Genomic DNA, 133,685 nt, shown 5'->3' with positions numbered 1-133,685 from the left:
TATAGCACCAGACTGTCACATGTGTGCTCCTGCTTCTTTTCATTCTTGTTGTCAATCAGCTTAATAAATTGCTTCTTCCTATGAGCCTCCTCGTATTTGTTTGAAATGCCTGGGACTTGCCAACTCTATCTGGTCACAGGTTGGGGAGTTTTTGTGCCTCCCTCTCCTTCAGCCTAAATAATTCAAATCGTTCCCCTGGGCCAGATATCTTAAAAAACTCATTTTAGGGCTAAGAATAGTCTTAGGCAAAGAGTAGCTAATGCTAAGAATAACTAACATTGAGAATAGCCAGAATAAATCTTGCAACCATCATCTCTTTCTCCCCGCATATATTCTCCTTACGTAAGTCCTTTCCTTTCAACACTATAATCTGAATACACCAAATCATTGGGAATACCTTGAAAAATTTTGGCTGTGGATCTGCTCATCTCTTTTCTATGATATTCTGTCACCATATATGGTGTATATATACATATATATGTGTATACATACATGGAATCATAGAATGGTTTGGGTTGGAAGGGGCCTTAAACATCATCTGGTTCCAACCCCCCTGCCACGGGCAGGGACACCTTTCCGCTAGACCAGGTTGCTCAAAGCCCCATCCAGCCTGGCCTTGAACACTGCCAGGGAGGGGGCAGCTACAGCTTCTCTGGCCAACCTGTTCCAGTGTCTCACCACCCTCACAGTCAAGAATTTCTTCCTAATATCTAATCTAAATCTACTCTCTTTCAGTTTAAAACCATTACCCCTCATCCTATCACTACATGCCCTTGTAAAATGTCCCTCTCCAGCTTTCCTGTAGGCCTGTATATATACATATACATATGCATATACATCCCTACTCTAGGCTTTAAGAAAACATTGTTCCATGAACACGAGAACTAATGATACAGCTGACTTTTCAAAAAAAGTCTTCATTGTCTTTGAGTTTTTATGTGACATCTTTAAACCTAACTCTTCTGTTCAGATCACAACTTTCCAACAAATTTTTTATCATGATACCCAAACCCTGTGCTGTCAATGGATAACATGTAACTAACATTTCACTACTGGGGTAAACTCTTATGTAAATGTCTATGAACAGGCCTTCAAAATTGCTTCAGATAGTATTTGAAAAAGACTAGCGATCACATATCATCGGCAACGATCCTCAGTTCAAGCTAGTTACTTAGCTTACATTTCACAAAAAATAAAGCTAACTTATTTCTGTAAAGATTTCACACCAGCCCTACAGTGCTTCTACGTCACAGAATCACAGAATCACAGAATCACAGAATCACAGAATGTTAGGGATTGGAAGGGACCTCAAAAGATCATCTAGTCCAATCCCCCTGCCGGAGCAGGATTCCCTAGACCATATCACACAGGAACGCGTCCAGGCGGGCCTTGAACATCTCCAGAGAAGGAGACTCCACAACCTCTCTGGGCAGCCTGTTCCGGTGTTCGGTTACCCTCACCGTAAAGAAATTTTTCCTCATATTTATGTGGAACCTCCTGTGTTCCAGCTTGCACCCGTTGCACCTTGTCCTGTCAGTGGATGTCACTGAGAAGAGCCTGGCTCCATCCTCATGACACTTGCCCTTGACATATTTATAAACATTAATGAGGTCACCCCTCAGTCTCCTCTTCTCTAAGCTAAAGAGACCCAGCTCCCTCAGCCTCTCCTCATAAGGGAGATGTTCCACTCCCTTAATCATCTTCGTGGCTCTGCGCTGGACTCTCTCTAGCAGTTCCCTGTCCTTCTTGAACTGAGGTGCCCAGAACTGGACACAATATTCCAGATGCGGCCTCAGCAGGGCAGAGTAGAGGGGGAGGAGAACCTCTCTTGACCTACTAACCACACCCCTTCTAGTACACCCCAGAATGCCATTGGCCTTCTTGGCCACAAGGGCACATTGCTGGCTCATGGTCATCCTGCTGTCCACTAGGACCCCCAGGTCCCTTTCCCCTATGCTGCTCTCCAACAGGTCTGTCCCCAACTTGTACTGGTACATGGGGTTGTTCTTGCCCAGATGCAGGACTCTACACTTGCCCTTGTTATATTTCATTAAATTTCTCCCCGCCCAACTCTCCAGCCTGTCTAGGTCTCTCTGAATGGCAGCTCAGCCTTCTGGGGTGTCAGCCACTCCTCCCAGTTTTGTGTCATCAGCGAACTTGCTGACAGTGCACTCTATTCCCTCATCAAAGGAAATATGCTCCACATCCACATGATTTCCCGAAGAGGCTAATGCTGTGTTCTGTCAAGGATGCAGGCAAAGCCTATGAAGATCTGGACCATTTTCAGCACCCCTAGATCTCTATCTTTTTTTTTTTTTCTAGAGGACTTACAGATTGAATATATTCCCTTCTATTTCATTTTTTGGATCTAAATGTCATTTACTCTTTGGACAAGGAGTTGTCTGTCTTAAATATACTTCTTTCCACAACGAATAACAATGTTCCTTACAGTTAAAAAGTTAATACTTCATAGTGTAGGTTCCAGCTATTAGACCAAAGGACTTTTCTTTTCTTTGTGAAGATTCCACCTGAAGCAGTCGTGTGTATGTGTGTGTCTTCCTCTGTCAATACCACCTGTAAAGTGTGAATTTAAATATTTACCTCCACTATTAATGGGGTTTTGAAATGCCGCCACCTAAAACGCGAAATGACCAGATTTTATCTCAGCCCTAATGTTGCTCTGTTACTACTGAAATGTCTTTTCCTGCTCTCTCAATCACTGTGGTGTCTTTGAAATGTTGACAGATCCATAACTGCTTTTATAAAAAGCAGCAGAGTGTCACAAACCTCAGCAAGCATGTTTCTGGGAGGTCTGATAGTCCTGCACAGCCGCAGCTTTCCTTTTCTTCAGTGGAAAGTCCTTTCCCACTGACTGTGCCGCCAAGGTAAAGTGTATGCTTTTACAACAGTTCCCATTTTGGGGGGCTCAAACTCAGATTGTCAGCCTTCAATTTATCACTAGCCACTTGTAAATGCGTCAGTTCTGATTCAAATGTTTAGTAGGTACTAATGTATCACATAATTAAAGCAAATAGTTATTCCAGTTTGCGGGTTTTGCAGCCTCACAGGGAACGCGTGTATCCTACAGTCAAATGTGCAACTGCAGCTCACAAACATACTCACAGTCCAGTTTTAAACCAGCTAGATCAGAAACTAATAGAGTCATGGAGTTCAGCGCTGACTACAAACATGCCCAAGAATTTTTTGTTTATTTACCAAAGCTTCCTGGGCATGTTTGGACTCAGCAATGAGCTCCATATCTCTATGACTACAGGAAAACATACAAGAATTAGTCCAGGTGAAAGAGATCCCTGCTGCCATCACTATGCTGGTAGATACTGCCAGATGGAAATACTCAAAAGTACCTTTGTTGTCCTTGTTGAGACTAGGACGTTGTATAGCTCCATGCAAATGTAGATCAAATTCCATCTTTAACCTGGCTAGGTTTTGCCTTTCTCCTTCTACACGGAAACTCTTTCAGAACTGCAAATCTGACAGAAGCCAAGCATCTATAACTGATTCAGCACTTACACTGAGAGTCTCTTACTTCATGTGATCATGCAAAGGGTCAATCTGATGAAATAAGAAGAACAGAAACATATTTGCAGAGTGACTCTTTAGTGACTTAGCACTACATAAATGAACTTACGGCTCAGAGGAATGAACGATTTTCTGTTTATCTGCAGAAGAATAAATCATGGCCATTCTCTTAAACACTAATGTTGTGTTCCCATGTGGTTGGACTACTTTTAAATTCTGAGCAGCATTTCTCATCTTCCCTTTTCTGGACATTTCAGATACAGTAGGGAGTGTCATTAGCCTACTAAGAATAGCTGCATCATTAGCATAAGCAGTACAGCGAAGATTTTTTTCATGATGTGCATCAATTATTCAGAGAAATTATGTTACTAATGGGAAGCCTATGCAACCAAAACACTGGCAATCAGAAAGTTATTTGCTCTTGCCCATGCCATGTGTTCAGGACAACTGTTTTGACTAAATGTTCTAATCCATATCAACAAATGATGTGTGTGATGCATAAAATCTTAGAATACTATTGAAGGGTACTTTTAGAGTAACTGAATTTGTAAATATGAAAGTTGTACTAAGTCCTCTATGTGATTATACTACATCACGTCAGAAGTCAGATGATAAAATAACTAAGAATAAGTTAGTCTTGCCAAATCTGTAATACAAAACTAGTTTTGTGAAATTTCCAGTTACCCTGTTCATTATTGCTGCACTTAAAGTAGCCTTATTTCCCCAGTTTTCAGTCTTAGTGGGTCAGTCTGCTATTAAATGGTTTTCACCAAAACAAATAACTAGATAGAAGTACAAAAAAATGATGGCCAGTCAGTGAGAACTAATAGGGTTGTCACCTATGTCTATGGTGGTACAGGAAATGAACCTGGAGAAGAAATCCATCATATAGTGGAGGCAGTATGTAGAGAGATACCCACCTCTTTACATCTGAATTTCTCACTGCACTGTAGATTTTTGTGAGATTTTGAGAGCTGTGACACATTAACAGGCATCAGTACTACCAATTTCTAAATCTCATCATAAGTCTTAAACCGCTTCCTTCAAAACTTTGAGGCTAAGTTTGGGAGAAGATCTCCTCTTCCATTGTAAAGAAAAACCTGGAAAACACATATCTTGATCCAAGTGAGGCTTAGAAAACAAGGCTCTGAAGATAAATAGCAAAAAATTTAACACAGAAAAACAACTATCTCAATTTTTGGAGCCTTACATGCTTTTAGATCCAGTTCACGATGCTGATTGATTGTAACTGATGTGTATAGCAGAATATAGGATATTAGCCCAGACTTATAGGTTATTAGTACATTATACAAAAAGGCTCAAAAAAGCAGAGAGGCAGGATGGCAAAGATGAAAAAGAGAGGGAAAGAATACCTTCTCTAACCAACCCAATATCCCTAACAAAGGTATCACACCTTATAAAATAAAGTTTGCTTATGGGTACTTAGCTATGGGGGTAGGTGCATTAATTTTATTAATAATGTTTTCAGGGAAATTTTATCTGAAGGAAGGTACTTAGTGGTGCCTTTAATGTCCTTGTGAGCTGTGCTGGCTGGTAATTTGAGGGGAGGATGCTAGATCCTAGCCTCCTCCCCCTTCTCCACCTGGTTTACGGCACTGTTACTCATAGTCAGTGATTCTGTGAGGAATGCAAATGCCACAAAAATTAAGGCGTTCTTCCTTGCAAACAGGTTAATACCCCTCAGGTCATGACAGAATTACTTGGCAGAACAGAAGCTTCACGTTTTGGCTGCCTGGAATACATTTAACCACTAGATAAATAAAGGCTTTTATTATGCAGGACAGATTGTCCTTTAAACTTTTCAAATACAAATACAGAGGGGAAAAAGTTTGCAAAGAAAAAAAAAAGCCAAGAAGTATTTTTAATCTGTGTTAATAAATAAGAAACACTGTATTTTATTAGACTGAACAACAACAAAAGAACATTTAAATAAATCACAGAAAAGTAGTGTATCTCTGTAAATAATTCATTGCCCATTTACAGAAAAAAAGGTACGAAGATTTAAAAGTATATTTACATGAACACTGGATGACAATTTTTATTCATTCGAACAGTTTGGGTGTTTATTTTCTTTAGAGATCTTGGCTATGTAGAGTCAGAAATGAATTATTGCTTTTCCATAACAGTAGGAAAAAAGTTCTGGCAGGACTTGATCTTCAGCTGCATAAAGGAGGCCTGCCATTCGAGGCTTCCAGGGGGTGTACCAAGGGGAGTGTAAGGGGGAGTGGCAGGAGAGCTGCAATCATCCTCTGTTTTCCAGTGAACAACGCTGAGGTAACCAAGTACCTCTAGCAACCTATGGCAAGTCTCAGCTGTTGAGCGACCGAGGCCATGTCAATGGAACTTCTAAAAGTAGAAGGCACACATGCCAAGAAACTTGTCCAGCCTCATGAGCAAAGAAAACACACTTTTTTTACAGTTATCAGCAGGTTGCTTAAATATTAACCACTGCTTTACAGTCTCCTGTACATAGACACTGTTCACAGGCTCAACATATTCTCTTCTGGGGTCAGAATTTGCCTAACTACTTAAGGTTTGATTAGCCATAATGAATCACATGAGTTGCCTCAGTAAGATATATTAGATGACTTGCTGAAGCCGAACCAGACAACATGAATTTTGGCACATTTAAAGAATGAAATGTGCCCTATTGGATTGTGATGGTTGGCTTCTTTTCATCTCTCTTCTACTTTTCCACATGAGCCGTGCATCAAATTGACACCTTAATTTGTCTGAAAGAAGTGGAGAGGGTAATCTCTTAAATTAGGATAGGGTTGTGATTTTGGTTTTTGAGCCTTTCTAAGACATGAAATAGGTGGAAGTTTTGCAGTCTGATCTGTGTAGAGGGGCTTGTTGAGTTCAGAAATTGTATGTGTTATTTATGCATGTATGCATTATACGCATTACCAATGGGGTTCTGCACAAAAGTAGCATCTGCCGATGGAGATTTGTCTGGTATGGGGAGCAGCAAAAAGAGAACTATAACATGTTCCAGCAGAAGTGAAATGCAAAGGCTTAAACTGGAACTCCTTTCTCAATACAGTCCTGCAAAAGTGATGCTGTGGGGTACCATTATCGTTATCAGTTCTGCAAGCTCAGAATAGCTTCTGAGCCATAAACTTTTCTTCTTTCCCAGCATCAATAGAGCCCATGGACTGTATGACTTAATGTCCTCAGACACTTAGCTGTCTTGAAGAGTCCAAACTTTCAGTTTAGAGGGGATGAAAGTATCTTGCCTGTGATTTACAAAGAAAGCTCAGATAACCAGACACAGGTGGTGTTGCACTGACCTTCTGGGATTCCTGAAAAAAAAGTTCACACTTGAGAACAAACCTCTGTGTAAAGATACTCAGGTTATCTTTTAACAAACAAGTCTTTGATTCTGGATTCTGGTAACTATTTGTGTAGAGCTTTGTATCACTGATGCTAGTTTTTCCCTGACATGCAAACTTGGATCTCTTAAAGTTTGGTCAGGCTCTTCTGCACTACATGCCGATTGCGCAGTGCAGACACATTGTGAGAAACATGAGCTGCTCCACACATTTCAGTCAGATGATAGTTTTAATGCCAAAGTCAATTCTACATCAATGACATTGTTCTTCATTAATTGCGTATTACTTTGATTTTCACCAGACATATTAGTTTTAGTTCTGCACAGTTTTTACACTGTATCCTAGAGCTCCTGCCTACCAGAACCTCCAGCTTTCCTAAATCAGTTCCTGTGATTCAGCATGTCTCTGTCACTCAGAGAACTGATCAGAATTTTTACAAAATCACTTTTCAGAGCAAAGCGATACTTTTAATCAGCTTTCCCATGAAGATTCCACTGACCTTTGGGTTGCTGTGTAGTCCCCCACACAGCTATTCCTCCCCTTCTCTGTGGCTGAAGATGTGAGAGAAGAACTTCCCACAGGAAAAGGGTGGGAGAGAGCAGACAGATGTGGAAGACTTAAACAGCCCTTCTGCCCTTGGAAAAGAAGGAGTATAAATATATACTGACACATTTTTAAGTTCAGCTCTGCCTAGATTGGTGGGAAGGAAGTTGTCTGAATCATTCACTCCCGGTTATACCACTGGGGAAACCGTAACGTCAGCGCACTCTGCTCCATCTCCACACAGCAACAGCATTCATTAATTACAGAAATATTCTCCAAGGAAAATAATGTTTACAACTGGGGCTTGTAATTGACTACAGACATGCCACAGATTCTATGAGTAGGTACATTGTGTATGTCTTTGCTCATTTGTGTTTGCATGTGTATACTTTATATGTAAGTGTACATTATACATATATGTACTCTGAAGCTGATGAAAAGAACATGTTTGAAGCTACTTTTTGATGAGACAAAGCTAACTTTTTAAGTGTTAAGGAAGAATGCAACATGTTTTGGATACTGCACATAATTTCTCTTCATATTTTATAACATTTGCTCTTTTGAAGTTGTTTCTTCAAAGAAAAATATCACCTAGGTAACTTCTTACAACTGCCACTGGATTTTGCTTTTGACCTTTTTATTCACTTCCTCTTCTGAACAATGTAATAGCAGGCACCAACAAAATGGTTGAATTGTTCCACTCCTGCAGTTATTATTCATCAGTAAGAGATGACATGATCACTGAAAATGTATTCTGCAAGATTCTTTGATCCCATCAGAGGAAAGCTGGTAGTAAATCTAGGCTATTATTCATACGATGGATTTGTATGCACCACCTTTCTTCGCACTGCTATTCATTTTCTTGAATAACAAGTGTGATTCATACACTATTATCCTTTTCTTCTTTTGATACCTAAAATGTGGCAGTCTTAATTGAGCAACAAGTGATGGAAGACTTTATTTTTCTCATGGCATCAATACTTGTACTTTACCCCCTTTAACCACCTACATGTGTAAATATTGTCCTTCAGGATGAGAGGAGCTAATGTCATTCCTTATGCTGAGAGAAATCTGTCTTTAATCAATACTTATTAAATTCATTAATCGATATGAGAGACCACTGAGAAACTGAAGGAACTGTATCTTCTCCTAAGCTTAAATCCAGTAACCCTGGTGAACTCCTAAGTTTCTACTGGCCTCTGAAACAAATATAAGACCTGAGACTCTAGGGAGAACTTGGAGTGCTTGTTTTAAGCAAATAAGCTTATTTGAGTAAAATGTTTTGCTGGATGCAAACTGTGGTTGGGAGTGGAAGAAGCTCATTTGAGTTCAGAGTTGCAAGCACTGAAAAGGTAGAGGACATGATTCTGGTAACGTTACAAGATTTGTTTTTATCACTTATGTTGTACTAATGTTAAAGGTAACATGTGCAGTGATTCAAATAGCAGAGGGAAAGGCTTAACTTGGAACATTTCCTATCTACAGCAGTACACACAGATGCACATTCTTTAATGATGCATTTTCACGTTTGTAAGGACCTCTGTAGAACTCAGGGGAAGAATGTGTCCCTCAGAGCTGATTCACTACTGTAGCTACTTATGCAGGAGGAAGAACCACTCTATAGGGGAAAAAGCATTGAATCTTGTCTTTAAATGCGAATATGGAAAAGCCTCCTCAGCATTGTGGCCACAAAATCTGAGATTGTTAACTTTCTCAACACTGACTTTCTAATCTTCCAAATTAAGTTTGCTTGGTTTAATGCATAAATTAGTTGCAATATTTTGTATGGATCTTCTTGTATGTAGTAGTCATATCATTGTTTTAACCTCCTTAATTGGTTATGGACTATACTTGCACAGAAATGTAAAAATGTGTGTATATTTGCATGATACATTTGAGTATATCTAAGTTTGCATGATAATTTCTTATTCTTTGGCTGATCTTTACATTTCTTAAAATGTTGGTGCACGAGACACAATATAGTAAGCATACTAAATATAAGGAAACTGCAAAAAGAAATCTAGTCAAAGAGACTGCAGAGAGCTGCCAGCTGTCCCAGGAAGACTGACCTCATCAAATGCTGCCTTCTGATGTATATATACCGTACTGCAATCTGCAGTGTAAGTACTCCCAAAAGAGAGTTTTTACCCTGGCAAATTGAAGGCTGATGGGAGATATGATTGCAGAATATATTTCAAAGGGTAAGTTTCGGGGAGAGAGAAGAACTGTTTAGATTGGCAAAAGAAGATGTTGGTACAAGAAGCCCATGAATGCATTTTGGCTGGGACATGTGAGTCAGTATCTAATTCTTTGTAGGAGTGATGCGGAGGGGGGGGAAATAAAGTAACTGGTCTTAAAATGGAGCTAGCTGAATTTATGAAGAAGATCATATAATGGAGTAGTTCACAATAGCTGGGGACTAAGCATGATGATCCAGAAGGTCCCCTTCAGTCCTTTGTCCTTCTGAAAGGGTGAATATATTTTTAATTACTAAAGTACTTTTGGAGAGCACTATGTTTGTAACATTGCCTGGGAAACATTAGGCCCGAGCACAAGGATTTAGAGACAATTCATATTTTTATTTTTTATGTATGCTTTTTATAAGAATGAGCACACATGGATTGGATTTGTTTCCCAATCGAAAGAGTGCAAGAAAAAGGGATTGTGTTAGTACTACCCAAAGAAGCAAGACATCCAACACAAACCAGAACTAAACTAGTTATAACAACACTATGACTATTGGGATTAGCAGCTCGGCTCTAAATGCTATTGAAGACATAGAACTTAGCACCATTGCAAGTGACTGTTGGACACTGACTGTACTGGTCTAAGAGCAATTCTTTGCAGTGTAATTTGATTCATCACGACTCACTGTCAGAACTAATATAGAGCATGACCTATTAATCCTGGTATTGAAGGCCTTCCAGTCTCAAGCTTTGTGCTATCCAGTTTGCTTAAAAATAGCAGATTTCTAGAACTAAAGCTGATGGCAATAGCTAAGGTGCAGTCTGTAGTCATACAGCTATTGCGGTACCCCTAGTAAATGTCTGCAGATGTACAGGCCAGAAAAGGTACAACTCTTGCTCTGTAACTTTCAACTTATTCTTCTCCTAAGAAACCCTGAATTTATGCAGCTTTCACAAAACTGAGAAAATGTATTCAAGATAGATACTTCAGGCTATGTGATACAACACTACAGCTCCCCACAACCACATTCATATAAGCAGCTTTTCAGTCACTGGAGCACAAAATCTCTGAGTTAACTCTCTGGAAGGGTATTTCAGAATCTCACTGCTCTGATGTTTGGAGATATCCCTCTCTCAGCCTCAGGTGAATCCACAGACAATTTATACTCTCTTTTTTTTTTTGTTGAGTGCTAATACTATCTTCTAGTTTGAATAACTTTCCCCCTCCCTTTCCTCCTCAAATACCTTTGCAGGAAATAATCATAACGTCTCTCCACTTTCATTTTGCCAGGCTCAATAAGTGAAGAGCTTTCAGTCTTCTCTTGAGTGGTAAAAGTCCTTCGTATCCCTGATCAAGCTAGTAGCCTTTTCTTACACCCATTCAAGGTTAGTTGCTATTTCTTGAATATGGAAGAACAAAATCGTAGACCGTTTCATGTAGGAGGTCACTGGAGCCTAGTACAGGCCACTAATACTTCATATATTTTTACATGGAATTCAAACCAGGATTGTGTTGGCTTTTTTGTGTCTGAACTGCAGTTTCAAGAAGTTGATTTAATAATTTTACGTTCAATTTCAGATTTTTCAGAAAATTTCTCATATATTATAAACTACTAACTCATGGAAGTATGAAAAATGGAGGGTAATTAAATCTTTGTCTTTTCTTCAAGCAGGAGGACCTCAAGACAAAGGGATAATTGAAGCCTAGATTCAGACAAGATTGCTTAAAGGGAGAAATTGTGAGTCCATGCTAAAATAACAGAAGAAGAGTTCAAACTGTTAATATTGAACCTTCAAGATGACAGAACTTCAGAAATTTGGAAGGAAAACATTACAGAAAGCCTGAGTAGTGGCAAGTGAAAAAGAAACAGGATTTCATAGTGGAGCCGTTAAGTTTTCACTCTGGCACCACCCAAGTGAAAGGCAAACTAGCTTTAGTAGAGAGAGAAAGAAAGAGAAAGTATATCATTTGGTTTAGAGAAGTGACTGTGTTCAGGAAGAGAGATCTTGGATTGCTCCGAGGAATGTTATTTGAGTTGAAAGAGTGCTCAGCTGTGGTGAGGAAGGAGAGGCAGGAAATACAGACAGTGATGTGATCTATATCTACACATCCCTGATGCTACCTGAAGTAAGGACTGGTTAGTTTCAGAATCCTTAAGGTTGTGTTAACCTACTTTAACTGTTAAGTACCACTAAATAGTTGAACTGTAAATCCTGAATCCTCCAGGTTTGTAGCTCTGGGAAAAGTTGTACCTCAGGTACTGGAGGATCTGAAAAGTCACTGGTCCTATGAGGACTAGTAGTCTCAGAAATGGATTATGAGAAAAAGAGCCCACACCCAGGAAATGTGTGAGAGGGTGGGAAGACAAGGGAACAAATGAAAAAAATGAAAATAAGATAGCATCTGACTGAGCCAGTGGAATCTGTGAATGTCAATGGGACTCAGATGCAGAAACATGATGAGTACCCAGCCAAATGCCCTCAGGGTTGTATGACAGTAGTGTTTAAGAAATAAGCTAAGATGCTATAAAAGTTTATCAACATTCGTAGAAATTGCCACAAATGTGCTATTTTGCAGGAGAGTAACATTGATAGCCATGTATTAAAAAGTCATCAACTGGGATTTCTTCATGTTGCTCTCAGAGCACAAAGAATAATTCTGCTTCAGATTGTACATTTATAACCTTGGCCACCCAGTGTGATGCTTCTGTATTCCTGCTGTCATTCCCCAGTGACAGGATTTCAGGAGGTTCAATGGTAGAGGAGACATTTTTGTGGCCACGTTTCTTCTAGTAACTTCTTGCCAAATAGCATGAAGCTAGATTTTGAACTCTCCTAGGTTCAGGAATGTACTGAACATGTAAACTCCAAACACTTACTCTTAGTGGTAGTCAACAACCTGTCCCATACCGAACTGCCTATAACTTCTAACACCGAATACATTTGACCATTCTCTGCCAGTGAAAAGGAGGCATTATGTCAGCACCAAAAATATTTGCATCCAAGAATTTGGCAAAATTTCCTTGCCAAGTGCCAGCTGTTTACCCACATCACTAGATCAGCACTTTCTTCTCTTGTGACACCTGGACAGCAGCCAACTTTCTGGGTGTAAATTTGCAGTAAGATTTTAAGTTCACAGTAGCTGGTTAATTATAGTTGTATTTCTATAAGAAGTTCCTGCTTTGTGAATATGGAGTGTGGCTTTTCCTGCTTTGAAAACATGTATAGCATCTCATGTGTGCAGATTCTCTGGTCTCTAGTAGAAGTTGTGCTCACATTGCAGCTTGTTCAGGTGAGGCTCTCACTTCCTCTACCTAGAGACCAAAACTTCTGGGAACCAAATTATCTTTCAAAGCTCTACCCTTTCACCTCTCACACACACAGACACACACACGCACCATAAATCCCATTACCACATACACTGCCTTGAGATGTTAGTGAGGAAAACTGACTGCCTTTGCAAATCAGACCAGGTACAGTTCCTGCCCATTACACTTTTTATAACTCTGCAGTTCTGTGGGAAAAATCTACCATCGGAGTACATAGAAATTTGTCAAAAAATCAAGAATGCTAAAAAATAGAATAGAATAAAAAAGCTAACAAAAATTTAAGACTTTCTGTATTGCTAGGCACACTTCCAACACATCAGTCTATTCAGTGTGGACTTTCCCATGCCTGGTATAGAAGCCAGAAGTGTTACTGCACATTAATAGTTAGCCTCTACCAGCTGTGTCAGTCTCCTTGTCCACAGGGACTGGTGCTCACATATGGGGGTGGGGGTGGATCTGGCAGTGCGATGTGGGAGTCAGCTCCTCTCAGAGAAATCTGAAAGTGGTGAAGGTCGTCCTAAGTGGCTCAGGCTGTCACTGTCACTCCAGCTTGCAAGAGTAGCTTCCCACTGAATCTGATGCCGAATCTTGCCTAGCTTGTTATAAGAATACTTCCATAGGAGTGTGATTTAGCAACATCATGAGAGGTGGATGGATGTTATTCCTCTTTTAAGCTACAGGGGACAGTATGTGGGACATTCACACTGTAGAACTACAGGCTTCTAACTTAGCTAGTCTGTCTCTCGGCTCCTCCAGAGCATCAGTCAGAGCAGCCGTGTAATTTAGATGCACTGAATGGATCCCTTCAGCCTGCACTGAGTACTTGTGGAGCTTTCCAACTCAGCTCCTGACATCCTGGGCCTAAAGTGGGGTTGTGGGAAGTGTGGCATGAAATTATTTGCTGCAAGTCAGTTTTTTTCTTTCATTTTTGGAAAGGAGAGCATGTTGAAGTGACAACAGAAGCAGAAGAGTTTTGACTGCTGACCTCTCCACTCACACATCATAAGGATACAAAGAGAAGTTCACTGCTGTTCTGACTCATAACATGCAAAGACTAAAGAATGAGGTTTGGTCACTGAGCACTTGCTGTAAGAGGTATTAGGTAAAACCTGCTATTAAAAAGGTACAGTGGTGAAAGATTGTACACATCATAATACTGAAGCTGCCAACTTGGAAATTTGCATTCATGGAATAGACATACTAATTGCGATCCTATTCAGAGAGAAGAAAAATTGCCTTTTATTCAGGTTTCGATCTTGTAAGGTCCTGCAAACCCCCTGGAAAGCGCTGACCCACTTTAAACCTCCTATTTAAAGTCCCTTGAGTCTGTGTGAGTTCCGTGTATTGCCAAATTAGATTCTTAATCAAGAAATAATATATTCCATTAAAAGGGAAAAAGTAGTTTAGGGTGAAGGAGGGTGTGGGATTGTTCAGAGGAGTGAAGACTTGCAGCTGCCTTATAAAATGTATCATCCAGCAACCATAACAGAAACATATTTTCTATTCTTAGCACTACCTAAGGTAGGTCTTTTTTTCTTAAATACAACTTGAAAGAAACTTTGGTGTAGTCCTTCCCAGCAATACTCCAATACATTTGTTATGACTTCTTCTGCTGAATAGGAGCTTTCATCCTGTTCTCATTCGCACCCTCCAAATACAGCTAATTTTAGCAAGATGTTTTTAAAAAGAGGTCTCAGACTTGCCGCTGTTTAGTTCTGTGCCAGAGGTTACATTCAAGAGAAGAAAGGATGACAGAAAACATCTGAAAAATAGCTATTTTTACCAGTTTTCTCTTTTTAAAAACTAGGAATATCTCAAGTTGTACAGATCAGAAAAGTCGCATAGAGAAAAAGGAGCTAATTCGCTCACCACTGCCAGTAAGAACAAGTACGTGAAAACTCCTGTGCCTTAAACTGCCTTGTTAAATGCAAATTTTGAAAAACCTCATAGCATTCAGAGTTCTAGATCATGCATTCTACAAAACAGGGAAGCAAAATATAGTTTTGTTATTCTTTTGATATACTAACTGGTTATCTCTGACTACTGCATTCTCCATCCTTTGAGTGATATGACATCTGTAAATTCCCAGGGAAAAAAAAATCATAATGCGTACCAGGCTCCAACAAATATCTAGCATTGAAATCTGTTGAAAAACCTGTAAGTAGAAATCTGGATTTAATTCAATGTCTTGAAATCAGCTTCTTTGGTGGAATCCTGGACCTGTTCAACTTCATGGGAGTTTCATACGGGGAGAGCACACTTCTATTCTCTTTATAGTATTTAAAATACATGCTCCAAGATCTACAGTTACCAAGGTCATGTAAAACCTTAGTATGCTTGTAAGAAGAGAGCTGTGGATGAAATTATGAGAAGCACTCTCTACTATAACCTTGTTACACCCTGGAGCAGAAAAGCAGTGTCTCCTTGCTCGCTTTTGCTCAAACCTGTGGAACAACAAGGTTCGGTAGGTTGACTTTCTACAGTAATTTTTGGAGCAGTGCTTGGGCTAGGGCAGTATGATTTACATATATCTATGTGGACATTTTATTGCTGGACAATGCTACTTCAGCATACCTTTTTCTGAAGACTTCTAGCACTTTCACCTTTGCTGCCATGACAGCAGTGCATCTTACTAGCTTTTGCAATTTGCCTCCTCTATTCATTTGGTGAAGAGGGAGCTATCACATTTTTCAAGAGCAGAGGGTTACTGGCTCAGAAATCAGTTAATCCTGTAATTTGTTTCTAGTTAATAATACAAAAGCCATTTAGGAATAGAAGAATCTGACTGCACAACTTCTGAGTACCCGTTAAGCTGTCCAGATGACAGACAGAATTCCTAATCCCTTCAATATGTATCAACAAAGAGCATAAAACAGAGAAGAATTTGGCACCCACAAGTAGACTTCTCAAAGGTCTGAAAAAAATCCAGCCTTCTACTCTGTAATTTACTTTCTCAAGTTAATAGTAAAGTATTGGCAAATAGAATCAATTGATGAACTATTAATGTAATGAATGCTGGAAAAAAAAGTTTATGATGGAATTCAGTGTAGATTGTGAATATTTTATTTTATAGAAATGATGGGGCGTAAAGTTTACTATGTTTTGTGCCTACAGTTATTGCCATATCGAAATCTAACCAAGGTCACTGTTGCGAGGGAGAACCACATGTGAACCACTGTATTTTTCCAGTAACAACTGGAAAATTACACAAGGTTCTAAATTACACAGACCTTGGATTTCTACTCTACTAAATACATATCACATATTTCTATTTAAATAAGCCCTCAAGGTCTTTGTTTGACTGATTGCTTTTTAACTGCAAAACATACTGTTGTAATATATTTGCCAATATCAAAGATGGAAAGAGATTCAGACAATAGAAATGAAGACTCTGTAGTTTCATTTATGCATCTTATTATATCTTCCGCTTACCTTTCCTATCAGTTATTAAAACTTATGCTTTCATGGTCACATTAAAATGGTCACAAAAAGTCACGACGACATATTATCCTTCACAGTAAAAATATACTTGGGTGTTAGTAAGTGGCAACCCAGCAAAAGCATCATGTCTTCCCAAAAAGTGCATTTCTATACTGTTTAATCAACTCAGTTAAGTCTTGGGCAAATCAATGGAGGGCCCCCTTTCTAAATTTAACAGATTTTTTACTGTCATGCTTAAAAAGCTCATTTCTGAAGAGAGACCTTTGGGATCTTTCAAGTTTCACTTCAAAGAAATGCTTAACCATAGGATAACTGAAGCTTTTTTCCTAAAAGTATATTTTCTGAGGTTTGTGGCTCTTATAAATTTCATATACCAGGAATATTTCTTATTGTCTCTGTGTTTCTCTCATCTACTTCACCTTTCTTTTGTCCATTTCTGCATTACACCGAGAAGAGAAACAAAAGCCAAACAAACAAAATAACTGTACTTTTCCACAAATACAGAATTAAGGATGAAAATTTTAAAAGTCACTGGAATATGAAAGAAATTAATTTGCTCATTTTCTTTGGGAAATACACCAATAAAGGGCTTGTCCAACAAAAAGTAAATACCTTGCCAGGAAAAGAGAACACCAAAAGACAAAACATCTAAGAGGGGCAAAGTTATCTTGAATCCCAGTATTTTCTTGCATGATTCTGCAAACACTTGCTGAATTTTCCCTCTTGCAAAATACAACAGTAAGATTAAGACTTCAAATAATTCAGTTAGATATAATTATTTTCTAAGATCATAGACATTGTAATACAGAAGCTATGCTTGTACACTTGGAGATTTAGAGAAATTGTTCTCTGAAATTTATTTTCCGTGTAACAATAGGTAATGAACAGTACAGACAGACATTTCTGAAGTTCAGTACATGTGAAACAAGAAGGCAGGGAATCTGTTCCCTGAACACCAGTCCAAGAAAGTACTTCTACCTTGTCAATTTGGTAATTTGTTTTGCTTTCTTCCTCCCTCTTCCCCTGCCCATCAGATGTAGTCACAGACAGTGGAGCTAGATCCACCTCAGACTTACTATGGGACTGCTGGGAGGCAATTCCTGTAGTGGAGCACTCCTTGACAGTGGAGAAACATGTATTGCCAAGTGCTATTCTCTTCCCCTGTGAAACAATCACAACATTTTCCCAGAGCATTCTGTTCTCAGGAAATCCCTGAGATGCCCTCATTCCTCATGAGAAGCACCAAAGAGTATGCTAAAAAACTTAAGTTCTGTATGCCAGAGAGCAGCCAGTTCAGGATTTAGCCCTTATCTCTACTGTGCTGTTCATTCTCAGCAAGAAGATGCCTATGGGACACAGAAGAGTGACCTGGGGACTAGAAAAACACCTCATGTAATTACTCAGTTGTGTTAGGAAAGGGCTGAATATGTTGACAGGAGACAGTCACATATCTTTCTACTTTTTGGGTATGTCAGGCTCACCAAGGGGTTCTGATTCACACTGAGGAAGACAAAGACAGGTCAGGAACCCTAGCAGGTATCCTGGGGCAGCTTGTCAAACATGTTCACAGCACAAGAAGCTGTGATACCATATCTGCAATAAGGAAGACACTACATCAGAGGGTTTATCACCTGACCTTTGCGTGAGGGTCCAGGCTGACAACTCTGGCCCATCTGGGATGTCTTCGACTTTGAGAGGTTATCATAGCAGCCGAATCATTAACCTCCTCCCCAGACACTGTTCCTGCAACATCAGAAAGGACAGAACAGGGAGGAGATAGGCACCCTTTGCTGGACAGGGCATGGCATGAATACCTCAAGCAGCTTCCAGAACTAGTTTTTCTATATACATCATGTTGACATAGGAGAGCAGGAGTCTTTAATGGCAGTTTTCTGTGCTTTATAGAGCACTGCCAGCTTGGCTTTGTGGCAACTATGGATGAAGTTTGTAGTCACACTGGTAATTTCCTAATGAAAAATGGCCTATATAGGCATGCTTGTATACCCCTGTGCTGATCATGTTCTTCCCTCTGCCAAAGTGACACTGCACCTTGGGATTATGGAAAACAGCTTTGCATAATGTCTTCATTGAGCCCACACCTGGGGCTAAACAATAGCAGTTTTTCTCTCACCCAATGTCCCTTCCCCAAATGAGGAAAGGAATTGGGAAAAAGAGAGGGAGACTTGTGGGATGAATTTAACCAGATTTAATGAAATGAAGAAAATAAATATAAATGATAACCCAAAACAGACAAAAATATACTAATCCACAAATCACTGGCAAGTTGCTCCAGGAATCACAACAACAAACAGGAAGAAAGGAAGAGACACAATGAGAACAGGAAAAGCCCCCGCTCTTCCCACCAAACCCTCTCTTTTATAGTGAGCTTGACATCAATGATATAGAATACACCTGTGGGCCCGCCAGGGTCAGCTGCCCTGGATTTAACTGCTGAGGGCCTTGATCACCATGGCTGGCCACAAACTGAAACCAAATCCCAGTGAAACCAGGACACATAAATAGAAAAAAACCCGCACCAGTCACAAATGGAAGGAATGCCATGTGTTCTGCTTATAAGTAAAAACACGGTGAAGTAGCATTTGAAACACCTCTCCTTCTTTTCAGCTCTATTTTCACTAACATTTCCTGATCACACTGGGGGCTTAAGTCAGGGATATCTTTCACCATACTCCTCCAAGCAAGGGAAGCATCTGCCTGCAGTTCAGTCACACTGGCAAGCTCCTCAGTCCAAAGCTGGATCACTCAAAGATTGTCAGACTCCTCGCATTATTGACAGTTCAGCAGAAAAAAAATTGAGCGCTTTGTGCAGCTTCTTGCAGCTGCATGACTGCTATTCAGTTGCTGTTTGGCATGGCAGGGATGGCATCGTCCAGACAGCATCCTGTACAGATTTACAAAAGGAAGGATCTCAAATGAAAGAAGGAGAAGGCCCTGTGGAAGCAGACCATCTTCCTTAGGGAAATGGTCCATCTCTACCAGTGTGTACACTGATGGGATGAAAATTTAAGTGTGGTGGCTCATGGTGAAGATTAACAAAGAAGCCAAAGAGAAGGAGACAAGGTAAGAGATCAAGGCCATTGTGGAGGAGACACATGAGTTTCATGACCCTGCAGGTTGAGGCACATCAGGTTCAGTGTCCTAATCTAGTCTCATGTTAGCCTTCCTCTTGGGGAAGCCACCAGATCCTTCAATCCCTCAAGACTCTAGAGACGGCTTTGCTACAAGCTCCTAACCCCACACCAGCTGGGAAGGAGGCAATGCCAGAGCATGCACTCTACAGCCCAAACTGAGTGAAGAACAGCTGTTTGGAAGCCACATAGGACGTAACACTTAGTTAAATCCTTTTGAAAAGAAAGTTTCTGTTTTCCTTTTTCTTTTCAGTGGACACATAGGCCTTTGTTTATTTTACTTGGCCAGTTTGGTTCCATCTTTCTTTAATTCTGCTGACTACACTAGTATTTAATATGGTATTACATTCCTGACAGTGCTTACTGGCCATGTTGGCAAAGGTATTGCTATGCAAGTATCAAACATTGTAAAGTTTTATTTTGTGACTAAGTTCTGCAGTACCATCTTATACTATGGAGAGTATAGGAACATTTACTCTGCTTAGACCTGCTCCTGCCCTAAGATTCAGCTGTGGGCAGCCCCTTGGGAAGCGATGTCTGAGGCTGACAAGCAGCAATAGATAAAGCGCAGCAGTCAGGTATAATTTTGCTGGCATTGGACTACCAGCACCTAGTTTATCCTTGAGAGTCCTCCAGCATAAAGTAAAGTGCTGGAATAAATGCTCCCTCTTGGCTTTAGAGGAAGCTGGCCATAAGCTTGCAGACTGTCTGAATATTCCTGCTGTAGCAAGGACACATGCTGCAAGTATTGGCTAGCTCATTGAATACTGCTGTACCCCAGAGGGAAAAGGGCACCAGCTTCTTTGTCTCTGAAAAATTAAAAATATGTTGGGGTCCCCTTTGGCATGGTCCAACAACATCAGGCCAGTTGCCATAGCGCGGCTTGCAAATCAGCAGCAGCAGCGAGCAGTAGCATCTCTGAGGCAGAGAGAAGGACTAGAAAGGACGAGACTTTGGAGCATTGCTCTTATGTAACCTAGTGATGTATAAGGTCCATGAGGCAGATGGCTGGCAAGCAGAGAAACAGAGAGGTCTGCCCTGTGTGGGCACCAAGACGATGGAATAGCTATTGAGCCAGTGGGATGTGAGTGGTTCTCATGAGACTTGTACAGATGTAGATCAGCATCAGAGATGTAAGCCAGCAAGTAACAGCTCACTCAGTTCAATGGTTCGTGTTGTGGCATGCAGCAAAAATAGAGTGTAGACATATGCTTTGTGTGTTGACTATGATCATTAAGTTAGCTAACCATTAACCTCAGAGTGGACAGTTATGTAAAACCATATCCGTAGCTATCTGCAGTTAATGATACATCTCATCTCACACATATTTTTTTCTAGGGATTGCATCCTTTCCACTCAGATGAGGATCTTTCAGCCATGTTAATTCATGCACCCTGAGTGTGATCAGCGAGAAAAAGTATGTTAGAACAATACCCTGGACATTCCACTCTGGGAACAGATTACGTCAAATACTGTCTTCTTATGCATAACTCATGAAAATAATTGACAGAGATCAAGAACACAAACCTAATACTACACAGGGTGAGAAGCATTCAGGAGTTAGAGAAAAGACATTTCCTGAGCCTCAGAGCTTTCAGCCCAGGAACGCCAGAAGCAGTTCAAACTTTCTTCAGAACCCACCCCAAAATTTATTTTTTTCCCCCAATCCAAGAAGCAGTAATGAAACCTGAAAAATACTGACCAGGTGAACGTGAAACAAAGTGAATTAAAGTGTAAAACTGGACAAATTTTGGAAAAGCACATGTGAATTCAATCATAACACCCTTTCAATCTGAACACTGAGGTTTCTATGACCCTTGCTTAATCAGCTATTTTTCAAAAAACTAAATTGCTTGTCAGTAGCTTAAAGATTATCATGTAATCTGAACCTCCTTTTCACAGAAGGTTAGTAAGCAAGACTTCACTGACAACTTTCACAGTGTCAGCTTATCTCCTTAATACTATGGTAGATAAAGGGCCGAGGCAACACTTGAAATTCAGAAGGATTTCAAGAGGCACGAGTCAGCCAAAACTGATTCTGGCCACTTACTGTGATGGCTGCTTGTCAGTAAGATGGTAGGAATCACATCAGTCAGTTGTTCTGCATAGACATTCAAAGAATTGTGTTTCACTTTAGCACCTTATTTTTTTTTTAAAAAAGCCTCATCTTGAGGTTTCCTTTTAAAGTGCAGAGAGAAACAAATTATTTATCTCAAAAATATGCTTTAATATGGTGTGAATTTGGGATATGAAGCAGCATTTCAGTGAAGATTTTATTATGTGTTTTTGGGAAACAAATGTCATTTTTTTTGTTTCCCTACATATAGCATTGGAGCTTCTGTAAAATATGGAGAGTAACTGAAAATAATTTACTGCCATCACAAACTCATGCATAAATCTCATAACTGAAAAGGCCACATTTTCTTCACTGAATTACGATCATCATAAGTCAACGGTGAGTTTCAAGATAAACTAATTCTTGAGCATTTTAAGCATAATTTTAGCTAATTCTTATACGAAGACCATGGGATACATTTCCTCTGTTATCCACTTTTTCTTCCTTCTCTGTTGTTTTTTACCTAAACTCAAATATACCATGTCCATTTCTTTTACTTCATGTTGGGAAAAATGCTCTAGGCAGACCATTAATACAGTCCGATAAGTTAAGAAAATTTTCTTTGTGAAAATGTTGGAAGCTGCCTTGCTATCATGATTTTCTTTTTCATTGAACAATACTGCTTCAACTACACACAGTTGTGGTCTGCTTTGAACTCAGTAGTCTTTTCTTCTCCTAAATTGTTGCTGAGACTGTGACTGAATGTTTCGAAGGAAAGGGTCTGAGAAGATAAAACTGCATTCTTTTTTTAAAAATAGTTTTTTAATATCATTTAAGGGAATATTTCCTGCCTAGGATTCTGTATGAGATACTGTAAAGGTAGTCAGAGTATCACAGATGCTACAATTTGGAGAATCCCTAAATGACTCTCTAGGAGCTGGTACAGTTTCCTAACACTTCTTCTCAAAGAGAATTCAGTTACTCACTCATGGCTGATACCTGACTCTGTAGTAAAGCCACTTGCAAAATATACAATTCCCATTTTTAAGTGGAAGAAACACATTTTCCTGCTAGATTTTAATGAAAAATAAGTTCTTTAAAAATTAATAAATCAGCTTTTCTTCTAGGTTTCCCTACATAGCTGAAGATTTAACTTAGGAGCAGACCTGCTCAGATATATTCAAGCATAGCTAATGTATGGGGGAGGTGGGGGCCTCTTTTACAGGTTCCTAGTCCCCAGTACAGTCATCCATTATAGCAGTGTCCTGCTGAGAAGCAGTAAAGGGCAAGATGAAGCAATTACTTTTCACTGAACTGTCTAACTGGCAAAAGAGTGTAGGTAGAAATATATATATATGTGAATTTGCAGAATAAGGTAAATCTCTCAGCAGTATTTACACTACTTCAAGAGTTTGGGAGCTTTGAATCATCTTGTGGAAGAGTCTGTTTCCCTGCTGGCTATATTGAGAAGCACTTCTCTCCATTTCCCCTTTGCGATCCCCGTTGTAATAACTGACCACTTCCTTTAACTGCTATACTTTCCTTTAACTGCTATATATGGTATGACATATACCAGCTCAAGTATATCACAGCTGACCTCCCAACACTGTACTCTCCAGTTGGTTGTCCTAACATGTATGAAAAATACAGCATTTTCAGAGTAACTGGATTAACTATTCTAACCTTGTTGAAATGCTCTCATTTAGCAGACAGTTATCACTTTGCCAAAATCTTACCAGTTTCCTCAATTGAGGGAATCCTCATGTGAGTAACTGGACCTATACCCTGAGTCATTCTAGAATTTTATCTATTTCTCTACTATGCTTTTCAGGCCAGTTATCATATATCTGGCCAGATATCATGTATCTTCTATCTTGTATCACGCATCATGTATCATATATCATATCAGATCATCTATCTGCAGAATAGGATCAAAACCATTCCAATTTCCAGAGGTCTGCTGGTATTCTTTCCTGCATAAATTTGCTTTTATAACAATGCAACAGTGTTTTATAACAAGGCAAAATCAAAGATTGCTTTGAGGAATTCTTGAAGGAAGTGTTAAAAGGTCAAACCTAGTAACAGTTAGCCGAGTTAAACAATAAAGTCAAAGCTGCTCCCTGCATCCTTTACCTTGTCACATGCAGCTCCTGCTAGACTAACTGGGGGAGAAGTTTGTGTGTCCAAGTGCATTTGCCACGAGAAACTTACATGTTCCCTGAAAAAGTTCAAAAGTTATGAAACAAATATAAACAGACACACTGTTTCTGAATCCATGTTACTGATTATCCCGGGTGTAAACACTATCAAGACACCTACAAATTGCACATGTGCATTTGCACCTTTGGCTGTTTGCTATCCATAGTGCCAACAGGCAACAGGTAAAGGGCAAACAGGAGTTTTGATGCTACAGTGTATGAATGCCTGCCACGTCTCCTGAGTGAGTGAAATTACCCCACCTCACCAGTCCCCAGCCCAACTCTTCTGGGTTTTTTACTTGTTTTTCATCTCCCCTTTTTACTCTTTAACTCACCTGGTTCACTGTCACCTCTCGCTTTCAGCTGGCCCCTTTGCCTCTGTATCACATGGGAAGCCAGTTCAGCACACAAAAATAACTGAAAACTAGACAGCCAAACCAAAGCAAACAGTGCAGCAAGCTCATTTGGCTTACAGACACCAAAGCCAGATAAACACCAAACCAGAGCATAGGCAGAGGGAGCTGCAGGGCTGGAAGCTGAGGCAAGAAAAAGGTAAAACAAGATAGTGCTCTGTCTTGCTGCACTGGCAACGGTTATTTCAGCTCGGCCATACGGTGAGCCTGTTACAGATCCATACGCTAGTGTAGGGCTGGGGCATCTCTTCTCTGGGATCTTGCCACCAAAGAAAGCTCACCTAGAAAGAAGCTGTAGCACTGCAAAGCTACAGTGCCTGCTAAGGGCACGTGCCCTTAATGTGGTTTTGTGTCGGAAAGGAGATGGCTAAAAATCTTCTTCAAAAGGCTTCTTGTTTCTTCAGCAACATCCTTGTACTGTGGGTCTTCCTAGAGTTCTTGTGCATTGGGATATTAAAAAAGGTGAGAAGCTGGTCTGCGTTGGGTCATACACCTCCTGCAACAGCCTTCTGCTAGGAGGTTCTGCCGCTCCCATTGACATTAGTGTCAAGTCCTTAAATAAACAAACATGAATTTATGGGGTTTCAGCATTTGTGTTTCAAAAGGCTGTGATACTATCCTCCACTAGCATGTTTTTGAAGAATTAATCTTTATCATTTGACAAGTGGCATAAAAATCCCTGACAAAAGGAAATAAGAAATTATAATTTTGTTACCTTATGAAGGGGTTAAAACGGTAGAGCAGCACTGTGAAAATGGTGGAAGAAAAGAATTTTCAAACTACAAAGTAGATATGCCTAAAATGTATATTATTATGATGTGCTGGTATTGTTAATCCATAATTACCAATTTACAAGTCACATGATTCTTTAATGTATTACTGGTGATATATTATTTTCAAAAATGTAGTAATGTATTGTACTTTATGGTAAAAAAAAGTATTGTTTCCCTTTTTTCTAATATAAAAAGTCTGTTTTGCCATGGATCTTACTGGATATTTATTTCCATTAGAAGAAGACTGATAAAAAAGTCAGTTGACTTTGATGTAATCCTGTTTGGTTTGTTTGTTGTTTTCAACAAATAACCTCCGAAGACCTGTATGCTGAATTGCAGGAGAAAGTGGTGTTGACTACAAACCAATTCTTGCCAGCACTGAGGCCAGAAGCATTTCCTTAGTGAGATGCCAAGCAGGTTTTTTTTTGCTCCATTCCTTATCCACAAACCCAGGGCTGCACTCAAACCAGTACTGTCTACCTTTAGCCCACAGTAACATGGGCTGACCTCAATCGCCACATCTTCATCCCACATACCAGACTTTTTAGGTGGAGGATTCTGTCACATTGGCCATAGTTGTCCCAGCAACAAAGCTGTTATACCACCAATTTCAAGTTGATTTCTTACCGACATGATGGTATTTAATATCTATCTATAAAGTTGAATGACCATCTGTAGACTACACTTGAAAATAACTATTAATACAAGTACATAATTTTATTATTTGAGTTTGTATTATATTAAAATGCAGCCTACAGGAAACCACCTTTAAAGTAGTAAAATATTATTGTAAAACACAAATAAATCTATAAAGCCTTCCAGATCTAACGTGACGATTCAAGTCCAGGCCCAGCAGGTAGTAGGAGATGCAAAATGTCTGAGCATTCTGGCAATTCCACTGAATATAACAAAAATTTTTACATATTGGAAGTAAAATGTGTGCTTTCAGGTTTCACTGGATGAGGCTGAAAGCTGACTCTACTGCTTATGGATATAGAAAATAAACACACTGGTATCATTCCATCCCTCGGTGACTGGCCTTCTTCATGTGACATTAATCAAGAATCCCATGCACCGCTACAGGCTTGGGGAAGAATGGCTGGAAAGCTGCCTGGTGGAAAAGGACCTGGTGGTGTTGATCGATAGTCAGATGAATATGAGCCAGCAGTGTGCCCAGGTCACACTGGCCAACAGCATCCTGGCTTGTGTCAGAAATAGTGTGGCCAGCAGGACTAGGAAGTGATCATCCCCCTGTACTCGGCACTGGTGAGGCCACACCTTGAATACTGTGTTCAGTTTTGGGCCCCTCACTACAAGAAAGACATTGAGGTGCTGGAGCAAGTCCAAAGAAGGGCAACGAAGCTGGTGAAGGGTCTGGAGCACAGGCCTTATGAGGAGCATCTGAGGGAACTGGGATTGTCTAGCCTGGAGAAAAGGAGGCTAAGGGGAGACCTTATTGCTGTCTACAACTACCTGAAAGGAGGTTGTAGCAAGGTGGGTGTCAGTCTCTTCTCCCAGGAAACAAGCAATAGGACGAGAGGAAATGGCCTCAAGTTGTGCCAGAGGAGGTTTAGATTGGATATCAGGAAAAATTTCTTTACTGAAAGGGTTGTCAAGCATTGGAACAGGCTGCCCAGGGAAGTGGTTGAGTCACCATCCCTGGAGGTATTTAAAAGATGAGCAGATGTGGCACTTAGGGATGTGGTTTAGTGGTGGACTTGGCAGTGCTAGGTTAATGGTTGGACTTGATGATCTTAAAGGTCCTTTCCAACAAAAACAATTCTATGATTCTATGATTCTAAGAACTTTTGGCAGTTGCAGCAGATAGGTCAAAACCTATGTAGGCATGGCAATTTCATATTCCTGCCCCTACATCTTAGTTGAGTCAGAGCAGTAGACTGTGGAGTGTTATTTTTTGTTGTTATGCTCACTGTACCTCCGCTGTGGACAGAGGATTTCATTTCCAGGATTGTTAGGAGAGCAGTTTCCATGAGCGTGAAATGCAAATGAAAAATATGAGAGATTTTTAGAAGGTCGTGCTTACTGCAGCTTTCCATGACAATTGCAGTAGGCATAACTTTTATCTAAACCCAAGTTCTGTTTATAGCTGTACTCACTCATTAATTATTTTACCAGCCCAAGACAGGTCAAAAACTCTGGCAGGATGTTGAGCAACTGATTGCTACATAAACAGTCTCCTCTGAGCAACATCTTAGTTTTGCAGCTATTGGTGAATGTGAAGCAGAGATAAAGCACATTCTCACTAAGTCTGAAAGTCTTTTTGCCATCAACAGTGGGACTTGAACTTGGCTGTAATGTATCACAAGATGTACCAGAGAAAAAGTAAATATCTCTGGGACTGAAAGGATAACTGTGCTTTCTTCCAACTTTACTTACTCACTGATGATAGCAAATGCCAAAAGATTATAATGTATGCAGTGAATCACAGCGGCCATAACTATAAAGGAAACATCTTTCATGGTTGGTTAATGCTTAATTGATTCTGATAGCTCTGGCCTAAAATAGACAGCAAAATATGCCACTGATCAAGAGTCTTGTGAAGTCCACGTTACGCAATTCATGGACTTTTTAGGAAGGCCATCCAGTGAATTTTCAAACAGAAAATGGTATTTCCAACCCTCATTTCTGATCTGAGTAAACAGAGTGAAATGAAGCAAATAAAAACTCCAAGAAGATAAGAACTTTCATCCAGTTGATGGTGCCTCAGATTATGGTCAAACCAGGCACTCCTGCCCGGTAACAGCAGTTGAATTATGAGAGAAAGGAAGGCAGAAATGGGCCAAAACAGAAGGAAGCAGAATGTCAAATCCAGAGGTGATGCATATTCCACTCATGTCTGTACAGCCTCTGTTTCTTCCCCCTGCTGAAGAATCTAGCCATTCCTTAGCAAGAAAGTGACAGGATTGGAGCAACACTGGCAGGACTGGAGCCAGTGCAGCTATACCTGTTGTTCCCTTTCCCTTGGGGTAAAATGCATTCACATTTTTTGGTAACCCCAAGTTATTTTCAGCCCATATTTTATCTTTCATAAAACAAATTAAACTTGCTCTGTTCTCTGCAGCAAGAGGAGGATATGTAGGGAGCTTCTGCTGCTCTTGTCATGGCCTGTGTGTGGTTTGACAGGTTGTGTCATTTGTGTGTGACATTTGTTTCTATCTCTTGATGAGGCTAGTCCCTATTTGTGAAGAATTTCTGAAATATATTGATGAATATAGAATACCTGGGCATTTTACAAGCCCCAAAGGCTATGTTTTATCTGCAATAATACGTTAGCAGCTGTAGTCATTTGCACATTGGCATAAACACTGAAAAGTTTCTCTTTTTGCTCAGAATATGGTAGTGATTCAAAGATGGTTAGAGATACCTGTTCTTCATCCTTGTGCAGGTAAGCCGGGGAAACCAGCTCTGTAGCATTTCTTTTTGCTCCAAGACGTAACATATCTCTTGGAACAGGCAAGGCAAAAGATGGGACAAGGCATTTCAGGCATAAGACCGAAAATTGTGTGTCACAAAAAATCTTGCAAATCTGAGGATGCAGCAAAATCGTGAATTATAGAAAAACACATACGCAGAGTTCGAGACAAACAAAACTCAGTGCTTGAGTTTCAGTAAGTGCAGCTTTTGTCTTTGAGATACTGCACATGCTGGGCCAGGAAACAAAAACAAAAAAACGGGGGGGCAATCTCAGACAGAGCTCCCTTTTGTGTTTCTGGTCTTATCTTTCCTGAAAGAAAGGACAGAGCGATGTAATTTATATAGGACAGCGAACCGCTGAAGAGCCCCCTCCATCCAGGCGGTGCCTTTCCGTGCCGGGGGGCAGCAAGCCGCCGCCGAGGGCCGCGGTCCCCGCGGGCTGCGGCCGGGGCCGGGGCGGGCGCGGAGCATCCCCGCCGCCGGGGCGGCGTGGCAGCTGCCGGGGAGGTGGAGCCAGCCGCTGACCTGCCCGCATCGAAACACGGGCACGTTATCTGCTTTGGATAAATCCTCCCGGTTTCCTTCCTACCTGCGCCGGAAAACGCCAGGAAAAATAAAATAAAAATATAGTATTTTAAAAATATATCTATTTTTTTAAAAGCAGGGCCGGCAGGAGAAAAGAGGAGAGAGGCCAGGTGCGCACGGCTGCCTCTCCGCCGGCCGCGGGAGGTGCATGAGGAGCTCGGCCGGGCGCCGCCGCCATGGAGCACATCCGGATGCCCAAGGTGGGTCCCGGCCGACGGGCGGGCGGCGGGGCCGGCGGGGAGCGGCCGCCCGGGGCAGCATCCCTGCCGCCTCTCCTGCCGGCCGCTGCTTCAGCTGGAAGGAGGCTTCAGCCGCAGCCCTGCGGGCCCGAGGCCGTGCACAGCCATCCTGGGCGTGCTTTGTAGCTGCTGCGGGTTTTTTTCCAGCCAGTTTGCTATGAAATCCGCCCCAAACCGCGTTGTTTTGCGATGTGGGTTGAGGATTTGTCGGGCGTTTTAACTGCTTTTTATTCAACGCTGTCCGTGAGCTGTAGGTATCCAAAATGAGAGGTGTGTTACTGCTTTTCGGATGCCTTTAGTTTATCCCGGTATTTCTGACCTGGCAATGGATTCGTTTGGTGTTCGTATACCGACATTTGGTCAGCGTAACCATTCTTTCTACATAGCTTTCTAAGCACAAGGCCTTCATTTATCAACAAAACTGCCATCTTGCTCTAAAAAAGAACGTAGAGTTTGACACACAAAAATTTTAGATTAAAAATAATCGTAAAACATGAGCCAGAGCAATATGTTAATTTGAAGTGGGGGTGGCACATATTTTCATATGGATTAATTCCATATTTTCATTGTGTTAATTTATTTATTAACCCAAACCCCTGCGATGAAGAATTTATTTGTGTTTGATTTGTGCCTATTTGTTCATTATCAATGTTTAGTGTGATGACATGAACTTGCGATGAGGGCCTTTTCTTACTTCATCTAGATTTTTGGGCCTTTAGGTGTTAGGCTGCAAATATATTAAGAAGATAGGCATTTGTAACAACTGCCTTTCCTCTCATCTTGTTTCATGATCTATTATCTGCCTTTGTGGGAAGGAAGAATATCAGAATAGTAAGAACGTATCCTACTGCAGGTAGGAAACTATCAGTGAAAGTTGTTTGAACAGATGTTTCTGACCATCAGCTGTAAATGCTGAAAGCGTGGATGAGGACAATAGTGAAAACAAATTAATAAGGGTAGAAAAAATCCTAAAAATAAATGGTTGTATTTGCTGTTAATGGAAGGCCCAGGCAAGTCCCTGTTGCAGGCACTGGAATCTTATCTGTTAGCTTTTCTACAAGAAAGTCCTTAAAAGGTTACTATGCATATGTAAAACCCATTTCTGTATCTGACAGCTGTGAGAAGGCACTGTACTGATGACTCAAGACACTGAAAATCTTACTCGGTGCAAGGTGATTCTGCAGTCTTGGTTCCTGGCATTCCCTTACATTACAGCTATGCTAAAAATTATCTCTCTAGTATAATAAAGCAGTATAGTAGGCATAATTTAAAGATACAAGTGATACAAAAATCCTTTAAAATTTCTTACATAAATGTAGAAAATCCAGGACATTCAACATGGGTCAGTATTGAAATACTTCATCTCTCCAGTCACTCCTAAATATACTGACTGGTCAATGTATTTACAGCTGCCTAGCAGAATTGATATCTTTGATTTGTTTGCTCAAAAAACCTCAGCTTAAAATCCACCACCAGAACAGTGATGGTTTTTTTGGTTTGTTTTTTACTGAATTTGGTTTTGATAATTTGGAATTTAATGTTAAGTGATTTCCAATGCCAGTGATGCAAAAATAGGTAAGGGAAAGCTATGTGAATATAGGGATATTCTCACTGTATCATGTGGTAGTCTCTGGTGTCACATTTCCTGACTCCATCCAATTTTGTCCCAAGAGAAATTTGACAAGCAACTGCCCTACTCTGTAAAGGTATTAACCTCAGAATAATGACACTTTCCTTGATTTACAAACCCAGCCAAATGGAAAATCAAGATAAATCCCATACTTAGAAAATTAATAAACTTAAGAATATCTGAAAACAAAATTCCTGCCCCAAACAAAAGCTTTTCCTTCAAAAGGTAGTAAAAAAGGTCTATATCACCTGACATCCATCAGGACTTGGCAATTGCTTTATTATTTTAATTGAAATATAACTGTAGTGAGTGATGGTTCATAAACATTAAAATAAATCTGATAAAATATAACTCTCATTAAAAAAGCAGAAAGAAATTCCATACAGGTTGGACCAGTAGTTCATTTAGGTCACTACTCTGTGTCTGACAGTGACAGAAGGAGAGCATGTAAACCTGGCCGCATTCTGCACCCTCTCAGCATCCACAGTTGTGTCAGGGTCCAGCCCTTCCTAGTTGAATTATTGTCTGCTTGTGGACCTCTGTGTGTGAGTTTGCCAATGCCCCTTCTAAACGTGCTGACACCCTCTGCCTTCACAGCCTGCATAGAAGCAAGTTCCAGAAGATCATGGCTGTACAAAAAAAAATTACTTTCTTCTATATGTTAAAAGGTTCTTAGCAGTTTCATTCAATACTCCCTGTTTCTAGCTTCGAGGATTTGGTGAATAACAGTTTCACGTTCACCTTATCCCTGCCTTCACCATAAATCTTGATCACAACCCACCAGATTCTGATAATTTCAGAGAAACGTCAACAATGACCCAAGACCTCTTTCCTATGTGGTAACTATCAGTTCTGAGTTCATGGTTGTGTAGATATGGTTTACATTGGTTTTCCTATAGATACACTACTTTATGTCTATCTGTATTGAAGCTCTTCTGTGTCTCTTTTGTCCACACACTCTGTTTTGCAAGGCTCTGCTGGAGTTTTTGTGCCACAGATAAAGTATTTGGCTATCTAAGACAGCCTATGATCATCCACAGTCTTGAAGATTTCACTGTTTATTCTTTTCTCCAGGTCACTAAGAAAGTTGAATAAAACCAGTCCCAGCACTAGACTTTGTAGGACTTCACTGTTGACTCTTCCCCATGCAGAAAAGAGACCATTAAGCCCTAGTCTTTGCTTCCTGTCCTTTAGCGAGCTTTGTCTGTAAATGGACCTTTCCTCCAGTACCATGGCAACTTAGTTTCTGTAATAAACTTTGATTGTCAAAAGCTTTTTTGGAACTCAAAATATACTTTATCCTCTGAGTCACCTTTACCCATGTGCTTCATGGCAGCATCACAGAACTTCGGCAGGATTTCCCACTGCAAAAGCCATTCTGGTTCTTTCCCAACAGACTGTGTGTATCCACCTGCTCAACAATCCTGTTCTTTCACATGCTGTTGACATAACTACGTAATTTTGCTAATGATACATTGTCTAGTCTTTCACCAAAAGACCTGATACCTTCAAGTCTAGTTCTGAAGAATTTAATTGCTGCCTCTCATTAGCAAGTAAAAGCAGCAAGTCAATAGCAGAATAGAAACCAAGTCTCTTGACAGTTGTCTGTCAGACAAAACTGCTTTGCTTTGTTATTTTTGAAATGGTATTCTCTAGACCTTCTGGACCCTCCCTGGACCTTCTGGATAGCCAAGTCCCTAACACACTATTTTATGGACTGTACGCTATTGTTCTATCATTATACTATCAGTAGAACACAGATGTATAAGCACACATGCATGATGTGTGCTTATACATAGATACATATGCAGTAATGATATTTTCACAAAGTAAATGCCATCCTATTTATGAAGGCTGTAATTTGAGTGCATTTAAGAGTTGTTAACGGTCACTCATTGCTAAATAGAATTATATATAACTCAAATAATCTTTTAGAAATTAAAATTTAGTGATGTCTGCCATGAGTATGGATTGAGCAGCAAGATAGTTTAGGATAACTCTCAAAACCTGAAATGTGACAAACTGCTCATAACAGTCATAAAAAATGAATAAGTACTACTTCTGCACAGAGTAGAAGCACGTCTTCTTAACATGTGTAGAGCTATGTCTGGCCATGGACAGGCTGACAGATAAAGAGCTCTGAAGATATGTTTACTTCATAGGGGGACTTCATGCACTGTTGCTAATCATTTACTTTATTTTATTTACCACTCTTCCATATCTTTTGTCTTTGTATATTGGCAGCAGGCCTACTGAGTTGCCTCTTATAATAAAGAACACATCAGATTTACCCCAGGTGTAACAGCTGTCTTCAGTGGAGTTAGCCCAGAAGTTCATTTGGCTCAGTATCTCTTGTTAACACAGTACTTGGGATGACTTGCGTTGCTTGGGTGCTTTCACTTTTGTGATGTTATAGTATTTCCTTTCAGTGATCCCTTTCTCAGGCAGAATTTAAGATATGCTGCCATTTCTCATGATAATGACAAATCTTTCTACCAGCTGTATTACTTTCCAGAGCAAATCTCCAGCATGTGTAAATGAGTTGTGTTTCCTTTTATTTTCAGTCTACTTTCCTTTCCATAATTTTTGCTTTTAATTCAAAAAAGTTTTATAATATATGTCAGTTTTTCCAAAGTCTCCATCAGGAGACCCATATACTTTACATCCACTTTATATATGACACATGTAAACGGCAAAATATTTGTCCAGGTGCTCATCTAGGTCAATGGCAAAATTGAACCCAGTACACCTAATCTTTACTTTCCAACTACATGTTCTGGGTTGCTGGATCTCCACCTTTTTTTTAAACTAAGCTGGCATTTCTACCATTGCTCTCTCTGTGCCTTCCGTTGAGATAAGAGGTGACATTATAATTAAGTTCTCCATATTCAGGCTACGATTCCTTTTGGAAAAGTCTGATTTTACTTCAATGATGTGAGAAGGTGGCATCAGTCCTGAGGCAATACCAGGAGCCACCTGGAGATGTGGGCTGGTTGTTTCCTCTACAAGCCAGGGAATGGAGTGCCATGGGCACTGCGCTGTAGTGGCCCTAGCTCTTGGCTAAACTTTTATTTAGTTTGGTACTTAGGAAAGGTAGAGGAGGTGAGGCTGGCGTGGCCCTCACCTTTTATTGGTGTTTTGGGTCATCAGTTTACAGCAGACACATTACTGCAACCTCTTCTAAGTGCCAAGTTGATTTTCTGCTTTTCAAGTGTTGTATAACAGTGGTTTCTGTTCTTTCCTCTAAGTATACAGCTTAGAGCACTGCACCTCACAGCTCAGCTGGTGCTTTCTGGTTCCATAACTGTTTTCTCCCTTTACATCATGGTTAGGAAATGTTTAACCTATTCTGGGGCCAGTGACATTTAATGACTTCAAACATGTCATTTACTTGACGGCTTATACACAGAGCGATGCATAAAAAAATTCTACACTAATTCTGGACACTTTTGACTCTGATTTTGTACGTTATAGACTTCCTTCTTGTTAATAAATCTTCCCTATTTAGAATGAAATTTATTTTTCTTTGGGTTCCATTTATTCCTCTTTGTGCTGTGGAACTTTGAGTACAAATGATAAATTTAATGCAAATGAGCTTTGTAATAATACACTATGCAGAAAAGCATTTTGTGGTTTGGCATTCAAGACTGGAGGCAGATAAAATTAAAATAGGAACTGCAGAAAATATCTAGGTCATGTGGGATCAAATTTAAAATCTCAGTTTGGAATTTGCTCCTAAAATATTTGTTTTGAATTAGAGTCATCAAGAGACCTGCTTATTAGAGTGAGTTTAGATTTAAACAAAATCTTGTAACATTCATTATTCTCAAAATATTTAGTCAGAAAATGGTCAAAAGGTCATGCAAATCATGGTTATTGTGCATTTATGATACCTGTTTAATTAAATTACAACTCAAGGGTACTTTTTTTTCCTAACCCTCCTCAGAGAATTATGGACTTCTAAACTTCAGCTGTATTTGACTGGATGTCAGAACCACAGCCTGATTACAGTATGGACCACAAACTTTATCTGAATGATGTTTACAGTTTACCTCACTCATAGATCATATTTTCATAGCTAACCTGACTGCCCCACAATCCAGCTGGGGATTGACCATCTCAGCCTCAGTTTTCTCATCATCTTTATAATTTAAGTCACTTAGTATGTCTTTTGGGACCGGAGGAGATCCAGAGCTGTCTTTGATTTGAGTGGGTTTCAAGATAATTTCATTATTGGTGAAATCAAGCTAACTCCTGCTAAAAAGAAATATTGAAGTGAAATTTCAGTGAATCACATAGCCAGAACTGCTCTTTGGGTCTTGAATTTCCTTCTTCCCCACATCATGGGTTTAGTTTGGCTCATTCTCACTGTATATATGTGAGTACCAGACTTTGTCTTGTTATATTGGAAGATTTTGTCTGCTCTTTTATTTCCTGAGCGGTATTTCCTTTTTTTTGTTCACTGATTTGGATGTTTTATTTCTTTCTCCCAGGCTTGTCAGGTTGTAGTGCTGCTATTTTCCTTCTTTTGGAGTGTTTCTGTTGGACTCCACCTTCTTTCCATTCTTCAGCTCTTGTAATTTTATTTTTCCTTACTCGGAACTTTTCAATTACATAGTTTTAAATTGACATGTTCTTATTTACCAGACCAAAATGAGTCACAGAAGGCTATTGTTGTCCTGAAGTTCTGTGAAAGCATCAGCAGGGTTCTGATGAAAATTTGCCTGTTTTCCTGTCTGTCTACCCAGGAGATTACTGGGAAACTGTCCTTCCTTCAAGTCAGCGGTGAAATTGGAGATGTTGGGATTTCTGAGCTCCACAGTCCTAGGTCAGTTCTTCAGTCTGGAGACCTAACTGTAGCTAGCTCTCGGTTCATGGGTCCACAGTCAATGTCCTGCAGCTCTCACAGCCCACACCAAGCCAGCACATCTCAAAGATCTGGGAGACTTACATTTGGCTGTGGACTTGAGAGCTTTGGTTCACCTCCTGAAAGCAGGAACCTGGAAACTCAGGTTAATTCAGTCTTGTTCACTCTTAGGACACTAATTTGGTCTCCATGTGGTAGAGCTGAAGCCAGCTGAAGCCTTCCCCTGCCCCTCCCACCACAACTCCCCTTTCCAGAGCTTGGAGTTGAAAGTCTCACTTCCGAGCTTCAGGGTGCTCAGGGTTTTCAGGGTGCCAGCTCTCTGGGAGGGCTGTCAAAGAGATGGGAGTCTATCAAAGTATGGGTGAGCAGATGAAATTTCAAATTGTGAAATGTTGCACTAAAGTTTTCAAAATGAAGTGTTGCTATTTTTGAAGAGTCAAAAAATCTTCATCTAAAGTGAAAAACTTTGGAAGGCATAATTTTTCATACTGAAGCAGAAGACATTTTCATCAATAGTTTCTTCATTTTCCATTAGTTTCCATCTGTTACTTCACTGGAATTTTAATGTGAATAAATAAAGTATTTCATTCATTGTGATTGCCCTGGTAATGCCTCCCACGTAGACAGACTTTAGATTTAACGTACCAGATTGAACCTCATCGTGCACCAACAGGGACGTTCTGGAGGGGTGAGAAAAAACTAAGCCACAGTGATTCAAGGCACTGGCTATTTCTATTTACCACACAAGCACTAGATGTACATTGCTTAGGGCAAGGAGCCAAACCAAACATGGCAGATTCAGCACAGGAGCACGCTACAGTCATGAAGTCTTCTGTGCCATTCTCTTTCCCTGATTTTGTTATCTATGCAAAATTTATTTGTGTTACAGATCTGTTTGGCCCGACAGTGTTATTCTGGTGAGGCAGTAGACAAAACCCTACATCCAGTTCCTGAAATTTCAAAATATCACAAAATCACAGAATCACAGAGTCAACCAGGTTGGAAGAGAACTCAGGGATCATCGAGTCCAACCGTTGCCCTGACACCACCATGTCAACTAGACCATGGCACTAAGTGCCATGTCCAGTCTTTTCTTAAATACATCCAGACATGGTGACTCCACCACCTCCCTGGGCAGCCCATTCCAATGTCTAATAACCCTTTCTGAAAAGAAATGTTTCCTAATGTCCAACCTGAACCTTCCCTGGGGAAGCTTGAGGCTATGTCCTCTTGTCCTATCGCTAGTTACCCGGGAGAAGAGGCCGACTCCCACTTCACTACAACCTCCCTTCAGGTAGTTGTAGACTGCAATAAGGTCACCTCTGAGCCTCCTCTTCTCCAGGCTAAACAACCCCAGCTCCCTCAGCTGTTCCTCATAGGTCAGACCCTCCAGCAGACATCCGGCAAGTTGAAGTCGCCCACGAGTACAAGGGCCGGCGACTGGGCGGCTTCTGACAGCCACTTGTAAAACACCTCGTCCGCCTGCTCATCCTGGTTGGGTGGTCTATAACAGACTCCCACTGTAATGTCCGCCCTGCCGACCTTCCCCCTGATCTTTACCCATAAACATTCAACCTTGTCATCCTCACCATCTTCCTCAATTTCGACACAGTCCAAGCACTCCCTAACATACAGTGCTATCCCACCGCCTCTCTTCCTTCGCCTGTCCGTCTTAAAGAGCTTATAGCCATCCATAGCAGCACTCCAGTCATGAGAGTCATCCCACCACGTTTCTGTGATGGCAACCACATCATAACCTTCCTGCTGTACAGTGGCTTCTAGCTCTTCCTGTTTGTTGCCCATACTGCGTGCATTGGTGTAAATGCACTTCAGCTGGGCTAGCGGCCTTGCCCCTGATGCAGGCCTGTCACCCCTAGGTTCATTTCTAGTTGCCCTGGTCTTATTCCCCTCCCGCATCGAACCTAGGTTAAAGACCTCTTGACATCATCACACTTTTCTCTCTTTTCTTTGAGCTGGGAGTAGGTGTCACAAGTAAAACAGCTACATGATCCATAAAAATCCTACTTTGTTAAAGTGGGTTGCAATTTTTCTATTGGCAACATAATGAAATATTATCTAAATGATGGTATACCACTGTGGTTTTTCAAGAAACTTGTTTGTTACAGAAGACTGGAACTAAAACTTCGGAGTGCAGTTTCAGCTGAAATGTCACTTTACTATTTGAGTGAAGTTTGCATTGTTTTTTTCTCCTGTTTGTTTTTCCTTTTGGGCATCACTACTTATGCAATGATATTTTTACTATTTAGTGTTAGGTATGTAATTTAAGAACAGAGGCTCCATGGACATAGTCAAAGGAATTTCCAGAATCCCGTTAGACTAGACTCACAGGCTCCATTCACCATTTATTCTTCATGTGCATAAGCTTCTTAGTTACCTAAATAAGGTACTGAAAGTTAGATTGAATTAATACTGTCTTAATTTTCTGTTATAATAACCAACTTCATGTGTTCACTACTCTTAGATCTGTTTTCTCACTTCTGTAACATGAGTCATATTTCTCATACTGATGTACTAATATACTTTCTCTTGAAAAAACAGAAAATTGCTTTTCATCCTCTTCATCCATCTCTCTGTTCTTAATCTTTGGTCATCCCATTGGAAGTGTCATATGAAAAAGCTGTTAAAACATGTTACGTATTCATCATCTCAAAACTCTCTGCTTGTGTGGTAGTAAGAGTCTGTAGGATAGTTGAGCATTTAATAAATAGCTAATTCAATGTTTCCTGGTTCTACAGTGAGCCCAGGAGCATACTGACCTTTGTGAGGTGAATGACTTACCAAGTGAGCACAGTGGTACTTCTAGTTTTGTAACTAAAACATCTGATTCAGAATACTATCAGGGGATGTAGAAGGAAGTGAGGGAAAGCGTGATCCATCTGGGAAGATGCTTCCAAATTTATGTGTGAAGTGTGAACACTGATGGAGCCAGTGGTCCTAATCCAAGGTCATTTAAAGCAATGAAAGAATTCCTCTGGCTTGAAAAGACTCAGGATCTAGCATTTTGTCTTCTATGTTTTTTTGGTTCTATTTTCACTTGGTTTTCTTTATTTCACATTCCCCTTAGCATTAGGGCCCTTCTAATCTGAATGCTTTTTCACTTTTGAAACTTGGTTTTCATACATATGCCTGTTTCCAATATGCACTTTATTTCTGTTTTGGTTGTAGTGGGTTTTTTTTAAATTAAAAAAATCAAGTCTTTAAATACCTTGTTTTTCGCACATCGTGTGAGTGGGAAGGCACATTCTCCCTTGTGAGATCTGTGTACTGACTCAATTGTATTAATTGGAAAGGTAGTTTGTCTTTAGATTTCTGGTTTTGTGTCTATTCCTTTTAGATCTAGGTTGCTCTGTTAAGTCCGTAGTAATATAAATATTTTCCTAATCCTGAAATTGGCAGGCATCCTTTGGATTTTCTATGCCAGAATTTCATATTTTCAATAATGTGACCCTCAGTAAAGAGGCAGCTGGATAAAGTCATAAAATAAGCTCTAAAAAACATGGATAGCCACACAGTTTAATTTGCTGTCTTGGTATCTGTGTCTAAACCAGTAACTCTAAAACTTATTGCACTTAAAAAATGGTACTGAAAATCATTAAGTCAGCAAGCCTGCAGGGTACTCTTTGATTTCTCTTTATACATACTAGGAGACTGAGGTTGGAGCAGAGGATTTGGGAAGTTTGGCTTTGGAGTGGTCAGGGCTGGAATCTCTAAGCCTGCTGTTAATGGACTCAAGTGGGTGGTATTTGATGTCTAAGTGTCTGAAAGCTAAAGGAACGATCTATTTGCAACAGAAAATACACACTGACATTTCCTGGTGTGCAGGTGTACTCTGTGGAGAAAGCCAGATCTGTACCATGAGAAAAGGGAGCCCCACAAATCCATCTTTAACGCAAATCTCTTGTGGCCTGCAGAGCTCAAATGCAATGGTACTGCTGCTCTGAAGCAGACTGCTGAACACGGCATAATTTTGAGCATGAAACAGAGCAGCCTGCATCAAATGGAGGAATTTAAATGTACATTTCTCTTCAGTGTACCTTGGCTGCATGCAGAATTCTTTCTCCCTACTCCAGCTTACTGCTGTGAGCAATACAATAATTTTCTGTATATTTTTTTCAGAACTAAATCTAAACAATTTTGGCAAATGTAGTAAGATTTACTGACTTGAAGAAGCACTTTTTTTCCCCTAAATTAAAGATATTTGGTATTGTTTTTCATAGAACACACAGAAAACTTAGGAAATTCCTCAGTTGCTCTCTTCTCCTTTTCTAGATAAATGGGATCTAGTATGAACCGAAAGAGGGAACATATTACTGAAGAGATTTGTGTTGCAATGTTGACATCATATTGCAGTGCTATATACACTTGTAATAGGTTTCAGTTCACTTCATCCATCATACAACTGCTACTCAGCTATACCCGAGAATATGGCACTGATTTCCCACTTTTAATAGTTCTTAGCAGACAATAGGGTTTTTAAATCCAAATTGTTAGGTAATTTGTTCACTATCTTGCTAACATACAAATCACTTATAATTTTTTCACCTCTTTTCCAGTATTTCAGCTTGACTTTAGTCCTTTGGTAAATTAGACCTGCTTAGTGGGGTTTTTTTTAATATTTTTCCCCCATCCTGTCAGGTTTGCCCTGAGGAAGCTTTTTACAATGAGAGCTTAAAGTGTCTTTACTTAAATTTAATCATTTTGATATTTTTGGCTTTGGTTGATTCTTTTGACATATGCAACCATCTGACTCCATGTTATAGACTGATTGTGCATTATTTTACTGCACTTGGAGAATCTTTTCAGAGATGGAAATACAAAAAAAGCTACATGGATCAGCTAGAGTTTTCGTGATTCTCATGAAATAGAATAGAAACCACATTAAACGGCAGCATCAACTGGCAATTCAGTTTTCCTTTATTCTTGTTCCAAGATTATGCAAAAAGATCACTTATGTATATTTTGTTTAACAAATACAACACTATAGTATCTTTGTGTGAAAAAAAATTGTAATAGCATTTGGTCTTCTGCATGTTGTATTTTTTCACTCTCAGGAATTATGCTAAACACATGGATAGCTGGGGTCAACCAGGGTGAAGAAAGCTCAAATATTCCACTTGGCCTTGAACCATACCAGCTGTGCTCCTTTTTTCTCATTAGGCTCAGGCTTTTGGCTTGCACAAGCTCTTCTCTTAGCTTTTGCGTGCCTGCAGTGCTGAAGCCGGTCAGCGTTCTGTCACTAATTCCCAGGATTCGGTTTCTTCTTGGTTTTACTCATGTGTAACATCACCAGGTGAGTAGGGAAGGCAGCTGAAATCCCTGGGCAGTGTAGGAGCGCAAGGGAAAACAAAGTCCTGGACAGACAAGAAGCGTTTCTAGGGCTATGTGTGTGCCAATAACCTAATGGGGGCATGGCCCCACTCCTTGGCTTTGGGTCAAGCTTTTCAGCAGCATAGACCATTGTGAAAGTGGTCTTTCTTTAACGTTGAAGAATCACTGAAAAGGGCTCCACTCCTTTGTCCAGTCAACTGTCAAAGTACTTAATCAGTTTTTATCTAGAACTTGCTTAGACAGGTTTTTCTTGAGCAATGAATTTTAACTGGCAGAACAACAGAGAAGCTCCTGAGGATGTGGCCTGAGCTAGGAGGTTCCCTGCTCACCTTTAATTAGCAGCTTTCTCCTGGATAGGAGGGTTTTCTGGCCTTTCTTCCTTTTTTTGTGATAAGGGAACTAGAAGAATTTGTAGCAGTTCCTCCTAAAGGAGCGGGGAGCACTCGTTGATGCGTGGGAGCAGAGCTATTTTGTTCTTGGCTGCCAGATAGGTTTTTCCACTTGTGTTTTTCCGGACGCACAGTAATAATTGTAATGGGCAACTCGGCCATTGCCATGGCAGCAGTGTCTTCTACTTCAGGTGAGCTAATACAGGGGAAGCTCACACACAGGCTGAAAACCAGTGTGGTGAGAATAAAACCCTTTGAGATAGTTTTTCCTAATTCAAGACTTGGTTTTATTTGAAAATCCTGCAGCAGAGACTGTTTTGTGTCAGATAGCATCTCCCTGCTATATACGAGTGGTGTTGTGTCAGGAAGCAAAGCGATGTGGAGAGGGGGGAGACTCAGCATGGGACTGAGGTTTCGCTCCAAGGCATGGCTCTTTCCAGTCTGACCAATCTGCTGTATGGCTTTGCGTCTCTCTCTTCTCCCTACTCGAGTCTGAGTTCACAGTCAAAACTGATCCTGCATCTGAAGGAGCTTTCCCATGTGCAGTTATAAACAGCATGAAAAACTAGCAGTAATTTCTGCATTTTTTTTGTGAGGCTGCTATGCGTTTGGAGATACCAATACATCTTAAACAAGTGAGAATGAAGTAGCATATTCAAGCAGCATTTAAAAATAGGCCCTAGAGTCAGGGCTTATTCAAGAAGTAATCTATACTAAAAATGAAAACAAATTAGGGTACACGGATATTTTTAGGGATAACATTTTGGCACGCCAACTCTTCTGAACACTTTCAGGGTCATATCTTTGCCATTCTTCCTTACGTGGGAGTCCCATTGAAACTGGTGGGAGTTGTCCCTGAATAAAGCTTTGACCCATGCCTTTCCCTAATATGACATCTTTTTCTTGAATGACCTCCTGGCGACCTTGTTCATAAGTCATTTGTCATGTTTATTCTCTGAGTAAGAAGTGCCTTACATCTGTTCTTAATCTGCGTTCTCTTTAACTTCTATTTTTGCCTCCTTTTTTCTGTCATCTGTGTTTCATTGAAAATAGAGTTTCTGGCCAACTTTATTTATCCCCATGTAAGGGGCTGTAATCATTGAAATAAATCTCTTGACAGTCTTTTCTTTAAGCCTAGACAACCACAGTCATCACGCAAAAATAAATGACGGGGGCAACAGCTTCAAATAAATTATTGAAGTCTTTACTCAGATGCCACTCTCCAGACTGGCTTGGCTAATGCTTTCTTTTTTTGCTCCTTGAGCTCTTCCAGCTCTCAGCTTTGGTTTTGCTCTATTTTATTTTTTACCTGGTATTTTATGATCTGGTCTCTCGCACCAGCTGTTCATTTTAGGCAAAGCACATGTGTGTGGTGTGTATGTTTGTCCTGATGTGTGTTGGTAAAGTCTGCAGTAGTTTTGGTGAAAAAATGGAGGACTTTTTGGAGAAGTAGGCAACGAATTACTACAGTGTCTTTCTGATACTAAATTTATTTTTTTTTACTATTAATGTTGATTTCTCAGCGTGCTGCTACTTTTTAGATAGAAAAACTCAGATTCTTCCAAAGCACTATTGCAACGTGTGTTCCTCTGTTGTGGAAATGAATACATTCCTGTTCCCTCTAGACCATTTAAAGACACTGTTTGACTTGGCTTTCTTTTCTTGATTGGGAGGGTGGAGAAGAAGAAAGAAGGCTCCTTCTCTGAATCCTTTGATCAGCAGAATGAAATCTAAGATTGAGGCTAGCCCTATTTTTTTTTTTTCTGTCCATGGATGAAATATATTTCTTTTTCAGAAAGTTTGAGTAACTGGAAACTAGGCAAAAGAAACACAGATGGAGCTCAGATGAAAACCATGTAAATCCATGCAAGGGGTTATGTGGAGAGTTTTTAGAACAAGCTCCTGAGAGCTTAGATATCCTTACTGCTCCTGAAGGCACTTCATGCCACTTGCTATAAATCAGAACTGTGGATTTGAATCCAGGTAGAGTTTAGACTTAAGCAGTCCACGTTCCCTTTGGAAATTATGTTAGATATGATAAAGTGGTTCATGAGGCAAGTTATTAGTAAACTTGCTTGATTTTTCTCATACTACAATCACAGATAGACATACATCACATGAGAACTAGGCAAGGTTAATCAACGAATCTTGCTAATTTTTATTGAGCCAAATTTTGAGGTTCTCATTAATTTTAACTTACTCTTACTGTACTCATTGAGGTCAGCAGGAATAAAGGTAGGTAGAAATTCAATCTGCTGCATCATCTCACAAACAGTACTTTTTCCTTGTTGAGCCTGGTAAGAGAGCTCATTCTGAGTTGTACTTATCCACGCTGAAGTACTCAAAACCTGAGAAGCTCGTTAGAATACAGAAAACGTATGATATTTTGGACGCTGTGCTGTGTCACAAAAAATTCTGTCAGTATGAAAAATTTTATATGTTAAAATAAACAGAAATTGTTAAGAGTTCCACTTAACCAGAGCAAAGAAACAGGCAATTGGACTAAATATATCTGTGTTTCTGTATAAATATTAAAAGTCTGGAAAAAAAAAAGTCAAAACTAAAGTTACTGGTTATAAATGAGAATATTGATGTAATAGGCACTTTAGAATCATGGAATGGTTTGGGTTGGAAGGGACCTTAAAGATCATCTAGTTCCAATCCCCCTGCCATGGGCAGGGACACCTTCCACTATACCAGGTTCCGCAAAGCCCCATCCAGCCTGGCCTTGAACACTGCCAGGGAGGGGGCAGCCACAACTTCTCTGGGCAACCTGTTCCAGTGTCTCACCACCCTCACAGTCAAGAATTTCTTCCTAATATCTCATCTAAATCTACCCTCTTTTAGTTTAAAACCGTTACCCTTTGTCCTTATCACTACATGCCCTTGTAAAAAGCCCTTCTCCAGCTTTTCTGTAGGCCCCCTTCAGGTACTGGAAGGCTGCTATAAGGTCTTCCCAGACCCTTCTCTTCTCCAGGCTGAAGAGCCCCAACTCCCTCAGCCTGTCTTCACAGGAGAGGTGCTCCAGCCCTCTGATGTTCTTCGTGGCCCTCCTCTGGACTCGTTCAAACAGCTCCATGTCCTTCTTATGCTGGGGGCCCCAGAGCTGAACGCAGTACTCCAGGTGGGGTCTCACGAGAATGGAGTAAAGGGGGAGAATCACGCCCAGGATACGGTTGGCTTTCTGGGCTACAGGTGCATGTTGCCGGCTCATGTTGAACTTCTCGTCAACCATCACCTCCAAGTCCTTCTCCTCAGGGCTGCTCTCAATCCATTCTCACAGAATCACAGAATCAACCAGGTTGGAAGAGACCTCTGGGATCATCGAGTTCAACCATTGCCCTGGCACCACCCTGTCAACTAGATCATGGCACTAAGTGCCATGTCCAGTCTTTTCTTAAACACATCCAGACATGGTGACTCCACCACCTCCCTGGGCAGCCCATTCCAATGTCTAATAACCCTTTCTGTAAAGAAATTCTTCCTAATGTCCAACCTGAACCTCCCCTGGTGAAGCCTGAGGCTATGTCCTCTTGTCCTATCGCTAGTTACCCAGGAGAAGAGGCCGACTCCCACTTCACTACAACCTCCCTTCAGGTAGTCGTAGACTGCAATAAGGTCACCCCTGAGCCTCCTTTTCTCCAGGCTAAACAATCCCAGCTCCCTCAGCCGCTCCTCGTAGGTCAGACCCTCCAGACCCTTCACCAGCTTGGTTGCCCTCCTCTGGACTCGCTCCAACACCTCAACATCTTTCTTGAAGTGCGGGGCCCAGAACTGGACACAGTACTCAAGGTGCGGCCTCACCAGTGCCGAGTACAGAGGGACGATCACTTCCCTAGACCGGCTGGCTACACTATTCCTAATAGAGGCCAGGATGCCATTGGCCTTCTTGGCCACCTGGGCACACCACTGGCTCATGTTTAGCAGGCTGTCGATCAGCACCCCCAGGTCTCTTTCCACCGGGCCGCTTTCTAACCATTCTTCCCCCAGCCTGTAGCGCTGCATGGGGTTGTTGTGGCCGAAGTGTAAGACCCGGCACTTGTTCTTGTTGAACCTCATGCCGTTGGTCTCGGCCCATCTATCTAACCTGTCCAGATCCTTCTGTAGGGCCTTCCTACCCTCCAACAAATCGACACTCCCACCCCGCTTGGTGTCATCTGCAAATTTACTGAGGGTGCACTCAATCCAATCTCCACCCAGCCTGTATTTGTGCTTGGGATTGCTCCGACCCACATGCAGGACCTTGCACTTGGCCTTGTAGAAATTCATGCGTTTTGTACGGGCCCACCTCTCAAGCCTGTCAAGGTCCCTCTGGATGGCATCCCTTCCCTCCAGCATGTCGACCGCACCACACAGCTTGGTGTTGTTGGCAAACTTGCTGAGGGCACACTCAATCCTACTGTCCATGTCGCCAACAAATACGTTAAAACAGCACCGGTCCCAATACCGACCCCTGAGGAATGCCACTTGTCACTGATCTCCACTTGGACATCAAGCCGTTGACCACAACTCTCTGAGTGCGACCATCCAGCCAATTCCTTATCCACTGAGTGGTCCATCCGTCAAGTCCATGTCTCACCAATATAGAGACAAGGATGTCGTGCGGGACAGTATCAAATGCTTTGCACAAGTTCAGGTAGATGACATCAGTCGCTCTTCCCTTATCCACCAGCACTTTAACCCTGTCGTAGAAGGCCACCAAATTTGTCAGGCACATTTGCCCTTAGTGAAGCCATGTTGGCTGTCACCAATCACCTCCTTGTTTTCCATGTGCCTTAGTATAGTTTCCAGGAGGATCTGCTGCATGATCTTGCCAGGCACAGAGGTGAGACTGACTGGCCTGTAGTTCCCTGGGTCTTCCTTTTTTCCCTTCTTGAAAATGGGGGGTTATGTTTCCCGTTTTCCAGTCAGTGGGAACTTCACCAGACTGCCACGACTTCTCAAAAATGATGGATGGCAGCTTAGCAACTTCAGCTGCCAGTTCCCTCAGGACCCGTGGATGCACCTCATCAGGTCCCATGGATTTGTGCACCTTCAGGTTCCTTAAATAGTCTCGAACCTGATCTTCTCCTACAGTACGTCGTTCATCCTTCCAGTCCCTGCCTTTGCCTTCTGTGGCTTGGGTGGTGTGGCTTGAGCACTTGCCAGTGAAGACTGAGGCAAAAAAGTCGTTGAGTACCTCAGCCTTCTTCAGATCCTGGGCAACCAAGTCACCCGTTTCCTTCTGAAGAGGGCCCACATTTTCTCTGGTCTTCCTTTTATCACCGACGTACCTATAGAAGCTTTTCTTGTTGTCCTTGACATTCCTGGCCAGATTTAATTCTATCAGGGCTTTAGCTTTCCTAACCTGGTCCCTGGCTGCTTGGACAATTTCTCTGTATTCCTCCCAGGCTACCTGCCCTTGCTTTCACCCTCTGTAGGCTTCCTTCTTGTGTTTGAATTTGTCCAGGAGCTCCTTGTTTATCCATGCAGGCCTCCTGGCATTTTTTCCTGACTTCCTCTTTGTTAGGAGGCATCGCTTCTGAGCCTGGAGGAGGTGATCCTTGAATATTAACCAGCTTTCTGGGGCTCCTCTTCCCTCTAGGGCTTTATCCCAAGGTATTCTACCAAGCAGATCCCTGAAGAGGCCAAAGTCTGCTCTCCTGAAAGCCAGGGTAGTGAGCTTTCTGTGCACCCTCCTTGCTGCCCTAAGTATCTTGAACTCCACCATTTCATGATCTCTGCAGCCAAGGCTGCCCTTGAGCTTCACATTCCCCACCAGAAACTTAGTGGAAGAAAAATAATCAATCATCAGTGATGTGTCGGGCTAATATCAGTGACAAATTACATGGGAAAGACAGGTAAATTCATGCTTGTCAAAGAGCAGATTTTTTTGTCTTGAAGAAAACATAGTCAAATCTCATAGATTAACTATGTCACAAAAGCAAAGAGTCCCTGCGGATTGAAATTGCAAAATTAAATAGGGAAAGCAGAACTGTAGCACCACAGGATTGCAGTACAGTATTAGGACCGTAGTACCAACTGTCTTACCTAAATGATGGCATTGCCTGTGACAACCTAAACAAGATCAAACACGGCATGAAGGCGGGAAATGCAATAACAGTGGGAGACATCATTTACCAATTTGGGATTGGGTAAATGGGCTGGGGGGAGTGATTCTGAGTAAAAATTTAGATTTTTTTATATGATTGCTTATACAGAGGTTATTTGTTCATCTTGAAGAAAAGAAAGTAATTCTAAGTAATTCTAAATAATTCTAGGACCTGGTCTTAGATAGTGATAGAAAGACCTGGTTCAAAATACAGCTAGAATGTCTGTGTGACAGCAGTTAACATACTTAGATGCAGTATTCTTGAAATAGTAAAAAAAGGGGGAAAAAATCTCCCATGGCAGTGTTTAACTTCAAAGAGGAAACTATATAACAATGTGAAAACTATTTAAAAAGAAAGAGAGCCAAAAATTTAAGATGTTTATAGAAGTCATGAAGATTGTTTAAATATGGGAGCTCACCGCAAGCCAATTTCTAGAAAAAGGTTTTAGAAGACCAAAAAAAAAGGTTTGCATAGCTAAACAGGAGGGTGAAGGAGTAAGAGTGTGTCTCTTATTAAATTACTTCTTTTATTGGAAGTAAAAGGGCTTTCTTCAAGTTGAAGTCGTGCCTAAATGAGGAAAATAAAGCATAAACAAGTTAAATATATGAACAAAATAAGGCAGGCCGAAAGAGATTTTGAAGAACAACTTGGCAAAAACTAGTAGAAAAGCCATTTTCAATCTGTCTTTAAGTAGATAAAATCCTGACGGAAAATCTACAGGCCCAATAAATGATCCAAGTAGGGATGGTATTTAGGGACATGCTATTCTAGCATATTTCTCTGTCAAGAACATATCAGAAGATTTGTCACCAATAAAAGCATTATAAGAAGAGATTTCAGAAGAAACTGGCAACAATGAACAGTAAAAAAATTACCAGGACCAGATGATATCCACGCAAGTTAAAAGAATTAGAATACAAAACTGTCAAGCCAGTAACAATGGTGTAATGCTTAAAAGTTTCCCAGTCAAAAAAATGTAGGTGATAAATATGACACCTAATCTAAGAAAATTAGTAGGAGCTGCAGTACTCCCTAGGTCCCCTTCTAAATAATTAGATTTATGGATAAGTATGATAAAAAGGGGAAGAATCGGCATGGCTTTGGTAGAGGAACCCAGAATCTCTAAAATTTCTTTGAAAAAGTAATCGAACATACAGATGAAGATGATCCATTTGATAGAAGCTAGTTGGTCTTCCAAAACACGTCCTTCATCAAAGGCTTTTGAAGAAACTTAAGTATGGTAGGATAAGAGATACGGACCTCTCAGTAATAACTAGCTAAAAAATAAGAAACAAATAATAAGAATATATTGTCCATTTTTGCAATGGAGGGAATTCACTGCTAGAGATCCAAAGAATCTGTAAGTGCCTGTGATGTTCAGCTTACAAAAGTTTTGAAAGATAGATACAGGGAAGGAGGAGATGACAGAGGTGGCAAAGTTCATTGATAGTACTGACAATATTCAGGATAGGAGAAATGAAAGATTGCTGTAGGGGCTCGCAGCAATGATGTCTCATGATACTGATGGACAAAATTAATCACTGATAAATGTAAGATAATGCACATGGGGGTTAGGTCTTAACTTATGTATGCAGACATGACTTGGAGTTACAATTGCTATTTCTAATACCCCACTGTGTTCAGCAGAGGACAAAAAGCAAGCAATGTTTGAAAAATGTTAAAAATTGAATAGAGAACAAAACAGCAAACATCACTGTTTCACTACACAAACCTGTTATTATACCCAAATCTTGAATTCTTTTTGCACTTTTAGCCTCTTCTCAAGACATAGACCTCTTGTAGCATAATCAGAAGTGTGGAAGAGCTTGTCTGGAATACCTTCTGTAAAGATCACAACTACATAGTTGGGCTCTTCAGTCTGGGAACGAGAGGATAGAGGGAAGGATCTGTACCAGCATGTGTGGCACAAAGAAAGTAAATGAGGAACGACATTCCCTAGTTACAAAATTGTTCACCGAATGCATGGTGCAGCTGATATTAGTGGCAGTTTCAAAGCAAGCAAGAGGAAGGTGGTTTTTTTTTTTTTGTACAATGCATAGCTGAAATGTGAAGTTCACTCTCACAGGGTGTTGTGGGTTCCAATAGGTTACAGGGATTCAAAATGTTATTTTGACAAAATTCAGGGAATCAAAATGCAGTTACGGATGTTAAAAACTATGACCTCAGCTTAGGAAGCCCCCAGAGCTGCTGCTTTCTAAAAGCTGGGATAATGTCCTGAGGGAGCCCCAGTACACGCTTGCCTCTTATACTCTTCCCTGAGCGACGGCAATTGTCCGCTCTGAGAGATAAACTGCAGGGCTAGGTGAATCTCTGACCTCAGTGCAGCCATTGTATTTTGTTTTAATGAAATGTGACTTAACTGCACAGTGCTTATTGCAACTGTTCCTGTTTATTCAGATCCGACCTTCTTTTTATTTGTAGCTCTGTATTAAAAATGGACAAACAAACAAGAGCCTTTTTTTTTTAAGCATTATTCAGTCATCGGGCTCTGATCGATGAGTGGGGAGAGGATGTGACTAGGAGGCCTGGAAATTCATCCCTCAGCCCCTGCCCTGCTGTGTGGATGTCTGCTTTGCTTGTGTTTCATGTCTGAAACTACCTCAGTTTGTAGGGTGGGGGTGATGACTGCCTGTGCAAGATCAGTGCCTGGACAGCAGAGTCCTCGTTGGCTGGAATGCTGCTTAGGTACCTTTTTTGTCCAGACAAACCTCATTTTTCTTGTTGTTATTTATGGGTTCCTTTTAGAGTGGCACTGCCTACATCTTTCTTTTGTATCATCCCTGCTCTTTTATATCTCCTCTTTTGCTTACTACTGAATGCTTACTGGGTTAATGTCGTGTTTCTTCCATTCCTCCTCACCCCAATATGTGACCTTTGAAGTAGATGGTCCTGGGAAAAGACTTTATCCATGCTTTCTAGATGTTTTATTTTTGTTTAAAGCAAATTATAACTGGTCTTGAGGGAGAAGACTTGGTTTTACTAATTGTTTGATTTTAAGCATTTTGCTACCAAACTGGCTTATTTTGGTTTTAGGGACTTCTTTATCCCTATTTTTAAAATAGTGCAATGTGTTTGGAACACACATTGTAAACATGTAATTCTTAGGCACTGGCATCATTCTGTTTCTGGTGTGATTTCAGTGGAATTATTTCTGCAAAATGTTGAGAATACATGGCTACATCCAATCTCAGAGAGTGTTTTAGGAAGCTTCTGTCAATCTAATCTGGAATCTCTGTGTTATTAAAAATTAAATTGATTTTTCTGAGTCTCTGATTCTTCTTTCTTTGTTGCACCCTGATTTTCAGAGTGCAAATGGGTGCAAAATTAGATTTATTTAAATGCAAAAGTTATAAGGTCTTCTTTAACCTTGTTCTTTTTTTTTTACCCTCTTCCATTTTCTCAGAGCAACCTTTAAGTCAACTTCTGTAATTCAAATGCAAGACTAGTCTCTTTTGATTTTTAATGGGGATATATCTCTTCAACAGTTATCAGCCCCAAGTCCTGAAAATAACTGGGTATCTAAAAGGAATTGTAAGTCTTGAGTGAAAACTTGAAAAGAGGATATAGAGAAGATTAGCCAGTGTATTGAAGATTTTTTGCAGTAATGGGCAGGCTGCATAGATCTGTGCTGCTGCTTGCATGAAAAGCATGTGCTCTGGTACAATTCCAATATTATAAAACCAGAAAAGACCATTTGGATAATTTACTATGAGCTATATGATATTGACCATCATCATTCCTTGGTTTCACTTGTTTGAACAAGGTATGTTTTTTTTAGGAAAAATTACCAAATTTAGTTTTAAAATTGTTGTAGGAGGAAACTCATTAAACCCATGGTAGCAAATTGTTAACTGTTTTAGGCAGGTTTTGTCCCATTTAATATCCACCTTGTTGATTTTTTTATTGTTCTAGTTTCTCAGTCAGAAATGCCATATAACACTAGATAAATGCCTATGACATATGCCATACACAAAATATTAATGGTGTACCAGCCACAAGCTGGTGATCTGAGAGTTAATAATGTGTTATGGACTCGCCTGTTGTCAGGAGTGCAGAGAGAGAGAACGCCCATTTTGTGTCCAATGAGGCCGAGCAGTGGGTGTGAAGTCCTTGATTCCCATTGAAAAGTGACTGATGGCAAAAATTTCTCGTGTGACTGCTGCTGTCAGCCCTAATAGGAGCATAGGGACAAACACTGAAACATTTTTTTGAACTATCAACAGAGACTTGCCTGGGAGCCCAAGTGAGGCCTGCTGAAGAAAGACACTCTACCACTATCACCTCCTGCTTATTATTATTACTGTTTTAATTTAGCTTCCTATGTATCACTGATAATTCTGGAATGGCTTGAATGGACAACATGGAGCTACAGTTTAGCTGAAGGCCAGACCCTGCCTTGCTATCACAGGGTTTTGGTAAGGTGAGATAACAGGAAAGAGCTCAAGTGAGAAATGGTCTTTAGAAGTCTTTGCTAACAGATTTTTGGATACAGAGGTACCACAAGAGGGGGGAAAATGAACATAAAGGTAGATCTGGAAGTAGGTCACATAATATAATCAATTTTCTCATAGTTATACTCTTCTGATAGTCATTCCCTCTGTACTCGGCACTAGTGAGGCCACACCTCGAATACTGTGTTCAGTTTTGGGCCCCTCACTACCAGAAAGACATTGAGGTGCTGGAGCGAGTCCAAAGAAGGGCAACGAAGCTGGTGAAGGGTCTGGAGAACAAGTCTTATGGGGAGTGGCTGAGGGAACCCAGGTTGTTTAGTCTGGAGAAGAGGAGGCTCGGGGAAGACCTTATCGCTCTCTACAACTACCTGAAAGGTGGTTGTAGCGAGGTGGGTATCAGTCTCTTCTCCCAAGTAACAAATGATGGGACAAGAGGAAACAGCCTCAAGTTGCACCAGGGGAGGTTTAGATTGGATATTAGGAAAAATTTCTTCACAGAAAGGGTTATCAAACATTGGAACAGGCTGCCCAGGGAAGTGGTTGAGTGGTATTGTATTTAAATCCCTGGAGGTATTTAAAAGACATGTAGATGTGGTGCTTAGGGATATGGTTTAGTGGTGGACTTGGCAGTGTTAGGTTAATGGTTGGACTCGATGTTCTTAAAGGTCCTTTCCAACCAAAACGATTCTACGATTCTATGATTTCATGTGGTACTGAAAAGAACTTACTTTGTAATGGACAAAAGGTAGACATTGAGATCTCACTGTGGCAGGCTATGTCATAGCCTAATTATTTCTTTTTTTTTTTTCTCTGTCATTTCTTTGTATAGGTGGAAAATGTTCGGTTACTTGATCGTTTATCTTCAAGAAAAGCTGCACTGGGAACCTTGTATTTAACAGCTACCCACGTCATATTTGTGGAGAATGGTTCTGAAACTCGTAAAGAAACCTGGGTATTAATTTTTGTTTTTTTTCAGTTAGCTGTAAGTGTGTGGCACTTTATTGATGGTAATTTGAAAATAACTTGCAAAACAGTTTAAACATAGTAAATTAGTTCATATGGATGCTGATAGTTCATATGCTCATGTAGTTCATATGAAGTTATAAATAACTTCAGAACTTGTGAAATTCCAGCCTGGTAATTTCTGAAAATTTTCAATGGATTCTGGATATTGCAACACAGTAAGAGCAGTAGAAGGACCTTCATCCTACGAATATCAGATGTGACTGACTGAGGAACAGCTGCTGTAAACTACAGCATTGGTCCTATCGTCCAGGAAGAACTGAGGGGAAATGCTTTGAGTGTGAATTACTACCTTGGCTCAGTCAGCTCTTGCCTCTCTCCCTGCCTGCTTGTGCTGGATCAGTGATTTTGTTGTTTTAATTTTTTTTTTTTTTGCATAATGTAGTTCTTTGAGTTATCTGTTTTGATGAGCAATAACATATGTTGCAAGTATATATATAGGCACAGATATAGGTCCGGTGTCATACTATTTGAGTCTTTTATGTAGCTTAATTATGAATCCTGTCAATTTTTGTACTAATTATTAACTCTATTCTCTTTTGGTCCCACTATTCCCCTCCTGATTTTTATTGTAATGTTTCATCTCATCTGATGCAATATTTAAAATTATGTCAGGACTACCATTCTGCCAATGAGGAGGCCCAGCATTTTAGCCTTATCTATCTGATGCTGGTTCATCTTTTCACTGTGCAGATAGATGAAAAGAGCTCTTTTTCTGACAACCGCTAGCTCACACTAAAGCAAACAAACAAAAAGCTTTGGATAGCATGACCAGGCTAATGTTTGAGCAGCTGAAACACTCCAGAAATGCTTCTTTGTCTGTAGGTGATGTATCAGGCGCTGCTTGAGCCTGAAGCTGGAGATAGGAACCAAAGTACAAGAGGAGGAGTGTGGGGATGTTCTAAAACACTAGTGGAAGCTACTGTGCCTGCCCTGGCACATCATTATAAATAATTATTTTCTTCCTAAAGATTTGAATCACTTGGCATAACTGCTTTCAATTCCCACACAGGTTCTTCACAGCCAAATTTCCTCTATTGAGAAGCAGGCCACCACTGCCAGTGGTTGCCCATTGCTGATCCGCTGCAAGAACTTCCAGGTCATCCAGCTGGTCGTCCCTCAGGAACGAGACTGCCATGATGTTTATATATCTCTGATACGTCTGGCACGACCAGGTATGAGAAGGAAATGTGGCACAGAAGTCAATCCTCAACCTGAAGAGGGAGAATATAATGAAAGAAATGTAGTTATGCATCTTTGTCCTTTGCAGGACAAAGACTTCATTAGAGATGTGTTATGAGAGAAAAGGTCTCTGAGCAGACGAGCACATTAAAATAATCACTTATGGAGCAGAGAAGAAAGAACATTATAACAAGTAGTTCATTCCATAAAGTATGTAAGGAACTTTTGTTAAAAATGATGCTCTAGGGGATCACTGGCCCTAAAATATATTATAATGCTATTTTATGTTTAACTGTTGTTTACTGGATGCCTTGTGTAAGTGTGAATTTAGGAAAATACTGACAAGTCTCTAAATCCAGGGAACTTTCATGTTCCTGCTGTGACAAAAAAACTTGCGATATATGTAGTAGTCATGTCAAAGTCTGAATTTTCCCTTTCTGTGCTGTGCATAAATTTCTTAAAATCAGGGAAAGGTTATCCAGCAAGTAGTTGATTTATTCCACTGGACTGACTGTGTTTTGACCTATTATTATTTAGGTTTTGAATGTGCCCTTTTTGAATTTCTGAATTCAGATAGAGATAATTTTGAAACCTTTCCTCTTTTCAGTGAGAATCCAAATGTTGCAGAAAAGTCCAACATCTGATCCCCTGTGTTATGCTGCTCTCCTAAGAAGCAGCTGACAAGGCTTCTGGATTCTTTATTTTAAATGATAACTGTAGAAATACAACACCAACCTCTGTCCTTCACTATTATTTTAACTATGCAAAGAACACGTTCACCACAGTCTGTACAAAACTGACAACATTGGCTTTAATTTGTATCGTGCTAGGAGAATACCAATCTAATCTATTGTGTAGAGGGGGAAAAAAATTGCACAGTCAGCCAGCACAACTACTGAACTTTATGAAGTACCTTCTATAATTAGGATAGTAGTAGTAGTACTATGCAACTGCAGCAGATGTAACTTGATATGCTAGGTGATGCAAGATGAAAGTAATCAGAGAAATTTAAAAACAATGCGACTAATGCAGTCAGTGGTTCTGCTGATGTAAAAGTGGATTAATTCCACGAACGTCAGCTGCAAGTATGTGTTCGTGCATGCTGGAAGGAATGCGATTCTGTAATGCTCTTTCCCTGGAGCCAGGAGGAGGTGTGAATACTGCTATGCACCAGAACAGGACACTTCAATACAGCATACTGAATGATGAAGAGAAGAACATCTATGGACCCTGAACACAAGTTCGGTGGCAGACTGCAATGGATAAGAAGGTTCAAATGAAGAAGATGCAATAAGAGCACTGTAGAATTAGCTCTTTGCATAGTTCAGCTGCACAGTAGATTTCCTTCTCCAGTAAAATATCCGACCTTCATGTGAGGCAGGATAAAATCTTGCTTACTTAAAATTAGAAGGCTCTGATTGCAAGTTGAGCCTAATGTACCCCGACAGTGCTCTGCTGTGTCTTTTTGTCTGGGCACAAAGCTGTACTTTCTTTATAAGGTACGCTTTACTCCACGAGCAGAAAATTTGACTCATTCAGGCTCTTATTTTCCATTCTCTGCCTGTTCTTTTCATTCATTCCACCATAGCTGAACCTGAGTGAAGCTCATGTTGTGTACTGGCTTAATATATCCTGTGTTATCTGATGTCCTACTTACACTAAAGCAGCAAATTTGTGTTTGATTTTATTCTTACCAGCTGTTACTAGTATTTTAATAAGGTCAAGCTGTCAGCTGGATTTGGCGTTTTTGCTTAGTTAAGTCATTTTGGGAAACACAATGACAATAACAGTTATTACAGGTGTATTAGCAGGATTTGCAGATGCTTATGGCAAATTAACAGTGAAAGATTAGGGAAGGTACTGTAAGTGCTGGTGAAGAGGTGATAACTGAGCTTACGGCACTGACTATTAATACTTGAACATTTTTTTTACCACCTATAGATAACATCATGTAATAATACTTGTAATGTTGAGTCAGACTTCAGTCATAAATAACCTGGATATATTTTAATATGTGGATTTTTAAAGGCTTTCCATGTGCCTGTGAACAGCAGGTCCAGTTGGAAAGAAAATACAGATGCTTCTGACAACGAAGCAGTAAAAACAAGAGCTCAAATTGCTACCAAAAGCACTTTATTAAAGAGAGCTTAGACTGGATTTATGGATTATGCTAAAACTTCATGTTAGCAGATGAGAAATAAACCAGACTGTCTTCATAATCTGTGCTGTGACAGAAGCTGGAAATCAGAGAATACAGAAAGAGTTTGAACTGCCAGCCAACGTGCAAATCAGTCCTTTCTTTCTCCTTACTCACGTCTTTGTTGACTTTCAGTACTTTCCTGACAGAGTTAACATTAAGTTTTCTTTCCTTATGTTCATTCTTTTGTGTGTGTGTGTATGCAATCAATTTAATTAAATTTTAGAAAGCAAAATAAAACTTAAATTAAACCTTTAGAAGACATAATCAGAATAAAAGCAAAGACTTTCTATAGAAAAAGGTGGGAGCCTTATTAATAGTGGTTGGTTTTGTTGTTGTTATTTTTATATCTAAAAGTTCCTTACTGTAGAATTCTAAGATTCTGCTTATTAGGTATATAGTATTAGAAAAGAAAGTGTAGTATTTAAATTTACTGATCTTGTTAGATTGTGGAACAAGTGTATCAGTGGAGAACTATGAAATCAGAGAGGACTCAGCTTGTAATTTACTTCAGTTCTAAAGTTAAGTACCTTAGAGCAACAGGATGAAACATGCCCTCATGACATAACAATAGTTTAAATATCAGTGAGAACTTTCATTTGAAGCTATATGCTGAATAGTTATTCATATCAGGGACAGCTGGGATTTAATGGCAATGGTCTCTGGCTTCTGGATTAAGACAGATATACTCCTAAAAAAAGGTAAAAGCTCCAGCATCAGCAAAATTTATTATATGGTCCTTGACCAAGGTGGCATAGCTACTTAAACGAGTTCATGGTCATGATGAAATGATTGATGTAACATATGCTATTTTTATGCTATTACAACATCTGTATCATGAATGCTTCTGCTAATAATTCAATGACAGAATTTTGCAGTTCACAAAACTAGAATTTCATTGAATCTATTGTTAACTTCCCTATTTAGGGACAAAGACTTCCGAGTTCATTTTTGGAAGATTGTGCTGCATAGTACATTGTTCAGAGCTTTTGTCTTTGCCACAGGACAGATGTTACATTAATAAAAGGACTTCTAAGCTACCTCTGACCAGCAAATTCTTTCGCAGAACAAGTGCTTATTCTGGCACTGACTTTAGTTTTCTTTGGATGAAAGCATATTATCACTGACATTTTGTCTTTGTGCTGGGGGAGGCTTTGACAATTCAGTAGAGAAGTGGTCTAGCAGAACAGTGTATTTGAAGTAGCATTACTAACAGGGCACATATATTTCAATGTATACAAGTAACAAAACAGCACAGTACTTCCAAAGTATACTTGAAAATAGTTATAAGCCAGGATATGTGCTTTTGTGTAGCAAAGCATACTATTTTAAAAGAGAGACTACATAAAGGACAATACCAAATTTTGGTTTTGAAGTGTAATTTCAGAATGAGAAATCTGAAGTGTTTTACTGGTTTTGTTTGTCTGTTCACTTGGTGTTTTTCAGTGAAATATGAAGAGCTGTACTGTTTCTCATTCAATCCGAAATTAGATAAAGAAGAACGAGAACAAGGCTGGAAGCTTGTGGACCTCAATGAAGAATATAATCGGATGGGTATTCCGAACAACTATTGGCAGATTAGCGATGTAAACAGAGACTATGGAGTGAGTTGTGATTTTTCTGTTACAGAGAGTGTAAAGTGAATCAGCAGTCAGACTGTCAACTACCAAAGTGCTTACATGCAGGATCCCTTTGTGCTCAGTGCTGTACACACGTGTAGTAAGGTGCAGTTCTTCCACTCTTTCACATAAAAAGGCACATAGAAAGGTTGCACCTTGGTTTAATACGTGTGAAAATTAAGCACAGAAAACTTGTACACAGTAAGTTTTCAACATTAGTGCTTGGCTGCCTGGGGAGAAGTTTAAATCATACCTAATGTTATGTGACTGAAGGAGCATTTTCCTGACATGTAGAGTTATATAAAATTACTACACATCATTGTAAGAAAAAAATTACTTGAAATAGTGAATTTGGCAATATTTTTTCCTCACTGGCTATCCTCACAATCCTCTTGAAGCCTTTGTGATTGACTGTTAAGTGTTTTTCATAGTCGTCTGACAGGTCATATTTCTTCCTATATATACAGACCTGCTGTCCTGCCTAGTTCAGTCTGGTATGGTTGAAGTCCCTAGAATGTTAATTAATTGTGAGAAATAATAACCAAAGTATTTTTGAAGGAAGTTTGTCCATGCACTCCACTGGTTCTGTTGCTGGAGCATATCCATGTAAAGGAAGGCCTGTGAAGTTCTCAGAGAAGACTGAATGTGCTGTCCGAGTTTGTTTTCTTTTTGTTAAAACAAGTGGAAAAAATGTTTGACCTCTTTTAAGATAAAGTGTAGGAAAAATGGCACCATGAATAAAACCCAGTTCACCACAGCAGCATCTGTAACCACAAGCCCTTCCTTTTCTTTCTCTTTCATTACATATCTCTGGCTCTCTCAGAACCTAATTTCTTCCTGGGCATCCTAATTCCTTTAGTCATCTCAAAATGTCCCAGGGAGATACTGGATATCCTTTTGACCCCCAGAATGCCACAGGCAGAATCAGAAAAACTAAGCTAGACCAGGACCCTATTTATAGTCCCACTTGTCTCCAGAGGAACTTCTGAGCTTTTTTGCAGGCCCCTTGGGTTCCTTTCAGAAGTGGTAGGCGTTGCCAGGACTGGTTGCCTTTTGGTATCCTGATTTCATATGGATTAGTTTCTTTTCTCCAAGTCCCTATTTTGTCACTATTTTTTTTCTAATCAGATTTTCTGGAAAATTTGGCTCTATGGTCCCCTCCCATTATAACAGAGGGGTGTTTGAGACCTTCACCCGCTCCCATCCTTACTTCCAAATTCTGCTACAGAGGAAACCACAGTTGTAAATACAACCTTGCTGTACGTAATTATGAATGTATGTTATACCTGTCTGTTCTCAAGGAGGCATGAATTAACATTTGGAAATACAGCCCTTCAACCATTCTGCTTCAGTTTTGCCACCTGTAAGTTAGAATTAGTACTTTCCAGCTTCAAAAGTCTGTTTTAGTAAATGTAGGTGATGAGTATAGAATAATTATGGAATATTCCCTAAGATTAGAGTTCCTTAGTATTTTATTTTTGCTGTGGAGATGGCTCATGTTACTTCTATTTTGTAGACCAAATAAGCAGTTTCCTTTCGCAGGTCTGTGATTCCTATCCTACAGAAGTGTATGTACCAAAGTCTGCAACTGCACACATCATAGTGGGGAGCTCTAAATTTCGGAGCCGAAGGCGTTTCCCAGCTCTTTCCTACTACTTCAAGGAAAACAATGTAAGTGTGAATTTGTAGCTTTGAAGTGTTTGGTTATTTTGGCCTTGCTTTCATGATTCTTCTAGTAAGCTTTCACGAGAAGAAATCAGTGTTTATTTTAAAGAAAATTAAAAGATGGTTAGTGCAGTCTGGTTAGTGTGGTTTGTACATATGGGCACACACTGGAATTATGGTTAGCTCATTAACAGGCATTTAATGCAGTCATTTAAACCCAGCTTCATCATCCACCTAACACAAAAAAAAATGCGATCCCTCTATCACAAGGAAGTGGAGTAGCACAAAAGGTCCTGAAACATGGGTGGCAGAAGAGTGAAGGCCAGTAGCAGGCAGCTTAGCAGGTGATTGGGAAGAGAACAGAGCAATTTAGAATCTGGTAGCCACAGCCTGAGAGCAAGTCGAGGAGGAGAAAAAATATACGTGCAGCAATTACAGAATCAGGAGTAGCCTCTCAAGAAAAGGTTTGTGAATGGACCCAAAAAGGATGAATGACGAGCTACCAAATTTTGGCTAAGCAGCATGTCGTGGCTTTATTGAAGAGACTCTCCTTGTCTGTAAGAGCGAGGAGTCCCACCTTCTCCTCTCCATGACAGATATTCTCAGGGCTGAGTGAGGAACTGCCTCACTTGTCTGTAACCATTTGGAAAAAAACCCCGTACATAGATTTCTTGCATTTCTGTTTCTGGCAGCTGAGGTATAGGAGACCCTTGGACTGAAGGATCCCAGGGACTGAGTGTTTTTACACTGTGTCCCAGCTCCCTAGGGACTGGCTTAGCTCAGCTGTCATTACCAGCTAGGACGATGGTATCCCTTTTGTACTCATAAAGGGTCTGTGTGTCTAATATCCCCTCCCATTTCAGTCCCAGACTGGCAACTGCATCGAGAGGTCTTCCCTAGTGCTGGGAGATGGCCAGGACTTCCCAAGAGCCAGAGGTAGTGTGGGATTACAGTGCGTCTGTAGAGTTTGCCATGCAGGATGGAAGATATTTCCGTATGATGTCACAAGCTACAGCTTCCACAGAAATCTTATCTTTACAGTGGCCCCTATCATAGGTTTAAGCTTCAGAAGGAAGGAATGAGACATTATTTTGACTCCTTCTTTACCCCTTATTTCAGCAGAATTCTGCTTCCATAAAGATCTATGAATTTGACAACAAAAGAGGAGGATATAAAGATTTAAATAGTAAATACTGTCTCTGCATAAATTACATATTATCTTTAATTTAATTTCATTAGGGGCAAAATTTTCAAAATGAATCATTTCGCATAATCAACTAAGTCCAAATATAGATATCTAGGATTCAAAACACTTGGATATTTCCAAACCTCAGTGAAAGAAAAGGTCTAGGGATCAGCTAGATTCCAATATATGGTGATCCAGTTTGGATCAGTTTCAGGGTTTCAGCATGAATGTTTTCGCTGTTGTGGTTAGAGTTCAGGTTAAGGTTCAGATCACCAGGGTCTGAAGTATTGTGTTTACTCCTGGATTGTTCATGGTTCAGAGGACTAGGAAAAGGGTTGGGAATGTTGGAAGAAATACCTCCTTGTGAGTTTGGAGGTTGGCATGAGTTGCCAGCTAACAGAGTTATGGGCAGGAGTGGGGTAAGATTTGTGATGGCAGACATTGAACAGCTATGGTAACAGCAGGCTGGGAAGAGGTCTGCTGCATGCAAGGGAGAAGGGTGCCACTCATTCAGTCTTTCATACCCAAAACTTTCCCATGGCTCTTTGGTACTGACAAATTCAATGATGATGTGACACCCTACTCTGCGCCTTACAGGATCTGTGTCAATATGATAAGATCGAACTGGAACTATCATCTGTTGAGCCTGTGCAATAGCAAAACATGACCTCATCTCTTGCCCTACTCTTAAACATAGCCCAGGAAATTTTATAGACATAAGTGCTCATTCTAAGCAACTGACCTGGGTCAACAGGAGGTGATCTGTTCATGGATATCATGGGAATGATTCCCACTTACGGTATGTAATGGTCACTAGGTCAGTTTATCTTCCTAGTTTTGTAGTACTGGCAATGCAGATGTTTCTTAAGCGAGGGCTAAACATGATCTTAACCCCAAGCCTAACTTGACAGACAAGCCATTCTCCCATACTGGTGCCAACACATACCTTAGCTGTTTGGGCTCTCAGGATGATACAATGTAATGGGCTCCAGTCCATACTTTCCTGAATCCTAACCTTCATCCACAACCCTAGCTTTAACCTTAATCTCAAGGGCCATATCTGCCTTGTGTATGGTACACTATGGATGAGAGAGAAATGCCTTCCTTCTATTAAAATGACAGGTGGTGGACATATTTATATGCACCTTTTGCTTTATGCAAAGGAGGTATAAGCATATATTAAATCACTGGAGTGTACGCTGATCCACTGGTCAGACTCTAGATAACTAATAATCTGTTTGCAAAAATTGTTAATAAAGTATGAACAGGCCCTCACACAATTCAGGGTTTCTGTATTAAAGATTCATGTTCTACTGACTAACTACCGATAGTTCAAAGACTTGGCTGAAAATGAGCATGTCCCTTCTCACAGTAATAAATAATCTGTAGGGCAGTCTGCATCAGTCATGACCTTCAGCAGGCACATTCTCTTCATGCTTATGTTCAGTGCCTAGAAAGTGCATGTATTAGCCCCTTGCCCTCTACAAATCTAGCTGCCCTCTGCCTAAAAGAAATAAAAACCTCCCTGCTCACCTATTTCACATTCTGTTCCTTCTTTCCCAGTTTCATCTGGAGGTCTGATTCTGATGGGTCTGGGGAGAAACTCTCTTGCCTTCTTCAATAGCACTGATTAATAACTGCACTCCAGGAGTCAGGCTGCCTGACCCACTTCCCGTGCAGTAAGGTCTTTCTCCAGAGGCAGTGCTAGAAATACACCACCATCAGTGATCGAGGTGCATGTTATGCATTTTTGTTTCCTGGACTCATGGTGTCTCAGGCTGTTTAGTAAAGCATGCATTGGTGTAAGTTGAGTGTAATCAGCTTCATAACAGGTAACTGTGAGTGACAGTGCAAAAGGACCCATTCTTCACACTCTATCAGTGTTCTTGTGGTTGCAATGTTGTACTCACGACATCCTCTAAAGACCACCTTTCAGGAGTTATTCTACATTAGGGAAATACTATATTTAAAATAGCGCTAAAACTGGGATTCAAGACTAGACTTGGGCCCATGAGGTTGTATTATTTTAATATTTCCTTGCCTTTTAAAAATGAATTTGTTTATTAACATGTAATTCATTTTACCATTCTATGCTTCCCATGCAACTGAACACCTATGGAAACATCTAATGAGCTGGTCTTGTATATGCTTCTGGATGCTAAATAATTTCTGCTTAATAACTATGTTGATTTTTTTTTTTGTTCGTCTGTCTGTTTTTCTACAGGCTTCCATATGTAGAAGCAGCCAGCCTTTATCTGGCTTTAGTGCTCGATGCCTTGAGGATGAACAGATGCTCCAGGCCATTAGAAAAGCAAATCCAGGAAGTGATTTCCTATATGTTGTTGATACTCGGCCCAAAGTAAGTACATTAAATTTCTTGCACATAGCAAGACTGAACCTGGGCTGAATACATTAGGGAAGATGCACAGCCCAAATGACTGACCATACCTCTGATCTTAGTTGCACCTGTGTAACTCCACAGGTAAATCAGGATTTATCAGGGGAATGTTAACTGGGAACCTTGCCCACATTTTTATCTCTTAGAGATTTTTTTTCTTTACACTGAGCTTTTTTCTTTTTTGTTCTTAACAAAATGTCAAGATACAAAAAAGTAAATAACTTGGAATAGTAACTGTTTCCACACACAGAGGAGCTATCAGCAACTATATTACTGATGAGTCTAGTGAAAAACAATTCCCATTATAAAACTGTATTTACAGTTGTTTGTAATGTTGTAAACCTCTGCCTGCTTATATTAAAAATTTCCACGCAAGATTTCTCCTGCAAGTGGGAAAAATTCAACGACCTCTGCCTAAGGCTAAGGAAAGACCATTTATTGAGGTTACAAGAATTGAGGAGACCGTCTTTGAATATCTCCAGCACTTTTGTGTTTTTGAGAGAGAATCTGAAATATGGTAAATAGTGATCTCAGATGCCATATCTCTATAATTGACTAAAATCTTTGGCCAAGATAAAAGCTTTAGAAAAAATTATGTTGTGCAGAAACACAGAAGCTCAGTAATTCTCTAGAAGAGATTGGAAGCTAAAAAACCTTGTGTTCAAATTTGGCATGCAAGCAAACAGCTCAAGGTGATGAGGACTAGACAGGCTTCAGTATCTGGAGGTGGGAGCAGGGATATGTTCTTTCTTACACTATCGGTACCTTCCCTGTTGAAGTGGTGAAAGCATCTGAAGAAAAGAAACCAAAGGGGCAAATCTCCACGAAATCCCTAGTAGATATAGGGTGAGCTATAGTGGAGGGAAAGGAAAAATGAGAGCAAAGCCTTGAGGAAAAGGAACAAGGAAGCCGTTTCAGCATCCTGAGATCAGGAGACAGAGCCTGAAAGAGCAAGGTGGCTAAAACTGAGAAACACGAGGAACGGAGCAAGGAAGGGCAAACCTGGCAGAGCTGGAGCAGAAATGAGGAACCTGTCTGGCTGGCGATTGACTGAAGACCTGGGGGCTGGTGGGAAAGTGCTGAGCACTCACAGCTATAATGGGAGGCAGTAGACAGAAAATCAGAGCCTTGGGATATCTCATTGCACTTTGTAATTTGGTGACTACTTTGACCTTCAGTTCTCTCTTTTTTTATTGGGAAGACAAGGATAGTACCACCTTACTCATGGTCCTGAAGAAAATGAATCGTGATGAGCACTAGGAAAGGATTGGTACAACTGTGTGCAGAGCAGGCATTGGATAGGAAGTACAGACTTGGCTGCTCAAATAATGCTTGTTTAACAGTTTTCTATACGTGACAATATTTAAAGCTTAGCATCTCCTGGCTGCTGATATTGGTACTCTTCCCTAATTAAGGAGGTCGCTCTTTGATAGGATTTATTACTAAACACTCACTGACTTGGCTATTAATGATGTTTTGCAAGGTAATAACAGGAAGGTCCCATCCTGTAAACTTTTGCATGCAGTGAAAAAAGCCTTTACTTTAAGTGGAGAGAGTGAAATTGGCTCACTCAGTCATGAACGACAGCATATTTCCAGAAACGCTGGCATCTTCAGGAGCCAGTCAGCAGATGAAAACTGTTTGTTTTCATGGAATTTCTCTGGGGAAAAAAAGTTTTGATGTAAAGTGTATGCACAGATTCCTACTTATCTCTCTCTGTGCTGCAAGAATAGGCTGATTTTCTAAAGCTCCTGTGATCCCAGGTGCCAAACAGAGCCTTGTTACAGCTGTTACAGTTATTTTTGCAGCTCCTAATGCATGTATAAATCTAGGGCATGTAGGAAGTGATAGATATCAGTGCAAGCTGTTCCTGGCATTTCTCCGGGACCCTTTAACAAATGTAAAGGTAAGTTATTGAATCTGGTGCAAGGTTTCCCATTGCTCTAGGAAGCTAAAAAACTACCTGCCTCTTCTCTTGTCAGAACTGGTTCCTTGCAAAGATGATGAATATTGATGAACCACTTAATTCAGCATTCCCACGTGCTCTTCATATGCTGTCCCTCATTGCACTTGATAATCTTCAAAGCAAAAGCTTTGGCTGTGGAAGAAAGCTTTGTTTCCATGTCATTTAAATATACCAGGATGACCATATGCAGAGCTTTACTTAGGCTACCGTCTTTCTTCATTTTCTCCTTCCTCTATATGTTTACAGAAGAAGCTAATATAAACTTACTGCTTATGAGTAAAACAAATGAGTTCTATAACTCTTTATAACAAAACATGACTTGATTATTCTCCACATTACAGAAGACGCTAGGAAATCTGGCAAGTGAGGTCTATTCCCTTTAGAGGTTGTCTCCTCATATTCACTGAGATTAAGTGAGGACAGGCACAATTTAGAGAGCTTTGCAACAACTACTTTAAAAGCAACAGATGGAATTTTGGTAGGTGATGTGGAAAACTTGTTAGTAAATATTGTGGCAGCTGCAAAGTTGGCAACTGACAGTATTTAAAATAAATGAGTGTCAGAAAGCCTTGCAAATTTAACCTTATATTTATTCACTTTTAAAGAGAGCTAATTCAGACTGTCTTAGTAAAAGATTTCTGTGATAAAATTGCTCTGCAGCTGACACAGTTAATAGCATTTATTGCACTGAGGATTAGGTCAGTTAGGGGCTAGACATTTTTCATTTAGGGTTTCAGAGGTTTTTCATGGCTTAGACTCATGCGTACAGATCTTTCTTCCTGAAGCTACAAGCCATTGTAGAGGGAGACTGCTTCATTTTGTTTATATTAGAGCACTGATGCCTACTTCAAAAGAGAAAGCTGAGGATTCAGCAGACAATTTGTATCTTTCTAGCAAGTCACACTCAGGACTCTGTCCTTAAAGGACATGCTGTTCACAGGCTGTATCTTTTTTTTGTTGTTCATTCATAGTCAAAACATCAGCAGACCACTGGTTGATAAACAAGAATTTTTTTTCGCCTGTGCTTTTTCCTGAATTGCATACTAGAAGTTAAAAGAAGTTTTACGCAAGACTTGAGTAAATGAAAAATGCTGGGTTTTTTTTTTGCCTCGGTTTATCTTAGAGTATGGTTCCTTCTGTTGTATCATGAAATTATGCAATGTTTCAGTTGCTAACGGTGGTCCACAAATGTAACTATGTATTCCTATTGCCAAGTTCTGCTCATGGGAATGGATGTGCTAGAAAGTGTGAAGATGGGAAAAAATCCCCTATCTTCACATATTAAATTGGACAGAACAAAAGAACTGAAAAGTGGTCTCACGTAGCTGTTTTCATATGCATCTAAAATGAAATTATAATGGCATAAAAAGCTTCTAGTCTTTAGTTGTTTCCTTTGAAAGTTAAGGGGTGAAATTTGGTCCATGGAAACCTATTTTGGTGTATGACATCAAAAAGCTGGGCTTGTTCATCTTAGTTGGAGGTAACTTGGCAGCAGACAATCAGTCCTACTCAGTTGCATGCATTCGGCTCCATATTAAAATTGACTATCAGAAGTATGTGTGCTTGGGGTGAAAGAGATTAGGAAGAGACACGTTCTTGTATATCCCATGATACCGTTAGCTAAGTACTGAAGTATATTATTTTGAGTTTCAGCAGTGACCACAGAAGCAGCAACTCAATAGTACTGCCTGTGATTCTCGGAAACTGGAAACAGAGTTATCTGCATAGCCTCTTGTCCCCTAGGCAATGCCTAAGAGAGAGTTTGGTTTTGTATTTCATGAGCATTGGCTCTCACCGCAATGAAGATGAGTCATTTTTTGCCCAACTGATACCTCATAAGGTCTCTCCAAAAGCTGTGTTAGTGCCCTCCAGTCTGGATGTGCAATATCCATTGTTATTTAATTCTTAAATCTTTCCTGAGCAGAAGCTGTTAGTTGTGCTTGGAGGCGTGGAGGTTCTGCTACATGGGCTGCTTTGTTACTCCTGGAGCCTTCATATTTCTTGGGAAGCTCAAAGGCTCCCCAGCCTTACAGCATGTATTTCACAGGAGAACAGGGATTTTATGCAAAAAACCAATTTCTTTCTATTGGACAGTGAGATTTTGCTATAGGAAATAAAAAAAATGGATAGGGTAATAAAGTAAAAGTACTTAATTAATTTCTATCAGCTCTAGTTTTCAGCCCAGAGATCAAAATTTGACATAAGGGGCTTGGCAGATAGTTTTCTTTTTTTGCAAGAATCTCAAAAGTGGGGAAAATAAGCATTAAAAATCCCTTAATTTTATGCTTGGGAAAACCAAACTAAAGAAGCATTTAGTGACTTTCCCATGCCAGGAAGCAAGTAACAGATTCGAAGACAAAACTCCAGCTTCCAGTTGAATGTATTTTTTGCTGAAGTACAGCAAAATATTTGATAGCGCTGCATTGCAGATGAAAGTATTTGTGGTAATTTTGTTAATTCAAATCTTTTGTGGTCTTTCACAACTAGAGCCAAGATACTATAAACTTAGGAAAAAGTACTCCAACTCTTTCTTCATTATTCCAAGCTTCAAAGAAGGAAGCTGTATCAACTTTTGGATGATTTGAGAAGTAAAACACAGTAATTTGGGCAACATTGCAGTGTACATATGCTATGAAACAGTGGCATGGCAGATAAGACACTGCCACCTCCTGGGTACATTTGGCTAGTAAACATAAAGCTGCACAAAAATTAAATCAGAATAGCCTTTTACAAACAAATTAAAACCTTTATGCTCTTGCAGAGGAGCTCTACATAAGTGTGGGTTTTTGTGTCTAACCTCACTAATGAAGTTTCACTCAAAGTGTGTGAAGTAGAGGTCAGAGCCTCAGCATCCCAGCGCCCTGCAATAGGCTGTAAACAGATCCCTGATTCCTAACCCGTTGTGTTGACACTGATAAATGCTTCCTATTTGTGCCTGATTTAAATCACTCTGATTTATTGCAGTAGGCCAGAAGCTTTGTTTTGAAAAGAATCTGTTTGCTTTTGGTTTTCATACAATTTTCCCTATTTTTTTCAGCTCAACGCAATGGCAAACAGAGCAGCAGGGAAGGGATATGAAAATGAAGACAACTACTCCAACATCAAGTTTCAATTCATAGGCATTGAGAACATCCATGTCATGAGAAATAGTTTGCAGAAAATGCTTGAAGGTAATGTTATTCTTTGTTGAAAACCAGAGGAGAGATTTGATCCTTCTATCACACAAATCAGGACAACTGCTCTGAAATCAGCAGCAGTGAAAATGGGCATGAAAAGAGATCTTTGCCTGTTGCAGCTGCATGCAGCTGCCTGCTGGCTAGTGGGACTCGTGCAGTGGAGCACCACCGCAACTAGCGGTGATTTCCTAATTCTGCAAACACCTTGTTTCATGGGTGAAATCCAGATATCATTTACTTTAATGACAAAATTCATTTGACCTCAGTACACCTTACTGCTACTACATCTTCTTTTGTGGTTTACGGTTTGATGGTATAATGAAAAAAAATGACTTATAACTGACTTTGATGCTAGTGGAAAATACAGGAGATTTTTTTTTTTAAGTTCAGAAAACCTATGGTTTGATTTTTGTATGTGGTCAAGAAGGTAGTCATGCATTTTAGACTGTGAATTTTAATAGAAACTTACTCACGCCTGTATAGAGCATGTCACATCAGGTTTATTTATGAAACTCACAGTCAATGGGTGTAACCATTTAGAACCTTCACAATCCCATGGAAATGAAAAATAATTTCTTCATAAATACTTATCAGTGTATAAACGAGCACATCTGTACTTCCATTTCATGTTTGGATTACATTACTGTTTAGAGGCCTTCTGGGAAAAGAGTAAGAATAAATAAGCCATCCTTGACCCTCAATGGCTTGTTGATTTTTAACAAGCAAATAGTAAATACTGCTCACTCCATTCCACAGAGTCTCAGTATTTACTTCACGTATATCATGAACATCTTCTGTTGCCTCCTGGATCAGCTTGATCTAGCTATTCTTGACTTGACGCTCTGCCCATGCTCTTTTATTCTTCGTCTATCTCCCATTGTATGCAAATGTAAATTTTAGATCTAAGAAGGGCTTATGTTTTCCATGACAGGAGAGCTGTGCTCTGTTTTCAAATAAGAGCAGTTTATGAAAGCCAGCAGTAAAGCGTGATGCAGGTAAAGCGGTCACTCTTCATGACAAATTTTTACTTAATTCCTTGGTCTAAGGGTCTCAGGAAGGAAAATAGAAGGATTTTTAGTTAACTACAAAGTCTTGTTTGGCCGGGAGAGAGGCTGGGTGAATAAACCTGTCCCTTTATTTGTTCAGCTTGAGACCATCGAAGTTAAAATAGTAAACACCCGGCCTGGCTGCATGGGACAGTGCTGTGTATTATTTTTGAGCCAAAAGTTCATGAGACAGGCCCATGGCCCAAACTGGCATGTAAGAAGGTAGTTTCTAATGCATTTAACACTTCAGGCTGCTTGGGGGGCATAACTTCTTAGCATCTATTTTCAAATGAGCCACAGGCTCAAAACTTCTTTTTTTCATAGGTTTTATATTTGCTAGGTTGAAATCTCATATTTAGCGACCTAGCTGATAAGATTAGAAATTAGAGAAGTTAAATCTGCGATTTCAAGTACTTGAGGCTTTCAAGTACTTTTTTTTTTTTTATAGCCTTATGACTTTCAGTGTACGAGCATGGCTTTTCTCATGTAAGCTGCTGCATAGTTTTTCTCTTCTTCCATTTGTGTCAGTGTCCCTTCTGTTTTTCTGGTGGCCTTTAAAAGGGTATTTATTACCTGACTTGTGCACACAAAGGAAACTAGAATCAAAAAGGCTGTCAAGGATGATGATAACATACATTCAATATGACTTCAAATTTTTATCAAGGAGTACTTAAACATACTTAGGTGAATCTTTAAGGTAAAACATCACATTACACTACAAATATTACAAAATATGTCTGCTACTCGTCATGTGTTTTTAGATGTTATAAGGTACATAAAAACCTTTGAAAACACAAATGAGGCTGACGAAAGCTGATTTTAGTTTAATATGTGCTGTATTGTTGCTTGGAAGTGTACTGCATGGAAAAGAGGACATGAAGACATAATGGGTCTGATGTGCTGCAGGAGTGTGAGGGCAATTTAACCCAGCTTACTGGAATTAAGCAGAAGTGAAGGTTGTAGGATCTTTTTCACATGAGAGACTACAGATTATTTTCAATATACGATTTTAAATAACTTCCAATGCTAAGGAAATTTGAAAAAAAATTGATTATTCAGTTTTCCATTGGAAAATGCACTTACATTAGAAATGTGTTCATTTCAATAATTAACTTATAATTCTAATAATATCAATAATTTATTTGAGGAGGTAAAAAAATTGTTTTCAGCTTTGTGATTTTACCAACTAACTCTAGCAATTTTATTTATCTTAACATGTATTTACTTTTGTATAATATTAGTTTTTGGCAAAATATATCAACATTATAAAATGATTAAATTTGTAGGATAATGAGAATTTTTTCAGAATATGCAAAAAATGTTGAGATTTACCTGTACTCTGGAAGTAAAATACATTTTAACATGCTGGAATTTCCTTCCAGGAAAAAAAAAGTTTTACTTTTGTCTCTGCTGCCTCATATTGCTTTGGTATAGTATTGATTTTTTTCATTTAAAGAAAGGGGTATATGAAGCTACTTGTGATAATTTTGACCCTGCACACAACCTCCTTGAAATATTTTTAAATATTAGACGGAAATGTTGCGCAAGGACTTTTCTCAGTAAAGATTCAAGGGCTGACTGAGGCGGCTGTTGGCATTTGTGATGGGGTGAGCTTTGCCGTACATGCAGGGGCCATCCAAGACTTGACTCCCCTTTGTTGTGCATTGAAATGATGACCCCAGATGCTCCCTGTCTGTATTTAAACAGCAAATATGAGCTTCTCCCCCTCTCATACCAGGAGCAGTAGTTGCTGATGTAAGAGCAACCCTCTGATCCTTGGACTTATCTGCCAGAAAGAGAGCCTGAGGGTTTGGTCTGGAGCATTTACTCCTTCCTCTACCCATGGCTGTCCTGCCAGAAATGGGGGAAACTGGTCCAGCATCCCCCTCTGGTACTTTTGCTGGTGGAAGAGGCAGTTTGCACCATGTGTCCTGTTTCTTCCTCCCCTCCTGGGGAAGGAAGCGCTGCTGGATTTCTGAGAGCCCTGCCCAGGGGCTCTTGGTTTTCCTGTGCCCACACAGCGGGTACAGCAGGTCTAATTTCTCTGAGATTTTGGTACCTTTTCTGCTGAGATGGAAACACTTTTTCCCCTTAGGATAAGCCTCATAATTGAACTCACTATTAAGGTCCAGATGGGTAGCCAAAATCATGTGAAATATACAGTGTATGCCTTTAGGACAGGCTGAACTTTGCTCAGTGAAGTGGTCGGTAAACATTGACTCTAATTTGGTAGTGGGAATGAGGAAAGCGCTATTTCAGCCTTACCTTGGGCCTTTGTAAACAGAGACAGCAGCTTCAGACAGAATTCAGCTACTAATTGGTCATGCTTCCATCTGCACAGGAGCATTAATCATGTGAGAAGCTGTTTGCTTTCAGTGCTGCTATCTATGCATTTTTATAAATAGCCTTCAAAAATGACTTTTAAAATAACCATCTGGAAGAGGCCCTACATACAAAGATTGCAAGTCTTTGTATAGACACATTAGGCTATTTTGCCTCTGAATTAAATGGAGTTAAGACAGTCAGATACGTTCAGATGTGGTATAAACTCTGACTTTGGCTTGCAAAATTAAATTCCAATTACATTGAAAGAAACTAAAGTTTTGCCACTGGTCATAATGTTCATAACAAACTGAGAGTTTTAGAAGTTTTCCAGAGGACACGAGACTAAGACATTATTAATTCACAGAACATACATTAACTCAGTAAAAACCATGACATTTTACACTGTATTCCTTAAAAGTGTTTCACTGGTTAATATATTTTTCCTTAAAAGACAGTATAATTCTACATGGATCAAAACAAATGCGTAAATTATGGGGTGAATTTAGTATCTCACTGTTGAAAACAGACTGAGTCTTTGTTTGCTGCTGGTTGAGGTATCTGAATTAGTTTCTGATTGACCTTTTTTTCTTCTGATGTCACAAACTCTGTAATGTTGAAAAACAGACACTTGGATACAGCAGGATAGAAACTTCATGTTGTAAAAACTGGGAGATTATTATTTTTTTCTTTAACCATGGCATAGAGCTTGGAAAGTTTTCAGGAAAATATTTTCCTTGATGAATTATGGCTTTTCCTCACCATCAGGATACTTTCTGCCTGCAAGTGAAGTTTTAATAAGGTTTCCTTCAGGGATGGAGAACTGTTGAGTGAATTACTTTATCTCAAACACCATCATCTGTGGTGATGCTGAAGTCTGGGTTTGGTGGGCCTGCTCTTACAGAGCTCCACCAGCAAATGTGGCTAGGAATAGGAGGCTGTGGCACCATTTTGATGTCTGTCTGCCTGTCCAACAGCAGAAACCATGTGCTTTCTGTTTCCCAGCCTTCATTACTAAACAGAAGATCTCCTCTCAGGGGTTTGAAACTTTTCTCCCAACACAATTTTGGAAAAATCTGTGCTGCATAGAAGGATATATTTGGTAAACTGTTTGCAACAGGCCTTGTAACAGCTCCCCTTTTTAACTTAAATCAACGTATTGGGTGAAATTTGACCCAGCCCTGTTTCTTAAATATATGCTTTTTTCCAATGGTAAATTTTGACTGTGAAGTATCCACCCTTCTCAAAAGATGAATGTTTTACATGGGGATATCTGAAGAGATAACTCTTAGGTTGAACAGTCAGTGAAAGCTTAAGGGACTATAATTACTGTACATTTAAGATGTAGCTTATTTTGCAGTTTGTGAGCTGAAATCGCCTTCAATGAGTGACTTTCTGTGGGGCCTAGAAAATTCTGGCTGGCTGAAGCATATCAAAGCCATTATGGATGCTGGCATTTTTATTGCAAAGGTAAAGTGGGTAAAACAAGAACAAGACTTGGACTAACCAAATACACAAAGTGAGGACCAAATTCTCTGCTTGTGGGTAACTTCTGTTATCTTCAGTGATGCTGTATCTGAAAAAAACCCATCCTGCAATGCTTCGTATATGAGTAGAGATGATTCTTAGGTGCTGTCATGTGGACAATTTGCTGATATGGTACAAAAAAAGTTTGTGTTCCTTTCACCAAGGAATTCAAATGTACCAAAGCCTCTACTAGCCTGTATCTTGTTATGCCAGGTATTTGAATGTCCTTACTTGACTCCCCAGCAGTGATTGTCACAGCTGCTTTCCCTACTTCCCCTGCCTCCTCCACTGGTTTCTGGACATTTTCTTTGTCGAAGGTTTCTGTTTGAGGACTACTTCTTCGCGTGGTAGCTGTAATATAGGAATATTAGCTACTCCATTATTTCCCCTGAGTTACTTAGTGACCAACTAAATTCACCTCCTAAAGCAACTCCGGTGTATTACCATGGCCAAATTCTCTAGCAGCTTCTACTCTTACATATTTGAGAACTGTTTCAGAAAACAGTCGTTAGCTTTGATATGAAATTATTTCTCCTAATCCCATCCAAAGTAATGCCGATACTGGTCATCTACCAACAGTAGTTTTAATTTTGTTACCCCCTTCCTTGTGCTCTGCCTTTCACTGTTTCAGTTCTTGTTTTTAAGATTACTGTGACAATTTCTTTTAGGCCTTTTTATTCACATGACCTGCTACATATGACCATATGGATAAAACTCCATGGGTTTCCCTCCTCAGTAACTGCATGTTTCTCTTGCTTTGCTTCTTCCTGCTCAGCAGGCAACTGTAGTTTCTTACCTGAACAGCAGCTGCGAGATAAATGCCCATGGTATTATTTCTCCCACCCTACTAGCTGTCATCAGCTTACAAAAATCAGGTCATTTACATTAGCTCCTGCCAACTTTTCCCCAGTGGCTAGTCTTAAAATACTGTCCAAAAAAATTTATCCTTTGTCCGTATGCTTGCTTGCCTCGTGCCTCCTCAGACATGCATTTTGACCCGTTCTTATTTGTACTGCTCCCAGTTCTCAGTGACTGGTCTCCTGCCCACAGGGGTTCTATTTTGGTAGAATTTACTTGTCTCTTGAGATAAACATAGATAATTTATTATTATTCCTTGTTCCCTATTAAGCCCAAACTTAACTTAAATGTTTATTTTTCTAAGCAGTATCTTTCCTAACCTATTTTATTTCTCTGCTTTCTAAATTTAGTTCTCTTTAGAAATTACAAAGGTCAAAACCCTTAGAATTTTAAAAAAAAAAAACCCTCAAGTTCCAAAAATAAAGCAACACCAGACTTTGGAAAACTTAGTATGATCTCTTCTTTGTGTGTTTATGTATAAAATGGGATCCTCTCTCCCCAGTTACTTACATTAGAGATATTAATACAATCTTGCTTATTAGATACGGAAGTTTACCACTACCACAGGCTTCCCCACAATCCTTCAGCAGTATGTTGTCAGTGTGCAATGCAGTGTGCTGTAATAATATCCACACTAGCGCTGGCATCGAAAACAGACATTGACATTATTGACATTACCATCAAGAAGGGAAATTAAGAGCCATATTGCAAATATGGCTGCTCTGTTGCTGGTGTGTGAGTTTGAGCATTAGCAGCACTTGAATCTGCTCTAGGTAGTTGTCTGCTCTGGCAGACTGATGTATTTTAATTGAAACAGATCCCACATCCTCCTGTAGTAGAGCATAAACAGGTGATGCTGCAACCACCGTATTGCATGGGATGGGATGAGATTAAGACTTTCCAAATGAGAGGAATAACACTCACCATAATTCAAGAACTCTGTGGCAGAATAAAATAAATGAACAAGGTTTCCCAGTTCCCAAATTAATACTATCTATATTGTGCTGTCTTGCTCTTCCTCTCTTACCATTGCCTTTCCCCCTGCTTGTGATATTTCTGACTTTTTCTGTATCCTTAGGCTGTGGCTGAGGAAGGTGTGAGTGTGCTTGTTCACTGCTCTGATGGCTGGGATAGGACAGCCCAGGTTTGCTCTGTAGCGAGCCTTCTATTGGATCCATATTACAGGACTATGAAGGGATTCATGGTAAGCAGGTTCTCTTTCACAGAGTAAACAAAAATTTTATGGCATCATTTAAGATGAATATCCTTGGTTTTAATGGAAAATAAACTTTCCTTAAATATGCCTTTTATTTTTAAGTTGGAAGGAAGGTTTTTTTATATGTCCAAGTTACAGTCTCCCAGTTTCTGTATGAAATGTTATCAAAGGCGGAGATCAGTTGGGTACTCATTTTTTTCCTAACCTCAACCAAACTTTCTCGCAGCCCAAGGAGCTTTCGTGCAAGCAAGAGTTTGTATTCATTTTCAGGGATCGGTGAAGTTTTGAGTGTCAGAAGTGTGCTCCCTAGACATAAGATTGCAATGAGGAGCTATGTTGGAAAATCTGTTCCTTTTCCAAGCAAACCAGCACCAGTAAAGCATCTAGGAATGCTTGTCAAGTTACTGGTCACACATTAAAAGAGTTTTGAAATATATTTAGGTCCTATTTTTGAAAATGATGAATCAAGCTAATTAAAGTTGTGTTGAAATATTGGCATCCTGCCTGCATCAATGAACAGTGCTACTTTCTCTTGAGTTCGCAGTGATTATTTTTCTGCTTATTCTAAAAATTATCTGGGATTCTAATACTGCTTGCTTACATCGTTCTTGCTTGTCACTTTTCTGCTAATTCTAAGAATTAACTGGGATTCCAGTACTGCTTGTTTACACCACTCTTCTGCCCGCTTCAACATATGTCAGCTCTGTTCCACAACACTGAATGCAATATTCTCATTTTAGGTGTTGATTGAAAAAGACTGGGTTTCCTTTGGTCATAAATTTAACCACAGGTAAGACACTGCTAAGGTTTTTCTATATATGTTTTTATGCAGTGAGTATCTGCTGCCATTCCAATTTTATTTCCTTGTTGCCTTTCAAAGCATATCAACAGAACGTCCTCAGGAAACCGCCATACCCTTTTCTCCTACTATGTAATTTAGCTGCCTGGAAAAATTAAAGTGAAATAGTTTCGTAATAGTCTTTTCTTACATATGCACTCCAAGGCTGCTATGGGGAATCCTGAGTGCTGGTCTTGCAGTTGCTGCGAGCCTTAAGAGATCCATGTGAGAGAAAAGTAGTATGTATGATGTGGCTTGCAAAATCCCTTTGTACTCCAGCAAACCTTTCAGTAGTGCCAAGACCTCCCACGTAAGTCCCTGTTCAGCAAAGTCTACGTCTTCCAGGACAGTACGTAATCTTAGGCATGTCTGCAAGTTATCTATTAAGTAAAACATACTCTTCCTATTACACTCTGTTCTAATGAAAACAGGAGGATTTTTTTTCAGAAACGTCAGGTAAAGGGAAGCGGAAAGTCATCTATTTGGACAAGTTATTTTGTACATCTATTATGTAAATGCTACAGTGTAATGAAAATGTTTGAAGACCTTATATATTTAAACATGGATAAATACCCACATTTTCTTTCTTTCTTGTATTTCCTTTTAGATTCTGTAAAAATATAAAATGCAATTTTTATATTGGAGTTTAATTATATTATATTGATTGATTTGAATATAAATTTATGTTCTAGTTTCAAAAAACCTTTCAGGAAATCTGTGCAGCTCCACATCACCTGTGAAATTCCAGCAGGAATTACTACATTTAATATCATACTGTCAGATGTCTATTATTATCAGTGGTGAAAGATATTACGAAATGTAATCACCATTACATGGTGATAGCTTTGGTTTGCAGTACTATATTGCAATACTCTCTTTGATGCATAATAATAGTAAAATTAGAAGTTTCAATTTCAGATGTGTATGGAAGTCCACTCTGTTGGAATATATATATATATATGCAAGTTATAGATATATATATATATACATACACAAGCTGTACACCAGACAAGCAGAATAATTAATTGAAACTTCTTCCCACTAGGCAGATTTATAAAATATTCTATAGTTCTATGTATGTGGTTTGTATTTTCAGGCTCCTGTTCTTCAAGGTACCCCATTGCAAGTGGTTCCAACAGACATTTTTATAGATAGAAAGTTTGATGTTCATTTGACAGATACCGTAGCATGTAAACATTTCACAGAATCACAGAATCACAGAATGGTTAAGGGTTGGAAGGGACCTCTGGAGATCATCTAGTCCAACCCCCCCACCAAAGCAGGTTCACCTAGAGCATGTTGCACAGGGTCGCGTCCAGGCGGGTCTTGAGTATCTCCAGAGAAGGAGACTCCACAACCTCCCTTGGCAACCTGTTCCAGTGCTCTGCCACCCTCAAAGTAAAGAAGTTCCTCCTCATATTCAGATGGAACTTCCCATGTTTCAGCTTGTGCCCATTGCCCCTTGTCCTGGCACAGGGCACCACTGAGAAGAGTCTGGCCCCATCCTCTTGACATCCACCCCTAAGGTAAAGTGTTGATAAGTGTTGATTTCCCAATTTCTAAAAATTTCACCAAGAAATGTTCCTCTCCTGCTCAGTTTTCTGGTTTTGGGAACGGTCTGCCATTGAGCGACTGTCTAAGATACAGTTTTGTCATTGCAGTCATTCTTGTCATGACTTACGTTACTGTGGTATAACATTATATTAATAGCATTAAAACGTGGCTATGCAGCAGCCAGCTGTTAGTAGCTGAAAGGCAACAAGATGCCCGTACGTTTTTTTTTTTGTATTTGATAAATTCTGCCTTCATTCTACTCCATGAATCTTGCATCATTTTTGTAAGTAAAAAAAATATACTAGTAGTTGAGATTTTAGAAATGCATGCCTACAACGTAACTTGCACACTAAAAGTGAGGGGTTTGTTTTCATTAGTGTTAACTCAGTTTTCCTAGAGGATTTTGGGTTACAATTGAATGTATCTTGTCTTGTTACAGGTATGGCAATTTAGATGGGGATCCGAAGGAGATATCCCCTGTTATTGACCAGTTCATCGAGTGTGTTTGGCAGTTAATGGAACAGTATCCTTGTGCCTTTGAATTCAATGAGAGATTCCTCATCCACATACAGCATCATGTCTATTCTTGCCAGTTTGGGAACTTCCTGTGTAACAGCCAGAAGGAGAGACGAGAGCTGAAGTATGAAAGCCTGTCCTTTAGTAGTATATTTACCTGTGGGTTCTGTGGGTGTTGTATTGAGGATTCAGACTCCATGTGTGTGCTTTCGTAAGGTGCAGTGTAGACTTCTTGGCTGTTATCTTCTGGCAACACAGATTAATACCGAAAAAAGTTGATCCTCTGCAATGTGGCTCTGCTGGGAGCGTAATCCACTGTGTGCGTGACAGGGATTAATGAAAACCGACAAGAGCATTAGCTCTTCAGCCATGTGGCTCTACCTTTATTGCAGCATTAACAACATACAAGGCAAGCTGTCACTGTAGCTCTAACACAAGATTATACTAACTCTAGTTCCCGGTTTAAGGGTCACTGCTCTTCTGTGTTTTAACTTGTCTTTGGATCTCATGTCAGGACACTTTAGTCCTGACCTCTCAGACACTTACTTATGAACAGCCTTTTTTGCCTGGTAGCCCTCCCTAGGACTGAGTCAGCAAACTGTCCTTCTGCTGTTTGGCCCCAAAGCAATTACGTATTAATCTACCTGCCCTCAGGCCCAAACAGAGACAGTAACATCATTCCTGGCACTGCTGATGTTCGTAACTGCTTCCTGGGGCACTGGCTCCTCAGGTACATCACAATATCCACTGCTTTTCTCATGCATCTGGATTGTGTCAGCAGTAGTAATGAGAGGAAGGTGGGCGTTACTGATTGCTGTTGCCATTTGGTCCCTTTCACTGCTCAAATGCAGCACAGCCTCAGTGGCGTAGTCCATTTAAAATTACAACCTTCACAGGCCATGATACCCCAACACCTAACTGCATGAGAAATTGCAGCTCAGGGGTGTAGGAGTGCATTTAAATGCGGGGATCCCTTTGGTGTAGAGATCAGTCTGAAAACTAATTTTATGGAAGCAATCCTCTCTATCTCGCAAAGGAACCCATCTCTCCACCTTCTCTCTCCAGCTGCTCTGGCTTTACAGGAAATAGATTGGATTTTGCCTCTAGTGACCAACAAAGGAATATGGGTCTCTGCTTTTCTATATTTATAACTTAAGTCTAATTCTGTTAAGGAAGTATAAAGCTGATTGTAAATGAGTAGTACACAGCATAGAATATCGCATATAAGCTTTAGCAATACCTGAATTGTAGTAGAGACTTCAATATATTTTTATTTAATATATTTTTTTCAGAATCCAAGAACGAACATATTCATTGTGGGCTCACCTGTGGAAAAATCGTGCCGATTACCTGAATCCTTTGTATAGATCAGACCACAGTCAAACCCAAGGGACCCTGCACCCACAGATGGCTCCATGCAACTTCTTGTACAAGTAGGTAGTATCACTGGCTACTGAGAACTGTAGGATGTGTTAGTACAGAACAGAGTGCCTTTGTATTTAAGTATTTCTCATTCCATAACGTAGCTTATTGAGAGTAAATTCAGTCTCGGACGCAATGTGTTCATTCCTTGTGTGCTCATAGTCAGCCAACACCTCTGCACCATTCCACAACAGAGTATTAGTCTGAAAAGAAGCTTAAGATTAAAGCTATATTGATAGTTGTGTGTCCTAATTTCATCGTTACTCACTTCTTCCACTGAGAAATGGCTCTTTCAGTTCTGTCCTCATCTGTGGTTTCTAAATTTAAAGTTGCTTAAACATCTTCCATTCAATAATTTGTTATGATTATTTAGATCAATTGGTGTCAAAAATAAAAAAGGACATTTCAAGAAATCTTATGGTTTCATTGCTAAAACAAGTGCTCAGTAAAACAAAAAGCAGACTTTCCCCATGTTGTTATACCTTACACAGTAAGTTTTACTTGATTTTTTTTTCAAAATGTAACAAAATATCATAATTTTATAAACATTAGTACTGACATTCTGACAAGTAATTAATTGTGCCATTAATCTTAACAAACTTAAGGACAACTTGATTATAAATTCATGAAAACTCTGGTTTAAGTAAAACTGATCAGTTTGTTTTCCAATTGCAAGTACAAGCACCTGTTAAAAAGTCAACAAATATCCTAAATGACAGAAATTTAATTCTTTCATGTCTACTGCTCCAGGACATATCCACTTTAAATCAATTTAAAAACAGTCATTAATCCTGTTCTTTAGGATAGTGGGGTTTATAAAAGAAGTACTGATACTGCAGATCCTCCATCAGATGAATAATCCTGTTGATTTTAATGGAATCACTTCGGTGCGTAAAGATATAATCTGATAGCTCACGCTTGGAAAAACTTAAGGGGGAATGTGACTTAAATAGTATACTATTGGGGTAGGAATGATAAACCACCAAGGAGCATGCACATGCTCCAAAAATATCTGTCACCTACTTGGCTGGACAACTGCAGCTGATGGCAGGTCTCTCAGCTACTTAATGTGTCTGGTGAACTAGTTACATACTCAGAGTCTGGCTGTGGCCATGTATTGCCAGATGCCAAGACAGGAGGAGTGCTAGAGTAAGCTACAGAGTTATAGTTCGAGTCCTTTCCTCCTGAAAATGAAAAATCAACTCAGGTGTTTAACCGAAGGTTTACATAATAATTCCATAGAACACTAATAGAACTTGCCCACATATATGCTTCATGCAATTTCTACAGTCCAGTTTAAAACGTCAGTTTAAACTTTAAGAGAACAAGACACAATACTGTTTTTTACTCCAGATTTTTAACTTTTCTTTACAGGGGAAAAAACCCTGTTAACTACCTGCCCTCACCCGCCACACCCAGCCCCAGACAAAAACAAGCATACAGAATTTCAGTGTTGACTTAATGGGAAGTTAAACAATGGTTGAGAACTAGGATTATGAAAAACTGGCTTTCACCTTGGCTGTTTTATAGGTACCATTGCTCTAAAGCCCATGGTGTAGAACAATAATAGAGCAAAAGTTTGCGTTCAGTGAACCACCCTCAGCCATGTGATCTAAGCCAAAGGTACATTCACCTTTCTTTCTGTTGTGTATCAGAATTGATTCAAGCTGCGTATGTCCACAAAGTTGCATCTTCAGGACAGACCCAATGCAAATGAATCATAAATCTTCCCAAATACTCAATGAACTTAGGCGTATGCACTCTAATGATGAACAATCCATGGATGGATCATTTAGGACAACATGTGACTGAAACAAAAAAGTGTGTATTTAAATCTTCTGAGGCCACCTCACCAAATGAGAAAATTGCTGACCTTCCCATCAATTCCAGGTTCTGGAGTGGTATGTACAACCGCTTTGAAAAGGGGCTACATCCTCGACAGTCAGTTACTGATTATCTCATGGCAGTGAAGGAAGAAAGTCAGCAGCTGGAAGAAGAACTGGAGGTCTTAAGAGAGGTATTAAACACTTGATCTTGATGCCCCAGACTTAAATGATGGTAAATGAAACCCAGCTCCACCCACTGCACAGTCCCCTACATGCTACATCCTCTTCTGGCATGAGGATGTTCAGCCGTCATCTTTGTTCTCACATAAACTACTATTAACGTTTTGCATTTAAGACACAGCAGCAGACTTTTTTTCTTTAGGGATAAAATTTCACCTGTGTCAGTGCATAAGTACTACTCCTGGAAGAAATTTTGTATCCTTCTCTAACTCAGAAGGAGTTGTAACTCGGAAGGATGCTCTAATTCAGCATCGGTTTGTGGTAAATTGTGCACTTCTCATAGTCCAGAAATGCAAATAGGCAGTTTTAAAGGGTGCCAACTGGGCTGGGATCTGAACTTAATTTATTATTTTTTAAAAGGCAAAGACACGTAAGAGGATTACTGGGCCCTAAATGCGTCCATGTAATATATACTGTTTCCTTTATTTCAGCGATTGGCAAATCTTCAGAAATCACAATTAAATGATAATAAAGTCAAGAGTAAGCAACAAGACCGAAGCAAACAGTTAGGGCTTTCTACTTCCAACAACAGCTTAGCTAACACTCCCCAGGAGTATAGCAACGATCTGAAATCATTCCCATCCCGGAGCCCTTCACAAGGGGATGAAGAAGATTCAGCCCTGATTTTGACACAAGACAACCTGAAAAGCTCGGATCTTGACCTCTCAGCTAACAGTGATCAGGAGTCTGGTGTGGAGGACTTAAGCTGTAGGTCCCCAAGTGGGGGTGGCTGCTTGCCGAGTGAAGACAGTGGCAAAGATTCAGATGAAGCTGTATTTCTGGCAATCTGAAATACCTGCACAACAGCAAGGATCCAGATGAAGCTGAGCCTTTCACAGTCTGGAACGGCACCTTTTCATCAGCTGAAGAATGGGAGCGGTCTGTGGCCTAAAGAAATAATCCAAAGAAAGGGAACTGTGCAATTGTGTAAGTAAAGATCTAAGAACAAGCCATTACTAGTTTTAAGACATAATGCTAACAAAAAGTAGTATCTGCTCTTATATTTAGTTAAGCCAGTGTGGTGTTTGTTTTATCAATGCTGTACATAATTATTCCTTACTTTGTACATTTCTGTAATTATTTATTGTACAGAATCGTAGTTCTTCTCCAAAGATGTGAAATTCCAAAGTACTCTCTTACACATAGGGACGAGGTTGAAGATTCGTTAGTGTTAGCCTTGCTGGTGAATCAGTCAAAACTCGTTTTTGTAGAGCTCTTTTGCCTTCAGACATACTGTGTATATTCTTCACTTTTTTTTTCATGGGAGGTGTTAAATTTTTAATTCCGACGATTATTTTGCATATACTGCTACTAGAATCCTTTAAGGCAAAGTAAAACTAACAAATGGACATGCTTGGTTAGGGGACAAATGAAGCTTTGATCTTGCAAAAGTACCCTTTAGTAAGCAGCTGCTGCTGCCACACATGAATGCATCCCATTTGTACTCAACTCTCAACCATTGTTGGAAGTTCAGTAGTTGCCGTGAGCAAAACTTCAAGGAATATAACAATACTAACACAGCCTTCGTGGGAAAGCATCCCTTTATAATGAAAGGTACGTTAGGCAGTATACTCTAGCCTCTTTATGTTTTGGTGTGAAGTTTGATTGTTTATATCTTACTGTTGTTCCAAACTGCCTATGTAAGATAGAAAGGTAAAATTTTAAAGGTAATAAAACCCCAAATTCTCTAGCCTATTTTGATTCCTACTTGAAAATGTTTTGAGTAGGAGTGAGGTACATATACAGTAGAGAGAATAGGGAATCCAAAGTCACTTATAGAAATAACTTATGAAAGCATTGCTCCAAATTCAGAATTAAAGAAAGGTTATGCCCATAAAGGAACTGTTATAAACAATCTCTCTTCCAAATTTTATTGTTCAAAATAAACTAACCACAACCACTTTCTTTTTTTTTTTTATCCTCACACAAAATTTCCCTTTTAGTATTTGCCAACCTGAACAGAGCATGGCAATGCTAATTTCAGAAAAAGAGTGATTCACCACAACAAAAAGTTTAATCTCTTTTGGTTTAAGAATTTGCATAGTTTTTAAGAGTAGGAGTGATAGCTTTCATAATCATAGGTACGGAATAAAGCACTGAAAAGTGTTTAAAATTTGGGATGTTTCGAAACTCACTAAAAAGGCTTCCGTATCAGGATGTAATACTTCCAAGTTTGTGGGGTTTTTGGGGGGGGTTTGTTTGTTTGTGGGGGGTTTTTTTTGTGTGTTTTTTCAGTGTTTTTTTTTTTTAAATTAAAGCAAGCAGTTAAAAATATAATTCATATGGCTGCTCCTACCTGATTGGAGACAATGTGGTATTGAACTCTAGTAAAGCAAAGACACAGTAAAGTAAGTTTACTTTGATTGCACCTCATACTACTCCTTCAAATACAGACTTATAGGCAGAATTAAATTATATAAATATACCTCAATTTAGCAGCTTTAGATTTCATTATTCAGTCTGCTTTTATGGAATGGCTTTTCATTCTGTTCTATGAATGTATGTTATTAAAAATGAGTAGGTAAACTTCAGTAATATTAATATCCTCTTAAGGGAGCTGCTGTCTTTGAACAAATAATTCAATTACTAACAGCAACATTTATCTTAATGTTACACTGGAAAGGCCAGATCCTCAATTTGATAAATCACTGTAGCTCACTTGAAATAAACAGCTATAATTTATACTCTGTTGAGAATCTAGCCTTCTGTTTTCTAATCTTTTGAATTTTTAATATATTAAAGCCCTGATTTTAATTGCACTTTTAAAAATGCTTCGTATTTTGAACACAGCCTGTAAAATTTACAGTATTAAAGGAGATTTTGAATGGGTTTTCTCAAACTAAAGAAACTTGCTGCCAAGTCAGCAGTGAAAACAAAACACACAAATATTCTGCCTAAAAATGAGTTTGAAAATGGCAACATTATTGCACATCTTTAAAATGTAAAATTGCGTATGATGGTATTGTGTCCTATTAGACATGCCTAGAAATAAATGCAGAACAGGAATATATGCAAATTCAAAGCACTGTCTTCATGTTGCTTATACAACTCCTTGTAACTAGGCTTTACAACTAAAATATCAACATATTAACATTTTATATTAAGCCTTTTCTTAGCAGCCCTCTGTGATGTGTCTTTCAGTCCTTGGCATTTCGCATTAGCTACCACTGTTTTCATTGTAATGTATGTATGTGTGGCATTATTAGAAACACTTCCAAATAAACACTTAGGTCATTTAGTGTTATGTTATTTCACCTTGGTGAATGAAAGGTAGGTTTGCTTTCCCAATTTTTGTAATATAGCTCTTCATTTACTCAAGAGGCACTTTGTCACTGAGATCAAGGGATTTTTATATCTTCCCTACTTTGATACTTGAATCCAGTAGTTTCAGCTGTGGAGGAATCTACAACTGGTAACTAAGAAAACTGAGGCTCCTGTCGACTGAGTTAATTACATGGGAGTGTGTTACACCCCTTTTTTTTTTTAGGGAATGTGAAATAAAAAGGATGAGAAAACCACACTATGAACTACATGGATTTCTTGTAGCCTTGTGGGGATCTTCCCTCTGCTGCAAATCCTTGCAAATATGGCATAAGCCCACTGTAATTTGAAACAGGACACACATGAACATAACAAACTGTTGGAAAGAAAGGATTAGAAGAGCATTATAGATTTCTGTGGTGTAATTTTAGCCTCACTGTGTTCAGGCTGTTCTTTAGTACGAAAATGTGCATCTAAAGGACACTGAAGGCAATGGGATCAAACAGCTGAAGTTTTCTCTAGAAAAGATCCCCAACTAAAGAACAGAAAGAAAACATATTCACTAGCTGCCTTTATTGGTAGCTCTATACAAGACATAGACAAAGGTGGTAAACTGGTAATGGATTCTGAAAAGATGAGAAATAAAATTAAAAAGTTGGAGGGCACAACTCGGACCAAAGGATATCATTAAAAGTAAGGAGAGAAAAAGGAAAAAAAAAAAGTAAAAGGAGGGAGGCAGGGAAAGAAAGCTCTTTGTAAAATTAGCAGTAAGGAAAGGAACCACATTCTCTGAAGACAGGGGCAAGCCAGAGCACCAGTTTACTTTGCATGAAAGATGTTTGATGACACAAACTAATAACAATTAAAATCCAGCAACAACAAGGAGGTAGCTTTTGCAATGAAGATAAGCATTTTGTCACTGTTGATCAACTAACTTGATGCTTTTATGTGGACGCTGCCCTGACCTGCACAGAGGGTCTTCAAGTTTATCACAAACATCATAGTTCAGGCAATGGGCTGCTTCTGCACGTAGGCTGAAAGTTGAGTGTGGCTTTTAGGTTGGTTGGTCACCCTTACACTCTAGTGCACAGAAACGTAAATACCACAGTGACGGAAAAATCCTCCAAGGACAGGTAAGTCACTGACAATTCATTGGGGAAGGGAGGAACATGTGGTGGGGCAAGTTAAAAGCAGGTCAACTTATCACAGTACTAAGACCAGTGAAAAAAACCTGCCAAAGATCTAGGGCCAAGCATACAGCAAACCCCAAATTCAGGGAGGCCAGAAACATTGCCAGAGAGTGGGGCAATAAGAAGGAACGGTAAAATAAGCATTCAACTTTACTTATATTATTTAAATTGGCAGTACAGCACCTGGTGCGAGCAAATCAAATCATGTTAAATCTTAAAATAAATTTAGTCATCTTTTAATATAAACCATTCTGGAAATAAGCTGGTGAAACCTTATAGGTCCACCAGAATCACTGTAACTGAATTCAGGCAAGGACTCATTTTTAAGTCTGCTGGTTGCCAAGGGTATTCAGATTAATTTATTCTGTTTCTGAAGACTAAAAGAACACAGTGCTTTATGTTAAGGTATTCCCTTATTACTGATATACGGCTTTCTTTCTAGCTTATTACTACATATAAATTTAACCTCTATAGGTATCTGACCAAAACAAGGCATTTACAAACGCAGTAGCCCGAGATGCAATATGGGTTTTCAAAGCCCATTTTAGTGAAGGTGGCTCCAGGAATTATTGCTGTTGAAAGGGTTAAACAGGAAAAGCTCAAATCACTACAAACAAAGATTAGAAGTTTGTCCTTGAGCAGCTGACTGCATGTTTCCAACACAATTCTGTACCCACCCAACAAGTCCTGCAATGCCCAACTCTATCCGTAAGTCAGACAATTACAAGATATATTAAAAATCCCAAAGCCTTTATTTGTAAGTTTAACACATTACAGTATTTACTGTTCAGAATAATGTACACAATAAGGCTGTGATAACTTACTTAACTTTGTTGCCAGTTTTAATTCAGTTTTACCTGAAGGTCTCTTAGATCTCTCTTTTAGAAAGATTTATCCTAGTCTTTGAAGGAAGTAGTAAGAACGTGGACAGAAACAAGACTAAAAGATTTCTAACTTCCGCATTTGGTCAAGGTCCAAAGCGGCAAAGCTGCAAGAGTATGTACAGAGCAAACAACAGAACTATAGCAGATCATTAGATACTGCTTAGAAATCATTATAGCCTCTTGCTTGTAGTGGTGGCTAGCATAGCTGTACGTACCTGACAATCCCTGTCTTTCAGAAAGGTTAGCATGTCAAATACACTGTGAAATCTAGAAAAACTTTCTTCTACAAGCCCCAGGAGAATGTATCATTAACACCAGTTGTATACAAGATCACCCTAAAACGAGACCTACTTGATTTCAGACTTACATTTTAAAATGTCTCTGGTCTGCAACACCATCAGTTACAATTGCTATATGGAGAATTCAGTTCTGGATTTAAGTAGTCACTTGACTCAGGAAGGAACAAGAGGCCTAAACTCAGCTATGGAAAACATTTAGCAGTAAGATCAGATATTAAAATTAGGCAAAACTCAGACTCAATTAGCAGTTACAATACAGAATGTACCCTCATCCCCACCCCAAACTACTGCAACACCAGAGACAAGCCACCACCTTACTCTTGTTATTTCTTGCTCATTTATTTCACTTTTCCACTTGTCAGAACACCTCAACATGAGCATGACATAGTGCAAGGCTCTCCAGAAACACGTCACTGTATGTAGCCTGTTATTCCAGATGACTTAAGAGTCCACTTGACACATTTCAAAAGATTTTAGAATATGCACCTAACAGCAGCTGCCATTCTCTTACACTTCATAGGGTATTGTCTAGAGCTGTATTTACACCTGCACGCCACATTTCAGGAAAATAAGGTCAGGAATGCACTTAACAGTGAACTACCAGCGTGCCAGAAGCCAAAAACCCTAACTGTGACAATGTTATCAGTGTTCTACTAAGTCTTCTGGTGAAAGTATGAAGATTACCTATAAGGAAAAATCTCCCCCTTGGCACAATCAGTGTAGAACTAAACGAAAAGGAAAAAAAGACCAAACCAGCAGCAGGTTGGCTTGTCCTTCAAAGGCCAGAAACAGGCTGGCCATTCCTGCATGTGACAGGATCCCTGTAGCTAACCCAGTAGACCGTTGTTGAATACAGACACTTCTGCGCTTCTTTTCTAGAGGATAGGTTTGTGACAGCAGAAGGGGCTAAAAAATAGGGGAAAAAATCCTAAGAATAGAACAATATGAGAGAATATAAAGGGAGAAAAGACCATAAACTTTCATACCCCTGAACAAGAAACACTGCACTAAGAACTTGCATTGAACAGTGACAATTTCTTCTAGACTCTCCTCCATTACCACCAGAAGGACTCCATGGAGAAGTCCTGAATTTGTAAATTTGCTCACAAAAGTAATATAAGAGGAAAAGCTGAAGTGTTGAGGACTTATAGTAGCTTGGGAAGCAAATCCCCTGAAGGTGGCCTGGCTAGAGCGTTCAGTCACAGTACAGCACCATAATATACCACATAACATTAAACAGGAGGAGGGAGATGAGGACAGAAGTCTGCCATTCCATGCCATTATAAAATGTATAAAAAAGATACTAGCCCAACTCAGGAAGAGCACCAGATGTTTGGTCAGCTGTTCCTTTCTCTGCTTACAAGGAAGAAACAACAAAAACCCAGCCCTGTACAGAATTGTGTGTCTAGTCTTCAAAATTATTAGCTAGATAATCAGAAAAAGACCCAAACCAACTTGTACACTCAGCAAAAAAATGGATGAAGTTTGCCAAGAAAGTTAACAGTGATGACTTAAATCTAACTCTTCTCCAGAACTGCAGAAATCACACTACTCAGAGACCCAAGTCCAGAACCATTTGGAAACCTACACAATCTCATTTTTAATTAGGGCTTTAGTTAGCACATTAGCAGAACTGCTATGTCAATATACAAGCAGTATTATGCACAGTCAGTATAAATGTTTTTGGAAGAAGATACTCTAAAATTATTGCTTATCCATGGCACTTATGACCTGTTTATTTTTTCAGGCATCTAAGTATCTTCTTTGATTTGGACCATAGCTCTGTTTTCTTGGGACATCTAATGTCAGAATTTGGATGAGCTTTACAAAGAAAAATCCCATCAAATACCAGTGAGTAGTTTACTCACCCTGAAAGGCAGTAGCTTAAGACAGACAAGCACACTACTGTAAAGTATGACAGGGCTGAGACTAAAGCCCCATTTGAAGATTCACTAGCCTGTGGAACAGACTTCTTGCACTTACATGATTTTCGTAACTCCAAATTTACTCACTTTTCTCCAATTCAGAAGAAATACCTTACTGCATTTTGCTAGAAGAGCATCAAGTTTAGGACTGACTGAAGATCAGCGATACAGAAAAGTATTCGCTTGGACTGATGTGCTTTAGTTTGAGACTTGAATCTGTGATGTTCTGTGACCCTAGCTAGGAAACACAGAGGCAGTGTCTTTGCTAAGAGGTTTATCTCCAGACTGCTTCCTGACAAGATAGAAGCAGGATTCCTGATACATTACTTAATCAGTGCTTTTAATCTTATTTATCTTTCAGAACTGTACAATTCCTTCTGTTCTTCTGGAACTTGACTGTCTCCATGAAAACCTAACGTACTGACAAGGTTAAGAAAAAGAATGTGTCTTTTTGCAAGAGCAAGACAAAACATGCATGCACGTATTTAGGGGATGTATTTTTCTCCTACAGAATGCTGCACTTAGTCCTATCCATTCTTACCAGATATATCCCCATCCTAAAAAAAGTCAGCTCACCAGAGGCAAGATTCAGTGATTAAAGGGCAGAATTAAGTCTCATTTCTGAATTCTATCACTGGCCTTAACATAAAACACTATGCAACTCCAGACAAATTAGTTTCTTTGTTCCTTAAAATTAGGAAAGAATAACTGCTACTTCACAAAGAACTTCAGAACCAGTTTTTGTAAAGTGTTTTTGAGTTCCTCACATGATGAACATATTCATATTGCATAAAACAGAAACCGGGAGGTGACCTGATTATTTTTCCTTCAAGTAAAAACAAATATGAAAATGAATTGTTAGATGAAAGTTGTGTTTAATTACAGTGGTAGGTACCGAGCCACTCCTGAAATCCAGTGCACCAGTGCTACTGAGCAACATACCATATCTACGCAGAGATCATTTATTCTATTTTGGTTCCAATATAATCTGTTCCAACACATCCTTTGCTTAATCCAAATCTATTTATCCAAAACACAATATAGGCTATACTTAGTTTTGTATTATTACTTAAAAGTAAAAAACTTGTTCTCAAACATTTTAGCTTCAAGAAAAGAGAGCTTGTGAATCCACTGACAATCTCAAATTATGAACTTCTTCAGTTTCCAAAGTCCTATCACCACTCATCTCAAACTCTTTGACAGATCAAGCCAAATTTATGTTTGAAGTTCAAAATACAAAAGATATGAATTATGTTTTTATAAAAATGTAAAAAGCTAGTCAAAATTCCATGTTTAGCTATTTAATCTCTGAAGAATGGAGTATAGCAGCATGAACGTAAATAAGAACTATCAACAATAAATACAAGAAATTAGTGCAAAGATTGCAATAGAAGGATTCTTGAGTACAATGAGAATATAAAGAGACATTCTAATTTGTACAAAAACCATCCCAACTCTGTATACAATCTCTTCTATAAATACAACCATATAAGATGAAATGCTGATTTGCAAATAATAGTTACTAAAAAGTGTGCTTTATTGGGTTTTTCACTCATTCTCTTGGCAGGTGTAGTTTGCAGGAAGTCTGTAAAGACAAATTTCCATAATTAGATATTTTAACTCCTCCAGAAGTTATATTTTAAATACAATTAACAACCTAACAACAGCTGCAGTACATACTTGATTTCCACAGAAAGCATTATTAGAACACTAAGCATTGTAACAAATCCATTTGCAGTCAGCAGTTTGTAAGTGTGTGACAATGAGGTAAATTGTTAAAAAAAAAAAAAAGTTCACCACAAATATTAAAGCAGCTGTTTACCTATAGCGGAGCATGAAATTGGCTGTGCATTGCTATTGCCTGTTGAAGTTTTTCCTCTTTGGCTCGTCTACAGTGGCAGAGCTACAAAACAAGACACAGGCAGACTGAATTCTGAAAGGAATTTTTTATAATGCATACTACGGTTTCTCTTTAATGATTTAGCTACTTAGAATGCTTTTTAAAAAAGAAAAGCCCTGTGAACCAGCTCCCTTCCAAGCTTGTGGCTGAACAACTGTCTATATTGATAACATTATTCCATCCACAATTGCTTACAAGAGAAGAGAACTGTTTCCTGTGTTATGAAGTGTGCCCAGGTGGCCAAGAAGGCCAACAGCATCCTGGCGTGTATCAGGAATAGTGTGGCCAGCAGGACTAGGGAAGTAATTGTTACCCTGTACTCAGCACTGGTGAGGCCACACCTCGAGTACTGTGTCCAGTTCTGGGCCCCTCACTTCAAGAAAGACATTGAGGTGCTGGAGCGAGTCCAGAGGAGGGCAACAAAGCTGGTGAAGGGTCTGGAGGATATGTCCTATGAGCAGCTGGGGGAACTGGGATTGTTTAGCCTGGAGAAAAGGAGGCTGAGGGGAGACCTTATTGCTCTCTACAACTACCTGAAAGGAGGTTGCAGTGAGGTGGGGATTGGCCTCTTCTCCCGGGCAACTAGCAACAGGACTAGAGGACACAGCCTCAAGCTGTGCCAGGGGAGGTTCAGGTTAGACATTAGGAAAAATTTCTTCACAGGAAGGGTTATTAGGCATTGGAACAGGCTGCCCAGGGAGGTGGTGGAGTCACCATCCCTGGAGGTGTTTCAGAAAAGACTGGATGTGGCACTTAGTGCCATGGTCTAGTTGACACAGTGGTGTTAGGTCAAAGGCTGGACTCAATGATCCCACAGGTCTCTTCCAACCTAGTTGATTCTGTGATTCTGTGAAATGCATTTATTTGGCATCTTTAAAGAAAGGTACACTATCCAGTAAGTTGCTCGTCACAGCATGAGCAAGAACAGTGGTTTTTGAATCTCAGTTACTTATTCAGTAGTCATGAACAGAATAATTAGTTTAAGAAGTTTAATAAATATTAATCCTGCTTAATATAGCATGTCATTCTATGTCAACTTATCAAATTTAAAATTGTCCATGTGGCTATCTTCCCTGTATCTATACAGGACATAGAAGAAACTGGCACAAAAATATCTGCAACAACACATGACTAGTCATGACTAGTCTAATGCAGGAGATCTTTGCACTCCCACCTTAAAAATATGTGCCTTCAGAATGCAGATTATACTCTAAATAGACCGAAGCCACTTAGGGATATATTTTTCTTCTGTTGGAGGTTACTAAAGCACTGCTCTGTATCACAGGACTGCTCAAACTCTAAGTCTTAAATTTATTTACTGTGTTATATATCTCAGATTAGAATGATTTGTATGTTACATACCGTTCTCTTTTCCATGAAACTACTAAGAAAGTCATCTATTTCTGTTTTGCCTTCCAAGAAGTCTTCTGCAATAGTGTCAGATTCCTCTTCAGCTTCATGAGCAGCTACTTTAAGTCTGGCTTGCAGAGCACTTGGACTGCAACTCTAAGGAAATAAAAACTCCTCTGTAATATTAAACTGTCCATCAAAACCTATATTTCCAAGAAGAAAGATAAATGAATATATAAATATGCAATATGTGAACAGAGCGTTATTATTACATAAAAGCCTAAGTGATCAGATGAAGCTTCATCTCCAAAAAACAGCATAGCTTGTTAAACTAGAAAGGATTCAATGTGAGAAAAGCGTTGCTAGTTTAGGTCTTAATTCACAATTATTCTCACAAATGTATAAAGCTTCTCAACTTTTACCCTACACCGTAGAAAGCATCCAGCTTGGAAACCTGACAGGTTGCAAGTGCATGATTTCTGAGTAGAACTAGTGTTTCAAGTGTCTTCAATAAATAGGTACTACTTTTGAAACTCAGTAGTGGACCTGAGAAGAATAAAAAGGTAAAAAAGCACTTACTGTTCAGTTTGCAAATACCCTTGAAATGACTGTGGAGAGGAAGACAGGAAAGGAAAAAGCACCTACTCAAGAAGTAGATGGGCTGCAAATCTAAACCAGTATACTCATTCTTCTGTTCTTATAAACCTCAAACCTTATTTCTATTTATTGCATATAATTTCATTATTTTTCCTCTAATATGTTTGGGCAGTTAATCAGAACGTGATTCACATCTTCAGTAGGAGTGTGTACCGAGCCAGAACTGCAAAATTAAGATATTTATAGATTTTAGATGCTTGGACTACCCTTCATCTACCCCATGAAAAATATTTTACTTACATACTGCAAAACTGTAATGTAATCAAAAATTTCCTGTTAAATTAATCTTGTGCAAAATAAGGAGAGTTTGCTCTAATAGAAGATTACTAAACTCACTCACAGTATGAGTAAAAAGGCTTGTCTGGAACTTTGAAGGAGAGATAACAGGAGATACCAGGTAGAGCACAATGAACATCAATACATGAAGATACAGCATATGTGGAAAAACAGCACAAAAATCCAGCTGCAACACCCCAGCTCTCAGCCTCCCAACCATCATTAAATTGAATCAGCAAATCTAACTTAGAAAAAAGAAATGGTAATACAGCAGTGGCTATTATGTCCTGTTCTTAAGTGGTTTCTTACAGAAACAGAAAGTTTCTCAATGCCAACTACCTCCACCCACTTTAAAGCCAACTTACAGCACACAGAAAGGAGGCATGAGGAGTCAAGACTATTCTGATTTTCACGTGAGGAAACATTTAATTCATTTAGATCACCTATGAAATCATTCAGTTTGCTGTCAGGTAACTTTTTGCTTGTTATTTCATATTTTGTTACTTTTTGGGCATTTTGAAATTCAGGTACTATGCATTCAAGACTTCAGTGCAGAAATTGGTTTATGAGAAGTTACATCTTCTAGTGCACATCCTGGTAAACATACTAAGAAATTATTATCCTTGCCCAAATTGCTTTCTGAACTAATGACTTTACCTTATTTGCATTTTAGAATGTGCAAAGTTTGATAGCACATATAATGCTGCCTAAAGCAAGCACACTCAGTGAATCACAGAATTTAAGTTTCTAGAGCAATTGTTTTAATAATTTTCATCTGATACAGGTTTACAAGCTCATTATGTTAAATGGGTACCATTAATTAAACAAGCCTTCTTTAAAAAAAATTCTATTTTTAAAACTGGTTTGACCCAGGATTGTGCTTAAGAACAGCTCTAAATGCTCATCACACTCCCTTCTTCAAACTTTGCTTCTACTGTAGCATTAAAAAAAACCAACCCAACCCAAAAAAACAGTAATGTAATCATAACACTGTTTTGCTTTCAAACTGTTTGGTACCCCATCCCTTTTTATTTCACACTTGATGTGAATCTATTTCAAATAAAATTAAGAGCTTAACTAGAAGAACATTCTTTCTGGATAAAGATACAAATCAAAATTTCAGTTGTATTGAAGTATTCTTAAAGGACAATATGATATAGAGATTATACCTCACTAAGTTCATGCTGTCTTTGCATCTTTTTTTCAAAGGCTGCTTTCATCTGTGTGAGTTGCTCATACTGGAAAGAAGAAGAAAAAGAACATTTTCCCCCTGAAAAAAACAGAATATTACAACTATTATTTCTGAAAAAGATTTTATTGTTCACTTACTTTATCCAACACCGTCTGTCTTTTTGCCTCAAGACTAGGCTCCAGTAACAAGTTTTTTTCTGTAAAATAAAGTCACTATTACTACTTTTTTTAAAGGATTCAGTTCACAGAACACAGCCACAGATGCTGATGTTTTGACATCTTACTTGCCAGCTCTTCAACACTTTTCACTAACTCATCTCTATCAGTAATGACTTGCTTCAGTTGTGGTAGAGTCACAAACTGTTCCAGTAACACTTCCTCTTGCTCATTCATATTCGTCAGCTGCGATATACTATATTCAAACAGAAAGAAAGAAGATTTAAAGCTAACAGCAAACACTACATGTAGAGTTACTCAATTCTGCCAGAAGTCAAAAGTTTGCGGCATTTATTGGGACTTTACAGATACGTGACATTTGACCACAACTTATTTTTCCCCTTTCTCCTGGATTGTGGGCCCTACTATCCACAACAGTGAGCTCAAAAAGCAGCATGTTAAAAAGCATCTCTCATTTCAAGTCTTACTTCCTACAAAGTGTTTTTAATGATACTATAGTGGGTTGACCTTGGCCAGCTACCAGATGCCCACCCAGCTGCTCTCTCAGTCCCCCTCCTCAACAGCAGATAGGGGGAAAAAAGCTTGTGGGTTAAGACACTTACCAATTACGATCATAGGCAAAACACACTCAACTTGGGAAAAATTAATTTAATTTACTGCCAATTATAGTAAGAGTCAGATGGTGAGAAAGAAAGACAAAAACTAAAACACCTCACCCCCTTTTTCCCCAGGCTCAACTTCACTCATTCATTCCCAACTCCTCTACCTCCCCCAGCCCCAAGCAGCGTGAAGAGAGGGGGGAATTGCAGGTGTTGCAGTCAGTCCATAACAGTTTGTCTCTGCTGCTCCTTCCTCCTCACACTTTTCCCCTACTCCAGCATGGGTCCCTCTCCACAGGCTGCAATTCCTGGCAGGAGAGCCTGCTCTAGTGTGGGCTCTCCGTTGCTGCAGTTTCCTTCAGGGCATATCTGCCTGCTCCAGTGTGGGGTCCTCCATGGACTGCAGTGTGGATATCTGCTTCAGCATAGTCCTCTCCATGGGCTACAGGGTAATACCTATTCTACTGTGGTCTTTTCCAAAACTTTCACAGGCTGCAGATGAATATCTGCTCTGGCACTTGGGAGCACCTCCTGCCCCTTCTTCTCTGACCTTGGTGTTGGCAGGATTCTCACACTTTTCCATCCCTCCCCCTAATCCTCATTGCCTCTGCAGCATTTGCTCTTTTTTAAAATGTGTTTTCATAGAGGCACCACACTCTTCACTGATTGACTCAGCTGTCCTGCAGTGGGTCTGCTGCTAAGCTGGCTGTGCCTGGCACAGGGGCAGCCCCTGGCCCCTTCTCACAAAGGCCACCTTTGCAGCCCGTCAGCTACCGAAACCTCGCCACCTACACACAACAGAGCTACAGCTGCAATACAATTTGTGATTCAACTTAACTACCACAAGAATCATAGAATTTGAATACAATCTTCTTGGAAGGACCGAACGTGGTTAGAATGTTTTGTTTAAACAAACAAATTACACTTCCCCCCCAAAACCCCTACCTTTCTGCTACATAATAAGGATGCTGCTAGAACTTACAGCCAATTTAGCTAAATTAAACAGGCTCTTAGTAAGGTGTCAAGGGAAACAAAAGAAAACCCCAGAAGTCCTTCTTGCCAAAGTTCTTTTACTTTTTGAAAGGACAGAGTTTTCAATCACTACACTATGACATCATCACATGAGACCAGAAAGACACCAATCTCCTAAAACCCCTTCGGAATTAGTAGCTAATTTGTAATCTATTCAATCCCAGATAACCGGTCTAGGAGGCTGTCTCATTAGATCTGAGCAAATTGCTGGGACCAATAACTAATAGAAGTTTTTTGAATTGTAACAAGATATGCTTTTGATGAAAATATTTGTGTAATATGTGTGTGAAGTATTTAGATGTGGAAGTGATTTGCACTGGGACAGCTGTCACATTTACCACCTGGATTTATCTAACCCAACCCCCTGCACATGCTGCGCTGCTCACAAAGTAGTTCATTGTTTACCCTGTGCTACAGTCCTTTTGAATTTAAGTGAATGTAATTAGTGAACCACTCTCAAGTCCATTTCCCTATCCCCTTTCCTTCTTCAAAAGTTATGCTTATTGTATTAGTAGAAATTAAGTCCCTGGCAAGACCCCAGAAGACAGCAGAACACTGATAGTTAGGAAAAGTAAAAATAAATGCTCTTTTTCCTGGTGCTGAATCCCAAAGTATTGTTCTTGCTGAGAAAACCCTAAACAAGCAGCACATTTGAATACGAGCCTGGCTTACCTTCTGACTCTACAATTTTGGTAAGTGGTAGTTCTCCTATTTATAACTTCCACAAAAAACCTTCAGTGATGTATACACACCTTTGACAAAAACCAGACACAGACCAGCAGTAATTGCCTTTTAATGACAATGGCAAGTTTTGCTACCTTCTGAAAATTCACCTTAGTTCTGAGAGTTCCGGAAATGTATCGGGAACATCAGGCATCTTGTAAGTAAACCCATTCTGGCCAACCTAAATGGAAGTTTAGAAATGCTTAGTACATTTTTGAAGAGCAATTCCTTGATATTTAACCTGATTAATCCAAAACTGGAGGTGAATATTTGCCAGCAACAAGAAAAATAGGAAAAGTAGTAAGAAGCAGTAGTACTAGTCTCCGAACAGAAGATGTCTCAATTCAATCATGGCAACAAAATACTTGGGGATGTTTGGGGTGGCATGTCATAAAAGATGAGTCAATTTTGGGAGGAAAATAATTCTGTCTTGCTATGTCCTTCATTTGACAACAGCAGGATGACCCAGGAAATGGACAGGAGGAGTATAACTCAGGGAAGTGAGAAAAGAGAAATAGATTGACATTTTGATCTCTTTCATGCGTTCTTTAAAGCAATAATCCCTTGGGGAAAAAAGTTTTTAGACAAGGAAAAAAAAGTCTGTCTTCACAGAATGTAGAAATTTTAAATTCTACAATGCCAGAAAAGTGTTTTCCAAGATTACAGAAAGCTTTTATTTCTAAATACAAGATCTGATGAAAGACTAAACATTTAGATATAAAGTTTTTGGAGGACATTCAAAAAAAATCCTTCCAGAATGCATCAGTGAGAGGGAGTTTGAGTACACACATAAAATAGCTTCTCTTCACAGATGTTGTAAGTGTGAAAACAAGAAATAAATACTCTACACATAAGGGGTTGAGACTGCACATCATTCTCACCTGATTTTCTGGGCAGAAAATCCCATATATAGAAAAGGATCTCATTTTCTATGGCTGGGGAAAATGTCACAGCTGCGCTATGGAGGAGTGCAGCTTCAAAAAAAAAGTATATTCACAGAATCACAGAATCAATCAGGTTGGAAGAGACCTGTGGGATCATTGAGTCCAACCATTGCCCTAACACCACCATGTCAACTAGACCATGGCACTAAGTGCCATGTCCAGACTTTTCTTAAACACATCCAGAGATGGTGACTCCACCACCTCCCTAGGCAGCCCATTCCAATGTCTAATAACCCTTTCTGAAAATAAATGCCTCCTAATGTCCAACCTGAACCTTCCCTGGGGAAGCCTGAGGCTATGTCCTCTTGTCCTATCGCTAGCTGCCCGGGAGAAGAGGCCGACTCCCACTTCACTACAGCCTCCCTTCAAGTAGTTGTAGACTGCAATAAGGTCACCTCTGAGCCTCCTCTTCTCCAGGCTAAACAACCCCAGCTCCCTCAGCCGTTCCTCATAGGTCAGACCCTCCAGACCCTTCACCAGCTTGGTCGCCCTCCTCTGGACTCGCTCCAACACCTCAACATCTTTCTTGAAGTGCGGGGCCCAGAACTGAACACAGTACTCAAGGTGCGGCCTCACCAGTGCCGAGTACAGAGGGACGATCACTTCCCTAGACCGGCTGGCTACACTATTCCTAATAGAGGCCAGGATGCCATTGGCCTTCTTGGCCACCTGGGCACACTGCTGGCTCATGTTTAGCGGGCTGTCGATCAGCACCCCCACGTCTCTTTCTGCCAGGCCGCTTTCTAACCACTCTTCCCCCAGCCTGTAGCGCTGCATGGGGTTGTTGTGGCCGAAGTGTAAGACCCGGCACTTGTTCTTGTTGAACCTCATGCCGTTGGTCTCGGCCCATCTATCTAACCTGTCCAGATCCCTCTGTAGGGCCTTCCTACCCTCCAGCAGATCGACACTCCCACCCCGCTTGGCGTCATCTGCAAATTTACTGAGGGTGCACTCAATCCCTACGTCTAGATCATCTATAAAGATACTGAACAGCACTGGCCCCAGAACTGAGCCCTGGGGAACACCGCTAGTGAGCGGCCGTCAGTTGGACTTTGCCCCATTCACCACCACTCTCTGGGTTCGGCCATACAGCCAGTTTTTAACCCACTGAAGAGTCCACCCATCCAAGCCCCGGGCAGCCAGTTTGTCTAGGAGGATGCTGTGGGAGACAGTGACAAATGCCTTACTGAAGTCTAGATAGACTACATCCACAGCCCTGCCCTCATCTACTAAGCGGGTCACTTGGTCATAGAAGGAGATCACGTTGGTTGAGCAGGACCTGCCTTTCATGAATCCATGTTGGCTGGCCCCGATGCCCCGATTGTCCTGCATGTGCCGTGTAATGGCACTCAGGATGAGCTGTTCCATCACCTTGCCTGGCACCGAGGTCAGGCTGACAGGCCTATAGTTCCCTGGATCATCCTTCCGGCCCTTCTTGTAGATGGGCGTTACCATTTGCTAATTTCCAGTCAGCTGGAACTTCTCCAGTTAACCAGGACTGCCAATAGATAATAGAGAGTGGTTTGGCAAGTTCATTTGCCAGTTCCTGCATTACTCTGGGGTGAATCCCATCCAGGCCCATAGCTTTGTGGGTGTCCAATTGGCACAGCAGAAAGATTCAAAGACAAATATTCAAAGATATTTAGTATAATACTAGTTTCACTGGAGCTCAGAAAGACAAACTTGTTGCCTGACTTCAAATTTGTTCTAAAAAACTTTCATTCAAAGCCAGAATGACAGTTTCATTTTCCTAGTACCAGCAAAACAATGAAGTGCAGTCACTCAAGACTGATCCCTTGAGTTTTGTGGCAATGCCCTGTGTGCCCTTGAGGGAACTTATACCCAGTCTCTGATAGCTTAAGCAGCAAAACTCAGCGCACACACCTGAAGCACTGCTTCTGCTGTCGGAACAGGTAGTGGCAGATCAGCAATCAAGCCGTAAGAGGGAGCAGCAGGCTTGTCTGTAGTGTAGCTTGAAGAAACTGATTCAGCAATGGGTGCGGCTGACATTGTTCTATTTGTTTCTTGAGGTGAGTACGGAGGAAGAAATGGAAACCCCTGAGAAGGATAAGGAGGCATTCCAGCTGGTTTGTTGAAAAGGCTAAAAACAAACAAACAAAAAACCACAATCATGAGCAACCAGCTGCTTACAGCACATTTCTTATCATTTGAATTATAATTACTAGACCACATGCAAGACGTAAGATTGAATTTTTAAATGAGCATAAACTTTGCATTTTCTGTTCTCAGTTACTTCCAACGTAGTAAGTCTACTTTATGTCTTATACTGCAGCGTAATATACAACCCCATTAAACTATATTCTTGTAGAGCAGCCAAATACACACTTACACTCTTAATCATAAGAAAACAACTTCTCAAAAATTTATGAAAGTGTAAATTTAAATTGTTTCCATCTAAAAGTCCTGAGAAATGCATCTGTGTCATACATTAGTTCTTATTTACGGTATAGCATTTAACATCTTGGGCAACACACACATAATTACTTCTAAATAACATGAATGATTTTTTTTAAATTCACAACTGCAGCTGCATCTAAAGCCAGTATCATTGTCAGCCATGAGAACCAAAGTTGTACTGATAAAGTTGTAATGTCTCAGACCACTTCTGCATCTTTAATGTAATTATTTACATTGCACATTTCTGTTGCACAGTTGTGCGACAGAAGCTGCCTCTAAGCCTGGGAGATTATGAACAGAATGTGAAGAAACACAACTGCTCAGATCATGATCTACAGCAAATACAAGATTTCATCTGATAATGTAAACATCTATTCTTTTTCAAGAAAACAGAAGCACATAAAGTTACCTCAGAATGTTGATACAGTAGGAAACTGTATCAACAGTAGGAAACTCCAAGGAAAGTGTTTCTTCTCAAAAGAATCGTGACATGAAGCATGCACATGAAATTGTGCAAGGGCAGGGAATTTATGTCTCCCAACACATCCATTACATTATTCCTGTTCCTGCCCTCTTACTTCTTGGTTTCATCTCTTTTTTTAAAAATGTAAGTTAATATACATAGTTCCATTCATCATGTTTATAGATACTTACTATGGAAATGATGTTGAGCTAGGAGCCAGAACTGGAGGATTCTTCCAAAACTCATCCAGTAAACTTTGAATAATTTTTCCAAGATCTGAGTGCATTGTAAACTGGTAAAAAAAAAAAAAAAAAACACAACAAAACCCAAAGCAGAAGAAAAATTATGCCTGAAATCCAACAGTTCCAAAATGTGCTGAACTCAATCGTTTACTATACCCACACAGCAGTGCTGAAAGCTATTTCAGAGACATATTAGCTAATGCAAACTGTATATATGTAAGTTCCAAATAAAGTGATAAAGCCACGCAGAACTGAACAAAAACTACAAGTCTTTTGTACATTCCGTTATCAATGGAGAATCAATCAAGTACAACATTTCTAATGAACATCCAAAAAAACCCATCTTAGTTACCAAGTTACATTTGGGAAAACAAAGAAAGAAGGAAAAGAAAAAGAAAAAAAAAAATCAAGATTTCATAAAGTCATAGCCTCCTCCCCACCCCCACAAACTACCACATTCTTGTTGGCAGAGAAAAGGAGAGGGGGGAAAAAACCCCAAACCAGCAGCATATTAAAATCCCGAATATTAGAGCTTAACCCTTGACATCTTTCTAATAGGATTAGGGTAGAAAGAACTACGTTACAAAACAGTCTTAAACCATCCTTCTCCCTATTTGGAATACACTGTAGAGAAACAAGAACTGTGCTATTGGTACCAACAAGAAAAGTGATAGGAACTTTCTAGGCCATCTTAACTTAAAATAGTTTTAGATATATGGAATACTCAGTAACGGCAGCAGTAAAAGAATAAAGAGCAGTATACTGAACACTACTGAATTTTTGTTTTCAGACCCCTCAAAATACAGTTTGAGAAGGACTAGGATCTTTACTAGTCTTTTTTACTGGAAGTACTACCAATAATCTAATGTGACATGCACTAAAATTGCTATTAACAGTAAATATATGTGAAGATACAAACTATGCATACATTACTTATTAATGGACTGGTCACATATACTCCCTGCTTGTCCATTAAATGATGTCTCACAGGTGGGAAAACACTGATGACTGGTTTCTCCTGAGGAAACTGAGGTGGAAGCAAGCTGCAAATACAAGAATAATCACTGCTACAGCTACATCCCATGATAAAGTTTGCACAAGAAGGCTTCTTTTGCAAAGAAAAAGTACTATTAATTACATAAACTTACTTTTCTATGAGAAGAGTTATGGAGAAATACAGAGTCAATGAAGCACACAAAAGGATTATTCAGTTACAAAATAGGAAGTCAGACAGATTAGAATACCAGACTTCCACGGAACTGAAGAGAGCATTTACTAGGCAAAACTGTAGTATAACAATGAAGCAATTATGTCCATGGACAAAGAAAAAGCTGTAGCATAACAAGAATGTTTTTTAATACAAATGTTATTACTACAAAGACAATGCAACGTAACCTGCAAGAGTATCAGGCAAATTATCAGGCTAAAGTAATAAAAAACTTGTCAATAGAATACCATCAATATTTGCCAGAGCAAAAGCACCCCCCCAAAGTAAATTCACAGGAAACATCACAATAAATCACTTAAGTTATGAACCAGAAGCTTCACTGGGGTAAGAGTTAGGAGTTACAGCAGATTAGTAAATTATGAATTAAGTTATTTTCAGTTGTACGGGATTCAAAGTCACGAGAAACCCTCAAGCGTTTTCTCCTACTTGTCTTCAGCTAAAAACGCGCAGGTATCTTAAGAACTGAGCACAGCAAAATATAGTTTTGCTTTCAACTGAGCATCTGCATCTTGTACAGAACTAGTTTCACTCATATCACTACAACTACTAATGCAAATCCAGGTTATAGTTTGTGAAATTAGCTATGAGATGGGAGCCATTTATGATCTATTACTACTTTTTTTTGAGAACAATTTTAATTTTCAAGATGCATAGATATCTCACTCTACTTACATGTTAATATTAATTGTCAAGTTGTTTACAGTGAACGGCAGTCGATATTCCACATCTTTCTGAATTTCTGCAATGCTGTGAAAGAAGAAATTGTTAGCATATGATTCATGGTCAAAATAATAGCCTAAAGTCCAAAAAAAGGCATGACCTCAGACCTTTGTATTTAGTTTAGTTTTGAAAAGCCTTGTAAGAGTAAAATTGAAAATGCTGGAATAAGTTAATATGCTTCAGAATGCTATATTGAATATTAAGATTAAGGCAAAAAATACTAGATTCAACTTTTAAACCTCATACATTATCACAAGCAATGGAAATACAGCAGAAGTTGTGCTACTCACTGATCTGACGACAATCTCGACCTATTTTTCTCCACTTACTGGCTTAATTTAAGACATCACATCAGTGATTTTTTTATACACTGGATTTTATCTGATAAAACATTTACTTTGCCAAGGCACTACACTTGGTTCAGAACTAAGTATTGCTCTGCAACACTGCCTACAGATCACTATTTAGACCAGACATTACACTAGGCCTTCTTCCTTAATAGATTAGCTTACTATTTAATAGCAGTTTTTTCCATATGCACCAAATTCTATGCACTGGCACAGATATCTTCAAGAACTATCTGGAGAAGAGCTACTTGCAAGAATGTAAAGCTCTGTAACCCAGTGACACTCAAGGCACAGACCCTCTGAAAGCACTGAGTGAAGAAACATGTATCTTATGAAATCTGGTAAGACCAAAACCAAATTTGCTTCTCCTGTAACAGGTAAGTTACTAAGAAAAATCTTTAAATCAGCTGCATCAATGGGAAGTTGATTTCAATACTCAAAGCACTCTACAGTTTTTATGCACAGCAAGACTGTTTTGAAAGATGGCATCCCAAAGAATGCAGAGGAGGAGGAGTAGAAGACTTAGCTCAGAAGCAGAATTTCTGGGCAATACGAACACACCTAAGCTGGGACTGGGAGAGAAAGGGTGGCAGAAAATTACCTTCATCTTATAATGCCTCAATAAAAACGAGCTTAAAAAGCAGACTGATTCCTCTTCCATGTATTGTTCCTGCCTGCACCCGGTTAATAATATTCTTCTTCACCTAAGGCTCCCTTATAAAGAACACAGCTCCAACTGGGAATGACGGCAGCTAGGTGTTCCCAGAAAGCCTCTTTGCACCCAACTTCAGAAAACACCCCTCCATCTACCGCCAGGTACACCCCATACAATTACTTCTTCAAAAAACCCAAAACACATTACCTGCAAACATGTGTCAAGGGTAGTGCTAGGAGTGTTCTGTATCCCTCCAAACCATTATTTTCTTATAGAATTTAAAACTCTAGTTTTCAGAACTTCAGAAATAAATGGAGCAAGACACAAACCTAGTGATGCACCTTGCTGTCCTGGTTTGGCCTAAACCAGGCCAATTTTCCTTTCAGTGATTTTTACTTTCAGCTAAGTCTCTTCTAAGTAACCGCACTTTCTGAAACTAACTGCATGTTTTGCAGACACTGTCTGCTTCTAGGACTGATAACGCTTGAAACTTATAGTTATCGCTGAGGCACCGGTAGGGATGTTATGCAGAAAGGCTCTTGCTGTACTTATTCTTAGAGAAACCAAGGTCACTGCTGAATTCCTCACTGCTTACGAGTGAAGAGCCGAAGGGGGGTCGCACCTGCAGGGAGGAGCGGACAGGACAGGTGACCCAAAACAGACCAACAAGGTATTCCATCCCATACACGTCATTCTCAGTATAAAGTGGGGGGATCACGAGGGTCTCGCCCTTCTGGTATGGCTGATGTCCGAAGAGGACTCTGTCCGTTTTCCTGCTGCCCCCGATCCCGATCTTTGCATCCCTGAATCCAGTTCCCGTCTGTCACTGGGCCCAGCCTGGGCCTTCCCGGAGCCTGCCCTGCAGTGCCGGTGGTGACGTGACCAACATCAGGGGAGCTCGATCTTGGTTTTGTATATATTTGTATATATTTAATTATTTCTATTATTATTAAACTCTTTTTATAGTTTACTAAAACTGTTTTAACTTTCCAACCTGTAAGTCTCTCTCCCTTTTCTCTTTTCCTTCCCCTTCTGGGTGGGGGAGGAGGGTTAGCAGAGAGCGTCTGCCCTCGATTTAATAGCCGGCCCAGCTTTAAACCGGGATACTTGTTTTCCGCAGCCCGACCTTATTCCTCTCACAGACAACTCAGTATCTGCTCTTTCCCTGTGAAATCACATGCTGTTTGAAGAAACCACCAGATACCTTCAGCACAGGAGATTCAAATCAGAGTGTAGGGCTCTACTGTGATACACCACACACAATGAAATCACCACCTTCTTCTTAACTGAATGATTCTCCCTGGAGTCTCTCAACCATGTTCCTGCCCTGTAATCATCTGTCATGAATTTTAATAGCCTGCTATGAAATCCTTTTGAGAAGGGTATACAATTATGCTCCACTCACGTGCACAACCTATAGGAACTGGGGAGGAAGAGGAGAACAGGGAGGGAAAAACGAGAAATCCAGAATCTCATTACACTGTTCAAACTGTTATAACCCCCTTTAAGCAAAACCTTGAACCGATAAACTTAGCTGTCCCTTCCCCAAGTGGAAATGGGTACACTGGAAAAATGACACATTCTTAACTTCGGCTAGAACAGCAAGTGTAAGAAAACTGTTTTTTAAAGACAAAAACTTGATTTCAAGTTCCTAACCTGTGACAGATCCTGAAAAGGAAGACTAGCTATTTTAATGAAATTAAGATCACACATACCTGGGCTTTTATGACCTAAGACAACGCAAAGCAAACTTACCCAACTTAGGTAACTACACCATGCCAAGAATTTTATTTTGAGCATTTCAGTGAGGAGCAACTGGGATACACATAAATGACAAAATATACTTATCAGACAAAACAAACATTAGAATGACATTTGTTTAATCATTGCTTAGGAAACAACGCCATTGCAATGCTTAATGCATATTCCCATCCTATAGATTTGTGCTGCTATGGAGTCCATAAGCAAGCACATCAGTCCCACCCAAAAAAACCTTTGCACTTTTGAAAACTTGCACAAATACACACACCTTTTTAAAAGCAGAGAATTCGGGCACTGTTACTCAGATTTATTCAGTAATAAGTATCTCTTATGAAAACTGTACACTTTGCCTGAATTTACTCCTTTGCTTGCCGAATTTTTGGGGTTTTACACCTATTGTCAAGAGAGATCAGGTAGGCTAGTTTACATGGCTGTAAAGTTACATTTGAGCAGCTACCATCTCCCTACTCCTCATCTCCATTCCTGGCTGCAGAGTCCATTTCCTCTCTGCCCATGCTTGAACTGGTGCCTGCACAAACAGGTAGTAAACCAGCTCAGCGAGCTGACTTTGACGAAAACAGATCACCTTTTTTGAGGACTTACCTTGAGGTGAGATCACCTCCCTGGTAGAGAAAAAAGGGTAGAAATAAAAGACTACATAAGGCCAGTCCAACAAAAACTTCTAGTTAGGTAAGTAACAGATTTAAGTTTAAGCAAGAAACAATATCTAGCAATACTGTCATACTTACGTTTCCTGTGTGAGCAAGAAACGCAGTAAGTACCTCTTCCACTCCTAGTCTCAATCTAACGTAACAGAAAACATTCTCTTTCCTTTTTCTCTGGAGGCATCTATCATTCCACTTCAACAGACATCCTCAGAAACATCATGAATGCCTATACATTCACTGAAAATATGACTTGAAATATATGAAGTGTGGATCTCCTTTTGACAGGAAGATAAATGCTTAAGACTAAAATTTAGGCAAAACTGATCAGCATGCTGACAAGCTGGAGTATCTCAGGATAGAAAGCGTTTTGCTGGAAGAAGTGTGGCTGTTGAACAGGAAAAAAACCCACCTGGCTCTGGTGAGCATCTAAATAAAACAAGTTACTAAGGAACAGTCAGGTATTGGCAAGTTAGCACTGTACATCAGAAAAACAGTTTGTAGAGCCAGTAGGGCTGCTATGCCACTGCTGATAAGAGCACTGTGATGCCCAGCTCCTTTTCACGGTATGGTTTATTCTTAACTTTTAAAGAATTACGCTGCTACAACCAGTTTCCAGAAGGAGGGCTTTATTCCAACACACGCAATCTGTGCCGCTGCGTAGACTTTTAACACCCATGAAACAACTTAGCTGACCGTCCGGCCAAGCGGCCGGTGTAACCGCACACGACGATCTGCCCCGACCACCCGGCCAAGCCACCCCGACACACCCCCAGCCAGCGGGGACGGCCCCCCCGCCGCCCCGACAGCAACGCCCGCTTTCGGTTTCCAAGCGCAGCCGCCCGCCCGCGTTCCCCCCGCCGCGGGCCTGCTTCCCGCTGTCCGCCGGCCACGCACCCGCGCCCCTGCCCCGGGGCCGCGCCGGGACCCCGCGGCACGCCGTCCCCGCCCCGCCCCGTTCCCGCCCGGCGGGACCCTTCACCCCGGAAACACCGCGGGGTTGGGCCGGCCCGGGCTCGGGCCGGCCCGGGCTCCAGCGGCGGCGGCCCGGTGTCCTGTTTACCCGCCCGGCCGGCGCCACGCACGGCCGAGGGCAGGCGGGACCAAGCCGGGCCTCATCGGGAGGGGACGGGCCGAAACCACGTCCCGGGGTGTGCGTGTGGGGACACACGGCACCCTCCCGAGGCGCGGTCTCACCGGGCCCCGAGCGGCGCCGGTCTCGGGTCGGGCGACCCAGACCACCCCCCACCCACCCTCCCTCTGCCCGGCCGCAGGCACTCACGAGGCGTGGGCGCCGCGCAGGGACTCGATCTGCCGCTGCTTCTGCTGCTGGAGGCTGGTGAGGGCGGGCAGCGGCGCGGCGGGCGAGGAGGCGCCGCCGCCCTTGGCGAGGGGGAACAGCCAGTTCATCCTCCCCGCGGCAGCCCCCGGCGGGCGCGCGGGCACCGGCGGCACCGCGGCCCGGTCTCGCCCCCTTGCGCATGCGCGCGTCGCCACCACCTCACCCCTCCCTCCCCCGCCCCGGCACCGACCGGCGGCGCTCCGCCCTCACGCAGGCTGCGTCACCGCCGCGCGCCCGTGACCCGCGCCGCGGCGGGGTGGAGGAGGGCGTGGCGCGCGCCCGGGCGGGAGGCGGGGCGGGGGGGGGGGGGGGGGGGCGAAGGCGAAGGGAGGGCGGTGCGGGCGGTGATTGGCGCCCCCGCCGTCGGTCAGAGGTGAGGGGGGAAAGGCTGCGGCGTGCGGCGATGATGTAATGGCTTTGTGCGGCGGGGCGGCGGGGGCAGCGCTTCCTGAGTTTCGCGCGGTGACTGGCGGCTCTGGGGCGTCGGGGGCCGCCGCGGGGCCTTGCCAGACCCGCCGCGGCCCGGCCCGGCCCGGCCCGGCCCGGCCGAGGGCGTGAGTGAGCGAGGGGCGGGGGCGCGGCCGTGGCGGCGGCCGCGGGGAGCCGGGCGGAGGGAGGGAGCCGAGAGGGGCCTGGTGCCTTCCCTTCCCTCGGTCTAGTTATGTCCCGTTCGGGCCCGAGGCAGACCCGCGGAGGCCCTGCAGCCTTACCGGCAGTCGTGACGGCCCGCTGGGGGCGGGTGGTGTTTTCGCGGGCCGGAGGCGGGCTCGGGAGCGGAGACGGGGGGGGGGGGTAAGCCGGAGCGGCCCCTACCCAATTGCACCCTATTGAGGGGTGCTGCCGCGCAGGGCGGGCTCTGCGGCTCCTGGAGGCGCTCTGGAGGCCTTGTATGCATGAGGAGGCGCCCGGGAACCCAGCCGGGGCGTGAGTCCGACTCTGTTGGACCGTGTTTCGGTCCCCTCGCGCCCCGCTCTGCTTTAGGGCGGCCCGTACGAGCTGAAAGAGCTGCTCCTGCCCAGGGAGGCTGCCTGCCTGGGCGGCTGTTTGTCGTCCGCAGCGTCCTCGAGTTTGGCGTAACGCTAATAGTCACTTTGCCGCTTTGTTTCATGTTGTACGCAGCCGTGGGATCCCCAGGAATGTGCTCTTCTAACGTGTGGGGGAGTAACGCTTGTGGGCTCAGGTATCTCTTTTACCTGTTGAACTAGTGCGCCTTCCCGGTTTGTCTGGCTTTGTGCAAGAAGTAAAGTTACTAACAAAGTCGTAGGATTTTAGTTTTGGATAGTAATCTGAACTCACATAGCTGAAATTCACGTGGTTGTGGTGGCTATGTTGTGCTGCTTTTATTAAATTCTGAAGAATAAATCTTGATCCTGGTATTTAAGCGTTTTTTCAGATAAATGAATAAAAGCTTATGCTTTGATACTTTGCTTTTTTTGTCTCTTAGGTTGAAAAACTAAATAATTGAAGTCCTCTTTAGGAAACTGATCCTCAGTCAAGTGTAACTTTTGATGTATGGTCTCTAAAGCCCCCCACTATGCCAGCAGCTACTGTAGACCATAGCCAAAGAATCTGTGAAGTTTGGGCTTGTAATTTGGATGAAGAGATGAAGAAAATTCGTCAAGTTATACGGAAGTATAACTATGTAGCTATGGTAAGTGGGCACTTGGTGTTTATCTAGCAGATTACCACAAAAACCACGATGACTTCATTTGATGTTAGTAAATTAAAGCTATAAACTTGTTCATCTGTTGTCATTGGATTGTTAATGTTGAATTAACGCTGTACAAACATTAGGATCCTAATTATTACCTTTTTAAAAGCTAAATTTACACACAGTACTTTTCAGCTGTGAAACTTAGATGGTCGAAATATGTTTCATTAAAAATGTGCAACGTAAATTTTTATGGGTGTCTTTTGTTGACGTTTTAATTCTGCTCTTACAGGATACAGAATTTCCAGGAGTAGTTGCAAGGCCTATTGGAGAATTCAGAAGCAACGCAGACTATCAGTACCAATTATTACGCTGCAATGTAGACTTGCTAAAAATAATTCAACTAGGACTGACGTTTATGAATGAGCAAGGAGAATACCCTCCAGGAACTTCAACTTGGCAATTTAATTTTAAATTTAATTTAACGTAAGTGTTAAATGTCTGTGCTGTTGACTGTATGTTTCTGACTTACTGAAAACGTATTATAGGTTGTGAAAGCTATGGCAACTGTTTTCATCTATATGACTGGAATAGCATACATACTTTATGTGAGGAAAACTTCAGTCAGCCGTGCACGTGCTTTCTTCCCTCTTTTCTGTGCAGTCTGTCGTACTGTTGGTAATTTGGACAAAAATGCTACACAATTTCAACAAAAGTTTTAAAAAGAAGTATTTATACTTAGTGGAAGAGTTAGCTCTGCATTTTCATATTGAGCATTTCAGAGTGCTTCTACCTTAACTTAGTTTAAGTCTTACTAGTTGTTATAGAAGTCACGTGTTTTTTCTTTGCATATTTTTAAAATGGAAAATACCAACATGTGAAGAAAAAAATAGAATGTTACCAAAGTGACTGAAAAAGAAGTATGACGAATATTATCAGCAAGTTCTAACGCAAGTGTGCTCTGTCCTCTTTAAAATAATGTTATTCTTGTTAAAAGACTTGCAACAAGTTCTAAATAATATTCTAGGTAAGATGCTGTCAGCTTTTTAATACTGCAGCAGCTTTTCTTGGGTTTTCAAAGCAACTTATTCTATTAAGCTACTGTATTTTAGTTTTCCTCTATAAGAGGTTGAAAGGGATTATTGATTCTACAGCGCAACTCCCATGGAGATTTTGGTTCTGGATTATTTTGTGTAAAGTGTTGGTTAAAAAGCAAGCTGATTTTTACTCTCTGTTGGAATAGTATTGTGAACTTTATTTCACAATGTGATTTTTATCAGTGATAAACCTTAAGTATAAACCTAACTTTTCCAGCGCAGTGGGATGAGACACTTCTGTGGAGTTCTAATTATATCTTTAGCAGGTAGTCAACAAGGTTACTAGTATCTTGAATTTTTTCCTGAAGTAAACATAATTGGTCTGATAGGTTTTCATACGGCCTGAGTTGAGTATCAATGCAAACACTTCTCAAACTTAAATGTATTAAAGGCTTGAGGTTTTTTGGCAGTTGTGTTACAAGCTGATCACTAGACAGCTTGATACACATGAGTTAAAACTGCAGCTTACAGAGGAAGTTTAGAGAACAGACCTTTTTCTGCAGATAAAGGGTTTTTTCAAAGTAATCAGGGTTGTTACAAAGAAAAAAGCTGCTGCTGTCTGTCTTGATATTTCTGCTTTTCTAAACAAACAGTGCTGTGGCTTGTCACAAATCAGTTGGTCTGAGGAATGACATGGTCTTTTTAGTTTTGTTGAAGCGTCTCTTGAAAGAAAAGGAATTGCAGATTTGATATTTTGGTATCTCTGAACTTACCTGGCCATATAAATGCTGAATGGAAGTTATCCATTGTCTTCACAGAAGAATATACTAATCCTGCTAAGTATGGGAGAAAGTGGAGGAATGAATTAATAACTTAAGAACTGTGATCTGGGAAGAAGAGCCTGTGTTGTGTTTTATTTAGTTTCTGAGCTTCAAATATCTACTTAATGTCAAACAACTGAAAACAAAAGTAGTTTTCCATCCATTTGTGCCAGATGCTGCACAGATAAGACAGCTTAGTAAGGCAAGATATAGGTAGTCACTAAACTAACTTGTTACTAGTTCACTGGGGGGTTTTTATACAAAAAGGTAAGCTAGTTCAGTGCTGCATGAAACATTAATTATTTTTTTTTTTAATATGGGTGGAGAAATTTACTTATTTTTGTCTGTTTCTAAACTTCCTTTTGGGAAGTGGCACTGTGCCAAGTGTTCTGCTCCTAAAGCAAAACAGCTGCTGGCTGTTCCTAGAAGGTAATTTTTTGTGTGTGTGGTTCCAGCCAGGTCTTGTTATAGTGTGCTTTTAAAGAGCATAAATATTTCTCTAAACTAACTATCCACCCCATTAGTGCAGAAGAGCAAACTAGAATTAAAACTGCTTTTTGTAAAATAGGCATGTTTGTTTTGGATGAGTTCTTTAATGTGTTATGGAGATGGACAGGTGTTGGGAAGCTAATACCTTAAAGCTGGAGCAGCTGTGTGGGAGGGAGGAAAAAAGATACAACACATCTTGAGAATGTATGTTCTGATGAATGATGACTTCCTATTAGGAATAAGGAATATAAGTTACGACAGAATCTAGTAGTCATGTTTGATATATTGGTTGTCTTGTCTGGTTTATTTTTTTGTGTTTTGGTGTGTTTTTTTATTAAAATAGAAAACTATACACTGGAGAGACTTTGTAGAATAGTATGTTGTGGACAGTAATATGAATATCATCTAAGCAGAGCCATGTTTGCATTTTTTCTTTTCAATTAACCGTTCTATGTCTTTGTTGTGATGATATAGATTAAACTTTATGAAAGAATAAAACCATCCATTTCATCACAAAATCCTTAAGACTTTACAAAAATGTTAGTGGTAAAGGGAATAAATACAGGGATATGAAGGGATCAAACAAGGCATAGAGGATTTTTTTTTCCATACTGTTAAATTTTAGGTCCAAAATATGGCTATTAAAGTTGAAGTTGGTTGTTTAGAAAGAAAATGGTAGGCTGCCTGAATTTTAAGGATTGACTAGATAGAACAAGTACTCAATTTCCAGTTGTAGTGAGAAGGAAGTTTTGATAAGCATGTGTCTAAACATTTGCATAAGCTTAAATCATAAGAAATGTGTGGGAAATATTATCCACAGAATTAATACAGCACTGGGGTCTGGAGTGTACTGCTCTTAGTTCTATAATGTAACATCTTAGTTCCTCAACTGTTTTATTTAATTTGTTACAGTTCAAGGAATAGATCTTACTTTGTAAAGTATCTTTATTCATACGTTCGCTTTCCTCTGTAGATTTGCAAAAGGGGAGTTCTAGGTAACTGGAAGAGGAGCAGGAACTAGTTTTTTATGAAGGAGGCAAGAATAGAGGTGCTGGGAATGGTGAAATGCCAGTGAAGGTTAACAAAAGCTATGAAAAATGATTGGTTTTGTAATTAACATGGAACAAAATCAAGTTGCTCCTGCTCTGTGCTAGTGAAGTCTGTGGAATGAATAGCAAAAAACCAAATGTTATCAGGTTTGTAATCACTGAGGTTTGTAGATTTTGAAAACTGACTTCTCTCTGTTTTTAGAGAAGATATGTACGCCCAGGACTCTATTGAACTGTTGACGACATCTGGTATCCAGTTTAAAAAGCATGAGGAAGAAGGAATTGAGACACAGTACTTTGCAGAGCTGCTTATGACATCAGGAGTTGTACTGTGTGAAGGTGTCAAGTGGCTTTCCTTTCACAGGTAAATTCTGCATGTTAAGTATTTGAGTTTTCAATATTGATTATTGAATTCTGGAGTTTGGATTTCACATCTCGTGTGTTAAGTGGTATACATCTGATAGTATGTATAGCATATACCTTGGTGGGTAAGACTTAGAAAACTATTTCTGCTGTAATACCTGTAGCACCATTCTGTATTAGAAGAATAGAGCATACACGGTGGTACTGGTGCTTTATTTTTGGTGTTTACACTGTAACCAGAAAAACATGAAACTCCTAAGCCAGCAGGTGGCATTGTGTCTTTTAATATCACACATCCAAGTAATAATAATAACAATGATAAAAGCAAACTGTTCCTAAGCAATTCTTGAGCAAATATTGTTTGTCTCATGGGAGAGACTGCAGAATTATCAGTGAAGAGTTTTATAAAGTACTTTTAAATTTGTTTTAAATCTCCTGGTAATCTGGGCGGCTGAAAATTACTCAGTTTGGAAGGAGAGTCCTGATAAGCCTTAATTCTATCTGCAGTAATGAATATACTTTACTATTTATTCCACACAGGAACTTATCTTCCAAGTAGGAATAGAAATGCGAATGCTGAATCTCTATGAATCTGTCCAGATACAAAAGATCTTTGAGTGTTAATAAGACTTAACACTTTAAAACTTATGCAATAGTCATTGTGTAGTCAGCTACGTGCCGGAGATAATTTGTGCTTTTTGCAAGCAATAGCGGCTTTAAAGGCTTATTGCTATGTAATGCCCTCAAGTTGACATCTTAAATGCTGGCTGCCAGGCAAGTCAACAAAGATAGAGCAAACATTTTAGCTGAGACTAGTAGTTTCCTTACAGCCTTATTCTTATCGCACATGCCCGGGCAACTAGTGATAGGACAAGAGGACACAGCCTCAGGCTTCGCCAGGGGAGGTTCAGGTTGGACATTAGGAAGAATTTCTTTACAGAAAGGGTCATTAGCCATTGGAATGGGCTGCCCAGGGAGGTGGTGGAGTCACCATCTCTGGATGTGTTTAAGAAAAGACTGGACATGGCACTAAGTGCCATGGTCTAGTTGACAGGGTGGTGTCAGGGCAATGGTTGGACTCGATGATCCCAGAGGTCTCTTCCAACCTGATTGATTCTGTGACTTTATTGAAGTTCACTTTCATCTGTGCTAAAATGAGTTCTGTTGTGGACTTCACTGAAGATGTCTTTAGAAATCCTCTTAAGACAGCTATTCCAGCAAGTGTTTGTCAAACTGATTATCCATAACTCTGCTTGAAGTCAGAGAGTGTTTAAAGGCTTTTGTGCTTGGCAGAGCATGTTGATATTATCTTGAGCACAAAACCCTGGAGTAGTGGGTTAAGTTCTGAGTAAGCTAAGATTGCACAAAGCTATAAATGAGCATGGGTCACATAAAATGTGCCACAAAGAATAGTAAACAGCTGTTTCTAAATATATCTTAGGTTGATTGTGATTATGTTCTGTCAGTGGAAACTCAAACAGGGCGACAGCTCAGTTGAAAATTTGTTTCATGTAGGCTATCTATGCAGTGTTCTTTGATTACTGAAAAAGCTGTGCTTGATAGTTGCTGACTATGCTATTGCTTCTGTTTCCTTAAAATGCTTTTATTACTACTAACCCTCAAAATTCATTAATCTCTTAGGAAGTGGGCAGAGGGGAGTTACCCCTTTCTCAGACTGTGAGATTATGTTTTGGTTTTGTTTCATTTTCTAGTCTTTGATTTCCTTGAACTCTTATGTAGTTTATTTCTAAGCTCTTAACTTCTCGAATAGTTTTCTTTGTGTGCTTTTTATTTCTGCATTTGGTATAGCTGCCTTGGTATCCTGACCTGTTGGCAAATCTGTGTGGACCTGCAGTTCTGCCAGGCACGAGTGAAGAAACATTTGCACTGTCACTGATTCTTGTATACCGCAACTTCATAAGCGACTCCATCAAATCTTTTGTGTGTATTAAAATGTATTTGAGTCAGTGAGAGAGGAGGGGAAAGCCCTGAATTTCTGATTCTTGTCACAGTCAAGAGAGCTGTGAGTGCTTGGCAGTCTAACAAGTTATAAAACAGAACAGCTCAAATGCTGGTTCAGCTGACTGATCTGCTGAAGCTTTGAGTGTCCACCTGTGTGCAGCCTCCTCAGTCTACCTTTGGAGGCTCTGTGCAAACATGCCTCTTAACCCAGATGTTTTTGTATTTCAATAACCATTTGTGTCTGATTTCAGTAAAATTTAATCTGTTGACTAGTTTCTATTAGCCACTTATAAAATGAAGTAAAGCTTTCTCAGCTCTGTCAGGTTTTGATTTATTTCAGACATTGTTGGTTCTTGCGTAGAATTAATTGTTATAGGCTATCTGAATTCTTTCTGGATAGTAAGGGAAAGAAATACAGGAACATTTGATCTTTTCCATGTCCATGTTCAGTAAAAAAAGGAAAAAAAAAAAAAAAGTGGCTGTTAAGAGTGCTTATGTTGCTGTATAGCTCCAGGGATTGTGGCTAGCTGCACTAAGTAACTTTAGGTGATTATATTAGAAATGGTGAGAGCTTTTTAAGGAGAGGAAGCCTATGTGGCTTCAGGGTATAAACCAACCACTAATTGCCTGTTAGAGGATTAGAAGAAAACTTCTTTAATGAGCAGGTAATTACATAATTGCTCACTGTGGACATTCTTACCCTTCTGTTAGCATTCAGCAGTGGCCACTCAAAAAGTTTTGAACTAGATACATCTTAGTCTTGAATTGGAGTGACTGTTCTTAGTCTGTATAAGCTTGGATGACTGGAGCATATTATCCCTGAAAAGTATACTAAAAAGATTATGTAAATGCCTTGATACTGTATTGTGATTAGTAAAGTGTGGTTTGTGATGCATATTATGAGCACAATGGGACTAAGTGTAAGCAGCTGGAACTTAAAGAATGTGAGACGTCATTTGGTTGAGCTGACTAAAACTAACTCATGCTTAGGATCCAGGAACAGATACTGACTGAATGCTGTCATGCAATGGAAGGGTAATCATGCCTGTTAAATCCACTGTTCAGATATCCTGTCCCCTTTTTCTGCATGAGGATCCTGGAATGAAAGAATCTGCTATAGTCTCCAGGGGAAAAATACATATATGTGATTCTTCATCGAAATCTATGATAGCAGCCTGCTCCCTCTTAAGACAAATAGTAAATCAATCTTGACTTTTCTTTTCATGCAGTACTTCCTTCTTAATAGAAATTGGAAGTGTTTGAATTACTAGAAAACAGATGCTCTCAGTCAAGTACATAATGAGGAGAGTCAAAAATAAAAGGAGTAGAGTCAAAAACTTTTTTGGAGGAAGAGGAGCACAAATACTGTTTTCTTCACTTTAAAAATTTTAATACACGTTACATTTGAGCCACAGGGATGTCAGATGTCAGGAATTCAGTGAGTTAATAAGCTCTCTAATCTCTAGAGGAGTAAATCTCCTTAATCCTGAACAGGGTTTTTTGCATATATCTGAACAGCATTTTTTGCTAATGTGGCTTTTTTCTTTTCTTTTATAGAGGGCTTTTTTTATAGAGGGCTTTATGCTGATACAGTCTTCCCCACCACTTCTCCCCCCTGCCCTCCTCTAATAAGTGATGTAATAAAATTAAGCTTCCAAGCTACCATTTTGCCAAGTATACTACAGTTTTCTACTTTGTAAGACTCGGCTGAAATCCTTCATTATCTTTGGCTCCTTTGCTCCCTGGCCAGTGGTGCTGCTGTGGAGACTGGAGTGCTGCCAGCACAGCTTCAAAGCACCAGCTGCAGTGCAGGATTCATTCAACATGAAATTCCTGTGTAGAGCACTGGAAAACCCCATGGGAGAGCTGCAATAGTCCGTACCTTTTGTATATCTTGTATTAATGGACTTTTAGCATACAATCCATTCATTCACAGTATGTTCAAGATTTTCTACCCTCTGTCTAGAAATTCGTAAGATACAATAGGATTCTCTACATCATCTTTATACAAAAGGTACCAAAGGCAATCCTCTTTAGATTGAATATGAGAACTAAAGCCTTGAGCCTGCATCAGAAGTCACCAATCTTTGTGGGTGCTAAATATCTGCAGGATCAGTAGTATAGTGCTTTTAACTGATTTGTCTTCTCTGTTGCTCATCTCACAGTTAAAGATCTCAGTGAAGATTTACCGAGTTGCAAAATTCTTGGTGTTGAGTATGATCCTCACGTAACCAAGAATGAACACTAAGTCTTAAACTGTGAATTTGCAGTCTGTGGTGGCCACCCATTCACTTGAATTGTCTTTCAGCTATATGCTAAGGTTCCTTAAGCAGCAAAACTGATGCAGCCTTCAGTAGAGGCAATCCTGCTGTGTGTTTTCCTCTTCTTTGTTAGTACAGACATTTAAAAAATTGCACATCAATAAAATCTAGGAACTGATTTGGTTCAATGCAAGCCTAACAACAAGATAACGTATCAGCCCCCCATCTAGTCCACTGTATATGTACATGAGCAATCCTGCAAGTACAAGGGATCAGAATGGATCAGATTCATGATCAGATCATGAATAATCTGCCTTTTAATCTTTCCCTTTATAGGGAAGAGGATAACTAGTCATCACTGCTTTTTGTTGTTGTGTTCAGTCCTACTTAATACCTGATGTCTGTCTTTCCTATGCTTTAAACCCTCTGATTCCTCTCCTAACCCTTTGTAAAAGTACATGATTTTCCCTTTTACTTCCACAACTCATTCCTATGTCCTCTTTCTTCAATCAAACTACTGAGAAGTCTTCCCAAACTCTTTTCTCACACACTATATATGATACCTCAGTTTCTTCTACCAAACCTGTACTGCTCGGTTATCTTGCTGCCTCCTGCTCATTTACATGTATACACAAAAAATTTTCTGACTTGCTCAGTCCTTGCCTCCAAAAGGAATAATAGTCTACGAAATACTAGATTTTTCAGTTGTCTGTGTGCTGATGTAATTGGGAAAGTTGAAAGACAATCTACTTTTCTTCATTGCTGAGGGTGAAACTTGCCTCCAGGCATAAACATGTGTTGGCTCTGGAAACTCACGAATCCTTTGGATTTCAAGAACTGTAGAAGTGTCTCTATTTCATTCAGTTTGTAGTGAGAAACTCAAGTCTGTGTGAAAGGAACCAGTTAGGAGTCTGTTTTAAGTTCTTGTTATCAGACAAAGCCCCAGCAGCGCTACCTTGTTTCAGGATTTGGAGAAGCTCCTCCAGGCAGATCTTTTTTTGCTTCTTCACTTTCCCTCATTGAGACTAAACTAAAAGGTTTTCCCTGAAAGCTGCAATGGAGCCGTTTACACTGAGGCTTAGTCTTTTGTAAGTCAGTCTTAATTGCATTGAAATTAAGCAAAATGTCCTGTTGGTGTGTAATAAAGTCTTGATGGAGGAAGTGAGAAGGATGCTTCCAAGTTATTTGCTTATATTGTTTTTGTTATTAATTTGCAGTGGATATGACTTTGGCTATCTAATCAAAATCCTGACAAACTCTAACTTACCTGAAGAAGAGCTGGACTTCTTTGAGATACTGCGATTGTTTTTCCCTGTCATCTATGATGTAAAATATCTTATGAAGAGTTGCAAAAATCTGAAGGTAAGTCATCTGTTAATGGCTCAGAACAAATTTTGGTTTTGGAGAGAGAGTACTTTCTGCTAAAAAACACTTTCTGTATTTTTATTTTCTGATTTTGCTTTGATAATACCCATTAAACAGCCTTGTTGTCTCAAAGTTTATATATTTAATGTTAAAAGCTATTGATAGAGGCAGGCAGGAGCACACATCATTTTTTCTAACTGCTTACCAGTTAAAAATAGCGTGTTGATACTGTATTTATAGTGCCCAGTCTTTGTTGACAGATGATAAACCCATGTTTGGAATTGATCCTTCACTGCTTGAGCCATAAGAATTGATGGGTTTCATATGCTCTTTATTTCTTCATTGTGCAGTCCACTAAAGGACTGCAGTCGTCTTGGCAAAGGTAATTGCAACGGTGATGCTGTGGAAGTGTCTTAGGAAGAGGAATGGAGTGAAGAATGTTTCAGATGGCCCCATAAGGAAAGATAAACAACAGCATATGTTCAGGGACAACATGTGACTCCTAGAAAAAAATGCAATACTAGAAACTAATCTTTCATGTCAGGCCAGCAGGGTTACTAATTGGCTTACTCTATCAGGCATAAAATTTGGATACTTTATTGGACTGGAGAATGAAGGGAAACTGGAACTAAGTATGTGAAGGGGAAGACAGCAAGTGAAAGATGCTACAGGGATTGTTAACAGCTTTACTTGCCAAAGAACTGTAAGAGTCTGGACAGCTGCTGGAATGAGGTGCATCGCTCATCTGAGGCAATTAATGACTTGCTGCTTTTGTGGAAAGTAACTCAATTCTCTAGGCTTTCTTAATGAGAACCTGCAGGAAAAAAGAGAACACTGACTGTAGTACAACCAAATCCTAAGGAATGGCTTGCCACTTCGTCATGCTCAACTAGTGATCTGCATGGGGTTTATAGTCATCTATTTCTTTCTGAGATAAACTAATAGAGTGTGTGACTTTTAACAAGTAGCCTACTTGTGGTGTTAATCAAATTAATGCTGAAAATGGAGACCTTCCTTCCAGTTGTCACGAGAAGTATACCTACCTGTGTTCATTTGTAGAGTTGTTATTGGTATAATCAGCTGGGCATATAGCTAAGTATTAGAGAACGTCTTAGAAACAGCTTTTCTCCACAGAGGCCAGAACTAAAAATGAGATGGTCATAAACTTCAGCAGTCTGAAAGGAGGGGTGAGGGGGAACCCCAAACAAAAAAACCCCTCACTTTCTCACTCCTGGTGAAGCAAAGTAAAGCATCTGGTGTCTTAGTGGTGGAGACACGCTTTCCAAGAACAGAATGTATAATCCAACTTCAGTGACGTAGGAAAGGTGACAGAATGATGTTCCCTGTCACCATTCCAGAGGTGACATTCCCAGTGTATTTGGGGAGGAGGGGCTTGTATTTCCTGTCATTTCATTAAGACATAGTTGTGTGTAACCTGCATTGTTTAGAGATATTAGTGTTTTTTGGAAGACAAGCAAAATCTTCTCAGGTCTCATTCCAGTAAACCTTAAGAACAAGGGTGTTTTTTTTCTTCAGAGCTGTAGGTCAGCTTTCCTGCAGTAAATCTTGTTCCTGTCACCTAACCTGCAGACTGGTAATCACAGGAGGGGAAGGGATGTGGACTGCCCTGCCCCTCCAGATTTACCAGTGATGAAGTGATGGTGGGCTTGTACTGTACTGAGAGCAGTTGTCTGAAACAAGTTGCTAAATGTTCAGTGTTGTGACTCTAAAAATGCATGCGCTGTCTCCTAATGTCTGTCACTTTCAACCTCCATTAAATTGCAGTGAATTGAACTGCTGTGCAGTTGTCCTTTATTGATTTGTCTAAGTTATTTTTATATGAAAGTCACTGATGTGCTGTAGGTCCCCCACTCCCTGCCCCTACACACACAAAAAATAATTTTTGGCATTGAGAAGAGAAATATGCTTGAGGATTGGGAAACTGTTTGATGCTCTTTTTGTGGAATTAAGTACTCTGAACTTACAGTTGTTACTTTAACACAAATGGAAATGAGTGTACTTGACTGGTATGCAGATTGGGAGTTAACTTGAGATATTAATGTAGTATAGGTTAAACTCTTGCTTGCTTTCTAAAAATCTTTCTATGTAGACAACTGCAAACCTTTTTATAGTAACAGCAACTCTTAAGTAATGTAGATTTATAGACCTTGCTGGAAACTTGCTTTCAATATGGGGGGTTATACAGAACAATGAACTCCAGTACCAGTGCCATGAAACTTGAGAGTTTGAACTGGATTTGCTGTTGACTGTGGTCGTGTGGTTATGTAAATCATTCTGTGGCCTCTTTCTTGAAAGATCAATGCTCTGAAAATTTGGAAAGAATTTGTCCTTCTCCTCTTAAGAGTAAAATGTTCTTATCTGGAGTGCAGAAGTCTTGCCTGAAAGAGAATCTCAGTAGCCTATTACTTTTCAGAGACAGACAGGTTTTATTCTGTAATTATTGCAGTTACAGACCAATAAGTTCCACACAGAAGTGGTGTGTGATCTATTTACAAATAGATGTATAACGTTAAAAGCATTCTTCTGTAGTCTGCTGTTACTGTAAATTTTGAATTACTAAGTCTACATTCCAGAGCTTGCAGCTGCTGTGTGAATATTACTGATTTTTGTTCTTGAGTATTTTTTCTTCAAAGTTATTTGAAGCTAGAGTAGATAGTCTTAGAGCTGGCAGAACCTGATGATGAGGCACTGCTAATTTGCAGCTTGAGGAAGTAGAGGGTTTAGGAGCAGAAAATGGTGCCTTGAAAGGGTGTGAGTCTAACTGCTGTTGCTAATTCTAAAAGCTCATTATTGGAGTTAGAAAGCGGAGAACATGCTTGTATCAGAGATGCACTTCTTTCCCCTGCCCACCAACCCTCAGCATGTTTTTTAGAGTGTAAGTTAACTGAACATGTTTGCAGTGTGCAAATGCTGTATCCAAGCACATAAAAAAAACAAGCTAGCTTCAGGGCTTAACTGTATAGTGTATAGACTTACTCTTACCTTAAACTTCTGTAAACTGTATTCCTGCTTCTCCAGCTAGAATAAAACTGGCCATACCAGTACTAGGTTTTCATGTTGGTTTGTAGGTGTTACTTGGGAATGTTATTACTGAAGCTTCCATCTTTTTAAACAAAACAAAAACCTGGACCCAAACCTGTCACCAGAAGATTCACAGGAATTTTCATAAGGTTTGATCTGACTTTCAGGTCAGACTTTATTTTTATTGTTCTGTGAGTTTTTACTTTGACTGTTACGCTTTGGCCTCTTATTGCTTCCCTTCCTGTACTTGAAACAGGTTAAGAGTGTGAGGAAAGTGAACTCTGATACTAGGCAGTCTTTCTTTAAAAGCATTGCCTCTGTGTGGCGTTTTTGCCTTGAGAAGCTTATGGCAGCGCTAACGATTTTGTCCTTGTTTTTTTCATCCTTCTGGGCCTTAAAGAATGTGCGTGTGCTTTAGTCTATTTCCAGTAGCTTTATGGCTTAATGATTAAAAAAAAAAAAATTGATGTACAAAATTACCTGCTCACAGTGCAGCTTACAACATTTTTAAGAGTGCAGTTACAGTATAACATGTCATTCCTTCAACTGATCTGTGTTATCTGTATAAAACCAAACTGACTTCTGATGGGTTTACTTCTACACATAGTGGTTATTATCGTTTTGGGGGATGCTATAAAGAGGTTTATTTAGTCACTCTGCAGTTAAGGGGATAGTTTTTCACATAAGCTTATTGGGAAGAAAATTTGCTTCCAAACTGGAGAAGTTTTTACCTTTAAGAGCAGACAGATTTGCAGCGTTGGAGTGATGTCCACAGCTTCACAGTCTGTCCTTTCAAACCTTGTATCAACATTTAAAGCAGACAATTACTGTTCTAAAATGTTCCCTTTTTGTATGTGGGATGTTTATATACTTTTTTTAAGAAGTAGGTTTCATTACACATGTGACTATTAAATATACATCTCTAACAGAAAAGCTGGCTATTGCATGATTTTTTACCCTATCCTCTTATGGCAGCTAATGAAACAACTTTGAAGAGGGGTAGAATGTCTTGTAGAGATGGAGTGGGCACTTCCATTTTTGACTTTACCACCTGGTTTCTAAATGCCTGCTGTGTAACATTTTCCCAGACTCCCTGTAATGTTCTAGATACTTACGGGATATTCTGAGTTTCTGTGAAGGGAAGTGGAAAAACCCTCAACTTAATTATTGAAAGGTAAGCGGAAAGAAAAAGGTCTGTTTCAGAGGAAGCCTAGATACTTCAACACATGGAGGCATATGGGCGGCACCTCATTTGTAAGCACTTGAATTCTTGTGTTTGTAGAACAACATTTTTACCTTTTAAACTTTCATTGTAATAGAAGGAGTACAGGAACACCTGATTTTGTTCTTCAGGATTGCCAGTCCTTTCAACATCTTTGAAGGAATTGTTTTGTTAAGTAATGACATCTGGTTACTGCAGAAGCTGGAAAATGAAGGAGTAGTAGTTTTGTTGGTCACAGGTACTGCTTTATTTAATCAACACTGAAACAGAATTCTAATGCTGCTATTGATACTGTAAGTTTGATTCTCCAGGTGTGTATTTATCTAGTATAATGACTGTTTCAGCTACTGTGCAAACGTTAAAATATACCGGAGGTTGTACGACTTGTGTAACATATTTTCCCGAATGCAGCTGTTCAGTTTTCTGATGTAATTTTCTTCAGCAGTTAACAAAAATGTTTTTTTTTTTTTCAGGGTGGATTACAAGAAGTGGCTGAGCAGTTAGAGCTGGAAAGGATAGGACCACAGCATCAGGCAGGATCTGATTCTTTACTCACAGGAATGGCCTTTTTCAAAATGCGAGAAGTAGGTAGATGTATTTGTTTTATCTCCATGATAATAATGTGCTGTGATAGATGGAATTGCTGATTCTGACAAGTCTGCTGTATTTTAAGGAGGTCTCTGAATGGCTTCAGGGATCACTCCTTTCTTCACAAAAATAAGACCACCTGTATTTTCCCCAGAGTAAGTGTGAAGCAGCCCTACTGATTCCCTGCTTAGCTGCTATGAGTGGGTATTGCTTCCTGTTACCAGCCTGTGCCTGGCTTTTGGATTTTTTGTGGATTTTTCGTTTTGGTTTTTTTTTCCTTCTCTGTTTTACAGGGTACCTTTTTTAGGTGGCTGCTGCAGTGAGTTATGAGCTGCTGGAGCCAGACTCCTTCCTGGGTGGCTGTACTCAAGCCAACTTTTTTTGAGCTTCTGCTCAGTGTAATACCCAGCTGGTGTGCACTGCTGCTCGTGACAGGCCTGGGAGGGGAAAGAGTATCTGGACTGGCCGCTTCTAGCGAAACTTGCAGGCTACAGATATATTAAGTAATGACTTTCAGGCTGCTGTAGAGAACATCCATGCATTTGTTCCTTACCATTGAGTAAAGTACAGATTAACTGAGGTTCTAAAAGATTATACATCAGTCAATTAATTCAAGGTTTGCAGCAAGGGAAATCAGGTCTTACAAGCTTCATGTATCCTTGCTGCGTGTCTGTGTCCAATAGGAAGATACTAGGATATTTTACATTAGCAGAACAAACAGATGTTGAAAGGGCCTTTTTGGAAAAGCAATTGCACTGGTCAAATGCCAGTGCATCTGAACATGGCATTCTGCCAGCAATTCAGTGTCATTTACCATGTCGAAACAGATGGCAATAGCAAACCTCATCTTTTAATAAGGTTAATATTGTATGGTGAAGTGTCTACCTTCTGTAATCCATCATTTTGTATAAAAGAGAAAATGACCACGGATTTCTGACAAATAGTGGTGAGACAGCAGGTGAAAAATAACGGCTGTGATTTAAGCTGGTTTTGCTCATCATAACATTTTGTTCTGCCCCCGCTGGAACTGTTGCAGTTGTCAAGCAGGTCATGGGCTACAGATGCAATAGAGAGGATTGTGTTTCTGGTACGATCTCAGCCCCACCGCTGCTAACTGCTGCCTGCCTGTTGTTGTTAATCTTTCACTCTTGAATTTGAAACAAAATCCAAAGCAAATGGAAAGAGGCAGTATATGAAAATCATGCCTAAGATACTGCCTTTCAAGTTAGTATTCTAGAGGAAAGGTTCAAACCCATGATCGTTTCTCTAATGAGATGCTGTTTGTGTTACATGGCAAATTAGCATCTTGCATTTGTTTACCAAAAGCTCTTATTGGGAGAAGTAGAAATCTTTGAGTTCTTTTAGTGCAAAGCATTTGCTTAATTAAACTAACAAAGATGGATTGATTGTGATGATTTTTTTCAGTATTTTCAGATATTCTTTGCAAATACAGCCTTTCTAAATAAGGACACAGTAGTCAGCTGAGAGAAATACATTTAATGTGCATTTTTGAAGCTGTTTCGGTAGAGTTCATTATTTAGCAGTGTATTTCTGAGTGAAAAAACTTCATTTTACAGTGCTTTTAGAGGCACAATATTAAATCAATGTGTTACTACTGTGTTACTAATTGTTGTGAAAGAGTTGCAACTTGCTGGGATTTTGAGTCCCAGACAGAAAACTTACTGATCTTTTTCTTCCCATCAGAAATACTTAAGTACTGATACTACAATGGTAGTGCTGCTGTTTTGGGGTTTTCCTACCTGTTTATTTCTTTAGGAACTGCTGGGGCTTTAAAACTTTTAATTGAGGTCTTTAATTCCTGCAGTACAGAACTTTCCATCCAGACTGTGCTGCCAAGAGCAGAGAGCTTAAAGGGAGCAGTTTTCAGCCTGTGTGATATATGCAGTCCTCTGCATTTAGACTGTGTATTGTGTCCACCCTGCTCCTGCATGCTTCTGGCTGCCTTAGGTTTCTGATGTTGATGATGACTCAAAATGTCAACCACTGGGATGTCCAGGGTTGCTATGAAGTTTTTAGGGTGAAGAATTTTTGTTTATGTGTGTCTTTTTTTTTTGGGGGGGGGGGGGGGTAATTTGTATTTTTGCTTGAAAACCTAAGTCTGAAGGGTAGAATATCAGAATATCGTGGGGTGTCATATGTCTTCCACTGAAAGGTTCTTTTTGTAATTAAGACTTGTGAGGTGTAAATGCAGTCTTAGTACAAAATTTAATTTTGCTGTTCCTTTTTAAATGAAGTCCCCCTCTGTGAGGAGCTAGTGGAAATGCATCTTTCTGCATTTCTCTGAACTCCATAATGGGTTTTGTGCTCAAACATTCTCCCCACCCTCAAACCCTTATAATATAAATCGGGACATACCTCCATTTCAAGACAGAGTATGATGAAAACCCCCACACTGAGGAGTAGGCAGAGTACGGGCACCAATGATGGATGCGAAGCATATGCCTGTTGTGAGAAACTCCACAGAAATCAGTTGGAGAAATATCTTTGTTGCATTTGCAGAAGAGTGAGTGATACCTGATAGTACAAAATTATCAAAACGTTGCATTTGGCCATTTCATGAGGAAAGGTGCACAGGAAGACTGATTGTGTTCCGTGGCAGGTTTACTTTAAAGAATCATGTCGTATAGCACATTTTGATAATGTATTGAGATTAAGTGTGTTCTTACGTTAATTATTTCATCTTTTGCACCTTGGGATTTGATATCTTAATGCTAAAAAGAAAGTAACATTTTAAAGCTGTTCTATTTAAACTGAGCCTTTGGCAGTAATCTGTGTCTCTCTCTTAACTCTTTAGATGTTCTTTGAAGATCACATTGACGATGCTAAATATTGTGGCCACTTATACGGCCTTGGTTCGGGGTCATCTTATGTACAAAATGGCACAGGAAATGCATATGAAGAAGAAGCCAACAAACAGTCATGACACGAAATGAAGGGCCATCTTTTTGACCTCCACATGCTTGTATATAGGTTTTATCTCTGATTAAACCCCTTGGGCAATAAGGCTTTTTTCCTCTTTTCTCAGCACACTTTCTTTTCTGCCTTTCTATGTACTAAACTTGACTGTTCCTATCACAGATTTTGATCTTGATATGTAAAATTTTCTGGGTTACATTTTGGCCTCATAACTAGCCCATTTGTAAAGAAGCACGTCTAGAATCAGTGTGGCAGAGAGAAGAGGAAAGCTAAATCACAATGAATGGTCTGGTAAACTTACCAATATTGATCTTCTAGGTTTTTGTCTCTTTCCCCTCCCTTCTCCAAATTAACTGGCACTGATTGTAACTAACTTCCCTGTTCATGTCTGTTCCTTCCAGTATGCAGGCGTTTTAGCTATTCAAGATTGTGGACCATCACATTTGCACTTTAGAGAGCGACTCTGACTCGGATCCTCTGTTTTATTTGAAGTTTTGGGTTTTTTCTTTTGCCCTCAGCTAGAAAACAATCATCTGCCAAGTTCAGCAGCTTCACACTGTATTTCCTTGGTATCTTAACCCACAGAACGTGACTTATTTGCTGCATAACCTCCATTTTTTCAAGCAAAACAAACTACTGAAACCATAGTAACTGCTGTTATTTTACTAGTGTTCAGTCATCTTCAAACACATCCTGCACGTTTCTGCTGCTGGTTGGCCTGCTGCTTTAAAACCGCTCTGTGATGGAAGAAAGAAGCTTGAAAAAACAGCTTTACACCCTTCAGGAAAAGAACAGCTATGACTTTAGCATGTTTGCCATTAAGCTGAGAGTTGAAGGATATTGGAATAGTGGGAGTTTTGTAATGACACACTTCCCTTGATTAACTTTCTAGTTTTTATTCTAGTAATGTACACCTCGGATATTTTTTATGAAGTCATATTTATTATGTACCTGATTTGATGATTTTTGAAAGTCAGTTTAGTTGAAGATAAAACCCAAAGATCTGAAAAAATACTATTTAATTGAATTAGTGAATTAGGACAATTAAATCGTGCTTTTTTTGTAGTTGCTACAAAGACAGATGTTAACAGATAACTTGTTGTAAAACAACAAAATATAAATAACTTATAGCTAATCAAGTTACCTGAGGAGTGTAATGCTAGTTTATTTTTGAGTATATCTTAGCAATATATTTTAGATATATTGTTTTAAAGGACCCTAAAGTACGTTCTTAACTCTGCATAGCATGTGTACAGAGCAGTTGTGCAGGAAGGATTTTTGGTATTGAATAGCTAAATACTAGCCTGAAATGATGGAATGTTAGACATGGTGTGCCTGTGTGTGTGCGCATAAGTGTGTGCGTGTTTGACACGGAAATCAATGGTAGAAAAATCTCCAAATGTTCGCCATATTACTCTGTTTTACCTTGTACTTAAACAGAAAATCAAACGCCTTTTTTTCATTGAGTTACAATGATGTAACTGGGTGGTCCTTTTTAAACAACAAATAATTTGCATAATAGAGGGTATTTGTTTTTAAAGCTTTTGTAAATAAAGGCCTAAGAAATGTTTTCTTACATAACAACAGACTGGTGGTTTTGTTGCAAAATTTTTCCTGGAATGTATTTAGTCAGTTCAATACTGTATCCTGTTTTGTTTAGGCATGATAATTCTCTTCTACATGCTTATAAAATGATCTAATTCACTGCTCCCTGACTGATTCCACTTTCAGAGCAGAATTCTGTTCACGTGTTTCCGATCACTTCAGTCCTACTGACCTGAGTTGCAAGAGTGGTGATCACTGTTTACTACTGAGGCATCCACATCCCATTAGTAATTTATTTTAATACCATTATGCATTAGATGATGGTGACTTGTTTTAACTTTGGTCGTCTTTGGCTTTAATAAGATAGGGACTATCTAACGGGAAATCAGGATGGATTCTTACTGTGGCATCAGTCTCTGTGTCTTTTTACACTTGAACTATAGGCTTACACGGAAAATTTGCATACACATGGGATGAAGAACCCCTGTTGTTTGATGCATTTGCTTTAAAGTTCAGTAGCTTTGCCTAAAGCATACTGATACAGCTCCCTGTGGTTAACTTTTGAAGGGAATGACTCTTCGAAGAACTTTGGGGTTTTGTTTTGATGTAAATTTTTAGTTGTCAATCAAAGGAAGTTTTTAAGAGGCTTCTAAATGTGTGCCTGCAGTAAAAATTTTAGTTCAGATTGGGGTGTGCTTTTGAAGCGACTGCTGAGCATCCCACATGCTGGGTGTGGTGCTTTGCTTTGCTTCCCATCACGAACCTGTTGGAGCTTGGACTGTTTTTGGAAGAACCTAAACCCAGAGGTGCACAACGGGCGTGCATCTCGTGTTCCTGCTGCTAATGAGCATGCAGTCTGTAAGACTGGGCTGAGTTTGCATAAGCCCTAGCCTAAAATTCTCATGGAATATTGACTTCAAGCAATTCTACTCTTTAGTTTTATTCCTGGAATAAAAGCTTTTCTCAAAAGCCACTGATCAGCATGAAGCTAAGATTATGCTTTATTCTGTGTGAGAACTCTTGGTCTGATCCATGTGATCTGTTGAGAGTTGATTACAGCTGGGGAGGCATCTGTACATCATTTGGTTTCAAAATCAGATCATTCGGTGGCAAATTAGATTTAGTTTCCATTAAGGAGTTATTTAAATGGTGAATTGTAGAGATAGTGAAAAAAGTAATTTCTCATGTGCAGGACTGTTACTTGTAAACTGCAGAGCCTGAAATCTAAATCTCTTTCCAAAGTGGACAGCTTTAATTGCTTGTGCAAAAATAAATGTGCAGGCACAGTTCCAGCTGTCTAGACGTGCACCTTTTTGTTCAGAGACGAGAATTCTCATTCCAGGCATCGGCTCTTCCCAATCCATTTAAAGTCTATTGTTGTTTGAGTAGGTTTGTCAGAAGAAATGCAATATCAAAACCTGTTTTATTTGATGTTTCTTTTCTTTTCTTTTTTTTTTTTTAATTCACTTGTATTTTTGGCTCTTGGAGTCAGCTGAGTCTGTTCTGGGAACATGTTCTCTGTCACTCATTTATTTATTTATTTTAAGAATTTAATCCCTTTGCTCATCGAAACTGGACAAGAAGGATCTTTAAGATGGAAGAAAATAGGTCGGGAACATATTCACAGTACTTGAGGCTTTTTCCCTTATGAACTTGGAGATGACCTATAACCTCTGAAATCCAAGAACTTTCTCTAATCGTATCTGACTGTTTACTCCAACCTCAAGAATGGTTCATTCCCTCACACAGGAAATTAAACGGAAGTAGCAGGAAGCCTGCATTAATGAACAAGGAGCTTCTGACTAAACTCAGAAAGGAAGTGTACAAAAGGTGGAAGCTGGGACAGGTGATGCTGTCTTAATGTGTAGGGGTTGGGTTAAAGCCGAAGTCTATCAAGTTGAATCTGGGGAGGGACATGAAGAGCAGCAAGAAAAGCTTCTACAGGGACATCAGGAGCAAAGATTAGAGAAAATGTGAGACCACTGCTGAATAGGGGCAGGAGACCCAGTGACAAAGGACATGGAAAAGGCCAAGGCACTCAATGCCTTCTTTGCTTTGGTTTTTACTCGTAAGATTTGCCTTCAGGAATTGCAGGTCCCTGAGATGCCTGGGAAAGTCTGGAATGAGGAAGATTTATCCTTGGTGGAGGAGGATTGGGTTAGGAACATGTAAAACAAAGAAGTTCAGGGGAGCTGATAGGATACACCCACAAGAGCTGAGGAAGCTGATTTTGTCATTGCGAGGCCTTTATCTTTGAAAGGTCATGGTGGTAAGGGTAGTTTCCTGAGGAGTAGAAGAGAACAGATGTTACTCCTGCCTTCAAGAAGGACAAGGAGGACGCAGGGAACTGCAGGCTGCTCAACCTTACCTCAATCTCTGGAAAGGCAATGGAGCAGATAATCCCAGAAACCATTTCCAAACATAGAATGGTTAAGAAGGTGATAGGAAGTAGTCAGCCTGGATTTGGGAAGGGGAAATAAATTCTGACCAGGTTGCTGTATTTTACCCTCCTGTGAGCAGGTATATTGGACTAGATGATCACAATGGGTCCCTTCCACTGCTAACTCTTCCATCATACTAGAGCACGCTTAGGCAGGCTGCATGTGATCCTTGTATCTCAAATAGATGAGGCATGAATAGGGGTGTTCTGCACCTACAAGGTACCTGTGCTTAGTGGTCACCCAGAGGACAATCCACACAGTGAAGACTGAGTTAACATCACATGATGTTAATGGATTTAGGATGGTGTGGGTTCATTGCAGTTTGTTAACTGGTAGAATAATTATTCTAAGAAGTGAATTTTTAAATAAATTAGATTTTCAAGACTTTTATTTAACAACACCAAGTCTGTGATGGCAAAGCAAGCCAAAAGCCTCCAGTAGAATTGTTGGTATTTGTTTGACTACCACAAATTAATTGTAGAGTTTGAACAAAATCTCACAAATAATAAACCCCAATTTTTACATAGACTAAAACACAGAGGTTGTCTCAGTGTGCTTTCCCATTCATACCATGAAGTTCTTTTTCTGTTCTATCTGAACTTTAGTGTACCTTGGCTGGTTTATAGGAGATTGTTTTGATGTTTTCTTCCCTCTTGCTTAACTAGGTATGGTAGAGAAAAAAGGAGGATTCTCCTGCATTATTTTAGCAGTCTTGGGAATGAAATGTGCTCATTGGTGTCAAATGTGAAGATCCGATTTCTGCAGAGGCTTGTCTCATCCTTGTCTCATCCTTTTTCTGCTGGTACAGATGAGATTTGTTTTTTTCCTGCCTCTGCTGAAGTGGGAGAATTCACTCGCCCTATGTGTGCTCTTTCCTGCACTCATGAGATACTTGCCTGAATTAACTGTGTTGGATAATGTGAGGGGAAGGATGTGGAAGGAGGGGAAGATTTCCCTTGTCTGTGCACCAGGTAGGAATTGGCAACAGCTGAACTTTTTGAGCTGCATTACAGAGAACACGCTTTATCTTTTATAGGGCAGTAGATCAGAGCCATGGTTGCAGTTGGCAGTGTCTTTTATTTACCGTTCACCACATAATAGCTGAGCTTTGCAAACTCTCCTTCGTTCGGTGCCTCTGTGTGCTCTGGAGCGTGTCTGTAGTGTCTACAGTGGTGTTTTATATGAATGTGAATTGCTAGTGTGCTTGTATCATCACTAAGGTACTGATTTTTCTGTTATATCTGTTTGAACTACTGGCCAGTTTAAACTCTCATATGACAGAGAAAATAACTGGAAATAGGTTTCTGTTGTTCAGGCTGTAACACACAGTTTGTATACGTTGCGTATTTTCTCTTCATAACCAGGGCTCCTTCTTAGGTGAACTGAGAATTATTCTGTTTTCAGAAGAAAGAAAAGGAAACTGACTTCATAAAAGGATGACTGTCAGGAAGTGTTGGGTCTGTTCCAGTTATGCCCTTCAGTTAAAGTGTGAGCATGCAGGACGTGGGAAAGGGGCCATGGCTGACAGCGTGCTCTTCCAACTGCTGCAATCAAACTGTTGGGGCCATCTGCTTGAGAAGATTACAGTGATCTAGGCTGAAGCATGTAATCACTGCCCCAAATACTGGAAACTACACAGCCAGATTTCAGGATGACTGAGTTACTGTATTTCAGTGATGGGTGCCATTAGGAAAACTCTAAGAAATGAATGAATTACTGATCTAGAATAAACCCTGGGAAGGAGAGTGATAAAGAGGATGTAGATCTTGATAGTATGTATCAAATCAAAGACTTTTCAACCTGGACTGCTACGGAAGGGAAGGAGGGGAGGAGAGAGAGAAGAATGATGATCAAAAATTTAAAAAGGGAAAAATTAAAAAACTGCAAAGGGCAAGTAGGCAAGGCCGTCCTTAGGTTACATCAGATGGCACTTGCTCAAAACTTCACCCCAGAAGGCTGCTACTTTTCCTGTCCTCTTACCAGGTCGCTGATGAAAAAGCGATAGCTGCAAGCGAAGTGGCAACAAAGACACTCCATCAGCCATACAGCTAGCAGCATGTTCTTTTTTTAATCTTCTTGCTTTGGGTGAGGATGTTTGTATATGGTTCAGTACAAATATTTATGGAAGGGTTTTAAACAGAAAATAGGAAAAGCTCAGAGCATGGACTGCAGGTTATGTCTGAAGTGGAACAGGTGAAAGCCACTTTCATCTTTCTTTTTAGAGGCCCCTGTTTTACAGTGTAGGTGCTTTGTGAGGCGCTATGGAAATAGCAATTAAACTGGGGAATGAAAACTTATTGAAAAAGACAAGATGCCTGGTGACGGGGGACATTTACAGCAACTGTGGTGTTAATGAAGCCACAGTAACGGCTGTTCTGCTGTTCAGGTACACTGTCAGTAAAACCGAAGGCAGCGTGTCAGTGACTGCTCTTCACATGACTTGCTGAACATGAAGCATTTATTTATATGAGCAATACATGAACAAGTAGCAAAGTTATACACTAAATCTATGTAGAAACATGTTCCCCCGCCCCTGCATCCACCACACCAGCCAAGCGAATCAGGGCAAGAACTCTTTCAGTCCAAATGTGGGATTAAGAACAGCTACAGCATACCATGCACTAAAACAAACTTGCTTCCTGCAACCAACCCTGTTGAAGTCTTGCCTGAAGACCCAGATTTTAAGTACACAAACAGGTTAAAAATAATGACGAGTGTTTCATTACCTGCCCACAGCTGTAGGTTACTAAAGAGCTTTCAATCTGCAACTTAAATGGGACAGTGTTTTTTTCCCTTAAGTTAAGGAATTAAAGTGCATAGCAGCAGCTGTGTCTAATTGCTCAGTGA

General features: G+C 40.0%; 3 protein-coding genes across 6 annotated transcripts; 2 read left to right on the top strand and 1 right to left on the bottom strand.

Annotated features, from left to right (window-relative positions):
- The first annotated feature begins 57,976 nt into the window (after positions 1-57,976).
- Positions 57,977-82,672, top strand: MTMR7 (myotubularin related protein 7). Its single transcript, XM_068404223.1, has 11 exons — positions 57,977-58,045; positions 59,603-59,731; positions 63,136-63,270; positions 68,313-68,445; positions 73,180-73,289; positions 75,283-75,408; positions 76,161-76,210; positions 78,252-78,452; positions 79,621-79,761; positions 81,641-81,767; positions 82,248-82,672. The coding sequence occupies exons 1-11, from the start codon at positions 57,992-57,994 to the stop codon at positions 82,605-82,607; spliced, it is 1,566 nt and encodes a 521-aa protein (XP_068260324.1). The 5' UTR covers positions 57,977-57,991; the 3' UTR covers positions 82,608-82,672.
- VPS37A (VPS37A subunit of ESCRT-I) lies at positions 79,574-108,192 on the bottom strand. Of its 2 annotated transcripts, none has more exons than XM_068404225.1 (12): positions 108,006-108,192; positions 103,248-103,322; positions 102,276-102,390; positions 101,297-101,397; positions 100,109-100,325; positions 97,391-97,461; positions 95,034-95,161; positions 94,888-94,946; positions 94,728-94,796; positions 92,638-92,781; positions 91,198-91,278; positions 79,574-82,704 (listed from the first exon to the last, which is right to left on the bottom strand). In XM_068404225.1, the coding sequence occupies exons 1-11, from the start codon at positions 108,131-108,133 to the stop codon at positions 91,198-91,200; spliced, it is 1,188 nt and encodes a 395-aa protein (XP_068260326.1). In that variant the 5' UTR covers positions 108,134-108,192; the 3' UTR covers positions 79,574-82,704. The 2 variants fall into 2 exon arrangements, with proteins under 2 accessions (XP_068260326.1, XP_068260325.1); XM_068404224.1 differs by lacking the exon at positions 79,574-82,704 and adding an exon at positions 90,231-90,960.
- A 184-nt stretch (positions 108,193-108,376) lies between these two features.
- CNOT7 (CCR4-NOT transcription complex subunit 7) lies at positions 108,377-128,436 on the top strand. 3 transcript variants are annotated; one of them, XM_068404054.1, is made up of 7 exons: positions 108,377-108,438; positions 109,510-109,716; positions 110,009-110,202; positions 113,315-113,476; positions 118,916-119,060; positions 123,801-123,911; positions 126,731-128,436. In XM_068404054.1, the coding sequence occupies exons 2-7, from the start codon at positions 109,600-109,602 to the stop codon at positions 126,857-126,859; spliced, it is 858 nt and encodes a 285-aa protein (XP_068260155.1). In that variant the 5' UTR covers positions 108,377-108,438; positions 109,510-109,599; the 3' UTR covers positions 126,860-128,436. The 3 variants fall into 3 exon arrangements, with proteins under 3 accessions (XP_068260155.1, XP_068260156.1, XP_068260157.1); XM_068404055.1 differs by lacking the exon at positions 108,377-108,438 and adding an exon at positions 108,551-108,619; XM_068404056.1 differs by lacking the exon at positions 108,377-108,438 and adding an exon at positions 109,201-109,245.
- Positions 128,437-133,685: the final 5,249 nt, after the last annotated feature.

The sequence above is a fragment of the Nyctibius grandis genome, chromosome 6, assembly GCF_013368605.1.
Source record: "Nyctibius grandis isolate bNycGra1 chromosome 6, bNycGra1.pri, whole genome shotgun sequence".
Taxonomy (NCBI): Eukaryota; Metazoa; Chordata; class Aves; order Nyctibiiformes; family Nyctibiidae; genus Nyctibius; species Nyctibius grandis.
The sequence above is the reverse complement of the archived record's forward strand: the minus strand, read 5'-3'. Positions and strand labels throughout refer to the sequence as shown.

Excerpts from the sequence above, each read along its gene's own strand:
- MTMR7 (XM_068404223.1), top strand. The coding sequence starts at position 57,992 with ATGGGTATTCCGAACAACTATTGGCAGATTAGCGATGTAAACAGAGAC. Across the intron at positions 68,446-73,179 it reads TTTGCAGAAAATGCTTGAAG|TTTGTGAGCTGAAATCGCCT; the intron begins GTAATGTTATTC and ends CTTATTTTGCAG. Across the intron at positions 81,768-82,247 it reads AACTGGAGGTCTTAAGAGAG|CGATTGGCAAATCTTCAGAA; the intron begins GTATTAAACACT and ends CCTTTATTTCAG.
- VPS37A (XM_068404225.1), bottom strand. The coding sequence starts at position 108,133 with ATGAACTGGCTGTTCCCCCTCGCCAAGGGCGGCGGCGCCTCCTCGCCC. Across the intron at positions 101,398-102,275 it reads CCAGTCCATTAATAAGTAAT|TTTACAATGCACTCAGATCT; the intron begins GTATGCATAGTT and ends TTTTTTTACCAG. Across the intron at positions 94,797-94,887 it reads GACAGACGGTGTTGGATAAA|TATGAGCAACTCACACAGAT; the intron begins GTAAGTGAACAA and ends TCTTCTTTCCAG.
- CNOT7 (XM_068404054.1), top strand. The coding sequence starts at position 109,600 with ATGCCAGCAGCTACTGTAGACCATAGCCAAAGAATCTGTGAAGTTTGG. Across the intron at positions 109,717-110,008 it reads AGTATAACTATGTAGCTATG|GATACAGAATTTCCAGGAGT; the intron begins GTAAGTGGGCAC and ends CTGCTCTTACAG. Across the intron at positions 119,061-123,800 it reads AGAGTTGCAAAAATCTGAAG|GGTGGATTACAAGAAGTGGC; the intron begins GTAAGTCATCTG and ends TTTTTTTTTCAG.